Genomic DNA, 126,928 nt, shown 5'->3' on the forward strand with positions numbered 1-126,928 from the left:
CTCATGCACTAGGGACAGGTTCTTCCCACTGCCTGGAGTCCCCCTAAACAGTTCAAGCTAAACAACTGTCTCGCTTATCCAGAGGGTCTAGTCCAGTACCATGGGGGCTCCTCAGCTATTGTTCCACAGTTCATGTGTTTTTCCACTAGTTTAGCTAGTTGTCTCTGTACTTTTTCTAATCATGGTCTATTGAGAAAAGTACAGTTGTCTCTGTACTTTTTCCAATCGTGGTCTCTTGCTCATAGAATCCCTCCTCTCTCTCATGGATTGGACTCCTGGCTTTTTGGAGCCTAGTGCCTATGGTGAGACACTTTTTGCAGCCGTGTTGCAGGAGGAGGGACTTGAACATGCCTCAACTGAATGTACCAGGCTCTGCTGACTTTTCATGGGAGACCTTGCCTTGGAGGAGGTGTAAATGAGGGGTGAGTTGGGAGTGAAGGCTGGGGGTTGGGAGCAGGGAGGATAAGGGAATCTGTGGTTGGTATGTAAAATGAATAGAAAATCTCTTAATAAAAAATATGCTTTGTTTCTCTTTTCAAGAGAAATAGTAAAATAAGTAAATTCACAAAATTTTGCAGTTAGATCTTACTCCCATCAAAACAAGGAAAAACACAAGTGTGGAGAGCATCTATATTTATATCTACAACAGAAATATCCAGTACAACCACCAAAAAAAAAAAAAAAAGAATTTATGCTGGGCGGTGGTGGCGCACGCCTTTAATCCCAGCACTTGGGAGGCAGAGCCAGGCGGATCTATGTGAGTTTGAGGCCAGCCTGGGCTGCCAAGTGAGTTCCAGGTAAGGCGCAAAGCTACACAGAGAAACCCTGTCTCGAAAAACCAAAAAAAAAAAAAAAAAAAAAAAGAAAGAAATATCCAGTACAAGTGATTTATTTTTATACAAAAACCACTTCCCAATCTCAGTTCATAATTTCCTTCATTTATTTGTTCCTTCCTTTCACACTGATTTAAAACTCGATTCCTAAGCATTTGTGGAGTTAAATACATTTCAGTACTTCATAAGATTACTGGAGATCTCTTGCAACTAAAATTCAAGATTTTTCAAACATTTTAATTTGTATCTTTTAAAATATATTTAATTAAAACACAATTATATCACTTCTCCCCCTCCCTTTTCTCCCTTCAACCTCTTCCATGTCACTTCCCTCCAACCCCTCTTGTGTCCTCCCTCCCTCTAAAACTGACGGACTCATTTTCTTTTATTATTGAGATAGATAGATAGATAGATAGATAGATAGATAGATAGATAGATAGATGCACAAATACATGAATACAACTTGCAAAGCCCATTTTTGCTGCTTAAGAGTATATGATTTCAGGGCTGACCACTATACATTGGCTAACCAATCAGAAGTCTCATCGCTGGGAAGTAAGTTCTCTTGGCAGTCATCAGTTGCCTGTAGTTCTTTGTCTAAAGTTGGTTTGCATCTTATTAAGATCCATAATATCGGACTCCTTACAAACTCATTCTGCTCTCTGAGAGTTCTCAATTTCCTCCAACAAGATGGTTAAGCAAAATTCATAATCTCCATGATTTTGTCATCATCAAAACGAAATAAGCATCTGTGTCGATAGAAGCACTAACACCTGCATAGTAGTTCAGGAAGTCTTCTTTTGAAACCTGAGGAAGGAAAAAGGTGAGGGGGAGAAAGAGTGTCAAAATATGTGAGCCACAGAACACTTCATTTTTCCTGAGATGCTCACTATAGGTGGGATTTGCAACTGGTAATAATGCAGCATTGCCTAAGTCAAGAAGAACTTTCCCTTCTGAAAATGGTTATGAAATGGGATATTTACAATGGGCGGCCAAAGACTCACCTTCATCTCAGTCATCTAAACCTCCTTCCCCAAGCCATCACTATTTATAGTAAAATAAGATCTAGGGATTTCTACCATGCTACCCAATAAGGTAGCCATTGGCCACAATGTTTAAGTTCATACTAATTAAAATGAGGTCTAATTTAATGAAAAAAATCCCATTCCTTGGGGACACTAACCATACTCCCTGCTCACCAACTCCATGTGGCCAGCAACTGGAACACTGGAAAATGCTGATGCAGAATAGCTCTGTCACTATAGCCAGTCCTACGGGACAATCCTGTTCTGGACTATATACTACATACTCATAATCATTATTAATACAGTCAATCCTCTGTGTTAATATGTTTTCTATCTATTGATTTACTCAGGTTTTATTGGAAGAATTCAGAGTAAACTGAATTATGTCTATACTGTACATGTACAAGATGCATGTAGTTTATGAGCAAAATTGGTGTTTCATATAAAGGACCTCAGCATTTAAGACTTTTATTATCTGTGGTTAGTCCTGGAATAAAAACTCTATGGATAAAAAAGAGAGGATTATACCTTAAGATGAAGATTTTATAACATAAATGAGTAGATAATAATTGCTTTGGAGAAAGAGAGTCTAGGCCACACACATGTAGAGATAGACCTAGAGGAAGGAGCACCTTACAGGATCCTTGAGGGAGCACTCTGGAAAAGAGGATGCATATTACCCAATGAGCAATAGCCAGGTATGAGACAATTGCCATATAGAAGGTACTGGAACTAGCTCATCAGGCTTGCCAATAAGTGTATTTTTCATAATTACATCAACATGGGCTTTCTATGCTGGGCAATGACACTGAGAACAAAGAAAAGGAATCAGATCCTGGCTTCTCTCCCTCCCTCCTTCCCTCCATCCCTCCCTCCCCCTCCCTCCTTCCCTCCTCCCCTCCTTCCCTCCCTTCCTTCCTACTGGCCACCCTCACTCCTTGTACTAGTAATAGAGTTATTCTATCCCTCTTGGTCCTAGACGCACAACTCAAGGCTGAAAATGCTGAGAAGTTGGTGAGCCTGCTGAGTGGGCATAGTCTGACCCTGTGGGAAGAGTAGAAAAGAATAGTAATAGTAAATGGTAAATCACATCTCAATATCTCATTCTTGGCTATCAAAATAGTAATTTGATGAGTAATTACATGATGCATCTTAAAAAGACTCATTACTTTCAAAATAAAATGCTGTCACCTGGAACAGAAACATCATACCAACAATGTTTGTAAATGATTTATAAACCAATAATATTTATAAATATTATAAATAATATAAAAGCACACTCACTTTACTGTAATGAGCACATCAATAAAAGCCTCACACAGAGCTAGAGAACAAAGTTGCCACAAAATTAAACACTTGCCCTATCCCAAACTCTATACATTTCAGTTAACTTCTGCATAGTTCATTACAACAAAATGTTACATTTTTATCAAAAAACAAAAGCACAGCCCAGGAGCCTGGATAAGCAACATGCTAGCCAATGGGAGAAAACATACTTTGAAAATAGTTTGAAACTTTACTGAAACAGTTAGACTTCTCTTTTACTGAAACAGTTGCTGTTTCCAATGTTTAATTTAAAAAAAAAAATTAAATCAGAACTTGTTAAAGGCAAATCACTGAGAATGTGCCCAAATGATAAGATTTGTTTGTTTGTTTTTTATAAATTAAGTTATGTCTAAACTGGTAGCTCACAGAAATCTCAATTTCTGGTTACGACAGATGATTTCCTAGTTGTTTCTATTGTGACAAGTTGATATCCTCATATGCATGGAGCTTACCCCTAAAAGCACACACTATTTTAAATAAAATATTTAGCATTTGCAGTATAAATAGCATCAAAATTCTTATTTACCAAGCATAATGCTGTTTTGAAACCCATGTTTATTCCATTTTTACTTAAATGCTGTCAAGATAAGGTTTACATATAGGAACATCTCCCTGTATAGAAAATAACTTGAGTTACAGTCTTATGATAAAATAACAACTTATTAATGGCCTCGGACAGCTTTAAAAGCTATGTGGGACCTTTCCAAGATTAATATACTGATTATAATTATACGCAAATAAACATATGGATATAGTTAGACACAGTCCTTGTAAGCATTGTTACATTACTAATGTTTACATAGCTTTGTTTTTGTTTTAAGTTTAGATGAAATGAAAGTAAATTTCTACTCAAACACTTTCTAAATGACTTCAATTAGTAGAGCTGAAATTCTCAGTGATTTACCACATGCACTTTGCAGCTGCAATGATGATCTTAAGTAAATGGATTTTGAATGATATTGCTAAATGACATTTGAGACATGAATAAGTATGAAACTTGTGGAATGGTACTTTATTTCTCTGTTCCCTTGGAAACGAAGGGAATGTCCTGCCACTGGATAATACTCCACATTTCTGAAGTACTTTATCCCATCAGTTAAGAAGCATTAAGATTTAAGGGAGCCCTGGCAGGAGCAAGCAACTCTGCCATCCATCATTTTCTCTCATTGTCAGTCCCCATTCTGTTCTGAGTCTCTCTCAGACTGCTGATTGTCATGAGTTCTGCACACAGCCTGAGCGGTTCCAAGATACCAGCCCCTGAAACCTTCTAAGCTCTAGGGTAAGATGCTCCCAGATCAATACTAGTGTCTGAATGCTAAGTTATAAGGTCAGTGAATTCTATTATGAAGAATTAGAAGAAGAATTCAACACGCAGGGCAAAAAAAAAATATATATATCAGGACAATTTGAGGGGGTCTTCCTGTGGCACACTTTACATACTGCTAGATGTGAAATCCATATCAGAAATTCAGCTACTGTTGGCTGGCTTATATTCTCAGTGTGTTTTGCTTCCACTAAATTTTTTTTTTTGAGGGGAAGGAAAAACTGGCTTTGGCAAAGCAGGTGTGAGAATTAAACAAGAAGGCTGTGCTATTCTCAGAGAGGAAGGACTGTTTTACCACAGTCTCTCACCGCATCAACCCAGACTGTCAGAAAGAATTCTTCTCACAACCACGTTCTCAGAAGCCCTGTCAATCATTTGCTTATATATCTTTCAACAGATTCCACCCGTCATCTATTTTAGAAGAAGCCATTTGAAGCCTTAACTTGGTGAGGTATTCTGTTAGAACCAAAGAACTTAGCCAGCTCTAACCTGAGTACACAGCTTTCATAGATGTAACTTGGAAGAGTCAAACCAATGCCAAGAAAATTGTCTGTCAAACAGATCAATTATATGTCAGAACCTTAGAGTATTTGTTTTTACTTTGAGTCACAGCATTTCTAAGATTTAAAACCTTGTTGCTGTATTCAGGAAGTCTTCATTTAAAAGCCCCTCAACATCTTGATTTTTCCCTTTGAGTCATGAGCATTTCTATGACTGAACTTTTCTCTGCTTCATCCAATAGATTTTTTAAATTAAAATAATAATAATAATAATAATAATAATTTCCAGGAAAGCAAGCTTGTTGGCCAACTTGGAAAGTTGGAAGTTGTGTATTTTGTATTCTGTACTCAAAAGAGATTTGCATAAATCTAGAGCTTATATGAGTCACAAGATGTTAATACAGTTTTATTATTAGTTATTATAAATAAATAATAATATTTATTATGATTATTTTATTCAAACAGAAGTAGAAGAGTACCCATATACGAGCTAATAATATATTGGACAATTTAATCTCTTTCCTTGATTAACTATCAGCATAACAGATTAACTGTAGGTAGAATCATGATGGTGGGGTCACTTCCTGCTTGTACTCTCATGGTCCAATGAGGCAATCTATATCGGCCAAGACAACTGAAGGGATAGGCTTACTATCTGCCTCCAAGAATAGGAGGGAATTATGCTTGCATTGTCTTGATAGACTTTCAGGATTTATAATTCCTTTACACAGTGCCATATGATAGGTTCCTGCTGTCTAGCTTGCAAGGCTGGATGAGGGATGGAGAGGGGAATTTCAGTGCTGGGGTTTGTATTATTCTCTTTCTACCTCCTCTAATCTATTAACAACTATTGGGTGTTAGTTTTGTTTAAAAGCCACTGGTTGCACCTAATTCACTGCTCCATCCACACTCCATGGAAGAGCATGGAACTCAATAAATAATTATCAATAAGATATTTTTACCTGCAAGTCACTTTACATGCTGAGTCAGTTGGCAGGCTCTGTGGAGGGCACCCACTCCTGACTTCAATGCTGATGTTAGAGTTTGAAATATAACTGTGTTCATGCATATAAATAACACAGAGCAAATAAACTGCTATCCAGGGGTTGGAAGATCCTGCCAAGGGCAAGACAGTAGTGAAAAACTTGTCCTTCAGACTGACAGGAATTCTACTCCAGTCTGTACATAACTCAGCACATCTTGTTTCTCATTTGCACTGAGAATGGAATCCAAGTACATGGTAGCTAAGTCTCTTCCTGCTCTTACCAGGGTTATGTCATGAAAGAGACAGTGCAAATTCAGTATCAGTAAGGTTGGCTTGGTCTGAAGATTCTAATTTGGAAATGCTTACATGCATTAGTTTTATTTCATAAAAATATGCTAATTCTACCCTTTCTTCTTTCCTGAATGGGGTCCAAGTCCAGTAGGAAAGTGCTTCCTAGAAATGCTTTGAGGGGTTTTCTTGTGTCTTGCATTCAGAACCAAGTGGTTACTTTTCATATTGCAAATGGAACTGTGCTTAAAATCTAGAAGTTAAATAAATTGGAAAAGTGTTCAGTAAGTTGTTAGAAAATATTTTAAAATGGTTCTTCTCTCTTCCTTCCATAACTACTAGATAGGGTAAATTAATAAGTTATCTTTGACTGTAGTGTAAGAAATCATAGATGAGATCAGAAATACGAGTATAGTGTTCCTTAAAAATTAGACTCTGAAGTCATAAATTAGATATAAAAAAATAAGAGTACAGTGTTCCTTAGACATTAGGTTCTTAAGAGGTCTTGTTTCTCTAAGGTGAGAAGACTTTGATGGAATCTTGCTCCTGAATCCAGCACCTAAAGCTCTGAAAGTGAAGCAACTGAATTTGCACTGTGAGACAAGGGTTATCTGTAATGAGTATTTATCTGTCTTGCCAGCCAGCTCCCAAATTATGACTTGGAAACTTATTCATTATGAAAGCTCAGCCTACAGTTTAGGCTTGTTCCTAACTAGCTCTTAATAAACTTAAATTAACCCATTTATATTAATATACATTCTGTCACGTGGTATTACCTCTCTTCCATCTTGTACCTCCTGTTTCCTCTCCAGGTCCAGGTCTCCTGGCATCTCCTGTGCACCTAGATTCCTCCTCTTCTTCCTTTCTCTCCCTGGAAACCTGCATACTCCTCTTGCCTAGCTATTAACCTTTCAGCTTTTTATTACACCAACCACTGCAATACACCTTCACATAGTGTACACATATCTCACAACTGTTATCTGAAATCAGATCATTGTACCCTGTACCCTCATTAGACAGGAAGCAAAATATCACTGGAAGAGACAGAGCTGATAGCTGCAACCCAGGCTCTACTCAGAATCACATGCTCATTCTGTAGCCTGCGTTAAGCAAGACGTGAGTCATACCCAGAATCAATGACACAAATCTATCTAGAGCAGTAAGCTTGAAACCCACCATGCTTAGGAAATAGCAGACTTCTCCTTAGCTACACTTTGAGGGCACAGGCTTAAAAATGATATTCTACATATTTGTGCTTTCTATGTGGTTTCTAAATATTTTCTCATTACATTTGGTATTGGTTGCCCTGCCATCCTCTACGGAAGACTAGTTAGTAAATCCATGGAAAGCATGGCTTGTATAATTAATGGGGAGAAAGCTGGCTTTCTATGATATGAAGACATGCCCAATCTCAAGATAAAAGGCCTCTTCTCCAGTTAGCCATTAAGATAAAGAAGTTGAGCTTCCCCAATAAGAAACAAAGCAAGATACATCAATAAAGAACTGATATAATTCTCATCCTGTAATACCTATTTTAACAGGTCTTAAATTAATATCTATTCTGATCTCAACTTAAAGGAGTGTGGAAGATAAAAGGTAAATAATGGGAGTAAAAGTTAAAATTACAAAGTATCTTCAGACTCTCTTTATTGAACCACCTAAATCCAGAAGATCCTGAAGACACCATCAAATAAATTCATGTCCCTAAACCAATGCACAGAGACAGCCAGAGATGGGGTTTGTAGAAAAGACTTCTAAGCAACAAAAGCTGCTAGGAATTCATCTCAGCACTGCAACCAGAATCTACTCACTATGTTTTCTGTGGCCCCCAAGCACAGATCATGAAGAATAGAAGCTGCAGCTTCGGGCTCCATTTCTCTCATTTCTGAGACTTCCTTTATATCTATTAGTCCCTCATGGGTTGATTCTCTCATGTCAATAATATACAAGCAGAGATGAGTGCTAGAGGAGGATTTGAATCATAAAGCATCAAGTATCATGAAGAATCTGTTTTGGAATGTTCTATGAATTTAGTCTGGGCCATGCCCATCCTCTTTGGGTAAACAGAATTGTCTTCATGGTTGGCTGACAACAGGGAAGAGTTAGATAAACATTGTACCAAAAGAAACTTTGCTAGTTACCACAGTGAAGCTGCTCCACATAAAATAGTAGGGTCCAGCACAAGCTCACAAGTCCAGCCACAGGGAGGTGTTGAAGAGCCATAGGTCTACCATTCAACAAAATGGCCTCCACTCTTACATCAGTATTTTTAAAACCAATAGAAAGCAACAAACCAATCTTCATGTTCACTCTATTTGCCAAAAGGAGGCTTCCATAGATCTGAGGAGTGAAACTCCAAATTCACTTGCAGAAATTATGAATCTAGTATAATCTTTCTGGTCCCAAAATCTAGACTAAACCCCCTAAGATTTTATCACTATACAAATAGAGGCATTCTCACATCTAGCTTAAAGGTGAAAATATATTGGCTTTCTGAACAAATGAGGTCATAGTTACAATATTCAAAATTTCACTGATGACCAAGAGAGACATTCCAAGTTGATTGAATACCTGCATGACACAGCCATGGTGTTAGAAAATTTAGAGTTGTAACTTCAATAGTTCTTATTTTAGAAATAAGGAAACAGTTTCAGAGGAGTCAAGTCCACAGTTAATTACTTAGTGACTTTATTTCTGCTCTTATGTCAGCCCTAGAAAATATAGTGTATTGGTAAAGAAGAAGCTGTGCAATGAACATGAAATAAAATATCATTCTGAGTTTTGGGGTTGAGGTTTGATCATTTGGAGTTACGTGGCTGTCTCCATGGGTCAGGCATTTAGAGCTTCCAGGCAGTTGTCATCATGATGATGAAGTACACATCAGTGTCAATGGACGCACTCACACCTGCATAGTAGTTCATGAACTCCTCAGGGGTCACCTGTAGTGGAGAAGTTAGAAAGAGAAAGGACACTTTGCTTCTCTTATTAATGGAGACCTCTCTTCCTTTCCTGTAAAGAGAAGGGGCATTACCACCAAGGATTTCTGTGTCTGATTACAGCGGAGGAACAGACCTAAAACAAAAGTAAAGACCAAACTGAGTTAAGGACAGCGGTGAAAGGGGCTCAGGGCAGAAGTAAGCCTTAATAACATCCAAGCCACCCTAAGTGGAGAGTGAGGCGTGGGTTGTCGTCTTTCCTAAGAGCTGGTATCTGTTGGTTCAGACACAGAGACCAACCCAAAATAAGAAGTAGGTGTTCGTTAGCTGCCTAATACTGTCCTTCTGGCACACGTCAGAAGCAAGCCATGTCCAATGTCAGGATAAACAGCGTCTCACTTTTCAAGGAATGCTTTTTCCTATGGATAAAGGAAGCAATTTCTAGTAAAATGTGTCATGTGATTTGCATGCATTTTAGAGGTATGAATTGCTCATTCAAGGCTGAGAGTAAGCAAAAACATTACCAGCTGCTCCTCTCTTCCCACCCCCATCCCCAGGCTCTCCACTCTGTGCGTATGACTGTCTTTGGAATATCAGCAGAGGTGTCTCTCCATCCCATGGTTGAGATGACTCTCTTTTCAGGAAAAAGGAAGGAAGTCTTATGAGTTAATAGGAGTTGGCCAACCTCTAAGTCAAAAGACTAAAAGCATCACAAAAAAGGAAACTCATAAATAACTGAAGAATTGTTTCTAGTCTGTCACAGCTTAATATGTCTCATCAGTCTTTGGGACCATTAATATCTCTTTCATTTACTACAGGGGCTCCTTGAACAAAATTAAAAACAAGAACAAAAAAAAACCAAAAATATTCATGTGACTTACAAAATGTCTCCCTACACTGATTCCCAAACCTCCTCCCTCTAAACCAGTAAAAGATATCAGGAAAAAAATGACACTAAACTCAGTGAATAGTAGATCTGTGGTCACCCATCTGTAAACACAAATAAATAGCATACACATAGGAACTATTGTCTTTATGAAAGAGTTTGCCATAGATTTGCTTGTATCTACAATTCCTTATGTTTTTAAGATGTTATTAACATGGGGAGATGCCTCAGCATTATGACCACTGGCTATTCTTTAAGAGCACCTGGATTTAATTCCCAGAACCCAGAAAAGGTTGCGCCACTTTTATGAAGATATTTATTATGTCTATTAAATAAGATATCTGTAAAGCCCTTAACACAATAGCCAGTTGATAAATGTTCAATAAACACTGTTTGTACTCATTGTCATACTAAATAAGGGTGCATATATATTATGTTTAGTAATAAAAATAAGGCTTTTAAATATCCTAGATCTAAGTATCTCAAATATGGATTGTGCAAGCACCAATAGATTATACATTAAATATACAAAGACTTGGGGTTACATCTCCCCAAATGTCAAACTTCGTGGTTCTTCAGTATAGCCAGTAATCTGAGTTTTCAAGACACACACCCAATGATAATGAACAGCTAATATTCAACATTATTACAAGATCTATGGTATTCAAGCAACATCAAACACTGTAACTACCAAAAAGAAAAAACCCTCAATAACCTTTTGAGAATCTGAGAGATCAACGTGGCTGATAGAGATAAATGTCAGAAGGAGCTGACATGGGGACGTTAAATCAGTTGATTCACAAATGGTTACTTGGACTTGTTAGAGTCAAAGGCAGCTGACATTTCCCTGGTGACAAGGAGGAACCACCTGCAGACAGAGCCAGAAACAACAGGGACTCATGTAGGTTGAGCTATTAGGGGAAATGGCAGTTGGCTATTTTTCTCTGACATCTTGGTAGATCAAAGGCAGCAGGACTAGAGGAAACATGCCGTTCTGTTATTTCTGACCTAGACATTTGACTGCCCAACAGAAGCTGGGACTCTTTTGTATCTGTTGTCACAATTCCTCAGCCTACAAGACACTACTTCAACTACTTCTCCATCTTTGACTGTGAAATGTCAGCAGGAAAGAAACTTCCCCTTCCTACCTCTTGCCCCTTGATAATAAGACAAGCCACCAGGTTTTATGGGAAAGGGAGGGGAAATTCCCTTTAGAGGGAGGAGGTGTGATTCTTCTTCCCATAAGCACCGCCCCTTCCTAGTCACTGCCCCACTTATCTTTTCCGGTATGACCCAAAGGTTAAGAGGTGCTGCTGCTACTGAGGCTGAGGGACTCCCCTCCCCCATCACAATAACTCTCAGGTCCTCTAAGACAAAAACTGCCTCATAGTGTTTAAACAGGTAGCATAGGGCTCTTAGCCCATCTCTTCCAATATACAACATTTTGTATAGTTGGAGGCAACGAAAATGAAAATGAGTGGTTGCTTTTGCCTTGAAGTTCACTGTAATTTAAATGTGCTAGATAATCTCAAATTTTACTAAAGCATGAGTCAGGCTAAATTCTGCTCTCTGGGATTCCCTTTACCAACAGCTGCTTTTTCACACAGCAGAATATGATGGCAAATGACATTCCTAAGGACAAGGGTGAAAGGAACCAAACGTCCTGAAAAGCCTTGCGTATCTGTTCCAAAGCATCTTGGTCCTATTTAAAATGAAGCACACTTTTCTTGCAATCTAATTCATTTGAATACAGCTAGCTGTACATGGGGAGTCTAGGAACGATGAGATGGGCTGATGTTCAAAACAACACATTTTCCATGATGAGCAATTAGCAGCTCGTGGATCCCCTACCAATAAAGATATGTCTGTCTCAGTACATGTTTGAAACGTACATTTTTTCACTTTTAATTTTTAACAGTTCAGATGGCCCCAAAGGAATGTTTCCTTCTATTTGTAATAGTTATGGTGTCAACATTTGAGGTTTTTTTTTTTTAAGGCTTTGAACCTATTCCTCCTTTACAATTTCAATGGGGGTAGATAAATTCCATCTGGATTCATCTTCTTCACTTACCAGCCCATCTTTGTCATACGGTGAATCAAAGTTGTCCAGGAATTTCCGGAAGACTTGCTCCTCTGTCCATTCCCCATTTTGGTACTTCGGATGGTGTTTAGCGTTATAAACTTCGCGAAGGTCTTCAATGGTTATAACGCCATCTCCAGTTTTGTCTAACTTCCTAAAAGCTTTCATAATTACCTCTTTTCTGGCTCTGGACATTGGGGGCTAGATAAATTAAAAAATAAAAATAAACACACACACGGATGAATACACACGCAAACGAGCCTCTTTTATAGCAGATGTGATTCAATATTCCCATCAGTGATGTGAAATTGCTTATGTGCCACTAAATAAGATACTCCAGAAAGTCCCTCAGCTGGTTCAACCTTCTGCCCACACCCTTCTGAAATATACTAGCAACTTCTGAAAACAAAACCTTGAAGTAGCCAACCCAAACCATGTGAAAGTCAAACTCCTCCACAGAAAACACTGATTCATGGGGCAAGGGTTGGGAAGCATACTTACTCTTTAAAAAAAAAAATAACTTCTTTATAGACTCTTTGGAAGTTTCACATCATGCACCCCAAATTCTGTTCACCTTCTGGTCTCCCCAGATCCTCCCCTCATCCCTGCAACACCTCCCCCATGTAAAGAAACAAATCAAAATAAGCAAGCAGAGGCAGGGGGGTCTCTGTGAGTTCGAGGCCAGCTTGGTCTACATAAAGAACATTCTTACTCTTAATGTGAGAAGGAACTCATTGAAGTCTATCGTCCCATTTCCATCTCTATCAAATCTCCGGAAAAGTTCTTCTGCCTCTTCTTTCTCCATGACCACGGCATAATCATTTAACCCTTTCAAAAACTCTTTGAAATCAAGGGTTCGGTTGTTGTTGTCATCCATAATCCGAAACACTCTGAAGACAACAACACGAAAAGAGAAAAAAAAAAACCCACAAAGAACAACGTGTAAGTGTGAAGATGCAAAAAGTGAGCCGCTCCCATTTGCTTTCAAATAAAATACAGAAGTTTGAGATTTTTCTCTGCAGACTCACTATTGAGCTCAGAGGTTCTCAAGCAAACCTTTGGACACATGTTGTGCATGGACACACATACACACGGAGAAGGTGACAATTGCACTGTTTGACTCTAATTACATGACATGAACATTAGTTATCTTTTCTGTCTCCTGAACATCTGGGTGTGAAGGCTTGGCTGTCAGGTACACTGGTGCTGACGGAGGTTGGTAGTGCCTGCTGAGGGTGGTGTCTACTGGAAGAAGGAAGTCAGGTAATTGGAGTCATGCCCTGGCAAGGGGTACTGCCTGGACCCTGCCTGCTTGCTTCTTTTTTTGCCTCCCAGCCACCAAGAACAGGCAGCTTTATCCCTACTGCATGCACCCTGTGCTGAGGCCCTGCCCTGCCACAGGCCCAAAGCAATGAAGTTCATTGATCATAGACTGAAGCTTCTGAGACTGTGAGCCAAATGGACTTTTTCTCCTCATAAGTTCATTATCCCTAATATCTTGTTATAATAATGAAGAGCTACTAATATAGGTCACCCTTTCTGGAATACATGTTTGCTAATAAATCTGTAGTTTCCTCATCTTTCACTTAAACAAATGCCAAAAAAAAAATATAGACAAGCAATTGAAGCATAGGTTTTTTTTATTAATCATATGAACCTTGGTAAAAATCTCTAGAAACTAATATCAAGCATAAATAAAGCTTCTAGTTCTCCACCATATGCACACTGACCACATAAACTATATAGATGCTGCTTTGTCTACAGGAAACCTTTGCTTAGAAACACGTCTGTTATAGCCAAGGAATGTAATCATTCCAAATACACAGTATCTACAACTTTTATAAAAGAAATGGTATGTCTTCTCATTGATTTTGTGATGTTTAAGGTCTTTCTGTAAATATCATACCATGCTGTTATGATCTTACTTTTTTCTACTTTTTCCCTTCTACAGCATACACCACTTTCCATACTAAAGCCCTAAGAATTATATTTTTGCTAGAATCCTAACAGACAGAATTATCATTTAGGATTTCAAAAAGATGAGCTTGACTTCTAGTTCTGCAGCAACAACAGCTACGGAAACTTGAGTATAACTGGGCCTCATTTTTCCATAAAAGTCTACACTGTTGACCCTTCATTTCTAACTAATGCTAAAATAATGTGCAATTTCTAAGTTGTGACCTACAATTTTCTTATTGCCAGTTCTGTGTAACTATGAGAGATTCAGATGCAAATGACATAAAAGCAGATGCTGGACTATAGGGAGGAAGTGGACCAACAAGAAGGAGTAAAGAAACACAAGAGGACAGTAGGGAGAGAATGAATAAGAATGGAGATACAGACATGTAAAATAACATAATGAAACCTTTTACACTGAATGGCAATGAAAAACAGAAAAGTAAATAAAATGCCAGACACTTGTTCTTTTATAACTCAAATTTTATTTGAAAAACTAGAAAGAGCATTTTGGACATTGCATAAGTAAATAAGTACATCACGCAGACTTGAATATGGGCTATATGGTGGTAGAGTCCATCTCTTTGTTTTTTTATTTTTATAAATTTACTGTGTAGGAAACAATCTATTAATATTCATCAGCTAGATGAGTTAGTAAATAAACTTTCCTGCTACAACAAATAGGCTGATAATTTTTTTTTAGAGATAAATTTGAAATAAATAATGTATTGCTGACACATCTTGGATTGTTCAACAAAGTTCAACATCAGCTGGGCATTTTATAAACTGCCAAACATTGGATTAAACACTGTAATATGAAATACATAGGTGAATGAGACAGTGACTCTACCCTTTAGGAATTTATTCAGCGATGGCAAGATAGGAAGAGGGGGGACAATCCTCTATTCTGAGTTCTGGCAAGGAGAAGCATTTCAGATCAACAGTAGTTTGTAAAACACCCCTTGTCCATCTGTGGAAGCAAGAAGAGAGCTACCAAAGGTAAAAAGAGATAAAATAAATATGGACAAGTGGGTCCATGGAAGAATATGAAGAATTTTAATCTCCTTAAGTTCTAAAGGGCTTAAACCTTGTTATATGTTTAAAAAGCAACTGCATAGCTTTCATGAGCAGAATATCAACAAGATAAAATTTTAGAGACCCTTAGAAAGAGCTGGTTGAAAGAATTAAAATACAGAAACTTGGCAGTGAATGAAGCAGTGATAATGTTGGGGGGAAAGTCCAGGAGGAAGAGGTTGAGAGTCTACACATAAGCATCGGAAATATCAATGAGAGGAGACCTCAAAATGCTGTAGAAATCAAATCATCAGTGTGGTGGACTGATGAAGATCATTCTCAATTTTCCAACTCAAGAAATGATGAGTGTTTAGAGCTCCATTTACAGAAAGGACTGACTCATCTTGCCTTTGGGTAGTAAAGCAACTACCCGAGATTTTCACTAGTTGCTAATTAGTTATAAACTTAGAGTGTCTTTTCTGATACAAGATATAAATCAGAGCTCAAGAAAGGATTTTTTTTTTTGCCCAGTGTGTACAAGGGGACAGAGTAAAGATGAGCTCTCTCAGCTGTGCATAAGACAAATGGTGAATTCAGGATATCAGCCATGGAAATAGGAGCTATCTATATTTCTTGGCTAGTAGGAAGTGTTTAAGGAAGAATATATACTATTGAAATTCTCCAGACTTCAGTGTCAAACAGTAAAGGTGTCAAAATGATAAAAGAATCATCTTGATGTAGAACTTCCAAATAAATACTTAAGACGGGATGGAAAGATGGTTCCATAAGCATTATGTTTCACAGAATGAGTGCTCTGCAGCTTGGTAGATGGCAGATGCTAATTAAAGAGTGGTTTTTCAGAGGCAAGATTGGTGAGAATGTTTGTGTTTGTGGGGGTATATTTACTGGGGTCTGGACTTAGAAGAAAGTGAAGTGCCTGCCTTTCAATAGATCCTAAGGCAGGGGTAGAGAGGGCTTCCCTCTACATCAACTAAGAATAGACTAAGGAAGACAAAGGCCAACAATAAGGGAGACAGAAAGCAGTTAAACAGGAAGCCCAGGGTGAGATGATAGCAGCTCACAGTGGAAGGGCTAGTTTAGATGGAGGTGGAGTGGTAACAAAAGGTGGGAATGGCATGGGTAGCAGGAAGCATCCAATTGCATGATCATTAGCAGAACACACTTCAGGGCTCCTCAGAGGTCTGCACTGAAGACAAGGAAGTGAACCCAAGATGGAGGACTTAGAGGTTCGAACCACACAATACTGAAAGGAAGTGGCTTGTGAGAGCATGAATAGCAAGGTCCATATATCTTCATCTGAACCTGTAACAGAGCCAAGCTTAGTTTAAGAAGGCATGGAAATGCCTTGTGTATTTGTTTCTTGGGAGTTCTTTGAGGAGCTTCCCTAGGTGCCCAGTACCTGGCTGAGAGTTTGTGAAGCCTCTGGGTGTGAGGTCGCATTCTCCTTACACAGACATCCTGTACTTCTTTATCAAACATCTTCTCATGCCACTGAAAGGCACATTTACAAGACATTTACTCTCTTAGCCTCAGTCCTCCATGAGACCTGCAGAAGCTTGTCCACACATGAGACCACCCAAATATGTACAAGGCCAGGCTTACTTTAGACATTCATTATAATTTGTGAAAATACACAAGATCAGTTCTTAGGAGGCTCACAGTCTCCTTGGGATTTTCAGTACTCAAGTCTACTTGCACTATCAAATATCAGGGAATACAAGAAGAATCACCTGAACCATATAATACTACTGGGGATGAACACTGAGTTATCACATGGGCAGTTAGAGTGGCAAGTGAGACATGATAGCTTGGCTGGGAGCAAAATCTAAATTCTCTTTTAGACAAGATCTCATGTAGCCAAGGCTGCTAGCCTCAACTCATTATGTAGCCAGAAATGATTTTGAACTGCTGATCCTCTTGCCTCCATCTCCCAAGTGCTGGGATAATAGGCATATGTCACCATGCCTATTTTTCCAATTTTTTTTAATCATTGCTCCATTTCCTTCTTCTACCCAACTTTTGGGGAAGGCCTCTCTCCTTGTCCTTCCAAGTGTCTGTACTCCTTCCTAGGCATGTTTTCCTTTACCTCAATTGCCCCAGGAGCTCCCTTTTCTTGGAACAGACACATGCTTTGTTGAATTTGGGGCTAAGAACCAAATATTGTCATGAGGACTCAGAGATCAGCTCTCCCAAACAATGAATTTCATAGATAAGAAACTGAGGCCTTGAGAGAAAGTGATTTGCCCAATATCATAAAGTCAGTGTAATGCTCTCCTACACAATTCTGATCTTTCTACTTCCTTTCACTGTATCCCCAACTGTGGTAGTTTGAAGAAGAATGACTCCTATAGGCTCCTATGCCTGAATTTTGAGTTCCCAGTTGGTGGAACTGGGAAAGATTAAGAGGTGTGGCCTTATTGGAGAAGACGTGTGTCTCTGGGCTTTGAGGTTTCAGAAGCTCACACCATTCCCAGTTATATCTCCCTGCTTCCTGTTTGTGGATCAGGATGTAAGCTCTTAGCTACTACTCTAATGCCATGTCTGTTTGCCTGCTGCCGTGATGGTCATGGACTCTGTCTGGAACCATAAGCCCCAAATTAAATGTTTTCTTTTATGAGTTGCCTTAGTCATAGTGTTTTGTCACTGCAATAGAAAAGTAACTAAGACACCATCCTACCTGCCAAGTCCTTTGATGCCTGCGGAGCCCCTGGCCAGGCATTGTAATCTCAGTCTTTCAATAGGATCAGTAGCTGTGGAGAGCTTTTTCTTGGATTGGATTGCCATCTCACGGTCATGGCGTGCTGTCCCTGCCATCTGAAAGGAGAATCCATAGCACATTAATGGAATTCAGACCCCACTGCACAGCTCTGGCTGGGCAGTCAACAGAAGGAAACTTACATCTCTCTTTCATCCAGCCTCCAGGAAATATTCTCAAGATTCCTAGAATTTACAATTTTTAACTGTGCAAATTTTGTGCCTGGCATGTTTAAAATTTACTTTTCTAGTTTCAAAAACACATGCTGTCTTCACTCTGGACAATAAGTAAGTACAGTCATTTCCCAACAAGCTTTGATATTTCTAAAGCCCTTCTCCCTCCATTCAAACAAGTCCTTAATAGTGAAAGGAAAGGGGCCAGGAAAAGGTACAAAAGAAAGCTGCTAAGGATGCTAAATTTGAACAAATCAGAATGTATGTATATATGGAAGTGAGAGAAGCCATGTGGCATGGACCATTAGTAGGAGTTAATAGTGTATTTCTCAGTACTCATTGTTTGAACCAATTGTGTGATATATATTTGAACATTCCTTTACACTGTGTGAATGTATGTTGCTGTGATTGGTTTAATAAGGAAGCTGACTGGCCAATAGCTGGACAGGATAAGTTTAGGTGGGAGAACCAGACTAAAGACACTGGGAAGAAGGGCAGAGTCAGAGGAGTTGCCAGACAGACAGAGAGAGGAAACAGGAGATGCAAGATGAAGAAGTAATGCCATGTGGCAGAATGTAGATTAAGATAAATGGGTTAATTTAAGTTGTAAAAGTTAGCTAGTAATAAGCCTGAGCTATTGGCTTAGTATTTATACTTAATATTAAGTCTCTGTGCGTTTATTTTGGAGACTGCAGTCCTGACAAAAACTCCTCTTACACACACACACACACACACACACACACACACACACACACACATATATATGCTACTCTGACTCTGACTCTGCCTTTCTTCCCAGTGTCCTTAGTCTGGTTCTCCCACCTAAACATATGCTGTCTAGCTATTGGCCAGTCAGCTTCCATATGTGTGTGTGTGTGTGTGTGTGTGTGTGTGTGTGTGTGTAATATTTATAATGCCCTATATCCCTTTGATCCTACATTTAATGTTCTACTCTTGAGTTTAAATGCTGAGTTCTGTTATTTTTGTCTTCACTGTGATTCTCAATATGAGTGTTAGTAATGCTTACCAGTAACTCATACACTCTCTTTAATAGGTTAATGCCCCTCAATACTGAACAATGTTTATAGGAAAGAAAAAAAAACAGTTCTCTCTCTCTCTCTCTCTCTCTCTCTCTCTCTCTCTCTCTCTCTCACACACACACACACACACACACACACACACACACACACACCTATATTGCTCCCCCAGATCTTCTTTTCTGTAAGAAATATTCAGGTATAAGAGAAGGTGACCTGAGTAGTCGAGACCTGGGTTCTCAGATCTCTTATTTCAGTGGGAAGAGCCCAAGACCAAAAGCCTACAAATCTGGGCTTTGGTTTTTCCTCTCCAAACCCATCCCTGGTGAATATGAGTTCCAAAGCCTCCATTATCTACTGCCTGGGACAATAGAGATGTAGAGGAGACAGTAGACAGGAGAGACGAGAACACATGGCATGGGGATCTGCTCAGCATCTGTCGAGGGGCTTCATACTGTGTCACACATCACATGCCATAGCAGAACAAGCACATCAGCCCCAAGCCCCGTTCTCTTTTGGTAAAACTGTACTGTCACCATCAGGGAGGGCATTACATGCCATAGTAGAATAAGCATGTCAGCCCCAGGCCCCCTTCTCTTTTTGTGAAGCCACGCTGTAGCCGTCCTGGAGGCCCCACCCTGTGGACTTCTTTTAACTTTGATTATATCACAAACCTCTCACTGGAAAGTGTCCTTGACATATAAACTTTGGAATTAAGTTTCTAACACATGAATTCGGGAGCATACATTAAAACCACAGCAGGAAACTAAGAATGGACTTGTAAAATGACTTTCCCGTAAGTTCTGACAAACAACAGACACTGGGCACTTGAGTCCGAGCAGATTCTTTCTCCTCTACCATGTGTAACAATATATAAGGAAGTCAAAGTGTAACTTGCTGGCACTTCCTTATGCAAAATCAAAACAGACTTTGGGAAGACCAGACACTGGGAATCTAGACTGCAACCACTTCCGCCTTCTGAAGCCGATTCTACTAGGGGTGATGTAGGCTGATATTTCTGGATATTGTAGGGTGAAAGGACCGGACAAAGAAACCCACTCTGGCCCTGAAACCCAAGCCAGTGAAAGAAACACTTTAGCCCTGAAACCAGAGCCAAAGAAATACACTTTGGCCCTGGAACCAGATCCGGTGAAAGAAATATGCCTTGGCCCTAAAAGTAGAGCCCAAAGCTAAAAAGGGCCAGTGAAAGAAACACACTTTAGCCCTGAAATCAGAACCAGCTCTGCCCCTGACCTACTAAACCAACCAATCCCTGATCATGAAAACCAACCAATCCCTGTGCAGAAAATCTTCTCCCTGGAAAAAAAGCTCCACCCCTCAGAAGCCCTATATAAGCCCCTCTGCCTGGCCAGTTGTCAACTGTCATTTTCTACCCCCACAGAGGCAGCCACTGTCCTGGATTCCTCCTTCCCTAATAAGTCTCTTTCTTAAAAGAAAGATATTGGGTGAAGATCTTTCCTCAGTGAGGAGCAGAGTCTCTGCTGGGAATCTCCCTTGGGAGCAGAGAAGAGCAGAAGAAGAAATGGATACCTCTGCTGGGAAGCTCCCTTAAGGGAGAGGGAGCCAGAGCAGAAGTAACAACTTTTCCCAGGAGCTGACCAGCAGGTTGTTATACTTCTGCAGAGGTTTCCCCTTTAGCTGAGTGAAGCAGAAGAAGTAACACCTTGGGCCAGAGCTGAGAAGAAAGGAACGCCTCTGCTGGGAAATTCCTTTAGGGGAGCAGAGCAGAAGAAAGATATCTGTCTCTACTGGGAAGCTACCTTGGAGGGCAAGGCAGAGCAGAGCTCAGCTGTAAGGTGCTCTGTCAGAGAGAAGCAGGATTGCTACATGCTGCAGGGAGACCACCTCCACCACACCCCAGTTTCAGGTATAGCCTGACTTCCCAACAAGTCAGGATACCTTTCTCCTCACAGCTGTAGATATCCAGGATACCTCCCTTCACAGCTGTAGGTATAGCCTGACTTCCCAACAAGTCAGGATACCTTTCTCCTTACAGCTGTAGATATCCAGGATACCTCCCTTCACAGCTGTAGGTATAGCCTGAGTTCCCAAAAAGTCAGGATACCTTTTTCCTCACAGCTGCAGGTATCCAGGATACCTCCCTTCACAGCTATAGGGATAGCCTGAGTTCTCAACAAGTCAGGATATCTTTCTCTCCAGAGCTGTAACACTTGCAGATATGACTTGATAAATTCAGGGGGGGAAAATTACAGCCAAGCGTGATACAGGAAATGCTCACGCTAACCATCATTTTTCATCATTTAGTCACTTGATCCATCAACAAACAGCCAATATTAACCATGACCTCTTCAAAGCTAGGAGTGGGAGGGGTAACTTGGAGAATCAAGCTCTTGAATGGCATAGAATCTTAAACTGAATTCTGAAGCCTCATATTAAAGCAGAACAGGAAAAATAAAGTTTGAAAGATGTGGGGTTTGAGAGGAAGGTAGGAGAGAGTCGTATTTCCAAAAAAGAAGGGTGAGACATACTCAGAGCTCTGAGGTTTGAATAACACATCCCGCTGCAGACTCCAAACACGATGTCATGATTTCACTGACATCACAACCCCGGTTAAAGTGTGTCTGACTCTTTGGTCACAACAGTATCAACTGTCAGGTTTAACTCAGTTTAGAAGGCACTCCTTCCCAATGCATGTGACCACAGCACCACCAGGTGTTGGCTCATCATATGTACAATTCCCTTTCAGAGGCACAGTTCAGTCCATTCATTCAACAAACCTCTGCCCAGTTTGCTAGGTTTGGGGGAAGAGGGGGCCCACAGACAGCCTTCAAAGCCTGGAATCTCCCTCTAGTCCTGCTACTGAGCTACAGTTCATCCCAACAGGAAGAGCACAGGTATCACAGCTTCGACATGTGGGACTTTCTGAGACACCAGAGAGGAAATGATACCTACATTTTACTAGTAATAGAAGACAAATATATGTATGTATGTATGTATGTATGTATGTATGTATATATATATATGTATATAAGCTAGGACTGTGAATGTGAAACAAGTAAGGACACTATATATTTTAGATGGCTGATATACCACATGCTTTGTCCAAAGCAAAACAGTAAATAGCCGAAGTAGAAAAACACACCATTTTTATGTTTATGTTTTTTATTTTTATTACATTTGCATGAGTGTTTCTGTGTACATGTATGTCACATATGTGAGGGTACACAAGGATGACAGAAGAGAGAGATGGATACCCTGAAGCTGGTTACAGGCATGTGTGAGCTGCCTGACGTGATGTTCAGATTTGAACTTGAGTCTTCTGGAAGTGCTGCATGAAGCCTTAACTCCTGAACCATGGAAGACTGGTGGAGATTGGAAGGGAATATTAGAAGGGGAAATATGAAGAAGAATAAAACCAGACAGGTAAGTGACATCACATAGTGAGGGATGAAGGCAGAGGATGGTGGCTATAAAAAGGAAGGAAAAGTGATGTAAGAGAACACTGAGGGTACAGTGTGGAGAAGTCACAGAAGACGGGACACACAGCCAGGATGAGCCTGTTGTGTCCAATGTGATGCCTGGACCCTGTGGACAATGACAGATCCATCTAAAATGCTAAGTGACTGAGCTTCAGGTTTGAGGGGAAAGGAGGACCAGGGCTATATCCAGAGCTCTTGGTTGCCTTTGCCTTTCTTCACCCTCACCCACCCACACCCACAATGGCAGGCGAAGGGACATTCACAGAGCAGCAAAAGGTGGGGACTTGGAGATCTTGGGCAGAGGATGAGTGGAGCAGCCCCCTCTCAAAGGAGACTCAATGCACTGGTCCTGTGCAGGCTGTCTCATTCCACTGCTCTCTTGTACAGCTGACTGCCACTGTCAGAGTTCTCAGCCCGGATTTCCAACATTTGTGTCAGATGGGATGTGGAAATGCACAGAGATCTGCTTCTGAGAGCATTTTTTAGAGATTCTGTTTAGGCTGGCCCTTAGGAAAAGTGATTCACTCAGGCCTCGACCTACACTTCTGCTTCTGCACTTCATTGGTTGTGTTTGGTGCTACCTTGTGGCAGAAAATTGAATTACTCTTCCCTCCTTCCTTCCTTCCCTCCCTCCCTTGGACCCTTCCTCCCTCTCTCTATTCCTCTCTTCCTCTCTCCCTCCCTCTTTCCCCCACTACATAGTCAGCCTGTAAAGACAAAAGTAGTCCCAATCACCAGAGATCTCTAGTATATTGACCCACACATCCTAAAACACCATTTTTTTCCGCATCCAGGTTATTATTATTTTTTTCTTTTTTGGTTTTTTGAGACAGAGTTTCTCTGTGTAGCTTTGGAGCCTGTCCTGGAATTCACTGTCTAGCCCAGGCTAGATCACAGAGATCTGCTTTCCTATGCCTCCCAAGGGCTGAGATTAAAGGCATGTGCCACCACTTCCTAGCTCCAGGTTATTATTAAGTCCAAAGAAATGTCTTACTGCGTCCTCAAAAATGAACCCCTGCCCTTGGTTTCCCTGATAAATAGTCAAGGGAACTGGAGTAGCTTTGGCCTGCTCAAATAAAACCACAAGAAAGGAGTCAGTCTGGGAAGACGCAGAGGGGAGAGGACAGAATTATACAATGGAAGGCAGAGCAAAGGACGTGCAGGGAATATGTGCCAAGGTAGGAGATGCCTCCTTTCCTGGCTGGCAGGGATGTGCACCACAGTGACTGATTAGGTCTCATTTGGTTTCTGCCAGTCTTCCTTTACCCCCTAGGGCTTGTTATGCTGAGTCACAGGGAAAACTGTACTGCAAGAAAACCATCCTACTGGGTGGCAGTCATGTGAGCCCAGCCCCTAAGAACAGCAAGTGCTAGCAAAGCTGTACTGATTTTCCCAAAGGTTGTTCCGTCCTTTTAATGTTGTCAAGCCTATTTCCCCCACTGCTATACCGAGCAATAGTTTCGTTTTTTTGTTTTGTTTTGTTTTTTACCTTAAGTGCCAATTTAGACATTTCTGTAATTGTTAAGTGTCCACACCATCGAATTAAACTTTAAAAAAAAAAAAAAGACATAATGTTGCTGTAATAGTTCCTGTAGTTTTAAAACATTGTTCAGTATGGAAAGAACAGAGTAGAAAAGCAATCCACAGAGCATGGGGCTGCCGGTTAAACTGGGAGAGCTTGAAGCGATTTTGAGGAGGAAAGCATGCTTGCCTTCCCTCCAGTGCTCCTCCTGCCTCTGTTACCTCAGACTTCATCCGGAGGAGCGTGGCCGTACCTATGTTGCCCTCACAACCATTGTCAGTAAAAATTTGTTGAGCTTTCTGGTTCCAGAAGCGGAGTTCAGTCACTCTGATGGGGTCTTAGTTTAGCATTGCACCCAAATAGCTCAAGCTGACATCAGAGACAAGAGCTAAGAGGCGTCTCTTATGGCTGACTAGGCTCAATGCTTGATCTAAATCCTATTCTATAGAGTGCGCTATATGCTACTGGTCTCTCTCCCCCATTTCCTTACCCCTCTTCCTCTCTTTAACAAAAATAATTTAAAAGGAAAGAAATCTATTCCCTAGAGTTGTAGGGGATAAAGTCCACCACCAAGACACTGCAGTTTAGTGACTGGTAAGAACATCTCTTTCCTATCAATGTGGTGCTATGATCTCTATGTTCTTCAGAAGTCTGTTCTTTATTTTTTCTATTAATGCTACAATGAAATTAAGTACTGATCCCCATGTTTGTGATGGGACATATTTCCTAAGTATCATTGTTTTAGTTAGGGATTGTACTGCTGTGAGAAAATACCATGGTCAATGCAATAGGAAGAAAGGATTTTTTTTCATCTTACAGTCCATCACTGAGAGAAGTCAGGGCAAGAACTCACAAAAGGCAGGAACCTGGAGGCAGGTGCTGATACAGAGGCCAAGGATGTGTGCTATTTACATGGCTTGCTCAACCTACTTCATTATAGCACCTAGGAACACCAGCCCAAGGTACCACCCACAGTAATCTGGTCCCTTCTACATCAACTATCAATCAAGAAAGTGCACCAAAGGCTTTCTCACAGGCCAATCAAGTGAGTGCATTTTCTCAACTGAAGTTTCTTGTCTAAAAGGACTCTAACTTGTGTTAGCTTGACACAAAATTAGTCGGCGCAATCATCATTATAAAATACTTACTTTATAACTTCATTTTCTTGATTTTTTTTATTCATTCAACTAGTCTTAGGACTCCTAATTCAAGGACAGGGAACAGTGTTTAAGGAGCCCATAGAGCCTGGAGGACAAAGTGTAAAACATTCAATTTCAAGATCACAGAATGTTGATCCTACATTTATTTGTTCAACTCTGATAATAAATATCTCCTTAAATGTTGTGTCATGGCACCTAATTTGTCTCTTGCTGGTCTTCATCATGCATTCAATATGCTTATTAAATATCTATTCTGTGCTACACAGTAGCAGTGCATGAAGAAGTGCCCAATATTTGACCTTTACATTCTCAGGGAAGGTTTTAACTCTTCAGTTTGAACTACAGTTGATTTTGGAGAAACTGGGAACTGATTAAAAGTCATGCCAATCCTTTTCTCTCATATATTGTACTTCCAATTGGTGGCCTTCGGAACAAGTTCTAGCCATTGAGACCCAAATAAGAATGTGGAAGACTCTGGAATATATCTTCTATCTGTTTTGCTTTACCTCTGTCTTGAGTTAGAAAATGATGTCTGACTATGGCAGCCTTTACATATTCCTGAGGGAAAGGACAAGGGACTTATAGCTATAAAGCTCAAACATCTTAGAACACTAACATAATAGAGCTTCTAACTGAAGTCAACAACTGCCTGACTCAACAAAACTGCCATGTGATTTGTATTGTTTGTTTATCCCATTGATGGTCAGATCTTCCGATATTTGCACCTAAAGGATTCTTCTTTGTCAAAACTGGCAAATATTTATTCCTGCAGTAACCTTATTTGAATTGATTCTAGATATTGACCTTGATCTGAGTGAAGCAACTATACAGACTATGAAGATAAACTTCTATCTGTAAGAATTAGGTGGCAGTGGATGATGGAGAGGGTTCATTTATAAACTTCTCTCAATAAATTTACTTGTTAGATATCAGCCTCTTTGGGACTTCTGACTTGAAAGAAAGAGAGAAATCTGCTCAGTGTGCCACTCAAGGGCTCCTGTGACTTACACATGCAGTGAAAATCCAGACTTAGTCAAACACAGAGGTGACATTGAGATCTTGTCACACTGAGCTCCTTAGGGACTGCCAGGCGATGTTCAGGAGGTATGAGAGGAGCACTCTCATTGCTGTACCTCCTCCATCAGACTCTCCTCCTGGACTGGACTGTGTCTCTGGTGTTTTGATCAGAACATAACTTGCAGTCTATTCTGAATCTAATCAGCCTGCCAGATGAAAACTCTTAAAGAAACAAAGCAAGAAGATATGGAACTGCTACCCAAGGTGAGCATAGACAGAGAACTTTATACACAAGACAGTAAATAGATTAACAAAGCCCAGAAGAAAAAAATAAAATATATGTTTCCAAACTCCCTGGTTTCAATACTAGGCTAATGTGAACAAGGGAGTAACATTTTCCCAGAGCCAAGAAGACTTGGTCTCGGGCAGTGGTTTTGATTCCACTTCAAGGACATAGCTAGTCCTCACCTCGTTCAGATGCAGAAGTGACGCAAGCCCTATTGGCATTTGTGTCTTTGTAACCATTAATCACCTAAATCATTAAGTCACTTGTGTAATTATTTAGGGTGTTGCTCTGGGAATCATTTGTCTATATAAGATTTATTATATGGAGGATCATACATCCAATAAGTTTTTTGTATCCTTAATTGACAGAAAACAGAGATGGATTAGTAGATAGAAATCTAATGTCATAGTGCAACATGGATGGAGGCTGGCGTATCTGGTATGGATTGTTGGCAGAACCATTACTCATAGCAGAGAATAAGACTTTGATCTCCTTCAAGGTTTAAAAGTCTGGAGGCAGTCCAAACAGTCACCTTAGTCCCAAGACGCCAGTGTCTATCCACCCTCCAAGACTAACTTTTAATATTCAAAGTTTTCCAAAAGTCCATAATAACGAAAGCAACACCAGCCAATACATCAACACTTCAAGCAGCAGAAAAGGTCAAGAGACACTGGCCATGTAAGCCAACCCCCTTGTAAATGCTTTCCTAAAAGTTCACTCAGTGTCCACTATAGGAATCTTATGATCACTCCTGCAAAAGAGACTGGAGATCCTGATTTTTGGCTGAGTATTTTGTCCCCACCCCAAGGTTCTGTTCATAAAAAGGAGCCGTGATACGGAACGGGCAAGCTAAGTTTCTGTCACAGTAGGCAGAAGAAACAGTGATTTCAGAAAGCTAGAATGTGGTGCTCTAGAGCAGCTCATCCCTCAACACTATCTACAGCAGTGGTTCTCAGCATGTGGGACACACCCCCACAGGCCTTGCAGATTAGATATTCACATACAGTTCATAACAGTAGCAAAATTACAGTTATGAAGTAGCAAGGAAATAATTTTATGGTTGGGGGTCACCGCAACATGAGGAACTGTTGTGTTAAAGGGTCTCGCAAGTAGGACGGTCAAGATTCACTGTTCTACAATCTAAGGTTTCTACTGGCACATCGAGCACCCACATCATCCACCTTTAGAAGACTTAATTCAGAATTTAGCAATGACTTTACACTTTCTAACCACTATTTCTTCAAACCATATACTGTTCCACGTCCCAGTGTTGAGCTTGTGAGAATGAATAACATGTGCAAAATTTGAACACTATTGTACTTAAAGAATCCATAAGAAAATTGCTTTAGCTTCTCAGCTGCTAGCTTGTGAAATGTACTCTGTCAGAGAACTTACTAATTGAGATGACTTGCCCGGAATAGCCGAGCCAATAATCTTAAGAAACTGCTGATTGTTATAAATTTTACTGCCTCTTCTGTTCTTGTAGGACAATAGGGTCCTAGGAAATAACCACTGCTTTTGCTTTGGTAAAAACTGCTTGCTTGCTGGAGATAACCGGAGCATCTGCAGGAAGTTTGTTATAAAAATTAGGCACCACAGGATGTGAGCTAATTTGACCGGAAAATGCTCTAACTTTGTAACTTTGTGTTTCTTTCCTTTATAAACCCTGTACTCACAATATATAAGAGCCATACTCTGAGTGTCTTGAGTCTCAGGGTATGGTCCTGGCCAATATCCATAGTCCTGGCCAGTATTTGATAAAACCTCGTATTTGTTAAATTTATTCATGGTCATGGTGAATCTCTGAGCTACCTCAGATACCCTGTGTTCACAAAAACCTAACCAAAAATGTTATTCACCCAAGGACATCAAAACATAGCCCATACACCAAATCTGGCCCTCTACCTTCTCCCCTAAATAAAGACTTATTTAAAAGCAGTGCACACATGTGTTTATAAAAGGCCTGTGTCTATCGTCATGCTGCAACCGCAAAGATGAAGAGTTGCAGCAAAGAATTTACAGCGCAAAGACTAGAATGTTTATTGCTGGCTTTATGGGGAAAGATTGCAAAAGATAAAAATAAGAGCAATAGGAGATAATATTTAGTACATACACTATGTCAAGGTCACATGCTGTAGAGTGAACTACGTTTAGAAATAATTCACAAAGAGTTGTTCTTTTGGTCTGTTTGTTTTGTTTTTATGTGAGATCAGTTAGGTGGCTTCCCAGGTAAAGATGCTCATCCCCAAGTCTGGCAACCTGAGTTTAATCTGGAAGTCACATATTGGAAGGAAAAAAACAATTCTAGCAACTGTCCCTCTGTCTTCCACAAGCATGCCATGACACTTGACATGTCCCCTGAATGAAATAAACTAATGTAAGAAGAAGAAAAGATTTCTCTGTTGTAAGATTTTTGTTTGTGTTCTGAAAAATAAAGCTTGCCTAGAGATCAGAAGGCAGAGCTGGCCACTTATTAACCATAGAGGCCAGGCAGTGGTGGCACACATTTTTAATCCCAGCACTTGGGAGTAGGAAGCAGGAAGATCAGAAGTTCAAGGGCACCCTGGGCTATACGAGATTGAAACAGTCTAAGACAGAAACAGAGCCAGACAGTGGTGGATCACACCTTTGATCTCAGTACTTAGGATCTCATACCTTTGATCCCAGCACATAGGAGGCTCACACCTTTAATCCCAGCACTAGGGAGGTGGAGACAAGAATATAAAGTGGGTGGAGACAGGATCTCGGAGTCCATTCAGTCTGAGCATTTTTAGAGACAGGCTCTCCTCCCATTCAGCATGAGATTTCACAGAGGTAAGAACTCTCTAGTGACTGCTCCTTTGCTTTTCTGATCTTTCGGCTTACATACTAACTAATATCTGAATCCAGGGTTTTTGTCGTTGTTGTTATTGTTGTTGTTGTTAAGACTAATTAAGATTGTGCTTCCTCTCTCTCTCTCTCTCTCTCTCTCTCTCTCTCTCTCTCTCTCTCTCTCTCCCTCTCTCTTTCTCTTTTTAACTTGGTATAAAGTAGATCCTGATAATAACTCTTAGAGTTTTCAATTTACATTTACATTAGAGGAAACTCATTTTTAATCCCATGGTTTATCCTTGTTTTACAAAATAAGAAAATAAATGTACAAGGGTTTAAGAGGAGATCAAGATTTTAACTACAGTCATGTATAAATTAGTCACATTTTAGAAAATATTCTTTTGTCAACAAAAAGCCTTTGTAGTCACCACAGAACAAAATCTAGGACAAAAAAATTGAACAAAGCACACCTAGCAAATCAGGTAACACTATAGCCTCCTGCTGGGGCATGGCCTCCCTCCTGACAGCTCAAGTTGTTGCTGCAGAGGAGATATTTCCCAAGGTAGTGGGACATTGTCATCTCCTCCCCAACAGAAAACCTTCATGCTCTCAGAACACACCTTCTAAATTGCAATACTTAGAAAAGTTTTGTTCCATTTGCCTTTAGATTGTGCAAAATAGAAAAGATGAGGAACAACTATTCTCACTCATACTAGAGGAAAAACAAGATGTTGGGTGCCTGAGACACATGGGAGAATCTGTTCCCAAGGCTATCAGGAATAGAGTAAATTTCATGGGAGGACCAGGAGAGCACAGCCTGTGGACTTTCCCACAGTCAGCAAGCATCCCGTAGTGCTCCCTTCTGTCAAGTACCAGCTTGTCTCTACAACACAGAAAACTGCCTCTCTGAATTCTCTAATTTGTATGTAGACACATGGGCACAAACGTTTGTCAGATCAGAATCAAGAACAAACTTTTATAAGAAAATTAAATATGGAGAGGCTTTATTTTAAAAAAAAACAGATTACAGGGATGAAAGAAATGATCAAACTTTCATCAATACCCCTACTCCTTTCAAACACCTTGCCATCAGCCCAGAGTCTCTGGGAGAGGCCAGTCCTGCACATCCTGTGTAGACACGGGCCAGCTTTGCAGATCCTCCTCTCAGAGCAAAACTCTATGCACAGAGCAGCCTCTCAATAACTATTCATCTTCATCTGTGACAAAACACAGACCAAGGGCTGCTGAGGAAAGGAAAAGACTTGTTGCAGCTTACAGACTGCAGGCCACCATTGATGGAAGCCAGGGTCAGGTATCAAACAGGAACTCAAAGGCCTGTCTCCTTGGTATTCCACATAGCTCTAACCAGGGACCTCATTCACAAGGAAGAACAACAACCTTGGTATCAGATGCTGCTTGCTGGGTGAGTCACTCAGGTATATGCTTAGCTAGCTTTTTTTTTTATTCAGCCCATGACCACCTGCCCAAGAAATCATATCACCTACAAAGGTCTTTACATGAGCCCCTGCATCCAGGTCCCTGCCCTTGTTGAGTTCCTGTCCAGACTATGATGTGGAAGTGCAAGCCAAAGAAACCCTCTTCTCCCCAACTTGCTTTTGGGTGTGGTGTTTCATCACAATAGAAATGTTAACTAAGACATAGACCAACTGGACAAAAGCAAATAACCAAACCAAACACAAGTACATGTAACTACAGTCATTTAATATTTGACAAAGATACTAAAAACTTAATTTGGGAGGGAAGGGTGTATCTTCAACAAATGGTGCTGGGAAAATTGAATGTCCACATGCAGAAGAATGAAGTTAGAGCCATACCTATCATCTAGCACAAAAACTCTCCAAAAGGATCAAAGACCTAAGCATGAAACCTGAAATACTGAAAGTGCTAGAAAAAAACATGGCAGTACCCTACAGGATATAGACGTAGGAAAGGACTTCCTGAATAGGATTCCATTTGATCAAAAATAAGTCCAACAACTGATAAGTGGGACTTCATAAAACTAAAAATCGTCTACATAGCTAAAGAAACAACCAGGTAAATAGGAAGACTACAAAATGGGAAAGAATATTTTCTGGCTATTCATCTGACAATTGATTAATGTGAAGAATATATATTTAAAAAATAACTTAAAAACAAAACCAAAGAGCCAAATAAAACAAAAAACATGACCCATTCAAAAACTAGGCCTGGCAGGGAGATCGGGATCTGTCTCTGGTCTATGGGTAGGCTTCTGGAACCCAGTGCCTGTGGTGTGACACCTTGCACAGCCTTGGTGCAGTGGGAAGGGGCTCGGACCTGCCTAGGCTCAGTGTGCTGGGCTCTGCTGACTCCCCATGGGAGACCTTGATTTGGGGGATGTGGGGATGTGATGTGGTTTGGGAAAGAGGGCTGGGGGGTGGGAGAAGGGAGGAAGGGGGAATCTGTGGATAGTATGTGGAGTGAATAGAAAATTTCTTAATAAAGAAAATGAAAGAAAAAAAAAACTAGACCTGGGATCTGAACAGCAAGATCTCCAAAGAATAAAAAAAGTATGGCTAGAAAATACCTTAAAAACGTTCATCATCTCTAGCAACTAGGGAAATACAAATCAAAATAACTTCGAAATTTCATCTTACCCCAGTCAGAATGACGAAGCTCAACAAAATAATCAACTTTCTCTTCATCATTGACTTCATGTGTCTTTGACATTTGCTCACAGCATAAATAGTAGTGCCAGAAGGTGTCAATTGCTTCATCCCCATAGAGATCACACTAATCCCTTTAATTTTCAGCTGAAGGTAAGCACCTATGCCTTCCTATCACAAATGTGCCCACTGCCTTGTCCACTGATACCACAGAAACCATTACCCAACTGGCTCTGCCTTACTAGAACTTAAGGAGAAAGATATCTCAGTTGCAGGTCTAGATCAGAGTCATAAAGTGTACCTCTACTTTTAATCCCTTCAAAGCTTCATTAAATGCTTAAAATTCTGTTATACATTCAAAGTATTGCAATCATGCAGTCTCTTCTGTATAATACTGCACATAAGATAGTATACTCAGAGCCACCAAAATATTGCTAGTGTTCATATACGAAACAGGCGTCTGTTGTTGCATTAAAAACACATCACCAATTCTAAAGAGAGCAAAGGGGTGCTTGGGAGCAGGGGTTGGAGGAGTGAAAGGAAAATGGGAATGATACAATCCCGCTATAATCTTCAAAATATATTTAAATAAAAAAATCATAAGAAAAGCAGCTACAGTCCATCAACAGCTGATGAAAACGGGAAATCCTTTTTTTTTTTTTTTTTCCCAGAGAAAAGTCTCCTGGTAGGGGTTATCCATTCAAACTGGTCAACCCTAAACACAAGTACTCACTGGCATCACTTAGTGGATTTATTTAGTGAGTGAGTGAGTGTGTGTGTGTGTGTGTGTGTGTGTGTGTGTGTGTGTGAGAGAGAGAGAGAGAGAGAGAGAGAGAGAGAGAGAGAGAGAGAGAGAGAGAGAGATGTTTACATGCAACAATGATATTAAAGAGGTCATGAATTTGAGAAGGAGTGAGCAGAGCAAAGAAGGAGGGGTGAGAAGAGAGGGAGGGAGGGATGTTTGTTAACATAGTACTCCGTGTATAAAATTCTCCAACAAAAAAATTAAATTAAAAACCCTAATTTTAATTCTGAATCAGTCATCAGTCCACAGGGTATGGCATAATCCGTACAAACTTACCTCACAAAAGAAATAGGAATGAATTGTATCTATTGATTGCTTTGTGACCAGGAAACAGAATTCTCCGAGGCTCAATTTTATCAGGGGCCATCAGGATAGTTACAGCAAATCATCAAAACACTTCCCATCCAAGAACCCAGCACACAGACGCCACTCAGAAAGGGTTAGCTCCTTCCCCTTTGCTTAACGAAATTGATTTTTGTCTAAACATCTCTCCCAAGAGACCACCCCTGGAGCTCTGTGCTCTGACAGCCCAGGGATGGCTTCTTCAGGACATGATTTCTCATCAAGGTTTAACTTTTCTTTTTAGATAATAGATCCTCATAGTTAAAAATGAAGCAGAAGTGACGGAGTTAATAGAATAAATAAGAACATTAAGTTACCTGGAATCTAATCTGTAGCCACAGGTTGCTTCAAGCTGAAACTATGGACACAGACTTCTGCACCTGGGAACTCTAGTATCCTCCTACGGCCCTGTGTCTCCTCCCTCTTACCTGTCTTCCTAAGGTGTCCCTGCCCTTCAAAGCTTTCAGTGCTAATTGGATGGCCTGGAAATGCTGCAGCAGACTCATGGTCTGATTGGCTGAGCTCGCTGTCACTCTTATGCAGGTCCTGCCTTTTCTCAAGTTTACACTCCTGTTACCTAGGAAATCCCAGTGACTTTGAAAGCCCAAGCTGTTTGTTCTGGAGGAAATGACAGGCGGAAGTTCCGCTGGCAACTGTTCAGTTTCTAACACAGCATCAAAACTGATCTCCCACGTTTAAAAAGGAAATGTTTGGTAAATTGTCTGACTTGTTTCAGGCGGCTCCCTTCTGACTCTACAAGGCAGACGCCCTGAACATGAAGCACAACCTTTAGGAGCTAGCAGAGGTAATTATAGTGAATGCCCTCTTTTTTTTTTTTTTTTTTTTTTTTTACTTTCACATACTGAGAAGATACCTTTCCACGGTTTTGTTTTGCTTCGTTTTGTTGGCTTCTTTATTTTAATTCTTTCTTCTGCATGCACTCCGCACTTGTTCTTAGCAATACCTTTGCCAGTTGTTTGCTGTGGATGCATATCTCTAAGCCACATTCCTTGCACTGAATATCTATGACATCCGGTCTCCCTCCATATTCCCACCCGCAGGCTCCCTCCATCCTGGAATCAAACAAAGAACTAGGACTAGAACTTCCTAAAAAGACCTCCATTCCACTTTCTGTTACGTATTTTACCTGTGCGTTTGCAGCACAGGATGGTCTTGATTTTTAAGATCATTAAAATAAACAGTATGATTCTAAGATGTGGCATAGACATCAAATGAGAAGACTTATCTTAAATAAATCATCATTGGTTGAGGTGATTTCTGACGGAATGATATGAGGGGCAAGTAAATAGCCATCTGCTTAAAAACTGCATTCTTTATCTTTTTCTGGGTCAGACACTGTTTCAGGAGGTCCTTCCAGTAGAACATGGTATTTAACAAGTTAAGAGAAAGCGTAGACACTGCAGGGATTCAGGAAGTTCCCCACTTCTACCCCAGGGTAGTCTGAGCATCCTCACACAAAGAGTAAATTACAAGGACATTTGCAATTATATTTGTCTTTAATGTGAGAACCTACCGACCAAATAAAACTTTTTCAACTGTTGTTGTATTAGTTTTCTTTCCATGTTTTTCATAGTTATAAAAATGCTGGTGAGAAGAAGTGCACTTATTTCTGTATAGACTTTATTTTAAAGGAGCAACTATTTTTTCATTTTTAATATGTTTTGTAAATAAAACACTAGCACACCTGCAAATCCTGTGGCTGTGTGTAATGTGAGTTGTGATATGTAATCCTCATCCACACACTGCAGATGATCCCTCACAGTATTTTCCCATGTATACTTGGTTTCAAGAATAAATAATATTTTAGGAAGAATGGCCAAACATGGTTTGCTGACACTCTTGTCCTGCAATCTTGAAAAATAGGACATCCTACATCTATGACTTCTCTTTGTATCTTCTTAATGAACAGCATTGGAGTTCATTCTGTATCAAGTTATAAATCCTTGGTTTATTCTATTTTACATATAACTGTTACTCCAATAAGTAGATAGAGTGCAGTTCCTTTTCTTTACTTATCATAATTTCTCAGACATAATAAATCTATCATATGAATCATATCTAAAATGATTGCCCCAACCCTTCAATGGCATATGAACTTGAATTTTGTTGTCTACCAAGAAAAATAAGTTTGCTTCATATGCTGTCACTGTCAGACAAATTGGTTCATATTACACTGTAGGAGTGGCTGTTCCTGCCTGACAGGAAGAGTAAAATGGAGCAGGACAGGCATCCTGAACTCTAAAGAGAGAATAAAGATAAGAAAAATAGAGGAGTAAGTAGAATTTGTCAACTAATTGGGGTTTTTAACTCAAATGATATGAGAAATTAGAGTCAGAGAATGGAAGTCACAGAGAGAATGAAACTGTTGTAACACTGTCAAAGGCAGAAAAGAGTGAAGAGAAGAAATGGCTGGGAAAGGAAGGATTGTACAGGAGCAAGGGGATCCAGGTAGTGCAGTCACCAGTCAGTCAATGTACTGTATGAGTGTTAGGAAAGAGGCAGGAAACAGTGAGGACAACTGGAGGTTCCCCAGCAGGAAGAGGGAAAGAGGAGAACCCTGGGAGTTCCTTGTGTTAGGGAAGGAGGAGGCCTGTAAAATGCCAGAGTTCCGGGCAGGCCTCTAAACAGCCAGATTTCCAACACCCTCCCCCAGGTAAACCTAAACATTATGACTTCTTTTCCTTCCTGGCCACACCCAGGGACCTGAGCAACAAGCCCAGCATTTTCTTCAACAGCCACCAGGTGCCCAGAGTGAGCCCCAACAGGAACAATAGGACATCCAGCAGGTTCTGCACATGCCATGGCTGTTGAAAGCCATGGGGCTTGAGATGTGCTCCTCCCCCTGTTTGTAGGATGTGGTCAATCCAGCCCACCAGACGCTGGGAAGGTGTCAGGGGGTGGGAGCGCCTGATGGCCCTGGCGGCCATTGCTGCAGACTTGTACCTATGGGCAGACACAGAGAGAGTGTGTTACTAGTGTGCTGTGCCAGTACATGGGACTTTATAACATACACACACACACACACACACACACACACACACACACACACACACATCTTTTTCTTTTTTTTTTTTAGATAGAGTTTTTCTATTTACTTTACATATCAACCACAGTTTCCCTGTCCTCCCTCCTTCCACCCCCTAATGTCCCCCCCCCCCCCCCAAACACAATCCATTCCCAACTTCTCCAAGGCAAGGTCTCTCCTGGGGAGTCAGCAGAGCCTGGTACATTCAGTTGAGGCAGGTCCAAGCCCCTCCTTCCTGCACAAAGTCTGAGCAAAGTTTCTCAGCATAGGCACTAGGTTACAAAAAACCGGCTCATGCACTAAGGACACATCCCGGTCTCAATGACTGGGGGCCCACTAAACAGTTCAAGCTAAACAATTGTCTCACTTATCCAGAGGACCTAGTCCAGTACTATGGGGCCTCCTCAGCTATTGGTTCACAGTCCATGTGTTTCCACTAGTTTGGCTAGTTGTCTCTGTACTTTTTCCAATCATGGTATAGATATCTCTTGCTCATATAATCCCTCCTCTCTCTCCTCGATTGGACTCCTGGAGCTCTGCCTGGGACTTGGCCATGGATCTCTGCATCTGCTTCCATCACTCACTGGATGAGGGTTCTATCATGACAGTTAGGATGTTTGGCCATCTGATTACCAGAGTAGGTCAGCTCAGGCACCCTCTCGACCATTGCCAGTAGTCTATAGTGGAGTCATCTTGTGGATTCCTGGGGACCTCTCTAGCACTCTGCTTTGTAATAGCCACATCTTTTTCTAATATAGACCCATAGATCAGCTTCAAACAAAATTGCTGGCACATACTTGACAACTAAAAGTTCAATAAAAAGATAAAAAGGAAAACCTTATACAGAAGGATCAAAATTAACCCTGGAAGGGAAATTTTTAAAAATGTCTATGTCTGTAAGGATTGCACCTATGGTACTAAAGGTGTGCTCACATTAAGTATATTCCAACACAGGTGACAGGATGTCTGTCTGATTAAGTGATTAGGACATTGAAACCTAAGTATTTAGTCCTGTTTGGCTGTGAAATCATTGTGCTAGATGGGCTAGGGAAATGTGGATCACCTGTTTTTGTATTTGTGAAAACTTCCTTTATATCAGGCCTGTCCTGGGCCCTAGGAACATAGTGGAAAATGATACCCACTGATCCTCATGGTGCATGCTTTCTATGTGCTAGTGTGCAATAGGCACAAATTGCCGAGGGCTGTGGGTGTATATAGCAGGTGACAACTAGTGTTTGTGGTGATATTTTATTTGTGCTGAAATGTGGTGATATTTTATGTGTGCTTCAGTAAATAAAGCTTGCCTGGAGATCAGAGGAAAAAGTCAGCCACTACAAGTAAACAAAGAAATCAGGCAATGATAGCATTTGCCCTTAATCCTATCATTTGGCAGGCAGGATCTCTGTGTGTTCAAGGCCACACTGGAAACAGGGCCAGGTGTGGTGGCACACACCTTAAATTCCAAAACTAATTACCATGGAGGTCTGGAGGTCTGTACAGACAGACAGGAAGTGACAGAGCTGTGTAGGCAGAGGAAGTGGTGTAGCTGAACAGAGAGAGCACATTAGATGGCAGAACAGCAAGGCATACAAATGTGGGTAGACAGGAAGCAACTTGCATTTGGAAGCTGCAGAGTTGGTGAGGTAAGGTTTGCTGCGGCTTTCCTTATTTCCCTGATCTCTCTAAGGCTTTCATGCCTGTATTTGGCTCTGAGTGTTTTATTTGATAAGACCATTTAGAAATTTGTCTGCAAAGTTTGACAAGTTTGACAAGCCGACCCAAAAGACACATAACTCCCTAGTAGGAAGCCTCCCTTGACAAAGCCCTGGAGTTACTATTATTGACCGGTTGCTCCTGTCTGTAATTTTTCTCATGTGCTACTGTATTTCTGTCCTAAAAACAGCCATGGGTGTTTTCCCACTGCTTGTGTGTTTATCTCGAGAATATATTCCATCTATGGGCACACATATAGTTGTGGATGGTCAGGAAGTTGATTTCTACTTAAGCTGTATAATTTTGATATATAGAAACTATACTAGGATATTTTACATTACTCAGACTGACACAGGATTCTCAGTCACAAAGATAGCCTTTTACACAGACAGCTAACTTTAGACTTCAGAACAGATTCAAAGCTGGCTGCTTGCCCCTAGAGACAAGTACATGAAGCCATTTTTCCAGGTGTTGTTTTGCTTATTCAAGGTCAGAGACTGAGCAACTTTACACATAAATTTCTCAGTTACTGGCCCTTTGCACACAGTCCCAGCCTCAGCAGATATACAGGCTCAAGGTTCAGCCAAGTGTTTACTTATTGTCTGGGATAACTCACCAACTTAGAGCTACCTGCACCAATCAATGTGACATTACTAGCCTAAGAGAAACCATGTGACTTACCTCGTGTTGTGAGAACAGATAGGGCCGTGAAAATGTAACTTATAAGAGTTTGGCTGGCTGTAAGAAAGCAGCGGCAGTATGGAGAGAGACAGCTGTGTAGATTTATGTGAGAACTGATGCAGAATGTGAGTGAGGTGTGTGTGTGTGTGTGTGTGTGTGTGTGTGTGTGTGTGTGTGTGCGCTGAATGAGAGATGAAGACAGTGGCAAGGTAGAGGAGGAAGTTGTGCAGAATGTGAGTGAAGTGTGTGTGTACTGGATGAGAGATGAGGAAGAAGAAGCATTAGGTAATGTAAGAGAATGAATGAGGGCAAATGATATGAATGAACAGTGTAAGAGCTGGGCAGAGGGTAAGAGTGAGTGTGTGAGTGTCTGTAGGTGCATGTGCTAACTGAGGAATGTAGCTGAATGGGCAGAGAGAAAAATGTAACATATAATTGTCTAAAGTTGGGCAGAGAAGAAGAAGTAGTGTGAGACTAAGATGAGAGAATGAATGAATGAATGAAAGAATGAGTGACTAAAGAGTTAATAAACGATGTAATAATGTGTGAAAGAATGTAACAGAGTAGAGAGAATAAATGTGTAGATATAACTGTGCCAAAGACATTTATAGCTGTGTGGAGACTAGGAAAATGAAACTGTATTGAAAAGAGATATAGAAGAGAAATGTTTGTAAAAGAATGATATGTACATATGTGAAAACAGATATAACAGTGTATAGAGATGTATGGCTATATGCATGTAAAAATAGACATGTAGCTGTCCATACAGAAGGTAGCAGTGTAGAGATATGTAGCAATGCAGAGACAGAAGAGTCAGAGGTCATTTTAAAGATGAAGTAAAAGAGAAAGTTAACATCAGAAAGTATGTATGTTTTCTTATTTTACCAGAGAGATAAGAACTGATTTCTAAATACCCTCAGATAGAAAAAGCCTAGTCCTTGCTGCCTTTGTGTAGTTTCTTGATTACCATGGAGGTGGTCTTGGACCAGGTTCTCCATAGGCCATTGATAAATAATGACACACATGGTGGAGACATTGCAAATATTTCAAGTGTTAAAGAAAGTAGTGTATGATGAGTGAGCTCAAGCACAGAAAAAACAATAGCTAAAAACATATTCTCCTAAGAGGATAACGTTGGAGAGATGGTTCTGTGAGTTCAGCACAAAGACCCTGAAGAGGGAAGGTCAGCCCATTAAGGACATGCAATTGTCCTTGTTGTAGTTTGAGTGAGAACGGCTCCCATAGTCATATATATTTGAATGTTTGTTTCTCAGTTGGTGGACTGTTAAGGAAGAATTAAGAACTGTGACTTTATTGGAGGAGGTTTGTCACTGGGTTGTTTCAAAAAGCCTACACCAGGCCTAGTCTTGATCTTTCTGCCTCCTGCCTGCAGATCAAGATGTAAGCTCTCACCTATTGCTCCAGTGACATGCCTGTGGCCACAGTCACATCCATGATGATCATGGACTAACCCTCTGAAACTGTAAGCAAGACCCAAATAAATGCTTTATCTTACATGTAGCCTTGGTCATGGTACCTTTTCACAGCAATACAATAGTTACTAAGACCATCAACTTCTGATACAATTGGAATTCTATAGGTATATGATGAATCAGGGAGATTAGCCACCTAAAGAACATGAAAATGATCTCTCCTACTTCAATTGTAGTTCTATTATAGGTACCCAAAATATAAGAGAGTATAAAGATAATATATGTATAAGAAATCATCGCACCATATCAGGTAGAGGCATAATCTCAGCACCTCACCTAAAATTAGTATTAATAACAAAGGAAAATCAGGACTTTCAAATATCACACATGTATTATAGCACATCCCACAAAATTCTGTTTCATTGATAAACAGACTATACAGAACATGTGTTCAGGCTAAGGTACCCCAACCCCAGAGAGCTGCATACCTCTTGTCTTGTATGATTTCTTTCAGTGTAAGTGCAAATGTCTCTGCCTTGAGTGTCTCTAGCTGAACAGAAATACCAATTTTCTTTGCTTCTACTAGGATCATGTTTTCAGGTTGGTCTCCAAAAAAGGGAATCCCCACCATGGGTACTCCATGCTGGATGGCCTCTGTTATGCTATTCATTCCCCCATGAGTAACAAAAAGACGAATACTAGGATGAGCTGTTGCAAAAGAGAAACATGGTCCAATATTTCACTATGCAAGTTTCAGATACCAGGTAAAGCAGCAGAGCCAAGAAATACCACTGTGCTGGGGAGAATGGATTTACTGGTGTTGCTTTAGAGATTTGCAATGTTCCAGGATGTGATACCCAGCCTTCTCTCTGCAGAGAGATGCCTTACTTCAGTCAAACTCTATCTAGGAACTAGAACCCAGGGACAGCTACAAGGACAGTGACAAGCGAGGCAAGTTTCCTTGTCCTTCTACTCATCCTCATCTTCTCCACTGATGCTTTCTTCTTCACTTGTCTAACCTTGGCTTTCTCTTGCTTTTCACATCTGATCTCACATAAGTCTATATTCTCTGTGTTATCTGCTCTATTTTGAGAAGCTTACAGAAGGGGATGGTAGACCAGAAACTTCTGTATTTACAGGTCATGTCTGTTGCTCCATATTGAAAGCTACCAAACATTTCTTATGATCATAAAGAAATCATCCCAAACTATACCTCACTCAAAATCTACCCATTTTCCCTGGAAAGCAGGTCTTTTTCCTATTGTGTAGCCTGTGATTTTCCTGAACAGAGATCTATGTGAAAAATTTCCCAGCTTCTTTTGAGTCACAGTCTTAAGTACAAATCAGATTCAGCCACTGAGTGTAGAAAAGTGTATCCATAAAGTCACACAGAAACAAATAATTTGAGGGGAGGTGGCTTTAGGGAATACTCCATTGCTCAAGAAATCTGTGTCTCCATATTGTATTGTGAGCTTACGTGTTGTGGTACTCAAATATCTCCTTATGTCCTAAACCACACAACATCCATGTTGTAAGTGTCTGAGTTTTCAGCTCTGCTGACAACCAACATGTGTCTGCATGCTTACATTCATATGTGTGTGTGTTTAAAAATACCAAGGATTTCTCACATCACTGTGAGAATAGCGGCAACAAATGGTGGCAACTGCCCAAAGAATAGTTATAGATCACATGTTGGTCAAGATTGTGTTGGAGTGATCAATGGTAAATACTCTTAAGTTCAGTAGCCAGGCAGGAAGTATAGTATAGGCGGGATAAGGAGGGAGGAGAATACTGGGAAGTAGAAGGCTGAGTCAGGAGACACTGCCAGCTGCCGTGCCATGAGAAGTAAAATGTAAAGTACCAGTAAGCCACAAGCCACGTAGCAACTTATAGATTAATAGAAATGAGTTAATTTAAGATATAAGAACTAGATAGCAAGAAGTCTGCCACAGCCGTACACTTTATAAGTTAAAAAAAAAAAAAAACTCTTAAGTCAAGGCGACATATCTATTTAGGGAACTAAGATCTGTATGAGATGAAAAGGATGAGGAAGTTGTTGCTATGGCCAGTCTAGAGCACAGACTGATTCTCCCAAGAACCTTAGCTGCTTCCACCTGCCTGCTGGACATATATCTTCACCTATCAGCAGCCTTTTCTTCTGCAAGTCTAAGCACACAGACATCAGTTATCTATTAAGTCCCAAAGCAAATTGAAAGAAATAAAGTAACAGGTCTAGGAGGTGCTTACCCAGAAGGTCAGTCTGGGGAAGCCAATCCATGATTTTGACATTTGGAGCCATACTGACATCTTTGGGCCAATGAGCATCCTTACATGTCCACAGCACCCCTTGAGGGAGGTGAGCAAAGGCACTGTTCATCTCCTTAATAAGTTCTTTGGTCTGATGCAGGGTTGCTATGGAGCCCAGTGCCACAAGGACAAAACCTGAGTCTCCAAACTTAATGATAAAATCTTCCAAGTCCTAGAAGAAAAATAAAGAAGTTTGAAAAAAGTGGTTTGTTAAAGCAGGTATGAAATGAAACAAGACCAGTTGTTAAATAAACCCATGCCTTGGTTGCTTGTATTCGATATGATAACACTCCTTTCATAGTCCCTGTATAGCTGTCTCTGGAGTAGTTACTGCATTGAATAGCAGCCATCTCTTCAACTTTGTGTGGATGATATATTGTGTACTCCAATAAACTTATCTGGAGGTCAGAGAACAGACCTAAACCTATATTAAATATAGGTTTAGGCAGTGGTAACACACACATTTAATCCTAGCATTCCAGAGGCAGAAATATGTCTGTATCTGTGTGAGTTCAAAGCCAAACTGGAAACAGCCAGGCATGGTGACACATGTCATTAATCCCAGGAAGTGATGGCAGGAAGCAGAAAGGTATATAAGGCATGAGGACCAGGAACTAGAGCCTTTTTAAGCTTTTAGCTTTTAGCAGCAGTTCAGCTGAGATCCATTCGGATGAGGACTCAGAGGCTTTCAGTCTGAGGAAACAAGGTGAGCTAAGGAACTGGCAAGGTGAGGTTGGATGATTTGTTCTGTTTCTCTGATCATTCGGTGCTCACCTCAATACCTGGCTAGAGGTTTGTCTTTATCAATAAGACCTTTTAAGATTCATGCTACACCTTCGGGCTCATGGATTGCTCTTCCAAGCAAATACATACACCAGATTTTATTTGAATAACTGATTTGTACTGCTTAAAATGTAAGCTCCAGAGTAATCTAATTGCTAAGGGCATTCTTTTTGTTTAATAACTTGAGGCCCTTCCTAACTATTTTTGACATCATTTGTATTATTTTATATTCATGCTAGAAATTCAGTATACAAAGTTTCTTCACGTGCTGTGTGGCATAATGTCCTCTCCTCTGGTGTTGTTTTCTAGCTTTGCTTACATAGTAATGACAGATTTAAAGAAAGGATTGAGAAGTATTCCTTCCTGTGGAGGTGGCACAAATAATCATACAGGAACTGGCATTCATTCTTAAGTGTTTCATTTAATTCACCAGTTAATCCATGTTATATCAGACTTCCTTAATGAAAGACTTTGTTATTGATCAGTCTAATTTAACCCCATAACTTTAAGATTTTCTATTTTTCTCTTGAGTCAGTTATGTTAACAAACATGCATAGGAATATGTCCACTCATGTAGATCACCTAATTTGATGATATATCATGTTTGTATAATTCTCCTATGTTTGATAAACACAAACATTTAATATATAGACATTATAGACCCATTCAAAAAGGATATCCCTCTTAGTCATCCTCTACTCCTTTCCTAGGGTTGGGAGGGTGGCAGCCCTAGGAACTGCTGTGGTTTTTTCAACTATTTACAAGCTCTTAGTAGGACCTGATTCAGAGCTGAGTTAAGCTCTGTACTTCCCCCTGCCAGAGGCTAGTAGTCATGGATGGGTAACATTCTTCTTGCTAGCTTCCAATCTAAGACAGTTTGCTTGATGGAAAGTGTATCTCAAGGAAGGATAAGGCTGACTAGGGAAGAAAAATGACCTAAGGCAGGTCTATCTAAGGAGTCTGAGGGACCCTTTAAAATATTAGCCATTATGTTGCCATTATCATGATGCTTTCAATCAACCTGAGTGATGTTGACACCAGGAGCTTGAACTTCTACAACTGTAAACTAAATAAGCTTCTTTTTATTATAAACTCACCTAAATTGAGTTACTCTCTTATAACAATGGAATGTAGATCCATACATGGCATAATTCATGTTTATCACCTAAATTTTATTTTTTACATATTTTATATAATAATTGCTAAATACCTCTAGTAGAATGTTAATCCCTTTAAAGTAAATCAAGTATAAAAATTCTCAAGAACTTTCTATTCTCATCAATTTGACTGTATTTTACTTATAATTTGAACCACACCTCAAGTGTTCAAGCTTGAAAAGAAAATACAATATATATGTCAAAAATGTAAATATATAACAACCATGTTAGAATAAGGTACAATTTGACTTCTTTCAAATATATAACAAAAGATATGTGATCTTTCAGTTTGTGAGTGAGAAATATCTCCAAAAAGAATCATGTTGCTGTGAGTACCATCTGGAATATTAAGTAGAATTTTCGAGGACAGAGATGAGTGAGACCAATGAAGTTAACCAGGAAACAAATCTGTACATGTCATCCATGTGGAACACAAAGGAGGTTCTGTAATCAAAGACTAAAAGCCTCAGGCTCATCTGTATTACCTAGCCATGAAAAATTTTAAATTAACCTCTGGCCGTTAGCTGTTAAGTCAATGATAACCAAGCTACAACTCATAGACCCACAGAGGTTAGGTGTAGAGTAAGGGACCATTGAGAATGAGAAGATCTCATTAAGAAAGGAAAGTAGACTAGAGAGTTATTAGTGGAAGTGTGGGTCTGGGATGCGGGTATCAAGTGGGGTGGGAGGAGATTGATGAGGGAGGGAATACAGCGAGACACAGATAAAATAATTGGACATTTTAGGGGTAGAATGGAAACCCATCATAATAGACACTTGCTAAAATGTATACATATATGAAGGTGATCTCAGTAAAATTGCCAAATGATGTGGGAGACAGAGTCCCAACTCGCCATCTCTTGCCACCAAATGAACTTGCAGTACCATAACTGAGTCAATCTAATTGAGATGTTGGACAAAGGGGTCCCACAGGAATTCCCCAAATAACCAATGCAGTTGCCAAAACTATAGGTTGCTGTCCACAAACTGACAGCAAGGCTCTATTGCTGAAGACAACACGTACACAGACCATTGAACATGGAAAAAATGAACTGTTGCCTATATAGAGCTGAGGCTCTAGCAACTTTGGTACAGAAACATACTCTGCACACACACACACACACACACACACACACACACACATGCGCGCGCGCATCCATTCTTGTGATTTTATGGGATTTATGATTATGTACAAGAGCAGGTCTCTGATTCTTGTGCCTTCTCTTGCACTCTTTTCCTTTCCTTTGTTTTTCTTGTGCAACTCTGATGTGATATTTTTGCTTTTATGTTATTATATTTTATTATCTTTTAGAAGACTATTTGGCTTCTAATAGTGACAGAGTGACAGAAATAGAGTGGATCTGGGTGGGAGCACAGGTGGGGAGCTACTGGGAGGATAGAAGGAGGGGAAACTGCAATCAGGATATATCATATGAGAAAAATTGTTTGGAATAAAAAGGGAAAAGAAAAGCTTTTAAATGAGTTTAACAGAAAAGGAACTAGGTATGGCACAGCCTTGTATAAGTGACTTGCTCCATTAAGGAACTTGTGTAAGAAGGTGACAAGGTACATGGAAGAAGGTGGCTCCTCTTTCCCTGAATAGAGAAGTTGAAGTGACTGCACTGGCTTCATTGAGACAACATGCACAGAGACAAGTAAAAACAAGGCCTAGAAGGCACATCTTCCACTTTCTAGGGAATATCCTGTAGATGTAACCAATCATCTTATTAAATAAGAAACACAGAGCCGATTCAGAGAAGAAAGCAAAGAGGTCAGAGCTAAGATCCTCACCCTTCCTGCTTCAGCGATCCTCTTCAGCCAAGAGAGCTCTCCGAAAAGGGCCTACTTCCTGTGTGTATGTCTTTATATAGTCTAGCTGTTCTGCCTTCTCATTGGTTGTAAACCCAAACACATGACTGCCTCTGTAGAGACTTCCAGGTCTTCTATGGTTGGTATTGAGATTAAAGGCGTGTGCCTCCAATGCTGGCTGTATCCTTGAACACACAGAGATCTACCCAGCTCTGTCTACCAAGTGCTGGGATTAAAGGCGTGCACCACCACCACCACGCTCTTGCTATGGCTCTAATAGCTCTGACCCCCGGGCAACTTTATTTATTAACATACAATTAAAATCACATTTCAGTACAAGTAAAATACTACCATAATATCCCATCATTTATGGAGCTGTCAGTCATCCACCATGCACCTTCAAACACAATCCATCCCCACATCCATGAATCCTCCCAGTCATCATTTCTCTTAAATTCACTCAAAGCATCATGTGACCATCATCTCCTCATTTGTAAGACTTGATTAGCAATAAGCTGGTTCCAAAAATTGAAACAAATTACCTGCAATGAACTAATTCCTCTGCAAGGAGTTGTCTTCTATTATCAATTTCCTTTTGCTTATCTTCAGATAGATGCCAGTGTATAACCTGATGTGATATTTTATCCTCTTTAAAACCTAAGAAAATATCAATTGAGTAAAATATAAATTTATCATACTATACCACACATTATTATGGGGATAAAAATAATTTTATTTTATTTCTTTGCAAAAATTTGATTTTTCTTCTTCAGTGGTTTCATTCTTTTGATCCATTCAATTCTGTAATATGGTAATATTTATTTGTAGTATAAATCCCAATTGATCATAAAAAAAACCTGGTGCCAGATACTAGGGTAAATGCTAAAAGATCAGAAAGACAAAGGAGGAAGCCACAGCCACCTCTTACCTTGCCAACTCCTCAGCCTGAAAGGGCCAAGCTCCTGTCTTTTCCTCCTTTATATTCCTCTCTCCAACCAGCCATATCACTTCCTGTCTCCACCTCACTAGCACTGTGATTTAAGGTATGTGCCTCCTAATTACTAGGATCAAAGACATGAGATGCCAAGGGCTACAATTAAAAGTGTGTGCCACCCCTATGGTTAACTAGTGGCTAGCCCAACACTCTGATCTCCAGGCAAGCTTTATTTGTTAGAGCACAAAAAAAATCACCACATTTATTGAGACTTTACAATAATACAAGAACATTTATACAGTCTACAGTAATGTAAAATTCTATCAACAGCTTTCATTTAAAGACACAACTATTATTTTTCACTTTACATGTGAAAAAGTATAAAGGAAAACAGTCTAAAATTATTCATTAACTTTGTCACTATAGTGAGTTAGAGTTTATAGTTAACTACAAGTCAGTTTAACTGCAGAGTCCCTGCATTTCATAGGAAAATTAAAATGAACTATGCCAAGTGTTGATATGCTTGTTTGCCTTTTTGTTGCTGTCCATTTCACGTTTGGAGTTTGTTTGGTTGGTTGTTCGTTTCTTTGATTTGTAGCAGGGTTATGTTTAGTAGCCCACATTGGCTTTCAACTCACAAACCTGTTTCTTGAGGCAGCCAAGCACTTGGAGTATAAATAGGTGCCAGAACAAAGTGGTGTTTCCATGTTTGTTTGTGGATTATTTGATCAAATTCAAGGGTTCTAACTTTAGTTTAAATGCTTATTCAAAAAAAAAAAAAAAAGAAAAGAAAGGAAGGAAGGAAGGAAGAAAGAATAAAGAAAAAAAGAAAGAAAGAAAGAGAGGAAGGAAGAAAGAAAGACAGAAAGAAAGAAAGAAAGAAAGAAAGAAAGAAAGAAAGAAAGAAAGAAAGAAAGAAAGAAGCAAAGAGAAAAAAGGAACGAGAAAAAGGCTGCCATGTCTTCACTGGCCTCTCTGGCACTTCTTATTACTCGTGTATTGTTTAACAGTCTGATTGCAATTTTGAAGTTTAACTCCTGACATTTTCAACCTATATCTGTCATTTACAGAAAAAAAAACTCAATCCATCTTTTCTTGCTATTTATGAGAATTTTAAATCAAGACAATTAGGTCAAAAACAGAATCCTCACATGAGACTCCCTGGAGAGTTTCAATTAGTATTCGAAGACAGACTATAAGATTGAGACTTCCTTTTCATTATTCCTGCATCATGTGTCTCAGCCCAAACTTATTTTAGAATCTGAGACTCAGTCATGATTATAGATTGCAGCACATACTATGAATGTGTCTCCTCAGTGGAAGGACTCTCACCTTTGTGTCTGCAAGGCAGTAGTGCTCATAGTAAATAGTTAAGATGGCTACCCTGTAAGACATAATATCCAGCTATATAGATCCAACTGAATGTTTATGCCCACACAACACAGATAACAATGACACAGGATCCTGGAAAATGCCCTTTATATCCCTACTGATTCCATATCTATAGCTAAAAAATGCTATTAATGATGTTGCATGGAAAAGCACCCACAGAATCTTTACAACACAATCAAGGGTTCACTTCAAACTTGATTTTAGTCTTAGACCTCTCAAAATTGTCATTCTCTTTGACAATTCTGGTTAGGTCTCTCTGGAGGAAGTTGCAAATATGAGAAGCTCAGAAAGACACCCATCATCACTGAGGGAAGCCAAGGAACAATCAAAAGAAGGAATTGGGTGTGAGTCAAGGGTTATAAAAGAACATATATAATAATTTTAGAAAAAATTACAAGGGACTTTCTTTACATTTTGTATCTCTAAATTAGTAATAATATCAGAGGAACTGCACCAGTAAGAAACATTATTAATGGCATTAAGGCATATCAAAACAAAGGTTACAAAGACCCTTGGATACTTTCCTCAGGTGACTCTTCTTAACCCCCAGAGTATAAATTGCCTGATGCTCTGATGCTCTGAATAAAACTAGCTATTGCATGAGACTAGTCTACCTAATTTATTGACTTCATTGTATCAGGCCCTACTGCCTCTAGAGTGGTGAACAAACCAGCAGTGAGTATGTATTGACATGCTTCTGCAAAGTGCATGCATATTTATTCCACCCCCCCCCAAAAAAACCCCACAAATGTGTTCTTATGAAATGGACTATGCTGTGCCTTTATATTATGATGCCAGCATTTGTAGTAATATTCTTTCAGGCATCTTTTCTTTATAGATCAAAAAACACTGCAAACTTCATTTTTAAATGGAGATAGGGTGTGATTATATTTTACTTCTATGATAATAAAATTTGTTTGGAGCTCAGAGGTCATAGCAGGCATAAACAGAAGTCAGGTGGTGGTAGCATATGCCCTTAATCTGAACACACAGAGACTCTGCCTGCCATCCTGTGGGCTTCAGCTTCTCTATGACAGGTTCATGGCATGCGGGCTTGATCTGCTGCATGGCTGTGGATTCCTGCCATAGTACACAGAGGTGTCTCCAAGCCACACAATGTGCTGTGTGGTGGATTTAGCCTTTGCTAGTTCAGACCAAAAAAATAAAATAAAAGGTTTCTGGGCTACACACTGCTTTAATGGAGGCATAGACCCACTGCTTCTGATAGTTGGTGGTACACATGGCCTCCAGACCCAGAGCTGGTGGTAAATGTACCACCATACCACCACCATGTTGGAAAACTGAGGTGGGCGGAGCCAGCAGCCAAAGCTGCCATTTCAGTCCCAGTAATGCTGCAGTTTAAAGCAATAGATTTACAATAATTCAGATCTAACGTAATTTTAAATGGTTTATGGTGTATATAAAAATGTACATGTAGGCTTGGAAGAAGGAAGAATATGAATATAGACAGTTATATAACAAAATAATTTTAAAAAATAAATTCTTTAAAGAGACAGTAATGATCGTATAAAAGTAAGCCATGTAAAGATGGATATTACACAAAGAATCTGGGTTATTTTGTCTTTGATATTTTTAACTGCAGAAAGACATTTGATTGTAAAGGTTGCTAAATTAAGCTTGAAAAATAAAGGTATCTTGACTTCAAAATTTGGATCTAAGTATATGTTGCTTTGGAAAGGAGGGTCTGCTTTTGTTTCCATGGGAAGCAAGAGGCTATGGATTTGTTCCACATTAAGATACATCAGGTTTGACCAGCCAAGACCCCCTGAAAGGTCTCCAATGACACCATGGCCCAGATGATCCAACATCCAGGCAACTAGTTCAGAGAATACAGCGTCACAGACTACTCCAGTCAGGACTTGACCATAATTCTTAATTTTCTCAGGATCCCCATAAGAATACAGATTATTAGTTACAAATTGTTATTGGTCATAGTCAATATCTTTCTAAGGTAAAAAGGGGGATATGATATAGACATGATATGATGAAAGGACAGATTATTGAATCTACTTTTAAAGAGCAACTTGTTTAAAAATGTTTTACATTGCTATGGATTTTAGTTTATTGATACAAATTTAAAGTTAATTTTGTTATACTTATGTGTATTTCTACTCTCATTTAAGGTATTATGTTTACATAACTCATTTAAATTGTAATGGATAATTAAGAAATACAGATTAATAATTAGTCTTCTATGATAGTCAAATTTATAGTCATGTTAAGTTTTCTAGGTATATATAGATATAATTCAGTTAGGTAGGTAATCTTCAAACACTTCCAAGACCTACAGAATGTGGCATTTAAAATGTTTAAAAAACTTAGAATTTCTGGACAATGAGACATGTCTGCTCCTGGCAGCATCAATTTACTTCAAAGAGAATGATGGGCATTGAAGACACTCTATATGGAGTTTATCTTCTTCTTGGCAAAAAATAGCCATTTGGGAAAGAAACTGTTCTTGCCTGGACTGCTTGACAAAATGCTGTATCAACTGGACATGCAGGACTCATAGAAAGGTGACCACTGAACTTTGCAAGGCAAGCTGGTACTTCAGGTTCCTGCTTCACAGAAGAAACTGCTAGACATTCTACAAGACTCATGAAAAAGTGACTGAGAGACTAAGCCTATAGGCTCAAGATGAATGCCCAACATTACAGAGGAATTTTGGATGACTCTCCAGGCAGCCATCTGTCTCTGTCATTCTAGATTTTTGGAAGGTGCTTACAATGCTCTTCCTGTTTACTTAGGTAATATTATATCCTTCTGAGGTCATTGATGTAGTTGAAAAGTAGATAGTTACAGTTATGGTTTTCCTTGGTTATGATAAAAGATAAATTAGATATGATATTTTAGACTCACAAATATAGGATAGATAAAATATTTTCTTTAATTTTACAAAATACAAATAGACTAGATAGTGTCTTATATAATATTAGAGGAACCAGCCTCAATATTATACATCCCAGGGGCTCAGGAGAGAGAACTACTAACGGCGAGGACTATTTTCTGTAAAAATGAATCTCAGCACACCGAGCTCTTAGTCCATTCACTTTTATTCTTCTGCCCATTGTCTCTTGCTTCACAGTTATATATCCCAAAAAAAATCACAATCCTCCCCCTCCACCCAGGACACCCAGCTTGAATTTCCTCAGGCAGTGATTTTCCACTATCAGGATCAAATGGAGGGGTAATAAGAATCACAAAGAGGGGCAATAGTTGTTAATTACCATTTGCAACCCAAAGGGGAAGTGACTAATGAATTAACTAAAGGTTAAATTCAGGTAATATCTAAGAAGAGGGATCTTATGTGCACAACTATAATCTTAAATGTGTTTGGTAAAAGATGTTAAAAATCTGTAAGTTGCTAGGTCAATGGGAGAAAATAAAACTGTCTTCTTTTATCCTGTGGTTCCTATCTGTCCAAGCTATCTGCCGATTTTCTGCAAGGTGGGGGAAAGTGTGCTCAGCCTCTAGGCAATCTGTGTACAGGTAGATGCCTCTGGTGATAGTTAAAGGGAGATCCGGAACTGGAGGTAAGATTTGGGAAAGGAGAAAGTTAAGCTTAATTGGCACATCCGCCAGACCTTCTCAAACAGGTAGCCTGGATTAAGTCTGTTCTTAGAGGGTACAGAGGTATCTCTGATAAGGTACTTTCCTCCGTCCGGTGATGGACCTGGCCGGATGTTGCCAATAATGATAATTACAGGGAGGCTTGAACTGGGAGTTCTGGCTGAGCATAGCTGTTAGCTCAGAAGGTTATCTAAATATTCCTAGAAGTGGTTAGGTAAGGAGTTAAAGGTCTATAAAGTGGTGTAAGGCTGTAAGAAAGGAGGGGTCTGAGCTAAATTGTATAAAGCTATTACTTAATGTCTACCTGACCTAGGCAGTGTCCCCTTGTGGAATTTACCTTAAGTCAGGAGACTTGTATGTGGGCTGTTATCACTGTAAGTCCTCGGAAATTGGGCGACCACCTGGGTGGTGTCTCCTTTAGTCTTGAAAGTGGCTGGGGGAGATATCTGATTCCAGAGAAAGCCTTTCCTGAGGCTGTTCTCCAAATGCCTGGAATGTGTATGTCCAGAGAGTGATCAGTCCACATTGTTAGCCCTTCTTAGGGAAAAATCAACTGGGAAAACTATGAAGGCACACATGATTTTTATAACAGAATACAGCTGATATATAACAAGCCAAGTAACACCAAAAACCCCTTGGGATTTGGCTTCCTCTGGAGGAATTCCCTGATCCCTCCAGGTAGTGACTTTGCCATAACCAGCTGAGTTCTTATGATATATTCCTGTGGCCCATAGCAATATTGTAACTGTAATTTTTGCTTGACATATGTAATTATACTAGGTTAAAGTTAAAACCTTCCTTTTGTTTAGAAAGAAAAGGGGAAGTGATGGGGGACTGTCTTTTTGTATGCTGTGAAAACATGTTACACTTATTGGTTGATAAATAAAACTATTTGGCCCATGTTGAGGCAGAATTGGGTTAGGCAGGACATTCTAACTAGAGAGGAGGAAGGAGAAAGGCAGGACAGAGGAGACGCTGCCAGTCCCCAATATGAGAAACAAGATGTAAAGATACCAGTAAGCCATGAGCCATGTGGCAAATATAGATTTATAGAAATGAGTTAATTTAAGATGTAAGATCTAGCTAGTGAGAAGCCTGAGCCATGACCATGCAGTTATAAATTATATTAAGCCTCTGTGTGTTCATTTGGGTCTGAGGAGCTACAGGACTGCGAGGACTTGGAAGACAGGTGGGCATGAGAGAACAAAGTGCTATGTGAGAGGGAGAAAGTCTTTCATTGGAGATTTCCTAGAAACCACCATGGGTATATGAATATGTTCCATGAAAGCCTGGGCCTATCTCAGAAAAACTAAGAAAAAAGAAAAGGAAGAAGAGAACACAGGAGAGAAAAGTAGCAGGGCATGGTGGCAGGGAAAGAAGAGAAAGAAAATAAAAGACAAAAGAAAATTTAGGTCAACAACACATGCATCTAAGCATTAAAGACAATTGGTCCACAGACATGGAGGATTTCTTTGCAGACCTTTAGTGCACAACTTATTAAAAGATCAAAGAGTCTATAGCCTTGAGCAATGTGTCAAAGGTTATGAGACTAGGCAAAACAAGATGAGCATGAATTGCAGTTATGAAACCAGAATATTAAGGCAAATTAACAATAGATCCAACAAACAAAAAATTGAAGTTTTCTGGACTTTTGTGCCTGAATCTATCAGCAGAGACTGGTGGGTTTTGATTTACTTAATATTCTCTGTACTCACTAAGTTAAATAAGAACTTCTGATATCATTCTCCAAAGCTTTATGAGAGCCAGTTATTCTTCAAGAAATGGGGGTTTTCTCAATCACACATCCTAAACTCTGAGCATAAATATAAAGATTATTAGAAAATATTTCTTAAATTGTAAGTCTTTTAAAAATAGAAACTGATTTATGTGGCTCAGTGTAGTTATCCTTAGATAATTAAAGTCCTAAATATGGCAGAATGTATCTGTTCAACACTACATTTAGACATACATGACATAAAATTTCTCAAAATGATCAATAATGATGTGTAGTGTTGACTGTGAGTGACATCCAAGTAATGGGATATTTAATCTGTTCTAGTGCCATAACAAAGTATCCGATGTTACTTAATTTATAGTGTTAATATTTTACTGAGCTGACTCAGCAGTTTAAAGTGTATACTACTGTTGCAGAGGACCCATGTTCAGTTCCCAAAATCCACATCAAGCAACTCCCAACTGCTGACTAACTCCAGGTGATTCAACCACTTGTGTTGGCCTCGTTGGGCACTTGTACTCATATGCAGAAATACACACCATAACATGTAAATATACACAATGAAAATAAATATAAACATAAAAATTTATTTATCTCATAGTTTTAAATATTGACAATCCCAGATTGTGTGGAGCCTTTGGTGGATGCCTTTTCACTGCATCATAAAACAGAAGGTGATGTGTTTAATATATGGTGAGCACTTGAGCCACACGACAAAAGAGAAGAAAAAGGCCAGAGAAGGGAAGTCTCATTCTTTTATAAACACCTACCCAACTGAGTAAAAATATCTACCCATGGATGAACAATGTAATTCCTTTCCGAGTGTATACCTTCATAAGCCAATAAGCTTTTACTAGGCCTAATACTTAAGGATCAATAATGTTCAATATCATTGGTTCTGGTAATCACAGTCTACTTATACCACAAAGTAAAATGCAGTAGTTTATCATATGAAGCCAAGACCACAAAGTCTAATGAGATCTAGAAAACATATATACACACACATACACACATTCACACATTCACACACACAAAAACACACATGCACACACACAAACACACATACCATGATTTATATCTAAATAAGATCAAATACAGAACTTATATCAAGCAGTTCTATAGAAAAGCCATTATTTTTTATTCAAATTGACTTAATGTGATAATTTTTTTAAGTACCTGGATTGAGAAGCTTTTCATTAAGCAGATTGGTCACATTATGACCATGTTCTTGAAGAATTTGTGACACATGGCTCATCACCATATAGTGGCTTCCACCTAGAAATAAAACATAAGTTCATTTTTGTGAAGACTAATGAAAAGATTTCTGGTTACCATAAATAGCTTACATGAAGAAATCCAAAACTAAGTGTAAAGACATAGATAGCCTCATAATGCATAAACAGAAACAAGCTCTTCCATGCCCTCAATTACATGTTAGGTAATATCGAGGACATGAACCAGAGCTCTGACCCATAGCAATCCTCAACCAAAGATAGGAGGAAGGTCATGCCTGAAAAGATGGCTTGGCAGTTAAAAGCAGTTGTTGCTCTCAAAGAGGACTTGGGTACAATTCCCAGCACTCACATGATGCCTCACAACCACCTGAAACTCTAGTTCCAGAAGATCTAACACCCTCTTCTGGCCTCTATGAGCATTTCATGCACATGCTACACTTATATACTACATGTGCAGGCAAAGTACTCATAAACACAAACATAACAATAAATCTTTTTTTAAAAAATCTAAAGGTTCTCACTCTGTAGATCAGGTTGGCCTCGAACTCACAAAGATCTGCCTAGCTCTGCCTCCTGAGTGCTGTGATTAAATGCATCAGGAAAGGCACAAAGCTACACAGAAAAACCCTGTCTTGGAAAAAAAAATCTAAAGGTTCCCATCTTGACTAATGAGCTACTCTGCTTGGACATTAGACATTCTTTTTTTTGTTTTGTTTTGTTTTGTTTTTCGAGACAGGGTTTCTCTGTGTAGCTTTGTGCCTCTCCTAGAACTCACTTGGTAGCCCAGGCTGGCCTCGAACTCACAGAGATCCACCTGGCTCTGCCTCCCGAGTGCTGGGATTAAAGGCGTGCGCCACCACCGCCCGGCTAGACATTCTTTATCCTGTGGTTCATGGATATTTCCCACTGTGTCTTCCCATAACTACATTAATCATTCTGGCTCCTCTTCTGAAATGATCCCTGAGCCGCAGGTGCAGAAATTGCTTCATCCAGTCATTTGCTTCAATAAATTACCACAGTGACAGAAAATATATCAAATTAAGATGACTGATATTTTTTCAGTGAAAGAAATTTCATGGGGACAGATGGCTATTGAGCCCTTAAGAAATTTCTCTTCTTAGACCTGAGTTTCTACCATTTTGAATAACCATTAAGGGTCATCATGAGGTCTCAACAACTCTGGGTGCTCATGAAGAATGTCAGATACATGAAGAACTGGGGAAACAAAATTCTTCAACAATCCTGGGATCTTCAGGAAAGGTACAAGTATCCATAGAAGGATTTTTATTTGAACCACTAGCTCACAAATAATGACCCAGAAACTTATTATTAATTATTAAAAGTAGTTCCTAGCTTATGCGTGTCCCACTAGCTCTTATAAGTTAAATTAGCCCATTTATGTTAATCTACATTGTATCTTGTGGCTTTTTATCTTTTTTCCATTCTGTATGTATGATTTCCCCCATCTCTTTGCTATCTCCTCTGTGCCTTGATTATATCCTCCACTTCCTCTCTCTCTGTCTGGAAGTCCTGCCTAGCTATTGACCATTCAGTTCTTTATAAATCCTATCACAGCAATATATCTTCACACAGTGTATAAATATCCCACAAGTATCATCAAACAATAGATTCTCTGTGGCCACAATTTCTTTAGAACACTAATTTGAGTCCAGAGCTGAAGCAGAGAAAGATAAATTTAGAAAAGAAGTGGAATTTGTACAACAAAAGCTGGGAGGTCAAAGTGATTAGGAGATCTCAAAGCACCATGATTGGGGCAGAGCTGGAAAAGTCAGGGAAGTTAAAACTATATGTTGTGTGAACCACTCTTTTCACTTACATTTGTGTTGTCTGAAATAACACAAGACGAATGAAAGCCCACCACCCCTCGAGTGTCCTGCTCTAGTTCTCGTTAGACTGAGAACGGCTGTCCAGGGAAACAGCCATTCTAATGAGTGCTCATGAAAGAGAGTTCATCTTGCAGCAAAACTGAGAATTTCAAACAGCACAAACTGAACCAGTGAGGCCAGAAAAAAGTGAAGTTTCAAGAGTTGGGTCTTTACCTTCATTACTTTTAAAATACCAGTGTAGCATGAGTCTTAAAAGTTCTTATTAATAAAATCAAACCTGAGGCCAGTTATTGGCGTCAATGCTGGTAGATCAGAGAGACAGAACAAGCCACAGCTATCTCACCTTGACAATTCCTCAGCTGGTCCTGTTTCCTCAGACTGGAAGCTTCTGTGTCTTCATGCCAATGGCTCTCAGCTGAACTGCTGCTAAAAGCCTGAATGCTTAACCAGCCAAAATGCTTAACCAGGCCAAATGCTTAACCAGCCAAATGCTTCTAGTTTCTGGTCCTCACACCTTATATATCTTTCTGTCTTCTACCACCACTCCCTGGGATAAAAGGCTCACTTTCTGGGATTAAAGGTGTGATGAGTCACCATGCCTGGCTGTATCCTTGAACACACGGATTTCTGCCTCTGGAATGCTAGGATTAAAGGTGTGTGCTACCACTGCCTATCCTCATGTTTAATATTGTGGCTGCTCTGTCTCTGACCCCAGATAAGTTTATTAGCATGCACAATATTTGGGGGAATACAATACCACATACCAGCACAAAAGCAGATGGATGAAACAACTTCTGCACCTGAGGCTCAGGGATCATTTCAGAAGAGGGGACAGAATGATTAAGAGTCAGAAGAACATGGAGTTTGCTGCGAGATTGTGTCTCCTAGGAATATCAGAAAATAAACTCATAAAGTCTCACCATCAAGACATGAACCAAATAAGAACAACATAAAAATGTTAAAGTTGATGTAAGAAAGCACCTGAGCCTTCAACCCCTCACACATACACACACAGCAAAAAACAAACAACAAAAATACAGACACAAGTAAGAAAGGCTGAAAATGGCTGAATCAGTCTTACCTAGTGAAGAGCACAGTAATTGCTTATCCAATACAAAATGGACATGGTTTTGATATATTAGATCAAACTGTGACCCTCCAAGACTGTTAACAAAGTTAACCTTGAATCAGGGGGCAATGTCTATGACTATATGGCCAGAATTAGCCATGGGGAATTTTTAGGACCCAAGATATGATAGAGAACATGGGAAGAAATAGAGAGCATAGAAAGATATGTAGGCCCTTTCAATCTGGGAAACACGGATGGAGAGGGTCAGCTGGTTATTCCATTGCAGCTTTCTTGAATTATCAGGTTTTTGCCCCAATATCTGACTCCAGAGTTGTTATTGATAATAGAACAATTCAGATAAATGCTTCCTGTCCTCCCTAAAAACATACATACTAGTGTAGTGGGTAGCTAGCTGTACCAGCTTTGACTGAAAAGTAGTACCCCCAAGGCCGGGCGGTGGTGGCGCACGCCTTTAATCCCAGCACTCGGGAGGCAGAGCCAGGCGGATTTCTGTGAGTTCGAGGCCAGCCTGGGCTACCAAGTGAGTTCCATGAAAGGCGCAAAGCTACACAGAGAAACCCTGTCTCGAAAAACCAAAAAAAAAAAAAAAAAGTAGTACCCCCAATGAGTCTTCTGGTAACTGTCACACCTACCTATGACCTTACCCTGAGGTGGGTCCAAGACAGGATCCCTTAAGACCCATGATCTGAATGTGTCTGCTCTCTTGGTTCCTGGTGATTCTGGATGCTGGATGGGAAACCAATCAGAGGTCTCCAGAGAATACCACTGGACTGCACTTCACCTCTCCCAGATACTATAACCAATCTCTTTACTTGCTGTACATTACCCCAAAATAAACCTCCCTTTTAACTACATGGAGTTGCCTTAATATATCTCCCCCAATATTCTAGTAACACTATACAAACTGAGCAGGTTATACTTAGTAGCATGTGTGTATATATGCATGAATGTATGCGTGTGACAAGAAATGATGAATGAGGGCATGAATTTGAAAGAGAACATGGAGATTTTTGGGGAGGGTTTGGAGGGAGGAAAGAGAAAAAGAAATGATATTATAATTTCAAAAAGTAAAATAAATAATTTTAAAAGCAGGTGAAAAATGGAGTCACAATTTTTAACAAGAATATGCAAGTCCCCACTGTAACGATACTCATTAGAAAATGTAAAGGAATTCATTTTGAGACATAATGTGAGTTTTAGTCCTACAAGAGGCAACCCAATCCCTTCACCCTTCTTTTCCTCTAGGAAGAACAGAGCAGAAGGTTCAAACCCATGTCTATAATCTGTGTTTCATTCCAGCACTGAGGTACTCAGGACCCATCTCTAAAAGTGATCTAAGGGGAGCCCACTGTCCTTTGTGAAATGTTGAATACCATCATCCCTTTATACTGGCACACCTCCAAACTTTTTCATTCTATTATCCTAGACAAACAAAAAATAAATACCATTTGAGCCATAGAATACAGAATTTTAAGACCCATCTATTTTCAAAAATGTTGAGAAGGTAGATGAAACACAGCAGGGCAAACAGAGTCCTCCTTGGGTTTCAAAGTCATCTCAGTTTTACCTTGGAAGAAAATATTCCTAATATTCACACCTTAGAAATTTAGGGCAAGTCTCTGAATATTCTGCCTCTGCCAGTGAGGACATTGTGGAATTCTAGGGCTTAGGAGTACATCTAAATTTTTGTGCCCAGATCTGTGTAATGATTACTTCTACAGCAGCTGAAAGAAAACTTCTGCTTTACATAATTATCATCTGCCAGGCGAAGGTGGCTCACACCTTTAATCCCAGCACTCAGGAAGAAGAAGCAGGTGGATCTCTATGAGTTAGGGGCCAGCCTGGTCTACAGAGCAAGTTACCAGACAGCTAGGAAACATAGAGAAGATCTCTATCAAAAGAAAAGAAAAAGAAAAGAAGCACAAAACAAAAAGACCACAAAGGGGGAGGGTTGGAGAGTGTGCTCTGTGTTTAAAGTACTGGATTTTCTTGCAGAGGACCCAGGTTCAATTCCAGGCACCCTCATAGAGGCTCATAGGCACATGTAACTCCAGTTCCAGAAAATCTGATGCCTTCTTAGAACCCCCACACTGCCTGGGCACATAAGTAGCAAACAGACAGACATGCAGGTAAAATATTCATACAATAAGCATAAATAAGAATATATATTTTTATCATCATCTTGCTGAGATAGGAATAATCAAGAGGACCAGATATAGCTAACTTACTCTTTGTTGCTCAAATTCTAAAGATCATTAAAAAAAAAAAGAACCAGGGCCAGATATTGGGGTAAATGCTGAGAGATCAAAGAGACAAAGGAACAAGCCACAATTCACCTCACCAACTCCATGAATCCTCTGACTGAATGAATGTCTGAGTCCTCAGGCGAAAGGTCTCCACCTGAAAATGGCTTAGTTCCTGTGTCCTCATGCCTTATATACCTTTCTCCTCCAGTCGTATTACTTCTTTCCTAGTGCTGGGAATAAAGGCATGTGATGCCCAAGTACTGGGATTAAAGGTGTGTGCCATGACTTACTGGCTCTGTTTCTCTCCTAGACTGAATCAATCTCATATAATCCAGGTGGCTTTGCACTCACAGAGATCCAGCTAGAGCTCTGCCTCCTGAGTGCTAGGTGTGTGCCACCACTGCTAGGCATCTATGTTTAATCTAATGGTTTATTCTATTCTCTGATCTTCAGGAAAATTTTATTAGGGTACACAATATATCACTACAACTATTCATTGTTAAATCCATAATGTCAATAGCTTTGCTATAAAGCAGCATTAGGCACCAACAATGAAATGCTTATAGATGAGCATTCCCTTATGACTACGACAGCTAAAGGAGGTAGAGTTTCAGAGAGATACACAAATTGTAGGCACAAAAGGGTTAGTGACAAAAATATCTTAATTTGCAAAATCTCCTTAGTAATGTTCCAGAGTAAGCTCACATATCAGAAGTCAGTAAAAGCAGAATCATAGTCCCTTTAGAATGAATTCTAAGTAAGCCACCCAGCTTCATTTGATTTGTTGAAATTTTAAAAATGTTTAATTTTCAGTCTCCTGGAACCCCCCCCCAACTCTGCCTCAGTTGCCAAGAAAAATTCCTGTGGGAAGCCCCACCACCACCAAAATCCCCCATCAGGCCCTGCAATCTACAAGTTCCATGCCTTGCCCCAATATCCATCCACCTGTGACCCCAGTAACTTCCTGAGACATGGAAACCAAACTGCCAGCTCTCATTGGACCAAGAGTAACCTCATAAGACAGGGAACCTGCCATCCCTCACTGAACCAAGGGTGGCTTTCTGAAACACAGAATCTGCCAGCTCTCATTAGACCAAGAAAGGCTTCCTGAGACACAGAATCTGTCTGCTCTGACAGGACCAAGAGCCCTGATCAGACCAAGAGCAGCCCCATGAGTCACAGAATCAGCTAGCTTGGATTGGACCAAGAGCAGCTCCCTGAGACACAGAATCTGCCAGCTACAATTAGACCAAGAGCTAGGGTTGGACCTAGAGGGGCCCCATGAGACACAGACACAATAAGCACAGAGTGGACCAATACCAACTCGCTGAGACACAGGCAGCTCTTGCACCTATTAGCGGAGGAAATAGACAGACGTCAATGCAAAAATACATACAACAACATAAAGAGCAATATGACATCACCAGAACCTAGCCCTCCTCCAACAGCAAGACCTGAAATCACAATGTAAAAGAAGCAGAAGAAAGTGACCTTAAAAATAGCTTCATGAAGATGCTAGAGGCCTACCAAGAAAAAAATGAAAAATTCCCTTGAAGAAATTGAGGAAAAGACAAACAAAAGATTGAAAGAAATCAATAAAGAAATTGAAGAAAAGACAAACAAAAATGGAAGAAATCAATAAAGAAATTGAGGAAGAGATAAACAAAAAATTGGAAGAAATCAATAAATCCCTTAAGAAAGTCAAGAAAACCATGTGAAAGTAATTAAACATGTGAGGGAAAAAGCTCAAGACCTGAAAAGTGAAATAGAAACAATGAAGAAGACCCAAATAGAGGGAATGCTGGAAATAGAACATCTGAGTAAATGAGGAGGAGACACAGATGCAAGAATAACCAACAGAATACAAGAGAGGGAAGAGAGAATCTCTGGTGTAAAGGATACAATAGAGGAAATAGATTCATCAGTCTAAGAAAACACCAAAGCCAAAAAGTCATAACACAAAATGTCCAGAAAATCTGGGACACCATGAAAAGGCCAAACCTAAGAATAGTAGGGATATAAGAAGGAGAAGAATGCCAACACAAAGGCACAAAAAATATATTCAACAAGATCATAGAAGAAAACTTTCCCAACTTAAAGAAGGAAATACCTATGAAGCTACAAGAAGCCTATAGAAACAGACTAGACCCCCAAAAAATGTCCCCTCGCCACATAATAATTAAACCACTAAACACACAGAATAAAGAAAGAATATTAAGAGCAGCAAAGGAAAAAGGCCAAGTGACTTATAAAGGCAAACTCATCAGAATAACACCTGACTTCTTAATGGAGACTTTGAAAGCCAGAAGGAACTGGACAGATGTCATGCAGTCACTAAGAGACCATGGATGCCAGGCTAGACTAATGTACCCAGCAAAACTCTCAATCACAATAGATGGAATGAACAAGACATTCCAAGACAAAATCAGATTAAAATAATACCTATCCACATAACTAGCCCTACAGAAAGCACTAGAAGGAAAATTCTAATGTAAGGAATTTAGATACACCCATGAAAACACAGGCAATAGATAACCTCACAGCAGTAAATCCCAAAGAAGGGAAATACACACACACTACCATCAAAGGAATTAACAATCACTGGTCATTAATGTCCTTTAATATCAATGGACTTAATTCACCTACAAAAAGACACAGGCTAACAGAATGGATACAAAAGCAGGACCTATCTTTCTGCTGCATACAAGAAACACATTTCAAATTCAAAGGTAGACACTACCTCAGAGTTAAAGGCTGGGAAAAGTCTTTCCAATCAAATGGTCTTAAGAAACAAGCTGATGTAGCTATCCTACTATCCAACAAAATAGACCTCAAATTAAAATCAATCAAAAGAGATCAAGAAGGATATTACATACTCATCACAGGAAAGATACACCAAGATGAAGTTTCAATTATGAACATTTATGCCCTAGATACAAAGGCACCCACATGTGTAAAAGAAACATTACTAATGCTTAAATCACACATCAAACCCAACACATTAATAATGGAAGACTTCAACACCCCACTCTCACCACTGGAAAGATCTGCCAGATTGAAACTTAACAGAGAAAAAAGGGACTTATCTGATGCTATGACTCAAATGGACTTAATTGTTATGTATAAAACATTGCATCCTAACAAAAAAGAATACACCTTCTTCTCAGCACCCCATGGAGCCTTCTCTAAAATCAACCACATATTCAGTCACAAAGCAAATCTCAACAGATTAAAAAAAAAGTGAAATAACCTCCTGTATTCTATCAGACCACCATAGCATATGGTCAGATTTCAACAACAACAAAAATTACAGAAAGCCTAAAATCTCATGGAAACTGAAAGATGCTCAACTGAATCACCAATGGGTCAAGGAAGAAATAAAGAAGAAATTAAAGACTTCCTAGAGTTCAATGAAAATGAATGTATTACATACCCAAACTTTTGGGACACCATGAAAGCAGAGCTAAGAGGAAAATTTATAACACTAAATGCCCACATAAAGAAGTTGGAGAAATCTCACACTAGTGACTAAACAGCACACATGAAAGCTCTAGAACAAGAAGCAAAGTCACCCAGGAGGAATAGATGCCAGGAAATAATCAAATTGAGAACTGAAATCAATAAAATAGAAACAAAGAGAACAATACAAAGAATCAATGAAACAAAGAACTGGTTCTTTGAGAAAATCAACAAGATAGACAAGTCCTTATACAGACTAACCAAAAGGCAGAGAGAGAGCATCCAAATTAGCAAAATCAGAAATGAAAAGGGAGGCATAACAATTGACACTGAGGAAATCCAGAGAATCATCAGGTCATACTTCAAAACCTCTACTCCACAAAATTGAAAAATCTAAAAGAAATGGACAATTTTCTGGTTATGTATCACATACCGAAGTTAAATCAAGGCCAGATAAACTATTTAAATAAATCAATAACCCTTAAGGAAATAGAAACAGACATTAAAAGTCTCCCAACCAAAAAAAGCCCAGGACCAGGTGGTTTCAATGCAGAGTTCTACCAGATTTTCAAAGAAGAGATAATACCAGTATTCTTCAAATTGTTCCACACAATAGAAACAAAAGGAACATTACCAAACTCCTTTTATGAGGCTACAGTTACTCTGATTCCCAAACCACGCAAAGATGCAACAAAGAAAGAGAATTACAGACCAATCTCCCTCATGAACATTGATGCAAAAATACTCAATAAAATATTGACAAACAGACTCCAAGCACACATCAAAAAATTTATCCACCATGATCAAGTAGGCTTCATCCCAGAGACGCAAGGTTGGTTCAACATATGAAAGTCTGTCAATGTAATACGCCATGTAAACAACTCAAAGAAAAAAACATATGATCATTTCATTAGATGCTGAAAAAGCCTTTGATAAAATCCAACACCCCTTTCATGATAAAGGTCTTGGAGAGATTAGGAATACAGGAAACATACCTAAACATAATAAAGGCAATTTACAGCAAGCCAACAGCCAACATCAAATTAAATGGAGAGGAACTCAAAGCAATTCTTTTAAAATCAGGAACAAGACAAGGCTGTCCACTCTCCCCATATTTATGCAATATAGTACTTGAAGTTCTAGCTAGAGCAATAAGACAACAAAAGGAGATCAAGGGGATACAAATTGGAAAGGAAGAAGGCAAACTTTCACTCTTTGCAGATGATATAAGAGCATACATAAGTGACCCCAAAGATTCGATCAAGGAAATCCTACAGCTGAAAAACAGCTTCAGTAATGCAGCAGGATACAAGATTAACCCAAAAAATCAGCATCCCTCATATACACAAATGATAAATGGGATGAGAAAGAAATCAGAGAAACACCACCCTTTACAATAGCCACAAGTAATATAACATACCTTGGGGTAACTCTAACTAAGCAAGTAAAGGACCTGTATGACAAGAACTTTAAGTCTCTGAAGAAAGAATTTGAAGAAGATATCAGAAAATGGAAAGATCTCCCATGCTCATGGATAGGTAGGTTTAACATAGTAAAAATGGTAATCTTACCAAAAGCAATCTACAGCTTCAATGCAATCCCCATCAAAATCCCCACGCAGTTCTTCACAGACCTGAAAAGAACAATACCCAACTATATATGGAAAAACAAAAAACTCAGGATAGCTAAAAGAATCCTGTACAATAAAGCAACCTCTGGAGGCATCATGATCCCCGACCTCAAGCTCTACTATAGAGCTAATAAAACAGCTTGGTACTAACATAAAAACTGACATGTGGGCCAATGGAATCGAAATGAGGACATTAATCCACACACACATGAACATCTAATTTTTGACAAAGAAGCCAAAACTGTACAATGGAAAAAAGAAAGCATCTTCAACAAATGGTGCTGGTGTAAATGGATGTCAACATGTAGAAGATTGCAAATAGATCCATATCTGTCACCATGCACAAACTTAAGTCCAAGTGGATCAAAGATATCAACATAAATCCAGTTACTCAAAACCTGACAGAAGAGAAAGTAGGAAGTAGTCTTGAATGCATTGGCACTGGAGATCACTTCCTAAATATAACAACAGTAGCACAGACACTGAGAACAACAATTAATAAATGGGACCTCTTGAAACTGAGAAGCTTTTGTAGGGCAAAGCACATGGTCAATAAGACAAAACGACAGTCTACAGAATGGGAAAAGATCATCACCATCTCCCCATCTGACAGAGGGCTGATCTTCAGAATGTATAAAGAACTCAAGAAACTAGACATCAGAATACCTAACAGTCCAATTAAAAAAATGGGCTACAGAGCTAAACAGAGAATTCTAAACAGAAGAATCTCAAATGGCCAAAGACATTTAAGGAATTCCTCAACATCCTTAGTCTTCAGAGAAATGCAAATCAAAACAACTCTGAGATACCATCTTACACCTGTCAGAATGGCTAAGATCAAAAACACTGAAGACAACTTATGTTGGAGAGGACGTGGAGCAAGGGGAACACTCCTCCACTGTTGGTGGGAATGCAAACTTGTACAGCCACTTTGGAAATCAGTATGGCAGTTTCTCAGAAAACTGGGAACCAATCTTCTTCAAGACCCACCTACACCACTCTTGGGCATATACCCAAGAATGCTCAATCATACCACAAGTACACATGCTCTACTACGTTCATAGTAGAATTATTTATAATAACCAGAAACTGGAAACAACCTAGATGCCCCTCAATGTTAGAATGGATAAAGAAAATGTGGTACATATACACAAAGGTGTACTACTCAGCAGAGAAAAATGACATCATGAGGTTTGCAGGCAAATGGATGGAACTAGAAAATATCATCCTGAGTGAGGTAACCCAGACACAGAAGGACAAATATAGTATATACTCACTCATAAGTGGATACTAGAAGTAAAGCAAAGGATAACCAGTCTGCAACCCACAATTCCAGGGAGGCTAGCTAGTAAGGAGGACCCTAGGAAGGATGCATGGATTGCCCAGCAGTAGAGAAATGGTTGAGATCTACACAAGCAAACTGAGGGTAGGGAGATAATGGAGGGCAAGGGATGGGGAAATGAGAGCCTAGGGGAGAGGAAAGTTTGATCTGGAACTGGAACAGAGTGGGAGAACAAGGAAAGAGATATCATGATAAATGAAGGCACCATGGGAATAGGGAGAAGCAGAGTGCTAGGTAGGTTCCCAGGAATCCACAAAGATGACTCCAACATAGACTACAGGCAATAGTTGAGATGGTGCCTGAGCTGAACTACTCTGGTGATCAGATGGCTGAATACCCTGTCATCATAGAATCCTCAACTAGTGCCTGATGGAAGCAGATCCAGACATCCAAGGCCAGGTCCTAGGTGGAGCACCAGGAGTCCAATCAACAAGAGTGAGGAGGGATTCTATGAGCATGAGATATCAACACTGTGATTGGAAAAAAAAAAAGTACAGAGACAACTAGCAAAACTAGTGGAAACACATGAACTGTGGACCAATAGCTGAGGAGCCCCCATTGTTCTGAACTAGGCCCTCTGGATGAGTGAGATAGTTGTTTAGCTTGAACTGTTTAGGGGGCCTTCAGGCAGTGGGAATAGGACCCATCCCTAGTACATGAGACTGCTTTTTGGAGCCTAGTGCCTATGGTGAGACACTTTGCTCAGCCTTGGTGCAGGGAGGAAGGGCTTGGACCTGTCTCAACTGAATGTACCAGGCTCTGCTGACTCCTCGTGGGAGATCTTGCCTTGGAGGAGGTGGGAATGGGGGATGGATGGGGGAGAGACTGGGTGTGGGAAGAGGGAGGACAGGGGAATCTGTGGTTGATATGTAAACTGAATAGAAAATCTCTTAATAAAAAAAGGGGAAAAAAACTCCTATAAGGAAAAAAAAACATTAATTTTAGAGGTCATGGAGCACAACATGTTAGTTATTTGCTGACAGCTTTGCTTTGTATAATATCTATTATGAGTGTATTGTGACCACATATTACAAATTAAGTATCTATGTTCTTTTCACAGATGCTTGAAGGTTACTTTTGTTAAAATCTTGACTCTTTGCCAGCAACAATAGGTATCTAATTTAGGATTAAAATAACACATTCATCAAATCTGCATTCCTATTATATTTGTGTTTTTTCCTGACTTAATCTTTGGGTCACAACATATTCAACTATAAATGAAAACACATTAACAATTTGAAAAAAATGTTTTCACAAAGCCTATATATGGGTTTAATGTGGTCTGTTTGGTTTCGTACTAATATGAATTTCCCACCCAAACCCTGACTTTTATCACCGATTCATGTATATGACGCCCTAACCAATTATCATGAGCTGCAGAACAAACAACGGAGCAGGGACATTTGTGGTGTTCAGAGTCACACAAAAGTACCTATAATGAGATGATACTGTGATGACATGCAAAATTCAGTGACTGGGTGCTTATGCAGAAGAAAAACATATTTGGAAACAAAAAATACTTATGGATGTTAGCCAAACCACTGAAAAATCATGAAATGCTCATTGCTCCCTTTTTTGAAGGAATAGACTGATCACTTTGACTAATATGCCTCCCATCTACTCATAATCTAAAGTCCCAGTAGAGAAGTCTTCCTCGTCATCCTTACAATATACCGCTCAGTCTTCTGCAGCTGTTTCCACATCAGATGCTATTTCCACCTACTGTTTGCCCCCACTCTTCGGTAGAATCCCTTCTGAGCACTATATTTCACAATGCATCCTTTCTCCCCCAGGTCTGATCTAAGCATAGCTAGAAAATCTCCTGTATGATCAGTCCACTGCATACTGTTTGTACGAGACATGATAACCCAAGTATACTCTTCTCACAAGACTCTATATTCCCAGCAAGCACTCACCAGCTGTAGATATAGTCAGGATTTTTGCAGCATCCAAAAGAAGAACCTCAAGGAGAAATAAGCTCACTAGAATCCCAATTCTATGCTCAGCCATCTGTAAAAACAAGTGGAGCACAGGCACAGGATGCACAGCTTGAGAACTGTGTGTCACTAAGGGACCCCGTGAGCCTCTGTCACAAAGCACTGGCTATGGCCTTGAAACGAGGTGAAATGAGATCTTATTCTGGTCTTCCAAATGCCCTCTTGCTCTTTGCCTTGTCTCTGCTGGTCTCTTTCCATTGGACATTCTGTTTCACCATCCATAGCCAGAGTCCATAGAGGAACAGGGGCTGAGTTAATATTTAACTTGTCCTTTAGCCACAATATCCTCTTTACTGTCCCTAAATAACTCTCTAAATTGTGAATCAAGGAACCCTGAGGAATCCTGTCAATGCCAGCATCTTGAAGTGACATGTACCATGAACATGTTACAGGCCTGTTCCCTAACATACAAAACTCTGCCTCCTCTGTCATTTCTCTATTTGTGTCCTATTGCCATAGCTGTAACCCATTATGCCAGGTGCCAGTCTTAAAATCTTCAACACTGTCAATTGTAAGCTAATGATCCAGGAAAACACCTAAGATTATTGCCCAAGGCCTCTCCCTAGTCACAAATTCATGAAAATGTGCTAGTGGCCTAAGTGTAAGACTTTACTCCCCAAATAAAATATGTATATTTCTTTACTTCTTACTCCATGGCTTGCTATTTAGCTGGGAGGCTGGACCCTGGTGTCATTCTCCCCTTCTCCTATTGTTCCCCATCTTTCTTCCCTGATTTCTCCTCTTATGTCATCTCTTCCTGCCAGCCCTGCCTATTCTTTCTCCTGCCTAGCTACTGGCTGTTCAGCTCTTTATTAGACCAATCCGGTGTTTAGACAGGAAAAGTACACAGCTTCACAGAGTTAAACAAATGCAACATAAAAGAATGCAGCATATCTTGGCATCATTAAACAAATGATTCACTGCAAAAATAATGTAACACATCTTCAACTAATATTCTACATTTCCCTCTTTTTGTCTAAACAAAAATGAAAGGCTTTAACTTTAATGTACTAAAACTATATACAAAAAAACATTTGAAGTAAAAATTATATTTACACTATTCAGTTCATTTGTATTTAGCAATTTAGAGAAAATATTCTATTGTCTATCTTATGTTAGTGATTCTAAAGTTTTGTACCAAATTTACTTTTTATCATAACTAAGGAAAACTATAACTTTAACTATTTAGTCAAAACAATTAAAATTGAACCTGCAGTTCTGGGTGAACATCATAAAACCGAATGGAAGTATTACACCATCTTCCCCAGGGCAAGCTCCGGACTGCTTCCAATTCTGCCACTGGTCAATCAACCCAAGAGGAAGGAGCACACTGCCTATGCAGTCATCCTCACATTCTATTCGAACACTAAACAGCTTAGTATAGCCTCAAAGCAGGAAGAGAATCTGCTTCATTACATTCAAAGCATGTAGGAGAACACAGCTTTGAATTCTGCTTTGCAAAATGGTGTCTTGTGTCTACCAGCCTTTACCTGTGTCTGAGTTTAAGCATTGCATTCATATATAATCATACTCCTTTCACAGTCTTACAACTGAAGAGACAAAAAAGGAGGAGTAATGTGAGAAAAGGGACTGCACTGTTCTTCACAACAAATCACCAGCCAATCTATTGCTCTCATACTTCTCAAATGTATTAATGTGATGGTTAATTTCATTGTTAATATCATTAAATTAAAGGATACTCAGATAGCTGGGAAAGATTTATTTCTGGCCATGTGTGAGATTGCTTCCAGATGGCAGTAGCTTTTGAATCAGGGAAAAGAGTAAGGAAATTTCATTTTAATCCATTGTGTCTGAGCTTTGCTGCTCTGCTGAGGCCTAGAAGTAAAAAAATTAAAACATGGCCAGGCAGTGGTGGCACATGCCTTTAATCCCAGCACTCGGGAGGCAGAGGCAGGCGGATCTCTGTGCGTTCGAGGCCAGCCTGGGCTACCAAGTGAGTCCCAGGAAAGGCGCAAAGCTACACAGAGAAACCCTGCCTCGAAAAACCAAAAAAAAAAAAAAAATTAAAACTTAAATGTAGATTCTCTCTTCCCCCCTCCTTGGAGCTAAGACACCCACCTTCATCAGACCTCAGGACTGGGGAATTGGTTAGCTAAGTGAAGCACCTGTGGAACTGAGTACAGATACCCCATACTCATATAAAGAGATAGGCAACTATCATCCCAGATCCAGGAAGGTAAAGATTGGTACATCCTGGGCTTGCTGGCCTGACAGTCTAGATTAATTGGCAAGCTCCAGGTCCAGTAAAAGACCCTGTCTCAAAAGAAGAATGAGCAGTATAAAGGAAGACAACTAACGACACCTCCTGTCAATCTCTGGCTTCCACATACATGTTCACATATGTATATATGAAGTGTCACACTCATATCTATACACAAACACACATTTCACACATATAGACCTCTCCTCTCAATCTCTCTCTCTCTCTCTCTCTCTCTCTCTCTCTCTCTCTCTCTCTCTCTCTCTCTCTCTCTCATACACACACACACACACACACACACACACACACACACACAAACATGTACACACCTATCCTCCACTAGTTGATCCTTTCTGTAAGAAATATTCAGAAATGGGAGAAGGTAACCTGGGCAGTCCAGACTTGGGTTCTCAGATCTCTTATTTCAGTGAGAAGACCACAAGACAAAAAGCCTACAAACCTGGGTCTTGGTCTTACCTCTCCCAACCCATCCCTGGTGAATATGAGTTTGAGCTCAAAGGCTCCATTATCTACTACCTATGATAATAGAGATGTAGACTAGACGGTAGACAGGAGAGAAGAGAACACATGGCATGAGGACCTGCTCAGCACCTGTCAAGGGGCTTCATACTGCATCATGAGAGCATCACATGCCATAGCAGAACAAGCACATCAGCCCCAAGCCCTCTTCTCTTTTGGTAAAACTGTACTGTAACCATCAGGGAGGGCATCCCATGCCAAGCAGAACAAGCATGTCAGCCCCAGGCCCCCTTCTCTTTTGGTAAAGCCACACTGTAGCCAATCTGGAGGCCCCACCCTGTGGACTTCTTTTAACTTTAATTATATCACAAACCTCCTGCTGGAAAGTTCCCTTGACATATAAATTTTGGAACTGAGTTTCTAACACATGAATTTGGGAGGACATGCTAAAACCACAGCAGGAAAGTAAGTATGGACTGGTAAAAATGACTTTCCTATAAGTCTTGACAAACAACAGACATTGGATATTTGAGTCCCAGCAGGATTCTTTCTCCCCTACCATATGTAACAATAGGTAAGAAATTCAAAGTGTAGTTTTCTGCCACTTCCTCATGCAAAATCATAGTAGACTTTGGGAAGACCAGACACTGGAATCCAGACTTCAGTCACTTTTCCCTCTGACACCAATGCTACCAGAGCTGATGTAGGCAGATACTTCTGGATATGACTTGATAAAGTCAGGGGGGCGATTACAGTCAAGCACGAGACTTGAGATGCTCACATTAACCATTATTCAGTCAATTAATTTGTCAACGAGCAGCCAACATTAACTGTGTCTTCTTTTCAATGTACCATGTTAGGACAGAAGCTAGGAGTAGAGGGGTAACTCAGAGAATCAAGCTCTAGGATGGCATACAATCTTAATTTGAACTCTGAAGACTCACATTAAATCATAAGAGGAAAAATAAATTTTGTAAGACTTTGGAGTTTGAGAGGAAGGTGGGAGAGAGTCGTATTTCCAATAAAGAAGGGCAAGACATACTCAGAGCTCTGAGGATTGAATAACACATCCCGCTGCAGACTCCAAATACGATGTCATGATTTCACTGACATCACAACTCTTGTGAAAGTGAGTCTGACTCTTTGGTCACAACATTATAAAGTGTCAGGTTTAACTCTGTTTAGAATGCACTCCTTCCCCATGCATGTGACCACAGCACCAACATGTGTTGGCTTATCATATGAACAATTCCCTTTCAGAGGCACAGGTCAGTCCATTCTGTCAACAAACCTCTGTCCAGTTTGCTAGTTTGGGGGAAGAGGGAGCCCACAGACAGCCTTCAAAGCCTAGAATCTCCCTCTAGTCACGCTACTGAGCTACAGTTCATCCCAACAAGAATGCTATGTATATCGCTTCTCTTTGTATCTTCTTACTTAACAGCATTGAAGTTCATTCTGTATCAATTTATACATTTCTGGCTTATCCAATTTTACACATATCTGTTACTTCAATAAGTGGATAGACTGTAGTTTCTTTTCTTTACTTACTTAATTTTTTTACACATAAGGAAATAAACCTATCATATAAGTCATATCAAAAATGATTTCTCCAGCCGGGCGGTGGTGGTGCATGCCTTTAATCCCAGCACTTAGGAGGCAGAGCCAGGTGGATCTCTGTGAGTTCGAGGCCAGCCTGGGCTACCAAGTGAGTTCCAGGACAGGCACAAAGCTATGTGGAGAAACCCTGCCTCGGAAAAAAAAAAAAAAAAAGATGACTACGTCCATAAGGATTGTGCCTATGGTGCTGAAGGTGCGCTCATATTAGTTATATTTGAACATGTGTGACATAATATATATCTGATAAAATGAAGAGGACATTGAAACCTGAGTATTTAGTACTGTTTGGTTGTGAAATCTTTGTGCTGGTTGGGCAAGGGATATGTGGGTCACCTGTTTCTGTCTCTGTTACAATCTCCTTTGTGCTAGATTTGTGAAAAGTTCCTTTACGACAGGCCTGTCCTAAGCCCTAGGAACAGAGTGGAAACAGATACCCACTGATTCCTCTTGGTGTGTGCTCATGTGGGACAGACAAAAATGACACACATGATGGAGATATTGCAAATATTTCAGTGTCAAAGAGAAAGTAGTGTATGATGAGTGAGCTCAAGCACAGAAAAAAAATAGTGAAGTACATGTTCTCCTAAGAGGATAACATTGGAGAGATGTGAAATCAACACAAAGACACTAACGAGGCGGGGTCAGCCACATGACGGACATGCAGAGGTCTTTGTCCAGCTTTTAGTGACAATGGCTCTCATAGTCACATATATTTGGTAGTTTGTTTCTCATTCAGTGAACTGTTTAGGAAGGATTCATAACTGTGACTTTATTGGAGGATGTTTCTCACTGAGGGGTTTCAAAAAAGCCCACACCAGGGCCAGTCTTGAACTTTCTGCCTCCTGCCTGCATATCAAGATGTAAGCTCTCTTCTATTGCTCCAGTTCCATGCTGCAGACACAGTCACCACCATGATGATCATGGACTAACCCTCTGAAACTGTAAGCAAGGCCCAATTAAATGTTTTATCTTACTTGTAGCCTTGGTCATGGTACCTTTTCACAGCAATACAATAGTAACTAAGACAGTCCTCTTCTGATTCATTTGGAATTCTATAGGTATATGATGAGGCAGGGAGATTAGCGACCTTAAGAACATGCCAATGATCTCTCCTGCTTCAACTGAAATTCTATTATAGGTACCCAAAATATAAGAGATCATAAAGATAATGTGTGTATAAGGAATCATCACACCAAATCAGGTAGAAACATATTCTCAGCATCTCACTTAAAATTAGGATTAATAGCAAAGGAAAATCAGGACTTTCAAGTATCACACATGTATTATGACACATCCCACAAAATTCTGTTTCACTGATAAGCAGACTATACAGCACATGTATTTAGGCTAAGGTACCCCAACCCCAGAGAGCTGCATACCTCTTGACTTCTATGACTTTTTTCAGTGTAAGTGGAAATGTCTCTGCCTTGAGTGTCTCTAGCTGAACAGAAACACCAATTTTCTTTGCTTCTACCAGGACCATGTTTTGAGGTTGGTCTAAAAAGAAGGGAATCCCCACCATGGGTACTCCATGCTGGATGGCCTCCATTATGCTATTCATTCCCCCATGAGTAACAAAAAGATGAATTCTAGGATTAGTTGTTGCAAAAGAGAAAGATCATCCAATATTTCACTATCCAATTTTCAGATACTGATAAAGCAGCAGAGCCAAAAATACCAATGTGCTGGGGAGAATAGATTTCTGGTGTTGCTTTAGAGATTTGCAATGTTCTAGGATGTGATATCTAGTCTTTTGTTTGCAGAGAGATGCCTTACTTTATTCAAACAACATAGGACCTAGAGCCTAGGGACACTACAAGGAGAGTGACAAGCCAGGAAAGGTTCCAGTTCTTCTACTCATCTTCATCTTCTCCACTGATGCTTCCTTCTTCACTTATCTCACCTCTGCCTTCTCTTTTTTTTCTCATGTCTGAACTCTCATAAATCTTATTTCTGTGTGTTATCTGCTCTGTTTTAAGAGAAGCTTACAGAAGGGTGGTAGACCAGGAACTTCTGTATTTACAGATCTTGACTGTTGGTCCATATTGAAAGCTACCAAAAAAATTCTTATGATTATTAAGAAATCATTCAAAACTATACCTCACTTAAAATCTACCCATATTTCCTGGAAATCAAGTCTTTTTCCTATTTTGTAACCTGTGATTTTACTGAACAGAGATCTATGTGAAAATTTTCCCAGTTTCTTCTGAGTCACAGTCTTAGGTACATAATTCAGATTCAGCCATTGAGTGTAGAAATGATGCGTCTCCAAAAAGTCACACAGAAACAAGTAATTTGAGAGGATATGGCTTTAGGGAATTCTCTGTTGCTCAAGAAATCAGTGTCTCCATATCGTACTGTGAGCTTACTTGAGTTGGCACTCAAATACCTCCCTACGACAACCCTCCAATATTCATGTTGGAAATAACTGAGTTTTCAGTACTTTTCTGACAACCAAGATGTGTCTGCATGCTTACATTCATATGTGTGTGTGTTTAAAAATACCAAGGATTTCTCACCTCACTGTGAGAATAGCAGCAACAAATGGTAGCAACTGCCCAAGGAGTAGTTATAGCTCACGTATTGGTCAAGATTGTGTTGGAGTGATCAGTGTTAAAAACTGTTGAGTCAAGGCTACATATCTATTTTGGATGTTGAGATCAGTTTGAGTTGAAATGGACAAGGAAGTTGCTACTATGGTCGTCTAGTGTACAACCTGATTCCTCCAGCAACTCTAGCTTCTTTTGCCTGCCTGTTGGAGTTATATCTTTACCTATCAGCAGCCTTTTCTTCTGCAAGTCCAAGCACTCAGACATCAGTTATCTATTAAGTCCCAAAGCACATTAACAGAAATAAAGTAACATGTCTAGGAGGTGCTTACCCAGAAGGTCAGTCTGGGGAAGCCAATCCATGAGTTTGACATTTAGAGCCATTCTGACATCTTTGGGCCAATGAGCATCCTTACATGACCACACCACCCCTTGCAGGAGGCAAGCAAAGGCACTGTTCATCTCCTTAATAAGTTCCTTGGTCTGATGCTGGGTTGCTAAGGAGCCCAGTGCCACAAGGACAAAACGTGAGTCTCCAAACTTAATGATAAAATCCTCCAGTCCTAGAAGAAACACAAAGGAAAGAAGGCAAAAAAAGTAGTTTGTAAAAGCCAAGGCAACTATGATATGAAACAAGACCAGGTATTGAATAAACTCAGGCTTTGGTTGCTTGTGGCTCTACATGATAAATCTCCTTTCATAGCCCTTGTACAGCCAAATCTGTGGTAGTTACTGCATTGTTAGCAGCCAACTCTTCACCATTGGGCTCTTATGCATTGCTCTTCCAAGCAAATACATATACAAGATTTTATTGGAATAACTGATTTCTATTGTTTAAAATATAAGCTCTGGAGTAAACTAGTCGCTAAGGATAATTTTTGGTTTAGTAACTTGAGGTACATCCTAACTATTTTTGGCATCATTTGTATTATTTTATATTCATGCTACAAATATTGTAAGTATACAATATTTCTTCACTTGCTGTGTTATAGAATGTCTTCTCTCTGGTGGTGACTTCTAGCTTTGGTTACAGAGTAATGATATATTCACAGAATGAGTTGAGAACTCTCTTTTCCTGTGGAACCACCACAAATATTTATAAAGGAACTGGCATTAATTCTTAAGTGTTTCACTTTATTCAATTAATCTATGATATATCAAACTTCCTTAATGGAAGACTTTATTATTGTTCAGTCTAATTTAATTTCATTAGTTTAAGATTTTTCTATTTTTCTTGGGTCAGTTATGTTAATAGACATGCATAGAAATATGTTCAATCATATAGATCACCTAATTTAATGATACATCATTTTTGCATAACTCCCTTATAATCTTTATTGTTTTAAGTAATAGTAGGTAATTTTTCACTTTAGGACTTAATTATTTTATTGTTCTTTCTTATTTATTTTCTCAGTGAGTCTAATGGTTTTCAGCATATTGCTCTTTTGATTTTATTGATTCTAAGTTTTTTTGTTCATTGTTTCAATCATCTATACTCCAATTCTTTTAAGCCCCTTTTTCTCTAGTAGCAGCCTCATTAAGTACTCTCTTCGTTATCTGTGCCTTATATTGAAAGGTTAAGTTATTGATTTCAAATACCTTGTCTATACTAATGGAATAACAGCTACAAATTATATCCTGTTTCTTGTTTTTATCACACTCCATTATTCCATTGTGTTTTGTCTCCTTTTCCTCGATATATAATATTTTTATATGGTCCTCTTGATTTTTCACTTTTACTTACACATTATTGATTTCTATCTTACCCTACTGTGATAAGAGATATTTACATTAATCCAAAATTTTGAAAGTTACTTGGTTGTTTTGTGTGTGTGTATTGGGAAAGGGGGAGCTAATGCATAAAGATAGGAATTTGTTTTGTGTATTAGAGAAGAATTTGTACTCTGCTCTTGTTGGAAAGAAAACTCAGAACTGGAGAGTTGGTTCAGCAGCTAAGAAAACTGGCTGTTCTCCAGAGGACCACAGTTCAGTTCGCACATACCAATCACAACTCTCTGTAACTCTAGCTCCTGTGGATCCAGTGTCCTCTTCTGGCCTCTTCTGGGCACTGGCACAAACGTGATGCACAGACATACATGCAGGGCAAATACTCGGGCACATAAAAATCACTTAGCCAGTTGGATCTCTGGAAGTTCGAGGTCAGCCTGGTCTACAGAGCGAGATCCAGGAGAGGCACTAAAACTACATGGAGGCATCCTGTCTCGAAAAACAAAAAAAGAGAAAAAAAGATACATTTTAAGCATGCTCTAACATATTTCTAATAATTTAATTTAGCCTTTGGTATTATTCAAGGTGATAATAGATAGTCTTGGATAGTTTTTTGTGTGGATAGTCTTCTCATTATAAAACTGTAGAACTGAAGTCTTAAATTATTATGCATTTCTTCTTTAAATTCCTTACATTTTTTCTTCATATTTTTTATTTCATATTTTGTGCATAGATGACGTATTTATGTGTGAGTTAACTATTTCACATATTTTAAGTAATATTTTTATAATTTTAAAGTTTGATAAACACAAAATTGCATTGTTATATACAGCCTTTAACCTTTTTTGAAAGTTTTGATATAAACACTGATTTTCCTTATATGGACAATCACCATAGTCTATTTGCTTCTCTCATGATTCTTTAGGGAACATATATTCAAACACCCCACGAATTTGATTCCAGACTATTTTGTCATGTATTACTTCAGAACAATTCCTGTTAGTCTTTCATAATCCCTTCATCTCTCTGTGTGCTAACATATGACCCATCTGTCCAGAAGGTGAGGTCTCTGGCAATCACATCTAGATTTATTCATGTAAAAATATCTTCTACCACTTAATGATTCAGTCAGAGAACCCCAAACCTGTATACTGTAGCCCTATTCCACCAATTTGGGTATTCAGGAGACTCTATCTAAAGCCCATATCTGAAACCTCCTTCAAGCAATTTTATGTGTGTGTGTGTGTGTGTGTGTGTGTGTGTGTGTGTGTGTGTATGTATGTATAACAGTCTTCCAAATAGTATGAAACAGCTCCTCAAAATATTTGTTGTTACTTTTTTTTTTACAGGTCCGACCATCACACCAATATAAAGATCTTTGTAAAGATCAATGTAAAGCAGTGATATATATAACTGATCACTCCCCAAACTCTTCTTTGCACCAACTGTAAGGAAGGATAGGCACGGTGGTACCCAACAGAGCCAGAACAAACCTATACCCTTTCTGCTTTGAACTGAACACAGAAGAAACATCATCTTCATCATTTCAGCATCTTGTCCACCATGTATTAAACCAAAGGTTTATACTCCCATCATGGGTGAGGGAACACCACAGTGACAGGGAACAAACAATCTAATATCCTTAGCTCTCTGCACTTATAAATTTTCAGGGATAGTGATTCTGAGCCTGCATAGAAATGTGAACTACATGGTAACATTGATGGTTTACAGTAGCTGGATGGAGTATCAATGGCTCAACAGGCTGTGGACACAGAATAACAGAAGCCGTTCTTCTTCTCACTAGTGCTAAGTTCTGTCTAGGAACATGCCTTCTGAAAGTATTATCTGTTTCATTATGAAGAACTGGCCTCCTTAACACATACTAAGTGTTTTAACATTCACTGTATTATATATATATATATATATATATATATATATATATGTGTGTATATATATATATATACATATATATATATTTCAAAATTCAATTACAAATATCAATACTAACTAAAGGAGTTATTTCACCACAGCCAGGAATAGAGAGACAAAACAAACTCACATTTTGTAATATCTAACCAGGTCTTCAAACTTAGCATGGGGTACGCTAACACTATACTTTCAAAACCCAAAATATGGAGGCTCAGAGTTCTCTTGTTGTCTGAGTACTTCTTTTTGGGACATCTTTACCAAGTGACAGTTTCCTCCTGTGATGGCTTGAAATAAAAGAACACCAAAAGGGAGTGGCACCATTAGGAGGTATGGCCTTGTAGTAGTGAGTGTGGACTTGTTGAAGGAACTGTGTCACTGTAGGGGTGGGCTTTGAGGTCTCCTATGCTCAGCTATGCCTGATGTCACATGTGACTTCCTGTTGCCTGTGGATCAAGACGTAGAACTCTGAGCTCCTTCTTCAGCATCATATCTTCCTATATGGCACCATGTTTCCCACCATGATAATAATGGACTAAGCTTCTGAACCTGGAAGCCACCCAAATTAAATGTTTTCTTTTATCAGTGTTTCTGTGGTCATAGCATCTCTTTATAGCAATAGAAACCCTAACTAAGACACCATCTAAGCAACGCAGACCTCTGTATGAAAGATAACCTGAGGGCTAAGGTTTCACTCACTTGAGGTATTGGTCTAACAGGTTTGTCCATTAAGCCTCCCACATAGATGATGTTGGGAAGCACAGGATGAACAAAATCAAAGTCTTCAACTTAGACATTCTACTGATGACTCTTGCCTACAGCATTTTGCAGGGACTCTTTCACATCAGTGCTTAGCAGATAAGCAACCTGGTAAGATGCACAAGTGCACCATGTCATCCAACATCAAAAGATACACAAGATGAGAGCACAAAGGCTCGCTTAATCTTTGCTCACTTTTTTTTTTTTGCTCACTTTTAAAATCAACTTTAAGTCACTAGAGCTGTAGTTTTTCTGTTGTAGGAATTCGCACTGCTAATGACCTTGGGATATCTGGCCCAATAGAGTTATCAATTTTCTGGGTATGTGACTGTTTAAAACTGAGGAGGGGTGTGTACTTTCTCTCCCTTGGTGTGACCAGAGACTAGAGGGATGGTTCAATTCACCCATGGGCAAAACAGAAGGATTCTGCAAATGGACCTACATTACCCTGCATATCCCTTAGCACTCATGAATAAATTGACATATATACACTCTTTTGGCTCTCTGATCATCTGTCTTCAGGGATCATCTGTCAGAGGGTTGGTGCGCAATATGGTTATGTAGAAGTAGTGGGATCTTTAGGAGGATATCTTTGTAGGAGGTTATTAAAAACCCTTACCCTATAGATAGTTAAAATGGTCTTCATTATACTTTGAGTTAACTTCTGTGGGAGACATAAACCTGTTTTTTCTCTTCTCTTGACTTTTCAAGTCACACATTCTTTAGCCATTATGTTGCCATTGTCATGATGCTTTCAATCAACTTGACTGATGTTGACACCATGAGCTTGAACTTCTACAACTGTAACCTGAGTAAGTTTCTTTTCATTATAAACTCACCCAAATTGAGTTGTCCTGTTATAACAGTGGAATGTAGATCAGTACATGGCATAATTAATATTTATCGCCTAAATTCTACTTTTTACGTATTTTATATAATAATCACTAAATACCACTAGTAGAATGGTAATCCCTTTAAAGTAAATCAATTATAAATTTTCTCAAGAAGTTTCTATTCTCATCAACTTGACTGTATTTTACTTGTAATTTGAACCACACCTCAAGAGTTCAAGCTTGAAAAGAAATACAATATATATGTCAAAAATGTAAATAAAAACAACTATGATAGACTAAGGTACAATTTGACTTCTTTCAAATATATGACAAAAGATATGTGATCTTTAAGTCTTGAGTGAGAAATATTTCCAAAAAGAATCATGGTGCTGTGATATCATCTTGAGTATTAAGTGGAATTTTCCAGGACAGAGATGAGTGAGACCAATGAAATTAACTAAGAAACAAATCTGTACATGTCATCCATGTGGAACACAAAGGAGGTTCTGTAGTCAAAGACTAAAAGCCTCAGGCTCATCTCTATTACCTAGCCATTGAAAAATTTTAAACAAACCTCTGGCCATTAGCTGTTAAGTCAATAATAACCAAGCTACAATTCATAGAACCACAGGGGCTAGATGTAGCATAAGGGACCAGTAAGAATGGGGAGAGCTCATTAAGAAAGGAAAATAGACTAGATAGTGATTGGTGGAAGAGGGGGTCTGGCATGGGGGTATCTAGTGGGGTAGGAGGAGATTGATGAGAGAGAGAATACAGCGAGACACAGATAAAATAAACGGACATTTTAGGGGTAGAATGGAAACCCATCATAATAGACACTTGCTAAAATGTATACATGTATGAAGGTGATCTCAGTAAAATTGCCAAACGATGTGGGAGACAGAGTCCCAACTGGCCATCTCTCACCACCAAATGATCTTGCAGAATCATAATTGAGTCAATCTAATTGAGATGTTGGACAGAGAGGTCCCACAGAAATTCCCCAGACAACTCATGCAGTCACCAAAAGTATAGGTTGCTGTCCATAAACTGACAGCAAGGCTCTATTGCTGAAGACAACACTACACAGACCATTGAACATGGAAAAAATGAGCTGTTGCCTATATAAAGTGAGGTTCTAGCATCTTTGGTACAGAAACATACTCTGCATGCTACCAAAATAGAAACATAAACACCAAGCCAGTCACAAAACCAGTGATCTACAATGTTGTCCTGCCTGCTGTGGGATGTTCTGTATAGCAAATGTGTTGCTCTGATTGGTCAATAAATAAAACACTGATTGGCCAGTGGCTAGGCAGGAAGTATAGGCGGGACTAACAGAGAGGAGAAAAGAAAGAACAGGAAGGCAGAAAGAGACACTGCCAGCTGCCATGATGACAAACAGCATGTGAAGACTCCCGGAAGCCACGAGCCACCTGGCAGGGTATAGATTTGTGGAAATAGATTAATTTAAGCTATAAGTACAGTTAGCAAGAAGCCTGCCACGGCCATACAGTTTGTAAGCAATATAAGTCTCTGTGTTTACTTGGTTGGTTCTGACGGCTGTGGGACTGGCGGGTGACAAAGATTTGTCCTTACTGTGGGCAAGGCAGAAAAACTCTAGCTACACCTGCCTGAAAGATATGCTAGGCCAATGGAGGCTCAAAGATTGTAGGAGTAACCGACCACTAACTGATTTGACTTTAAGCCCACTCCATGAGATGAAACATACCAAACACTGCATGGGTAAGCAAGAATCTGAGACTAACTAGCCCAGGGACCTAGAGTAAAACCAAATAATATCAGTCTAAAAAAAACCAAAAAATGTAACAATGAAATGACTTCTAAAGGCATTTTGCAATATTCCTAGATAAGGGCCTTGTTCAGTCATAATGAGAGAAGCTTCAACCTGTAGCAGATGGGAACAAATATAGAGATCCATAGCCAAATATTATGCAGAGTGTGAGAGTTTTGGAACACTAAATCCTACCTGAGATGTCTCCATCAACTCTCTCCCTTTAGTGGTTAGGGATCCCAGAGAAATAGCAGGCAGTGTAGGAGCCAGAGGGTTTGGGCCACATCAAGAAAACAATGACCTCTAAATCAACGTAAAGAAAGCACATATGAACTCAGAGAGACTGAGGCAGCTCACACACATATGCATACATACATACATACACACACACACACACACACACACACACATGCATCCAGTTTAGTGATTTTCTGGAATTTTTAAGTATGTACAAGAGTGGGTCTCTGATTCTTGTGCCTTCTCATACACTCTTTTCCTCTTCTTTGTTTTTCTTGCCAAACTCTGATGTGATATTTTTAGTTTTATTGTTATTATATTTCATTATTACACCTTAGAAGATTGTTTGGCTTCTAATAGTGACAGAAATAGAGTGGATCTGGATGGGAGCACAGGTGGGGAGCTACTGGGAGGATAGAAGGAGGGAAAACTGTGTAGTGGGTAGCCATTCCAGCTTTGACCTGGAAGTACCACCCCCATTGAGGCTTTGGTAACTGTCCTGCCTACAAGGCGTGGTGAGAGAGGACCCCGGAAGACCCGAGAGCCAGATGGGCCGGCTCTTTTGGTTCGTGAACCCTGGACACTGGAGGTAGACCGAGCAGAGTTCTCCAAAGAACACTGCTGGATTGCGCTTCACCTTTCCCAGACCCTGAAAACTATCCATTTACTTGTAAGTTACCCTACAAAATAAACCTCCCTTTTAACTACGTGGAGTGGCATTCATATTTAAACCAATAAAACTACAATCAGGATATATCATGTGAGAAAAATTGTTTGGAATAAAAAGGGGAAAAGGAAAGATTTTAAATGAGTTTAACAGGAAAGGACCAAAGCATGGCACAGCCATCTGCAAGTGACTTGCTCCATTAACAAACTTGTGTAAGAAGGTGACAAGGTACATGGAAGAAGGTGGCTCCTCTTTCCCCAAATAGAGAAGTTGAAATAATTGCACTGGCTTCATTGAGACTACATGCACAGATGGCAAGTAAAAACAAGGCCTAGAAGGCACATCTTCCACTTTCTAGAGAATATCCCATGATTTATTGAGCTGTCAGTCATCTACCATGCACCACTCTTATACAATCCATCCCCACATCCACCAGTTCTCCCAGGCATCATTTCTCTTAAACTCACTCAAAGCATCATGTGACCATCATCTCCCAATTTGTAAGACTTGATTAGCAATACTTTGGTTCCTAGAATTGAAACAAATTACCTGTGAACTATATTTTCTCAAAGGAGTTGTCTTCTATTATCAGTTTCCTTTAGCTGATCTTCAGAATGATGCCAGTTTATAACCTCGTATGATGTTTTCTCTTTAAAATCTAAGAAAACATCAATTGAGTGAAATTTAGATTTATCATAATATACCACACATTAGCAGGGGGATAAAAATAACTAATTAATTTTATATCTTTGCAGAAATTTGATTTTTCTTCTCCACTGATTTTGTTCTTTTGATCCATTCAATTCTGTAATCTGGTAATATTTATTTGTAGTGCAAATTCTAATTGGTTATAATAAAAACCTGGAGCCAGATATTGCTGTAAATGCTAAAAGAAGAGAGAGACAACTCCTTGCCTGAATGGGCCAAGCTCCTGTCTCCCCCCCCCCTTATATTCCTTTTTCCACCCAGCCACATCACTTCCTGTGGTGATATTGTGTTCCCCAATATATCGTGCACCCTAATAAATTTATCTGGGGTCAGAGAACAGAACAGCCACCAGACAGACATAAAGGCCAGAAAATGGTGGCACTCACAACTTTTATCCTAGCCTTCTGGAAGCAGAGATCCATCAGGATCTCTGTGAGTTCAAAGCCACACTGGAAATAGCCAGGCATAGGGACTCAGGCCTTTAATCCCAGGAATTGTGGCAGAAAGGTATATAAGGCGTGAGGACCAGGAACCTAGAGCTGGTTAAGCTTTCAGGTTTTCAAGAAGCCATTCAGCTGAGATCCATTTGGACAAGGACACAGAGGCTTCCAGTCTGAGGAAACAGGATCAGCTGAGGAATGGCGAGGTGAGGAATCCGTGCCTTGTTCTGCTTCTCTGATCTTCCAGCATTGACCCCAGTACCTGGCTCCAGGTTTGTTTATATTAATAAGACCTTTTAAGATTCATGCTACAACTTCCTGTCTCCACACCCCTAGCACTGGGATTAAAGGCATGTGCCTCCCAAGTACTAGGATCAAAGGCATGAGAACCCAAGTGCGGGGATTAAAGATATATGCCACCACTGGCTGGCTTCCTAACTAGTGGCTAGTTCCACATTCTGATCTCCAGGCAAGCATTATTTGTTAGAGCACAAAAAAAAAAATCACCGTATTTTTTGAGACTTTACATTCTACAAGAACTTTTATACAGTCTACAGTAATGTAAAATTCTAGCAACAGCTTTCATTTAAAGACACAGCTATTATTTTTCACTTTACATGTGAGAAAGTATAAAGGAAAACAATCTAAAATTATTCATTAACTTTGTCACCATAGTGAGTTAGAGTTTATAGTGAACTACAAGTCAGTTTGACTGCAGAGTCCCTGCATTTCATAGAAAAATTAAAATGAAATATGCCAAGTGTTGATTTGCTTGTTTGCCTTTTTGTTGCTGTCCATTTCACGTTTGGAGTTTGTTTGTTTGGTTGTTCGTTTCTTTGATTTGTAGCAGGGTCATGTTTAGTAGCCCCCATTGGCTTTCAACTCACAAACCTGTTCCTTGAGGCAGCCAAGCACTTGGAGTATAAACAGTTGCCAGAACAAAGTGGTGTTTCCATGTTTGTTTGTGGTTTGTTTGATCAAATTCAAGAGTTCTACCTTTAGTCAAAATGCTTATTTAAAAAAAAAAAAGAAAGGAAGAAATGAAGGAAGGAAAATGAAAGAAAGAGAAAGAGAAAGAAAAAAGAAAGAAAGGAAGGAAAGAAAGAAAGGAAGGAAGGAAGAAAAAAGAAAGGAAGCAGGAAAGAGAAAAAGGCTGCCATGCCTTAACTGGCTACTCTGGCACGTCTCCTTATTACTCATATGTTAATTAACAGTCTGATTCCACTTTTGAAGTTTAACTCCTGACAATTTCAACCTATATCTCTCATTTTACAAAAAAAAAAATCTCAACCCATCCTTTTTTGATATTGATGAGAATTTCAAATCAAGACAAGCAGGCCAAAAACAGAATCCTCACATGAGACTCCCTGGATAGTTTCTACTATTATTTGTAGACAGACTATAGGATTGGGACTTCCTTTTTATTGTTTTGGATCATATGTCTCAAACCAATCTTATATTAGAATCTCAGACTCAGTCATGATTGTAGATTGCAGCACACACTATGAATGTGTCTCCTAAGAGGAAAGACTCTCACCTTTGTGTCTGCAAGGCAGTAGTGCTCATAATAAATAGTTAAGATGACTACCCTGTATGACATAATATCCAGCTATATAGGCCCAACTGAATGTTTATGCCTACACAACACAGATAACAATGACACAGGATCTTAGAAAATGCCTTTTATATTCCTACTGATTCCATGTCTACAGATAAAAATGCTATTAATGATGTTGCATGGAAAAAACCCATAGAATCATTACAACACAATGATGGGTTCACTTCAAACTTGATTTTAGTCTTAGACCTCTCAAAATTGTCATTCTCTTTGACAATTCTGGTTAGGTCTCTCTGGAAGAAGTTGTAAATATGAGAAGCTTAGAAAGACACCCATCATCACTGAGGGAAGTCAAGGAACAATCAAAAGAAGGAATTGGGTGTGCATCAAGTGTTATAAAAGAACATACATAATAATTTTAGAGAAAATTACAAAGGAATTTCCTTACAATTTGTATCTCTAAATTAGCAATAATATCAGAGGAATTGCACCAGTTGAAACATTATTAATGGCATTAATGAATATCAGAACAGAGTTTACAAAGACCCTTGGACACTTTGTTCGGGTGACTCTTCTTAACCCCCAGAGTATCAATTGCCTCATGCTCTGAATAAAGCTGGCTATTTCGTGAGACTAATCTACCTAATTTATTGACTTCATTATACCAGGCCCTACTACCTCTACAGTGGTAACCACATCAGCGGTGAGTATGCATTGACATGCTTCTGCAAAGTGCATGCATATTTATTCCACAAAAAAACCCACAAATGTGTTCTTATGACATGGACTATGGCGAGCCTTTATTATTATGATGCCAGCATTTGCAATAATATTCTTTCAGGCATCTTTTCTTTATAGATCTAAAAATGTTGCAAACTGTATTTTTAAATGGAGATAGGGTGGACAAACCATCTCTGGTTTGAAAAGATATTTTCTAATACATTCTAGTCATTGAAGGCTCAGGTTCACTCCATTTTGGGTAGCATTGTTAAATATTCTATGTTAGAGAAGATTTATAGCACTACTTTTTTGTCAGACTGACTAGCTAAGTGCTAAGAACTTTAAGTACTCATTAGATTCACAACCAAGCCCATCATGGGATGTTTCAGGAAATTACTTTATACTTAAGACTGTGCATACTTAGTCTCACTGAGGAGGGATCATTCTTGTTTTTTTCTCTAGCTTTACGTTTGGTGACTTTGTAAAAGCATAGGAGGTACTTATTTGTAGTGAAATCTTCTTTGTGTTAATGCACTCTCTTTCCATGCTTGCCCCCATCTTGAAGAAACTTATTCAACATAATCATAGATGGCTGTTGAACACATGTGTAAAGATTCAGAAAGGTAGAAGTGGATTGATAGTCTAGGACAATGTACTTCATGTTACTATATATTTATTCTTAACTATATCTGTAGATGGTAATGTTTCCCAAATAGTCAGGATTCAAATATCTATGAATAAATGACTAGAAATGGGAGAGAAAAATTTACTGGCTATTTGAGGGATATGCCAGCAATGTGTCTATTCCTAATCTTCAAAAGTTTGTAGAGACTATAAAGGTGCAATGGCTGGGGAGGGGAATCCTGAAGAATAGCACTGAGATAGGACGCATGAAAAATGAAAGTAGAGAAAATAGTGAGACTAGCAAGATTTAAGTGGTAAAGCAGACAGAAGTTTAGAGGAAAGGTGGAGAAGGGACTACCAAAACTAAAGATAATACAGAAACCATATGGAAATCTACTAGTCCAAAAGCTAATTTTGAAAGAAGAAAATACAACCTAAAAGGACCAGGAGATAGTTCAGCAGGTTAAGGTACTCACTTCCAAGCCTGATGGGCTGAGTTTGATTCCTAGGACTCAGACAATGGAAAGACAGATTCAACTCCCGCAGGTTTTCCCGTGATCTCCACACATGAGCATGCACACACATAATAAATATGCAAAGTTAATGTCAAGAACACTTGTAAAACAACTTTTTACTTATTTCAATAGAGATGTTATGCTTATTTAGATAATGGTGATCCCAGAAGCCACGGTGATCAAACAAAAATTACAGTGACGGGTATGGAATAGGTTCCTATGACTTGTTGGTCAGGTAGCCCAGAAGCCCTCAAGATAGCATATGCAATTACAATTGATCTTGATGGCCCAACTAGATCACAAGGCGGTATTGCTAGAGTCACCACAGAGTGTGGTTGTCAGTCAGAGGAAAATCAAGCTGGAATTGAACTGGAATCTCCCCCACCCCTTTCTGGCTAGCTTTCATATTGACACACAGTGCTGCACTGGCCTCAGTGGAAAAAAGCCATCAGGGCTTTTATTTAATGACGGACCTTCCATGTTACACACCCATGTATTATAAGTGTTGTTTCCATCCTTCATTAAAGAGCTTCTTTTTACAGCAAGCTGCAGTAAATGCAAAGACTCATGTCTGTTTGATGTACTGAGAGTAAGTGACTGTTGAGTACTTGGTCCTCAAAAGGGCATCTATATCCCTCCCTCTGGGACTCAAGGAACACAGCAGAAGAGGAGATGAAAAGAAAATAAGAGCTGGATGGTGGGGAGAAGGGTCATAAAACACTATCTTCTGAACATGCCATGGCTATGGCAATCATGATCTCACAGGAGCATGGGCTGTCTACACTGGATCTTACTTTCAATCAGGATGAGAAATGACCCATGCAACTCTGCCCTTCATGGGGAAAAACTGCTGACTGTCCATGGATGCTGGGAGAGGGAAGGACATTGCCATCAGTGGTTTGGCCATGAGTGAGCCACCCAACTCCAGAAGATAGCTCCACACCCAGGCTCACTCAATGATTGCCCTGGTTAAATACAATGGTTCTGGATAATATTAAATTCAGTGGTTCTGATTAAATATTAAATTCAGTGGTTCTGATTAAATATTAAATTCAGTGGTTCTGGTTAAATATTGAATTCAGTGGTTCTGGTTAAATATTAAATACAGTGGTTTTTCTCTCTCTTTCTCTCTCTCTCTGTCTTGTCTCTCTGTCTTATTATCTCTCTGTAATTATCATGAGTTTGTCAATAGTAACCCAATGAAATACTTTACAAAAAGAAATGTGACCAAAAGGAAATAATAGACAGATTTTCTTTGTGTTTTAAATGATTAAAAACTAAACTAGAAACATTGTCTGGGGAAAATGTTATTCACATGTTGTTCATTAAAAAGTATAGGACACTCAGTACTAACTGGACTTAGTTTTCAGAATTCAGGTAATGGAGGAATATTCTAATCTGGTCAGACCTTCTCCCTGAGTGAGAGGACTGGATTCAGATTTTAGGAAGGACCCAAAATCTGGCTGGAATTTACAGAACAGAACAGCAAATACAGATTGATGCATGAGAGAACAGAGTGCTATGTGAGAGGGACAAAGTCCTTCACTGGAGATTTTCCAAAAACAGGTCAGTCCTAACATTCCAATCCCTCCTCAGTTCAGCAATGATTAAGAAATAGTCAAGTGGAATGATATACAAAGTGCACACATGGTCCCTCTCTATGCGATTGTCCTTGATTAAACTGTTGATTTATAGAAGAGTTTCAGTTGGCTTGAAACAATTAACAGTATGATTCCGACTTGTGTGAGAATCCTCTCTCTCTGTCTCTGTCTCTCTCTGTCTATCTCTGTCTGTCTGTCTGTCTCTCTCTCTCTGCCTGTGCATATGAGAGAGAGACTCTGTGTGTGTGTCTGTCTGTCTGTCTGTCTGTTGGTCAGTCAGTTTGAGAATTCTGATATTTAAGGATAAATGTGTGTTTTAAGATGTAGAACCAACAGTATGAATCAACTTCACCTTACATAGCGAATGAAAGTTTCATACATTTCATTCCTATGGACTAAATCAATAAGCTGATAGATAAAGAAAGGCCTGTGTTTTAATTAGAAACTAAATTCCAAGTTAGGAATATCATCATATCTGCTCTATCTGCTTTTTTAACTAACTACCATGACAAAGAAGAACCAGCCTACTAGAAGAGATGAAGGTTGGCTGGTCAGGCAGAACATGTAAACAAACAAGTCCTGGCATGAATATTTGTAGCAAATCACTGAGGATCTCTGCTGTTATTGGACTGGTCCCCTCAAAACAAAAACAACATTTAGCTTGAGATATATACCTTGTGAAAAGTGGGGTAGACAGGTATTTATATGTGGCTCAATTGTTACATTGCCTGCCTAGTATACACGAAGTCCTGTATTTGTTCCTAAGATCCATACAAAAATTTATGGCAGACATTTTTTATCCCATAACTCGGAAAGTAGAGGAAGTTTGACCAGAAAATCAAGGTTATCATTTAATACAAAGTAATATTGAAGCCAGCCTGGTATTCATGAACATCTAGAGAACCTTTCACCTTCCCCAGGCCCTATTACCTATCCCTTCACTTGTAAGTTACCCCACAAAATAAACCTCCCTTTTAACTACATCAAGTGGCCTTCATAATTTCACCAATATCTGGCAAAATTGTAGTACCTTTAACTAATGAGGAAATTTCATCACTATGGAAAAATAATGAATACTGGCAGAGAGCCTGAAGTAACTTTTTGGGAGAGATTAACAACCATTATCCCAAAAGCAAGAGAACAGAATTCATAAAGAATACTGAATGGGTCCTTCCTCACGTTGTATGACAACAGTCAATTTCTGGAGTCCTCACATTCTATACTGACGCAAATAAATCAGAGAAAGCAGGATATAAATCAAGAAACTTAAGTAAAGTGGTTCAAAGTCCATACAGCTCTGTACAAAAGGCAGAACTGTATGCCATTCTTATGGTACTGATGGACTTCACAGAATCCCTCAATATAGTCACTGACTCTCAATATGCAGTTGTTTTACATATTGAAACTGCTGAATTTATTCCTGATAATGCAAAATTAACTTCATTATTCATACAATTGCAAGAAATCATCAGAAAAAAGGAACATCATATATATATATATATATATATATATATATATATATATATATATATATATATATATATCACATATCAGATCCCATACAGGTCTGCCAGGACCTCTAGTACAAGGTAATGATGAGATTGATCAGTTACTAATGGGTAATGTGCTAAAAGTCTCACAGAATTTCATAAGAAACACCATGTAAATAATAAAGGTTTAAAGAAGGATTTCTCCATCACTTGGCAACAAGCTAAGGATATTGTGAAAAAAAAAAATCCTACTTGTTCCTTCTATAACCAAACTCCATTACCTGCAGGGAGCAATCCAAAAGGTATACAAAGAAATGAAATTTGGCAGATGGATGTGTTTCATTTTGCAGAATTTGGAAGATTAAAGTATGTACACCATACCATTGACACCTATTCAGGATTTCAATGGGCAACTCCGATGAGTTCTGAATAGGCTGATTCTGTGATTACACACCTATTAGAAGTTATGGCCATCATGGGAATACCTGTACAAATTAAGACAGACAATGCCCCAGCATATGTCTCCAATAAAATGAAACAGTTCTTTGCTTATTACAAGCATGTTACAGGTATACCACACAATCCCACAGGCCAAGCAGTCATAGAAAGATCCAATCAAACTTTAAAGGATATGCTAAATAAACAACAACAGGTAACAATGACTCCTAGAAATAGATAGCATAGTGTTTTATTAACCTTGAATTTTCTCAATGCTATTGAGAAAGGAACAACAGCTGCGGAGAGACATTGGACAACAGACAAAACTCCTGAGCTAAACCAACAGGTTTATTTCAAAGATGTGTTGACCTCAGAATGGAAACCTGGATATGTCCTATGTTGGGGAAGGGGTTTTGCTTTTGTTTCTGCAGGAGACCAACAAAATTAATAAAAATTCGATTCAAACAGGAGAATCCCCTTGATGAGGAGAAGTAAAAGCTCATTCACCAATGTGACATCTCTACAAGTTGTAAGAAAAATTTAGCAATCAAAGATTGGGGTAGGGTTCTGTTTTTGTCTTTCCAGGATAATGGAAATACCCATCTTCCAGAAATCATAAGGCCTTGGATATCGGATGTTTACAGCAAAAGAAAGAATCTATTGGTACCAATCTACACAGGGTAAAATCTCACTGTCTAACATCTATATCTCTATCAATCTAAAAAATTGTGGTTCCAATTCAATTATAAACCAAGCTGGCTTTGGAGATGGAATTGGCTCACTCCTTCTCTAAATCCAAGCATATTGCTAAAAGAAAAGGTTGAGAGACTCTTCAGTCCGATATCAGAAGAGCCCTCTGCTGTGGGACAGAAGGAAACCAATAAAAAGGGACCATTGTCTTCAAGATACCAATTCTCTCCATGCTTACTCTTGATTTCTAGGAATCCTTTCTTACATGTCATGCCATCTTTAAATCCAAACTTTCCATTTTGATAAAAAATAAGTTTTTCCAATAGCAATCTCTGAGGTCTCCAGAAGGAAGATGGGGCCCCAACAACAACAACACTACCCAATCCAGAATGATGCCATGGTAATCATCATCATACTACACTTCTTGCCAGAATTCCAGACAATCTTACCCATTACTCTGAAACTTGCTGCAGAATCTACAGTTAGTCTAACTGAGATTTAACTATCTGAGCTTTCTCACAGTACCCAACAGAGATACCATCACCCCCTACACAGCAGGAAGCAATTCTAATAAAATGACGCCCCTTCTCCCTAAGGTTTCATATTTCTCAGGGTTATGGATGATGGTTATAGGGTTGGGTGTGGGTGGAAGAAAATATTAAATTCAGTATTCTCCTTAAGAGAAGAAAAATTGTTTCAAAAAAGGGGGAAAAGAAGAAATGGAATGGATAGGTATAAGATATCATGGTAGATTATTGTATATACTAGTAAACAAATTTAGTAAAATAGCAGCCTTAGATAATTTGCACTGTAATTTGCACTGTTATGGATTCTTATATGTTGATACAAATGTAAACTATTTTTATATTCCTGTTTAAGGTAATTTGTATATTGATACAGAACTGTATTTGTTATAATGTACATATATTTCTACTCTTATTTGAAATATTTGTATATTGATACAAATGTAAATTTATATCTGTCATACTGTATGTATGTTCTACTTCTGTTTAGGATATTCTGTTTATTGATATATATTTAAGATTATTGTCATATTGCCATATTGCACCATACATTCCTACCTCTGTTATAAATATCTTGTGTATTGTCACAATTTTGAAGTCATCGTCCTTTACTGTACATTAGTTTATAGACTATTTACCTGGTTTATATGAAGCCTTAGTCCTTAGGTTATTTAGGTAGATAAGACTTACAGATTTATAGTCACCTATGCTTGTCATCTCTACAGTTATGTTAGTTAGGTTATCCAGATTTACAGATACATAGGTCAGATGGACAGGTAATCTTCAAACACTTCATAGACCTAGAGAATATGGCATTTAAATAACTTAGAATTCTGTTGATGTGAGACAAAATTGCTCCTGGCAGGACCAATTTGTTTTCAAGAGAACTTTGGGATTCTAAGACATTTCTGTTTGAAAGTTTGTCTTCTTGGCACAAAATGGCCTATTGGGCAAAGAACTGCCCTTGCCTCAACTGCTAACAATAAGAGTGCTGTCCTTCTGGACAGGTGGGACACAAGGAAAAGTGACTACTGAACTCTGCCAAGACAGGGTAAGATGGTCTTTCAGAATTCCTGCTTCTGAAAATAGTCTGTCAGATACTCTAGGCCTGTAGCCAATTTGAATGCACCAACAATGCTGAGAAACATTAGGTTACTGTCCAGGCTGCCAGCTGTCTCTGTCTACTCTTGCAAGATTCCCAAAAGTTGCTTGCATTCATCTTCCATTTCTCAGGTACCTTTATCTTCCTTCTCAGGTCTTTGATGGGATTGAAGACTAGCAGTTATAGTTACAACTTAGTATATACATAATATCTTAGATACAACATATTAAGTACCAGATTCAGGTTCTTTAGAATAGGACACCTTTTGGAATGATCTTTGTAACATGCCATTTACCCATGCTCTAGACTTCTCTGGACTTTAGTATATGTTTCTTGCTTGATTTTTGTTCACATTGGTTGTAGTTCCATCTTATCTAGGTCATTATCCCTTATTACTCCTAGATAATATTTGATAACCATTCCTTTGTATATAATCTTGTATTAGGTTAGAACCTTCTTATTTAAACAAAAGGGGAAGATGTAGTGAGTAGCCATTCCAGCTTTGATCTGGAAGTTCCAACCCCCATTGAGGCTTCAGTAATTATCACGCCTACAAGGTGGGGCCGAGAGAGGGCCCTGAAGACCCGAGATCCAGATGCGCTGGCTCTCTTGGTTCCTGGACCCTGGATGCTAGAGGTAGACTGAGCAGAGTTCTCCAGAAAACACCGCCGGACTGCGCTACACCTTTCCCAGACCCTGTTACATATCCCTTCACTTGTAAGTTACCCCACAAAATGAACCTCCCTTTTAACTACATTGAATGGCCTTAATAATTTCACCAATAACAAACACTTAATTTCAATTTATAAAACGTTATTTTCATTGCATGTCAGAACAAAGCTATAGAACCCAATCTGGTAAAAGGATATTCCTAGGGTTCTCCTCAGGGTATCCTGAATCTGGATATGGCCTTCTGGTGTGCTTTTGTGCTTTCCCTGATAAAATCTATAGTACATGTTAAAATTGACCTGTCCTGAGAAAGTTCTGTGAAATGGTTGCTCTGTTAATATTTAATATGTGATTACTGGTGTTTATTTACTTGTTTTTCCTGATCATGTATTTCTGAACTCAAACAACCTTCCTTGGATCATTGTATTGATTGTTACAGTTGTGTATAAAGTACGTTGAAACTGAAGTAATATTTTCTGTAACATTATAGACGGTAGTCTGACTGATCCCTTAAGTTCTTCAAATCCCAAGTCTTAAAGACAGATCTGTATAGGCCAATGAAGGTTGACAGTAAGTGTAAGGAAGCTTGTTATAGAAAGGAAAGAACTATAAGGTCAAACCATTAAACCCTCCTTCCTGGCACTATCAAATACTTGCAAATTATGTGAACCATAGATACTTTTATTTCTTCAAGTTGTCTGTCATACAGTTTTTTCAGGTTGAATAACCACAGAATAAAGTGATCCAGGCAAATAATCAATGTTCACATGTTTCAATACAGAGTTTCAGTTGAAGGTTGGATAAAAATGTTCTAGTAATGTTGTTTCTATATTCACAAATCCACTTAAATTCTACTGGGAAATAAAAGGAAAGTCTAACCCATTATCACATCTGAAATGTCCAATGTCTATGGAAGTAGAATGGACCTCTGAGTTGGGAGTGGTGACTCATACCTATAAACCCAGAAGTTGAGAAGCTAGGCTAGGAGAATTCCCCTGAGTTTGAGAAAAACCACCACTACATGAGTGAGTTCCATGAAAGCCTGAGCCTGTCTCAGAAAAACTAAGTAAAAGAAAAGGAAAGAAGAAAACACAGAAGGGGAGCAAATAGCAGGGCAGAGAAAGAAAATAAAAGGCAAAAGAAAATTTAGGTCAACAACACATGCATCTAAGAAGTAAAGACAATAGGCCCACAGACATGGAGGATTTCTTTGCAGACCTTTTGTGCACAGCTTGTTAAAAGATCAGAGAGTCTACAGCTTTGAGCAATATGTCAAAGGTTATGAGACTAGGCAAAACAGGATAAGCATGAATTGCAGTTATGAAACCAGAATATTAAGTCAAATTAAATGTATAAAAATACATCCAATAGCCAGGGTGGTGGTACATGCCTTTAATCCTAGTACTCAGGAGGCAGAGCCAGGAGGATCTCTGTGAGTTCAAGGCCAACCTGGTCTAGAGAGCAAGATCCAGGACAGGCACCAAAACTACACAGAGAAACCCTGTCTTGAAAAAAAAATACATCCAATAAACAAAGAATTATAGATTTCTGGGCTTCTGTGTATCAGCAGAGACTGGTGTTTTTTGGTTTACCTATGATTCTCTGTACTCACTAAGCTAAATAAGAACCTCTAATATCATTCTGCAGAGTTTTGGAGGAGCCAGTTATCCTTCAAGAATCTGGGATATTCTCAATCACACATCCTAAACTTTGAGCATAAATAAAAAGATTACTACAAAATATATCTTAAATTGTAGGTCTTTTAAAAATAGAATGTGATTTATGTGGCACTGAGTATAGCTATCCTTAGATAATTAAAATCCTAAATATGGCAGAATATGTCTATTCAACACTACTTTTAGACATACATGACATAAAATTTCTCAAAATGATCAATAACTATGTGTAGTGTTGACTGTGAGTGACATTCAAGTAATAGGATATCTAATCTGTTTTTAGTGCTGTAACAAAATATCTGATGTCAGTTAATTTATAGTGTTAATATATTATGAGATGGCTCAGCAGTTTAAAGTGTATACTACTCTTGCAGAGGACTCATGTTCAGTTCTCAAAATCCCCATCAGACAGCTCCCAACTGCCTGCTAACTCCAGGTCCCGATGATTCAACCCCTTGTGTTGGCCTCGTTGGGCACTTGTACTCATATGCAGAAATACACACCATAACACATAAATATAGACAATGAAAATAAATATAAACATAAAAAATTATTTATTTCATAGTTTTAGAGATTGACAATCCTGGATTGTGTGGAGATATTGTGTGGAGCTTTTGGTGGATGCCTTTTCACTGTAGCATAACACAGAAGGTGATGTGTTTAATACATAGTGAGCATTTGAGCCACATGACAAAAGAGAAGAAAAAGGCCAGAGAAGGGAAGGTTCATTCTTTTATAAACACCTACCCCACTGAGTAAAAAAATCTACCCATAGATGGACAATGTAATTCCTTTCCAAGTGTATACCTTCATAAGCCAATCAGCTTTTACTAGGCCTAATACTTAAGGATCAATAATGTTCAATATCATTGGTCCTGTACATCACATTCAACCTACACCATGAAGTAAAATGCAGAAGTATATCATATCAGGCCAAAACCACAAAGTCTAATGAGAGCTACAAAACTTACATACACACACATACACACATTCACACACACACACAAACACACATACCACGATTTATTTCTCAATAAGATCAAATAGAGAACTTATATCAAGAAGTTCAATACACAAGCTATTATTTTTTATTTAAAGTGACTTAAAGTAATAATTGATTTTAAAAGTACCTAGGATGATAAGGTTTTCATTAAGCAGATTGGTCACATTATGGCCATGGTCTTGAAGAATTTGTGACACACGGTTCATCAATATATAGTGGCTTCCACCTAGAAATAAAATATAAGTTCATTTTTTGGAGACTAATGAAAAGATTTCTGGTTACCATAAATAGCTGACATAAAGAAATCTAAAAGTAAGTGTAAAGACATAGATAACCTCATAATGCATAAGTAGAAACCAGCTCTTCAATGTCCTTAATTACATTTTAGGTAATATCCAGGACATGAACCCAGAGCTCTGACCAATAGCAATCTTCCACCAAAGATATGAAGGTCATGCCTGAAAAGATGGCTCAGCAGTTAAAAGCAGTTGCTGCTCTCATCAATTCCTAGCACTCACATGATACCTCACAACCACCTGAAACTCTAGTTCCATGAGATCTAACACCCTCTTCTGGCCTCCATGGGCATTTCATGCATATAATACACTTACATATTATATTTGCAGGTAAAGCACTCATAAACACAAACATAAAAATAAATCTTTTTTAAATATCTGAAGGTTGATTAATGAGTGACTCTACTTGGACATTAGACACTTTTCATCCTGTGATTCATGTATATTTGCCACTGTGGCTTCCCATAACTACATTAATCAGTCTGGCTCCTCTTCTGAAATGATCCCTGAGGCTCAGGTCAGGAAGTTGCTTCATCCAGTCATTTGGTTCAATTACCAGTGATGGAAAATACATTACCATAAGATGGCTACATTTTTTAAGTGAAAGATATTTCACGGAGACATATGGCTATGGAGTCCTTAAGAAATTTATCTTCTTGGACCTGAGTTTCTACCATTTTGAATAACCATTAAGGGTCATCATGAGGTCTCAACAACTCTGGGTGCTTATGAAGAATGTCAGATACATGAAGAACTGGGGAAACAAAATTCTTCAACAATCCTGGGATCTTCAGGAAAGGTACAAGTATCTATAGAAGGATTTTTATTTGAACCACTAGCTCACAAATAATGACCCAGAAACTTATTATTAATTATTAAAAGTAGTTCCTAGCTTATGCTTGTCCCACTAGCTCTTATAAGTTAAATTAGCCCATTTATGTTAATCTACATTGTATCTTGTGGCTTTTTATCTTTTTTCCATTCTGTATGTATGATTTCCCCCATCTCTTTGCCATCTCCTCTGTGCCTTGATTATATCCTCCACTTCCTCTCTCTCTGTCTGGAAGTCCTGCCTAGCTATTGACCATTCAGTTCTTTATAAATCCTATCACAGCAATATATCTTCACACAGTGTATAAATATCCCACAAGTATCATCAAACGATAGATTCTCTATGGCTACAATTTCTTTAGAACATTAGTTTGAGTCCAGAGCTGAAGCAGAGAAAGATAAATTAAGAAAAGAAATGGAATTTGTACAACAAAAGCTGGGAGGTCAAAGTGATTGGGAGATCTCAAAGCACCATGATTGGGGGCAGAGTTGGAAAAGTAAGGGAAGTTAAAACTATATGTTGTGTGAACCACTCTTTTCACTTACATTTGTGTTGTCTGAAATAACACAAGACGGATGAAAGCCCATCACACCTCGAGTTTCCTGCTCTAGTTCTCGTTAGACTGAGAAGGGGTGCCCAGGGAAACAGCCATTCTAAGTGCTCATGAAAAAGAGTTCATCCTGCACAAAAACTGAGAATTTCAAACTGCACAAACTGAGCCAGTGAGGCCAGAAAAAAAAGTGAAGTTTCAAGAGTTGGGTCTTTACCTTCATTACATTTAAAATAGCAGCACGAAAGCAGATGGTTGAAGCAACTTCTGCACCTGAGGCTCAGAGATCATTTCAGAAGAGGGGAGAGAATGGTTAAAAGCCAGAAAACATGGAGTTTGCTGTGAGATTGTGTCTCCTAGGAATATCAGAATATAAACTCATAAAGTCTCACCAGCAAGACATGAACCAAATAAGAACAACATAAAAATGTTAAAGTTGATGTAAGAAAGCACCTGAGCCTTCAAACCCCTCACACACACAGCAAAAACAAACAAACACAAATAGAGACCCAACCAAGAAATGCTGAAAATAGGAGAACCAGTCTTAACTAGTGAAGACCACAATAATTGCTTATTCAATACAAAAATGGTCATTGTGTTGATATATTAGATCAAACTGTGACCCTCCAAGACTGTTAACAAAGTTAACCTTGAATCAGGGAGCAATGACTATGACTATATGGAGAATTAGCTATGGATAATTTTTAGGACCCAGTATATGATAGAGAACACAGGAAAGAATAGAGGGGATAGAAAGATTTGCAGAGACTTTCAATCTGGGAAACATGGACAGAGAAGGTCAGCTGGTCATTCCTTTGCTGCTTTCTTGATCTCTTAATCTCTCAATCTCTCTCTCAATCTGACTCCAGAGTTGTTATTGATAATAGGACAATTTAGATAAATGCGTCTTATCATCCCTAAAAACATACATACAGGTAACACTATATAGACTGAGCAGATTATACTTATCAGTACATGTGTATATACACATGAATGTGTGCATGTGACAACAAATGATGAAGAATGAGGGCATGAATTGGAAAGAGAACATGGAGATATTTTGGGGCAGGGCTTGGAGGGAGGAAAGAGGAAGGGAAATTATATCATTATAATCTCAAAAAATAAAATAAATAATTTTAAACCAGGTGGAAAAAGGAGTAAGGATTTTTAGCAAGAGTGTGCAAGTCCCCACTATAAAGATTCTCATTAGAAAATGTATATGTATTCATTATGAGACACTATAAATGTGAGTTGTAGTCCTACAAGAGGCTGCCCAATCCCTTCACCCTTCTCTTCCTCTAGGAAGAACAGAGCAGAAGGTTCAAGCCCATGTCTATAATCCGTGTTTCACTCCAGCACTGAGGTACTCTGGCTTCATCTCTGAAAGTATTCTAAGGGGGACACGCTGCCCTTTGTAAAAGATTGAATACAATAATCCCTTTTATATTGGCAAACTTCCAAATGTTTGCATTCTATTATCCTCGACAAACAAGAAGTAGATACCATTTCAGCCATACAATACAGAATTATAAGACCCATTCATCTTCAAAAATATTGAGAAGGTAGATGAAACACAGCAGCGCACAACAGAATCCTCCTCGGGATACCAAGTCATCTTTTCAGTTTTACCTGGAAGGAAATATTCCTAATATTCACACCTTAAAAAAATCTAGGGAAAGTCTCTGAATGTTCAGTCCCTGGCACTGAGGAGATTGTGGGATTCTAGAGCTTAGGAGTACATCTAAATTTTTGTGCCCAGTTCTGTGTAATGATTACTTCTACAGCAACTGAAAGAAAACTTCTACTTTACGTAATTATCATCTGCCATGCGGAGGTGGCTCACACTCAGGAGGCAGAGGCAGGTGGATCTCTATGAGTTTGAGGCCAGCCTGGTCTACAGAGCAAGTTACAGGACAGGCAGGGCAACAGAGAAGCTCTTTCTCAAAAAAAAAAAAAAAAAGAAAAGAAAAAGAAAATGGAAATGAAAAAGACAAGAAAAGCACAAAACAAAAAAATCACAAAGCAGTGAGGGCTGGAGTGTTTGTTCTGTGTTTAAAGTACTGGATCATCTTCCAGAGGACCTAGGTTCAATTCCAGACACCTTCATAGAGGCTCATAGTCACATGTAACTCCAGTTCCAAAAGACCTGATGCCTTCTTAGAACCCCCAACGTGCCTGGGCACATAAGTAGCAAACAGACAGACGTGCAGGTAAAATATTTCTACAATAAGCACAAATAAGAATATATTTTTATCATCATCTTGCTGAGATAGTTAGGAGTAGTGAAGAGGATCAGATAGCACTAACTTAATATTCATTGTTAAATCCATAATGCCAATGGCTTTGCTCTAAAGTAGCATTAGAAGCCAATGATGAAATGCTTATAGACCAGCATTCCCTTATGACTATGACAGCTAAAGGAGGTAGAGTTTCAGATAGATTACGAATTGTAGGCACAAGAGGGTTAGTGACAAGATATCTTAATTTGCAAAAGCTCCTTAGTAATGCTACAGAGTAAGCTCAAATGTCAGAAGTCAGTAAGAGCAGAATCATAGTCCCTTCAGAATGCTCTTCCTTATAATAAACAAACAAAAAAATCTAACTAAGCCATCCAGCTTCATTTGCTTTTGATTAACTTTTAAAATCATTAATTTTAGAGGTCATGGAGCACAACATGTGAGTTACTTGCTGACAACTTGCCTTTGGGTAATACCTGTTATGAGTGTATTGTGATCACACATTACAAATTAAGTTTCTAAGTTTTTTTTTTGCAGAAGCTGGATGGTTACCTATGTTAAAATCTTGACTCTTTGCCAGAAACACTAGGTATCCAATTTAGGATTAAAATAAGATAATGCATTCATCAATTCTGCCTTCCTATTATATTTGTGTCCTTTCCTGCCTTAATCTTTGGGTCACATCCTATTTAACTATGAATTCGATCATGTTAACAATTGAAAAAAAAGTGTTTTTACAAACTCTATATATGAGTTTGATGTGATCTCTTGCCTTTTGATATTAATATGTATTACCCCTACCAAACTCTGACTTTCATCACTGATTCATGTATATAAAGCCCTACCCAATTATTGTGAGCCTCAGACCAACAATGGAGCCAGGACATTTGTGGTGTATAGAGTAACACAAAAGTACCTGCAATGAGATGATGCCCTGGTGGCATGCAAACTTCAGTGACTACGTGCTTATACAGAAGAACAGGAACTATTTTTGAAACCAAAAATGTTTATGGATGTAGCCAAACTCCTGAAAAAATCAATAAATTCTCATTGCTCCCTTTTTTGGAGGAATAGACTGATCACTTTGACTAATATGCCTCCAATCTACTCAAAATCTAAAGTCCCAGTAGAGAAGCTTTTCTCACCTTCCTTACAATATACCACTCAGTCTGCTGCTGCTGTTTCTACAATAGATGCTATTTTAATCTACTATTTGTCCCTACTCTTTGGTAGAATCTCTTCTTGAGCACCACATTGCACACTGCACCCTTCCTTCCCTAGGTTTGATCTAAGCCTAGCTAGAAAATTTCCTGCATGGTCGGTCCACTGCATGCTATTTGCATGAGACATGTTAACCTAGGTAGCCGGGTCTCACAAGACTTCTATATTCCCAGCAAGGACTGACCAGCTGTAGATAAAAATCAGGATTTTTGCAGCATCCAAGAGAAGAATCTCAAGGCGAAATAAGCTCAATAGAATCCCAATCTGATGCTCAGCCATCTCTATAACAAGTGGAGCACAGGCATAGGATGCACAGCTTGAGAACTGTGTGTCACTAAGGGACCCTGTGAGCCTGTGTCACAAAGCACTGGCTGTGGCCTTGAAATGAGGTAAAATCAGGAACTCTTATTCTGGTCTTCCAAATGTCCTCTTGTTCTTTGCCTTGTCTCTGCTGGTCTCTTTCCATTGGACATTCTGTTTTACCCTCCTTCACTGGAGTCGATAGAGTAACAGGGGCTGAGTTAATATTTACCTTTCCTCTAGCCAAAATATCCTCTTTACTGCCCCTAAATAACTCTCTAAATTGTGAATGAAGGGACCCTGAAAAATCCTGTCAATGCCAGTATCTTGAAGTGACATGTACCATGAACATGTTACAGGCCCATTCCCTAACATACAAGACTCTGCCTCCTCTGTCATTTCTCTATTTATATCCTATTGCCATATCTGTAACCCATTATGCCAGGTGCCAGTCTCAAAATCTCCAACAGTGTCGATGTAAGCTAATGATTCAGGAAAACACCTAAGATTATTGCCCAACGCCTCTCACTAGTCACAAATTCATTAAATATGTTAGTGGCTTAAGTGCAGGACTTTACCCCCAAAATAAAATATGTACCTTTCTTTACCTCTTACTCTGTGGCTTGTTGTGTAGCTAGAGGGCTGGACCATGGAGTCCTCCACTCCTCCTCCTTTCACTTCCTGTTCTTTCTTCGCTGATTTCTCCTCCTATTTAATCTCTCTGCCTGCCAGTCCTGTCTATACTTTCTCTTGCCTGGCTATTGATCATTCAGCTCTATATTGGACCAGTCAGGTGTTTTAGACAGGCACAGTAACACAGCTTCACAGAGTTAAACAAATGCAACATATCCTTGCGTCATTAAACAAATGTTCCACAGCATAAACAAATGTAGCACATTTTCAACTAGTATTCCATAACATTTTCTCCATTTGGCCTAAATAAAAATGAAAAGTTTTAACTTAACATAGTAAAATTATATACAACAAAAACAGCTATCAAGTAAGAATTACATTTACAATATTCAGTCCATTAGTATTTGGCAACTTAAAGAAAATATTCCATTGTCCATCATATCTTAGTGATTCTAAAGTTTTATACCTAGTTTACTTTTTAACATAACTGAAGAAAAACTATAACTATTTAGTCTTTAACACCAAAGACTCCAGGATGAAGGATGACCTAACAGCAGAGACATCTGGCTTTCTGGACAGTCACCTAAAGTTCTTCTATACCATTGAGGCATGCACCTTCAACCTATAGGCCTACAATATCTGGCAGACTTTTCAGTGAAGCAGGAAATTTGAAGGACTCTTCTGCCTTGTATTGGCAAAGTTTATCAGTCACTTTCCTCTGAATCCTGCAGAATAGCTGACAGACTCCTCTGGGAAGCAAGAATTTTGAAAGACTGTCCTGCCTTGATTTGACAAAGTTTAGCAGTGACTTTCCTGTGAGAGTTGCATGTGCAGTCTACACAGCACATGGTTAATAATCAAGGCAAAAGCAGTTTCTTGCCCAAATGGCTAGCCTTGCCACATTGAAAATAAACTCCACCTGGAGTTTCTCTGATGCCTATCATCCCTTTATGAAGTAAATTAGTGCTGCCAGGATCAGATATGTCTTATTGTCATGAAAATCTTAGGTTATTAAACTTCTTAAATGCTATATTCTGTAGGTTTTTGAAGTATTTGAAAATCATCTATCTGTCTAAAATATACCTGTCTAATCATGAAAACATACCAGATATGACTATGAGTTTGATTATTATAGACTAACTACTAAACTCATCTCTTAATTATACATTGCATTTTTAAATGAGCTGCATAAGCACTGTACCCCAAACAAGAGTAGAAGCATATACACAATGTAACAAACATAATTGTAAATTTGTATTAATTTGTCAAAATCCATTCCAATGCATAATATATGAGATTGATAGTTGTTTTTTTATCCTATATTTCTATATTCCCATAAATGATAGAAAACAGACATAACTCACCAAATAACAAAAGACCACCTACCCCATCTTTTGGGAATGTGGGCATCATGTACTCCAGACTGTTTCCTGTTGTCTCTGGGTAAAGGCATCTTTAGGGGTCCCTGAGAAAATGTGAGGTAACAGCCAAGTCATGGGAAGACCAGCTATTTCCTTTATTGATATATATCACCTGTCAAGATTCAGGAGGTCTTCCCCAAATAATCATGACCCATATCAACCCAGAATGAATCTACAGACTCTCATTTCCTATGGAAACAAAAGCAAAACCTCTTCTCCAATGTAACATATTTTTTGACATTATTTTAAAGTTAAGATAGCCCTAAGTATTTAGGTGGGCTCAAGTTAGCAGTCTAGTTCACAAGTTCATGTCTGTCAGCAGCTGTCATTTGCTCCTCAGCATTCAAAATATTCAAAATCAGAACAATACTATACAGGATCCAGATTCCCTGTGTATTTTGCATCATTATGTGGCTTTTTCTTTTATATCACTTATACTCTCTCTTTAAACAATTTATTTCTTTCTATGACTGTTAATAGCCTTTTTCTTTTTTCTTAAATCTTCACACATTGTAAAACACAGTGGAATCTATTTAGAGATTTTTTTTTTCCGCTTGAATCTGCTTTACTGCATATCTCTAGGGTTTTTTTTGTTTTTTTTTTTTTTTTTACATGTGAACAAACTTTAAACTGCTAAGAGGAAGGACCTCTGCTGAAGCTTTGGGGACTCGCTTTACCCCACTTCTTGGGTCATGACCCAGTCAGACTGCCCAGTCAGAGCTACCAGAAGTACCTTTATCAAGGAACTGCCTTCAACCCCTAAACTATGGAATGTTGGTGCCCTGCACTTTGGCAGGCATTTTTTACTCAGCTTTTGGTTTCTATTTAGTGAGAAAAGCCTGTTTCAGTGCTGTGCTATAAGGCAGAGTTTCTTAAAGGAGTAGTTTATTTTGATTTTGTGGGGTTTTTTTTCCAGATTTCTCAGGCTATAGGAATATTTAAGACCCACAAATGAATGCCAAAATATACTTGGTTGTTTTTACACTTTTTACTCTTTGCTCTTTGGGGACTGGAGCCTACCATCCAGCTCCCAAAGAATTACACAGCATCTTATTCTTACTTATAAATACCTGGCTCTAGCTTGGTGTGCTTCTAGACAGATTTTCTTAACTGAAATTATCCAGTCTATCTTTTGTTTCCAGGCTTTCAACTTTCTATATACCTTCCTTTACTTCTTACTCTGTGGCTTGCTGTTTAGCTGGGTGACTGGACCCTGGAGTCCTCTTCTCCTTCTCCATTTGCACTCCAATCTCTCTTCCCAGATTTCTCCTCTTATTTATTCTATCTGCAAGCCCTACCTATCCTTTCTCCTGCCTAGCTATTGATCATTCAGATCTTTTTCAGACAAACCAGGTGTTTTAGACAGGTAAATTAACACAGCTTTACAGAGTTAAACAAATGCAACATAATAGAATGCAACAGATACTTGCATGATTAAACAAATGTTGCACAGCATAAACAAATGTAACACATCTACAATTAATATTCCAGAACAACAAAATAATTAAGATTGAAGCCTACAGTTCTGAATAAACACCATAAAACAGAATGGAAGTATTGCACAATCCTCCCAAGAGCAAGTTTGAGGTGCCATCAAATTCTGCCCACTTGTAAATCAACCCAAGAAGAGGACATACAGCCCTGTACTGTCATCTTCACATTCTAGTCTAAAATTAAACAGTTTTAGTGAAGTTCCCCAGTGTAGCCTCAAAGCAGGGGATGCTGTGGAATAATCCTTTTGTATACTGTAAAGATGTATCTTTGCCAAGGCACCTCTTGATTGGTTCATCTAAAAGAGCTGACTGGCCAATAGCTGTGCACAAAGAGTTTGAGTAGGGGAACAAGACTTGGAGGATTCTGGGAAGAAGAAGGTTGTAGTCTCAGGGTCGCCAGCCAGACACAGGAGAAGCAAGAGATAAACAGGCCATCTTGAAAAAAGATACCACCATGTAGCAGAGAGTAATTAGATAAGAAATATGGATTAAGTTGTATGAGCTAGTTAGTAACAAGCTTAACCTATTGCCTGAGCACTTATAATTAATAAGTCTCTGTGCAGTTATTTGGGAAATGGTTGGGAGGACAGTAAAGCCCATCTACAAAGAAGAGAATCTGCTTCAGCACTTTCAAAGCATGTAGAAGAATATAGCCCTGAATTCTGCTGTGTAGTATTGTGTTTTGTGTCTACAAGTCTTTATCTATGTCCAAATATACACATTACATTTGTATATAATCATGCTTATTTCACAGTCATGCAACTAAAGATACAAAAAAGGAGGAATAATGTGAGAAAGGAGACTGCATTGTTCTTCACAACAAGTCACCAGTCAATCTGTTGTTCTCACACTTCTCAAATGTATTAATATGATAGTGAATTTCATTGTTAATTTCATTAGATTGAAGCATACTCAGATAGTTGGAAAGTTTTTATTTCTGGTCATGTATGAGATTGCTTCCAGATGGGAGTAGCTTTTGAATTAGTGAAAAGCATAAAGAAATTCTACTTTCACCCAAAATGTCTAGGCACTGTCACATCTGCTGAGGCCTAGAAGTAAAAAAAAAAATTACAATGGAAAGGTAGATTCTCTTCCTCCCTCTTCTGGAGCTGAGACACCCATCTTTGCCTCACCTCCAACATCAGACCTCAGGGACTGAGGAATTGGTTAGGTATATGAAGCACCTGTGGAACTGAGTACAGATTCCCAGTACTCATATAAAGAGATAGGGAACTATAATCCTAGATCCAGGAAGGTAGAGATAGGTACATCCTGGGCTTGCTGACCTAACAGTCTAGATTAATTGGCAAGCTCCTGGTCCAGTAAAATACCCTGTCTCAAAAGTAGGGTGAGCAGTATAAAGGAAGACAACTAATGACACCTAGTGTCAACCTCTGGCTTCCACATACATGTTCACATATGTATATATGAAGTGTCACACTCATATATGCACACAAACACATATATATCACACACAGATACCTCTCCTTCTCTCTTTCTCTGTCACACACACAAACACACACACTCACACTAACACATACATACACATACACAAAATACACACACAAGCACAAAGATATGAATGGGGCGAGACTTCAAGAGGAAAGAAAGTAGATGAGATAGAGAGAATGGAGGAGAAATTATGACCAGAATGCATTACACAGGTGTATGAAATTCCACATGAAAACGTTCAGGTACTGCATTTCCACCCATCAAGGTAGAGAAAATAGTTTTTATACAGAAATGTGTGTGTGCATAAGAGTGTGTATGTATGTGTGTGTACAAAACATTTACAACAGGTTATTTTTTTCACCCAATAAAACTATAAATAGCCTAGATTCTATCAATAAAAACAAAATGTATTAACTGTGACAATGCACATAATAGACTACGACTAAGAAACACAATGAATTACTCACAAATATCATGAATGAATCTTTATGTAATAATTTACATTTAAAACAATACAATAAAAGGAAATCTAATTTAGGATCCCATTTATATAAGGTCCAGAAGATAAAAACGAACATAGTAAAGATATTTATTGACCACCAATGGCTATTGAAAAATAAGAGGGGCAACAGCAAAAATTATGAAGTGCTATATAGGAGAAATCTTCTGTGATGTTAAATCTTCATTGTGATTAAAGATATAAATATAGACAAATATAGACATGCATATATGTATAATTATTTATTTTAATTGTGATGAGTTTGTAACCCAATAAAATACTTTCCAAAAAGAAATTTGACCAAAAGGAAGCAATAGATAGATATGCTTTCTATATTAAATGATTAAAGACTAAACTAGAAACACTATCTGGATGAAAATGTTATTAACATTTTGTTCATTAGGAAGTACAAAACACTCAGTACTAATTGGACTCAGTTTTCAGAATTCAGATCATAGAGAAATATTCAAGTCCTGTCAGGCCTTCTCCCTGAGTGAGAGGACTGGATTCAGATTTTAGGAAGGACCTGACATCTGGCTGGAATTTACAGAACAAAACACCAAGGATAGACTGATGCATCAGAGAACAGAGTGCTATGTGAGAGGGACAAAGTCCTTCATTAGAGATGAAACAGGTCAGTCCTAACATTCCAATCCTCCTCAGTTCGGCCGTGATTAAGAAATAGTCAAGTGGAATGCTATACAGCAGGCACACATGGTCCCTCTCTATGCGATTGTCCTCAACTGTTGATTTACAGAAGAGTTTCAGTAATTCTGACTCCTGTGATTCTGACTCTTGTGATCCTCTCTCTCTCTCTCTCTCTCTCTCTCTCTCTCTCTCTCTCTCTCACACACACACACACACACACACACACACACACACATACACACTTTGACTAACATTCATGGTGCTTGAAAGTACATTCAGCATTACCAAAGGAGAAAGGAATTCATCAATATCACCCAGTCACAAAACCTGGGACCTGCAACATCAGGCTGCCTACAAGTAATACTTCTGTAACAGTGGTACAAATGTTAAGAGAGTAACCAACTATGATTTAATTTGGGTTTAAGTACCACACCATGAGATAGAACACATATCTGACATTGCTAAAGTGCCCAAGAACCTGAGACTAGGTTGGCCATGGGTCTAGGAGAAAGCTTAATACTATTATTCTGTTAAAACAACATGAATAAAATTGCTGCTCATAATGTATACTATACTCATAGGTCAGTGACTTGCCCAACCCTCCTCAGCAAAGTTTCTTGTAGTAGATTGGGATATGGACAAAAGAAAGCATTCAGAAGTTGCTAAGAGGGCTAAATTTGAACAAATGAGAATGTGTGTGTATATAGAAGTGATAAAACCAATTTGGCCCATACCATTAGTACAGTAAAAGTTAATAGTGAATTTCTCAGTACTCACTTGTCTGAACTAATTATGATATATATATATGTATATATGTATATATATGTATATATATAGTTATAGTTATAATTTATTTATAATGACCTATATCCCCTTGATCCTACATTTAGTGGTTTAAATCCTGGTTCTGTTACTTCTGTCTTCACTAAGGTTCTCAATATGAGTGTTAGAGATGCTTACCAGTAACTCATATACTCTCTTTAGTAGGTTAATGCCCCTAAATACTGAATAAGGTTTATTGAAAAGCCAATTCTTCTCTCTCTTTCTCTCTCTCTCTCTCTTACACACACACACACACACACACACACACACACACACACACACACACACACTACATTTCTCCCTTAGTTGATCTTTTCAGTAAGAAAATATTCAGAAATAGGAGAAGGTTACCTCGATAGTCCAGACTTGGGTTCTCAGATTTCTTACTTCAGTGGGAAGAACCCAAGGCCAAAAGCCTAGAAACTTAGTATTTGGTCTTACCTCTCCAAACCCATCCATGGTGAATTTGACTTTGACCCAATGCCTCCATTATCTACTACCTGTGACAGTAGAGATATAGAAAAAACAGTAGATAGGAGAGACCAGAGAACACACAGCATGAGGATTCACTCAGCATTCAGTGAAGGGTGTCATACTACACCATGAAGGGTATTACATTATTACTGTAACAAATGAGGCAATTCCATGTAATTTATCTGGTAATCAAAAGAGGTTTATTTCTGAAATAGCTTACAGCCAATAGGGGTTGGTTATAGGATCTGGGAGAAATGAGGTACTATCCAGCAGAGAACTCTGGCTTGGTTTTCCATCCAGCTTCCAGGACTATAAGGTATCCAGAAGAGGCCAAACACATATGCACCTCCAGTCTTAAGGGGTTTCCTCTCAGCCATGCCCCAGGGGCAGGTCAGCCCTAGGGCCAGGTCACAGGCAGGTGTTGCAGTTACCAGCTGTCACTCTAGGTGCAGTGTTTCAATGTCAAAGCTGTAAAAACTACCCACTACGTCTCCCCATTTTTGTCTAAATAAGAAAATTCTAACCTAATACAAAGCTATTTACAATAGGGATGATTACCAAATATTGTCCTGGAGGAATAAGGGATAATGACCTATACAAGATAAAGCTATACCAACAAGAACAACACCAAACAAGAAACACATACTAAAATCCAGAGGATATTACTGTAATTAATGAGGCAATTCCACATAATTTATCTGATAATCAAGAGAGGTTTACTTCTGGGATAACTTACAGCCAATAGGGGTTGGTTACAGGATCCGGGAGAGATGAGGTACCATCCAACAGAGAACTCTGGTTTGGTGTCCCATCCAGCTTCCAGTACCATAAGGTATCCAGAAGGGGCCAAACACATATGCACTTTGAGTCTTAATGGGCTCCCTCTCAGCCATGCCCCAGGGGCAGGTCATAGGCAGGTGTGGAAGTTACCTGCTGTCACTCTAGTGTTTCAAGGTCGAAGCAGGAACAGCTACCCACTACATCACATGCCATAGCAGAAAAAACAAGTCAGCCCCAGACCCCTTCTCTTTCAATAAATTCATAATATAGCCTTCATGGAAGCCCCATGTGGACTTCTTTTAACTTTAATTATATCACAAAGGTCTCACTTGAAAATGTCATTAACATATAAACTATGAAATTAAATTCCTAACATATGAATTTGGTAGGACACATTATAACCACAGCAGGAAACTAAGTATGAACTGGTAAAAAGACTTTCCCATAAGTCATGAAAAACAACATGTAGTTGGTCACTTTTTTAGTCATTGACTCTTTGGCTCTTTTGAGTGCCCACTACTGAGCTCCCAAATAAAAATATGGAAACTTATTCTTTCTTAGGAATACCCTGCCTTAGTTTGGCTCTTTTCTAGCCAGCTTTTCTTATCTTAAATTATCCCATGTACCTTTTGCCTCTGAGCTTTTATATTTCCCTATGCTATGTACCTTTCTCTTACTCCGTGGCTTGCTGTTTAGCTGGAGGCTGGACCCTGGAGTCCTCCTCTCCTCCTAGCACTCCCCAAACTTTCTTCCCAGATTTCTCCTCCTATTTAATCTCTCTGCCTGCCAGCCCTGCCTATCCTTTCTCCTGCCTAGCTATTGGCTCTTCAGCTCTTTATTAGACCAACCAGGTGTTTTAAACAGGCAAAGCAACATAGCTGCACAGAGTTAAACAAATGCAACATAAAAGAATGCAACACATCTTTGCATCATTAAACAAATATTCCACAGCATCAACAAATGTAACACATCTTTAACTAATATTTTTTATCAACAACAGACATTGGACAGCAGGATTCTTTTTCCTCTACCATATGTACCAAAATACAAGAACTTCAAAGTATAATTTGCTGGCAAATCCTTATGCAAGATCAAAATAGACATTAGGAAGACCAGACACAGGGTCTAGACAACAGCCACTTTTCCTTCTGACACCTTTGACGAAGGGTAATGATGGAACTTGATTCTTCTGGATATGACTTGATAAATTCGGGGAAAAATTACAGCCACACATGGTACTTGAAGTGCCCATATTAACTATTGTTTTTCGTCATTTAGTCACTTAATTCATCAACAAACAGCCAGTATTAACTATGTCCTCTTTTCAAAGTACTATGTGCTGTGGGATGGTCTGTATGTCAAGTGTGTTGCTGATTGGTCAGTAAATAAATCACTGATTGGCCATTGGCTAGGCAGGAAGTATAGGCAGGACAAGGAGAAGAATTCTGGGAAGTGGAAGGCTGAGGGAGAAACACTGCCAGCCACCACCATGACAAGCCGCATGTGAAGATGCCAGTAAGCCACGAGCCATGTGGCAAGGTGTAGATTTATAGAAATGGATTAATTTAAGCTGTAAGAACAGTTAGCAAGAAGCCTGCCATGGCCATACAGTTTGTAACCAATATAAGTCCCTGTGTTTACTTGGTTGGGTCTGAGTGGCTGTGGGACTGGCAGGTGAGAGAGATTTGTCCTGACTGTGGGCCAGGCAGGAAAACTCAAGCTACATATGGCGCCCAACGTGTTGGCAAGAGTTTCCACCTAAAACCTGAGTAAAAAGATTCTAAAATGGAGCTAAAAACAGGTCCTAGTTGTCTCTTTTAAGCTAGCGGCAGCCTGCATGTTTGAGCTATGGTGGGTTCCTAGAGTGTGCGCTCGACCTGCAGTTTGGCGGGAATGAGGCCTCTGCAAGTGGCACATTAAGCTGTGTGGTGGATTTAGCCTTTGCTGGTACAAAACAAAACAAAACAAAAAAAAAGGTTTCTGAGCTACACACTACTTTGATAGAAGCATAGACCCACTATTTCTGAGAGTTGATGGCTCCCAGAGCTGGCGGAAAACGTACCACCGCCATGTTGGGAAGCTAAAGTGGGCGGAGCCAGCAGCCACAGGGCCAGCGCCTTTTCAGGCTTAGAAGGCTGCAGTTTAAAGCAATAGGCTCAAGCTAATATAAAAAAATAAGCCACGTAAAGATGGCTACCACACAGAGAATCTGGATTATGTTCTCTTTGATATTCGTAATTGAAGAAAAACATTTGATTACAAAAGCTGTTGAGTTATGCCAAAATGTATATTTTAAAGGTACCTTGACTTCAAAATTTGGATGTAAGGATATGTTGCTTTGGAAAGGAGGCTCTGCTTTTGTTTTCACAGAAAGCCAGAGGCTATGGATTTGTTCCAGATTAAGATACATCAGGTTTGACCAGCCAAGACCACCTGAAAGGTCTCCGATGACACCATGGCCCAGATGATCCAACATCCAGAACCGTTTCAAGGCAACTGGCTCAGACGATACACCCTCATGGACTACTCCGTAATCCTAAAATATTCTTTGTGTCCCCATAAGATACAGCGCCCCCCTCCAGCAGGAAGTAGTAAGAGAAGCTACGCCCAAATTCCCAAATATACCAAGCTGACTTTGGATATGTGTAAAGGTTAAAACCTTCCTTTTTAAGAAAAGAAAAGGGGAAGTGCTGTGGGATGGTCTGTATGTCAAGTGTGTTGCTGATTGGTCAGTAAATAAATCACTGATTGGCCATTGGCTAGGCAGGAAGTATAGGCGGGACAAGGAGAAGAATTCTGGGAAGTGGAAGGCTGAGGGAGAGACACTGCCAGCCGCCACCATGGCAAGCCGCATGTGAAGATGCCGGTAAGCCATGAGCCACGTGGCAAGGTATAGATTTATAGAAATGGATTAATTTAAGCTGTAAGAACAGTTAGCAAGAAGCCTGCCGTGGCCATACAGTTTGTAACCAATATAAGTCCCTGTGTTTACTTGGTTGGGTCTGAGTGGCTGTGGGACTGGCAAGTGAGAGAGATTTGTCCTGACTGTGGGCCAGGCAGAAAAACTCAAGCTACAACTATGTTAGGATATAAACTAGAAGTCTGAGGGGTGACTGAGACAATCAAGCTCTTGAATGGCATAGAATCTTGAACTGAATGCTCGAGCCTCTTATTAAAGCAGAACAGGAAAATAAAGTTATGAAAGACCTGGGGTTTGGTCGGGTCCCATGTAGGTTCCACAGCTGTCAGCCTAAAGTCTGTAATTTCTCTGAGCTTGGTTCAGTTGTCTCTGCAGATTTCCCCTCATGATCTTGACCCCTGTAGCTCATATAATCCCTCTTCCATTTCTTTAACTGGACTCCTGGAGCTCAGCCTGGTGGTTGGCTATGAATCTCTGCATCTGCTTCCATCACTTACTGGATGAAGACTCTATGATGACAGTTAGGGTAGTCACCAATCTGATTACCAGGGTAGGCCAGTTCAGGAACACTCACCACTATTACTAGTACTCTGAGTGGGACCAGACTAGACCCTCTGCACATAGGAGACAGCTGTGTAGCTGGGTCTATTTGAGGGACCCCTGGCAGTGTGATCAGGATCTATCTCTGGTGCATGAGCTGGCTTTCTGGAACCCATTACCTGTGGTCAGACACCTTGATCTCCCTTGATGCAGTGGGGAGGGGCTTGGTCCTGCCTCAACTAAATGTACCAGGCTTAGCTGTCCCCCATGGGAGAACTTACCTTGTTGAAGCAAGGGATAAGAGGTAAGTCGGGGAGTGGGAAGGTGGGGGGAAGAGTGAGAGGAAAGATGAGAGGGGGATTTATGGTTGTATGCAAAATGAATAAAAAATTTAAAAAAGAATGTTAAAGATCATTGAAATTGTATGAATTTTATTAATAATTATAAAATAAAATATATTTACATCTAAAAAAAGAGAAAAAGACTTGGGATTTGAGAGGAAGGCAAGAGAGTTGAATTTCCAATAAAGAAGAGCAAGACGATCTTGGAGCTCTGAGATGTGACTAACACATCTGACTACAGTCTCTAAATAAGATGTCATGATTTCACTGGTATCACAGTCCAAATTAATGTGTGTCTGACTCTTAAGGCCCTTTCTGATTCTTAAGCCATAGCAGTATAATATGTCAAGTGGAACTAGGCTTAGGAGGAACTCCCCAATGCATGTGACCACAGCGCCACCATGTGTTGGCTCATCATATGTACAGTTCCCTTGTCAGAGGCACAATTTAGTCCATTCCTTCAACAAACCTCTGCCCAGTTTGCTAGTGTGGGGCAAAAGGGGCACAGACAGCCTTCAAAGCCCAGAATCTCCCTCTAGTCCTGCTGCTGAGCTATAGTTCATCCCAACAGGAAGAGCACAGGTGTCACAGCTTTGGCATGGGGACTTTCTGAGATACCAGAGACGAAATGATGCCTACATTTTACTCATAACAGAAGACAAAAAAAATCTAGGTTAAGGCTGTGAGTGTACCACAAGGAAAGACACTAGATATTTTATTTTATATAATTTCATTTTTTTCTTTTTTATTATTAAGAAGTTTTCTATTAATTTTACATACTAACCACAGATACCCCTCTCCTCCCCCCTCAGCCTTCCCCCTAATACAGCCCCCATTTCCACCTCCTCCAAGCCAAGACCTCTCATGGGGAGTCAGCAGAGCCTGGTATCTTCAGTTGAGGCAAGTGCAAGTCTCTTCCCCTGCACCAAGACTGTGTTCCATCATAGGTACTGAGCTCCAAAAAGCCCACACATGTACCAGGGACAGATCCTGATCTCACTGTCAGGGGGCCCTTTAAGCAGGTCAAGCTACACAACTGTCTCTCCTGTGCAGAGAACATAGTCCAGTCATATGGAGGCTCAGCAGCTATTGGTCCACAGTTCATGAGTTCCTTAGTCTGGTTTGGTTGTCTCTGTAGGTTTCCCCATCATGATCTTGATGCCCCTGGTTCATAGAATCTCTCTTCTCTCTCTTTGACTGGGCTCCTGGAGCCCAACTTGGTGCTTGGCTGTGGATCTATGCATCTGCTTCCATCAGTTACTGGATGAAGGCTCTATGATGACAGTTATGGTATTGGCAAATCTGATTAACAGGGTAAGCCAGCTCAGGCACCCTCTCCACTATTGCTCGTAGCCTAAGGTGTGGTCATCCTTGTGGATTCCTGGGAACTTCCCTAGCACCCTGTTTCTCTCTATTCTCATGATGTCTTCCTCTATCATGGTATCTCTTTATTTGTTCGCCAACTCTGTCTCTGTTCCAAGTCAACCATTACATTCCCTTATGTTCTCATCACCCATCCCCTACCATTCATTGCCCTCCCAGCCACAGTTTACTCATGGAGATCTCATCTATTTCCCCTTGCCAGGGTAATCCATGTGTCTCTCTTAGGGTTCTCCTTTTTAGCTAGCTTTTCTGGAGCTGTGAATTTTAGTCTAGCTACCCTTTGCTTTACTTCTAGTATCCATTTATGAGTGAGTACATACCATGTTTGTCCTTCTGGGTACCTCACTCAGGATGATATTTTCTAGTTCCATCATTTGCCTGCAAATTTCATGTTGTCATTGTTTTTTTTTTTTACAGCTGAGTAGTACTCCATTGTGTATATGTACCACATTTTCTTTATCCATTCTTCAGTTGAGGGGCATCTAAGTTGTTTCCAGGTTCTGGCTATTATGAGTAATGTTTTTATGAACAAAGTTGAGCACCTCTCCTTGTGGTATTTTTGAGCATTTCTCAGGTATATGCCCAAGAGTAGTATAGCTGGGTCTTGAAGTAGATTGATTCCCAATTTCCTGAGAAATCACCATACTGATTTTCATAGTGGCTGTCCAAGTTTGCACTCCCACCAATAGTGGAGGAGTGTTCCCCTTGCTCTGCATCCTCTCCAACATAAGCTGTTATCAGTGTTTTTAATCATAGCTGTTCTTAGAGGTGTATGATGGTATCTCAGAGTCATTTTGACTTGCATTTCCCTCATGACTAAGGATGTTGAGCAAATTCTTAAATGTCTTTTGGCCATTTGAGATTCTTCTGTCAAGAATTCTCTGTTTGGCAATGTAGCCCATTTTTTAATTGGATTGTTTGGTATTTTGATGTCTAGGTTCTTGAATTCTTTATATATTTTGGAGATCAGATATCTGTCAGATGTGGGCTTGGTAAAGATCTTTCCCATTCTGTAGGCTGTCATTTTCTCTTATTGACCATATCCTTTGACTTAAAAAAGCTTCAGTTTCAGGAGGTCCCATTTATTAATTGTTGCTTTCAGTGTCTGTGCTACTGCTATTGTATTTAGGAAGTGGTCTCCTGTGCCAATGCATTCAAGACTACTTCCTATTTTCTTTTCAATCAAGTTCAGTGTAACTGGATTTATGTTGAGGTCTTTGATCCACTTGGATTTGTGTTTTGTGCATGGTAATAGATATGGATCTATTTGCAATCTTCTACATGTTGACAACCAGTTATGCCAGCACCATTTGTTGAAGATGCTTTCTTTTTTCCATTGTACAGTTTTGGCTTCTTTGTCAAAAATCAGGTGTTCATAGGTGTGTGGATTAACGTAAGGGTCTTCAGTTTGATGCCATTGGTCCACATGTCGATTTGTATGCCAATACCAAGCTGTTTTTATTACTATAGCTCCATAGTGGAGCTTGAGGTCAGGGATGGTGATGCCTCCAGATGTTGCTTTATTTTATAGGATTGTTTTAGCTATCCTGTTTTTTTTTTTTGTTTTGTTTTGTTTTGTTTTTCCATATGAAGGTGAGCATTGTTCTTTTTAAGTCTGTGAAGAATTGTGTTAGGATTTTGATGGGGATTGCTGTGAATCTGTACATTGCTTTTGGTAAGATTGCCATTTTTACTATGTTTATCCTACCTATCCATGAGCATGGGAGATCTTTCAATTTTCTGAAATCTTCCTTGGTTTCTTTCTTCAGAGGCTTAAAGTTCTTATAATACAGGTTTTCCATTGGTTAGTTAGAGTTACCCCCAAGGTATTTTATATCATTTGTGAGCTATTGAGAAGGGTGAGGTTCCTCTGATTTCTTCTTCAGACCATTTATCATTTGTATATAGGAAGGCTACTGACTTTTTTTTTTTAGTTAATCTTGTACCGTGCTGTGGGAGTTCTCTGGTAGAATTTATAGTGTCACTTATGTATACTATCATATCATCTGCAAATAGTGAAAATTTGATTTCTTCCTTTTCAATTTGTATCCCCTTGATCTCCATTGGTTGTCTCATTGCTCTAGCTAGAACTTCAAGTACTATATTGCATAAATATGGGGAGAATGTCTTGTTCTTCATTTTAGTGGAATCACTTTGAGTTTCTCTATACTTAATTTGTTGTTGGCGGTTGGCTTGCTTTAAATTGCCTTTATAATGTTTAGGTATGTTCCTTGTATTCCTGATATCTCCAATATCTTTATCATGAAGGAATGTTAGATTTTGTCAAAGACTTTTTTGGCATCTAATGAGATGATCATGTTTTTTTTTTTCCTTTCAGTTTGTTTATATGGTATATTCCATTGACAGATTTTCGTATGTCCAACCATCCTTGCATCTCTGGAATGAAGCCTGCTTGGTCATGGTGGATAACTTTTTTGATGTATTCTTGGGTTTGGTTTGACAGTATTTTATTCAGTATTTCTGCATCAATGTTCATGAAGGAGATGGGTCTGTAATTCTCTTTCTTGTTGCAACTTTGTATGATTTGAGTACCAGGGTAACTGTAGCATTATAAAAAGAGTTTGATAATGATGTTCCTTCTGTTTGTATTGTGTCGAAAAATTTGAAGAGTATTGACATTAGTTCTTTGAAATTATGGTAGAATTCTGTGCTGAAACTATCTGGTCCTGAGCTTTCTTTGGTTGGGAGATTTTTAATGACTGTTTCTATTTCCTTAGGGGTTATTGGTCTATTTAAATTGTTTATCTGGTCTTGATTTAAATTTAGTATGAGGTATAATCCAGAAAATTTTCTGTTTCTTTCAGATTTTTCCAGTTTTGTGCAGTATCGGTTTTGAAGTATGACATGATGATTCTCTGGATTTCCTCATTGTCTGTTGTTATGTCTCCCTTTTCATTTCTGATTCCGTTAATTTGGATGTTCTCTCTCTCTCTACCTTTTGGTTAGTCTGGACAAGGGCTTATCTATCTTACTGATTTTCTCAAAGAACCAACACTTTGTTTCATTGTTTCTTTGTATTGTTCTCTTTGTTTCTATTTTATTGATTTTAATCCACATTTTGATTAATTCCTGGCATTTATTCCTCCTGTGTAAGTTTGCTATTTTTGTTCTAGAGCTTTCAGGTGTGCTGTTAAGTCACTAGTGTGAGAATTTCTCCATCTTCTTTATGTGGGCATTTCATGCTAAGAATTTTCCTCTTAGCACTGCTTTCATAGTGTCCCATATGTTTGAGTATGTTGTACATTCATTTTCACTGAATTCTAGAAAATCTTTAATTTATTAATTAATGTATCTTTAATTTCTTTCTTTGATCCATTCTTCCTTGATCCATTGGTGATTCAGTTGAGCATTGTTCAGTTTCCATGAGATTGTAGGCTTTCTGTAATTTTTGTTGTTGAAATTTAACTTTAAACCATAGTGGTCTGATAGAATACAGGAGGTTATTCCAATTTTTTGCATCTGTTGAGATTTGCTTGTGACAGAGTATGTGGTTGATTTTAGAGAAGGTTTCATGGAGTGCTGAAAAGATGGTATATTGATTTTTCTTTTAGGGTAGAATGTTCTGTAGATATCTATTAAGTCCACTTGAGTCATAATATCTGTTAGTTCCCTTAATTCACTGCTAAGTTTCTGTCTGGAAGACCTGTCCATTGGTGAGTGTGTGGTGTTGAAATCTCCCACTACTAGTGTTTGTGGTTTGATGTGCAATTTAAGCTTTAGTAATGACTCTTTTACAAATTTGGGTGCCCTTGTATTGGGGACATACCTGTTCAGAATTGAGACTTAACTTAGTGGATTTTTTCTGTGATGAATATATAATATCCTTCTTGATCTCTTTTGATTGATTTTAGTTTGAAGTCTCTTTTCTTAGATACTATGATAACTACACCACCTTGTTTCTTGGGTCTATTTAATTGGAAAGTCTTTTCCCAGACTGTCTGTCTTTGAAGATGATGTGTGTTTCTTGAATGAAGCTGAAAGATAGATCCTGTTTTCGTATCCATTCTGTTAGCCTGTGTCTTTTTATAGGCAAATTGAGTCCATTGACTTTAAGGGATATTAATAACCAGTGATTTTAATTCCTGTTATTTTTCAGTTGTAGTGTTGTGTGTTTCCCTTCTTTGGTATTTGTGTGGGATTATCTATTGCCTGTGTTTTAATGGATGTATCTAACTTCCTTAGGTTGGATTTTTCCTCCTACTGCTTTCTGTAGGGCTGAATTTGTAGATAGATATTGTTGAAATCGGCTTTTATCATGGAATATTTTGTTTGCTTAGTCTATAGCAATTGACAGTTTTTTGGGGTATAATAGTCGGTTGGCATCCATGGTCTCTTAGTGTCTGTATAATGTCTGTCAAGAACCTTCTGGCTTTCAGAGTCTCCATTGAGAATCTGAGAATCAGGTGTTATTTTGATGAGTCAGCCTTTATATGTTACTTGGCCTTTTTCCTTTGCAGTTCTTAATTTTTTTCTTTATTCTGTATGTTTATTGGCTTGATTATAATGTGGTGAGGGGACTGTTTGGGGGGTCCCATCTAGTTGGTGGTCTGCAAGCTTCTTGTATTTTCAAAGGCTTTCTTTCATTATGTTGGGAAAGTTTTCTTCTATGAGTTTGTTGAGTATATTCTCTGTGTCTTTGAGCTGGTATTCTTCTCCTTCTTCTTTCCCTATTATTCTTAGGTTTGGTCTTTTCATGGTGTCCTAGTTTTCCTGGATGTTTTGTGGTATGACTTTGTTGGCTTTAATGTTTTCTTTGACTGATGAATCTATTTCCTCTATCATATCTTCAATGCCATCTCTTGCATTCTGTTTGTTATGCTTGCTTCTGTAGTTCCTGTTCATTTACTCCGATTTTCCATTTCCAGCATTCCCTCAATTTGTGTCCTCTTTATTGCCTCTATTTCAGTTTTCAAGTCTTAAACTGTTTCCTTCACTAGTTTGATTGCTTTTTCTCGGTTTTCTTGGCTTTCTTTAAAGGACTTATTGATTTCTTCCAATTTTTTTTGTTTGTCTTTTCTTCGATTACTTTAAGGGAATTTTTCATCTCTATTTTAAAGACCTCTATCATCTTCTTAAAGTCATTTTTGAGGTCGATTTCTTCAGTTTCTTCTGTATTGCGATGTTCAGGTCTTGCTGATGTAGAACCAGTAGGTTCTGGTTTTGCCATATTGCTATTTATGTTGTTGAATGTATTTTTGCACTGGAGTCTACCCATCTCTTCCTCCAATTGGTATAAATGGTGTCTGTGTCTGAGGGAGCCTCTTTTGGTGTAATTGGCACTCTTGGTCCAATGAGAGCTCTTATTCCAATGGGAGCTCTTGGTCCAATCAGAACTCTTGGTCCACTTGCAGCTGGGTTACTATGTGTCTCTGGGGACAGCTGTGATCTCAGAGAATGGGTGGGTTTGGGGGCGGGGTGGGGCTTGTAGGTTAAGGGTCTGGTGGGGGATAATGGTACTCCAGCCTGCCTGCAGGAGTCTTGCCTGCTGGCTTGCAAGTGGGGCTGCAATGTATAGGGGTATTGGGGCATGTGTTGAGCCCCTGGGCCTAAAGCCTATAGGCTGGAGTGATAAGCTAGAAGAACAAAGACCTGCTTGTTGAACCAATTGGAGCAGATGGAGTCTGTGTCTCCCACTATATATTTTAGATGGCTGGCATACCATATGTTTTGGCCAAAGGGAAAAAAAAAGTAAATAACCAAAGTAGAGAAATACACCTTTTTTTTTTTCATTTGCACTTGTGTATCTACATACATGTATGTCACAACTGTGAGAAGTCACAGAAAATGGGAGACACAGCTAGGCCAAGCCTGTTTTGTCCAATAGGCTGCCTGGACCCTGTGGACAGTGATGGATCCATTTAAAAATCCAAGTGACTGAACTTGAGGTTTGAGGGGAAAGGAGGACTAGGGCTATGTCTGTAGTGTTGGTCGCCTCTGCCTCCCCCCACATTTACCAACCCACACCCACAATGGCAGGTGAATGGACATTCACAGAGCAGCAAAAGACAGGGACTTGGAGATCTGGGGCAGAGGATGAGTGGAGCAACCCTCCCCTCCCACCTCCCCTCCCTGCAAAGGAGATTCATGGCACTGGTCCTGTACAGGTTGTCTGATTCCACTGCTCTTTTGTACAGCTGACTGCCACTGTCAGAGTTCTCAGTCTGGATTACCAACATTCTTGCCAGATGTAACATGGAAACACACAGAGATCTGCTTCTGAGAACATTTCTTAAGGTTCTGTTTAGGCTGGCCCTTAGGAAAAGAGAGATTCACTCAGGCCCTGACCTACACTTCTGCTTCAGCATTTCATTGAGTTATGTTTAGTGCTATCTGGTTGCAGAAAATTGAATTACCTCTCCCTCCCTCCCTCCCTCCCTCCCTCCTTCCTTCCCTTCCACACTCCTTCTCTCCCTCCCTTCCTGTCCCACTTCATAGACAACAACCTGTAAACACAAGAGTAGACACATTCATCAAAGTGCTCTTTAGCATATTAACCCACACATCCTAAAACACCAAATTCTTCAACAACCAGGTTATTATTTAGCCCAAAGAAATGTCTTACCACATCCTCAAAAATGAAATCCTGCCCTTGGTTTCCCGGACAAATAGTCAAGGGAACTGGAGCAGCTTTGGCCTGCTCAAATAAAACTATAAGAAAGGAGTCAGTCTGGGAAGATGCAGAGAGGAGAGGACCAAAATACATAATGAAAGGCAGAGCAAAGGATGTGCAGGGAATATGTGCCAAGGTGGAGATGCCTTCTCTGCTGGCTGGCAGGGATGTGCACCACAGTGACTGGCTAGCTCTCCTTTTGTTTCTGCCAGTCTTCCTTTGCCTCCTGGTGCTTGGTGTACTGAGTCACAGAGAACGTATACTGCAAGAAAACTATCCTAATGGGTGGCAGTCACATGAGCCCAGCCAATTGCTAAGAACAGCAAGTGCCCAAAGAGCTGTACTGATTTTGCCAAGTGCGTTCCCTCCTTTTAATGTTGTCAAGCCTATTTCCCCCTCTGCTATACTGAGCAATATTTTTTAAGTGGCATTTAAGGCATTTCTGTAATTGTTAAGTGTCCATGTCATTACATTCAACCTTCTGATGTAGTGTTCCTGTAATGATTCCTGTAGTTTTAAAACCTTGTTCTGTATAAAAAGAACAGAGTAGAAAAGCAATCTACAGAGCATGGGGCTGCCGATTAAAGTGGGAGAGCTTGAAGCAATTTTGAGGAGGAAAGCATGCTTGCCTTCCCTCCAGTGCCCCTCCTGCCTCTGTTACCTCAGACTTCATCCTGAGGAGCAGGGCCGTACCTATGTTGCCTCCACAACCATTGTCAGTAAAAACATGTTTGTTGAGCTTTCTGGTTCCAGAAGCAGAGTTCAGTCACTCTGATGGGGTCTTAGTTTAGCATTGCACCCAAATAGCTCAAGCTAACATCAGAGACAAGAGCTAAGAGGCGTCTCTTCTTATGGCTGACTTGGCTCAGGGCTTGATCTAAATTCTAATCTATAGGGTCCCGTATATGCTACTGGTCTCTCTCCCCCATTTCCTTACCCCTTCTCCTCCCTTTAACAAAATAAAATTTATAAAAAAAAAGATATTTTTCCCTAGAGTTCTAGGGGATGAAGTCTACCACCAAGCACTGCAGTTAGTGACTGGTGAGAACTTCTTTTCCCTTTCAATGTGGTGCTATGAGCTCTGTGTTCTTCAGAAGTCTGTTCTTTATTATTTCTATTTATACTACAATGAAATTAAGTACTGATCCCCACGTTTGCAATTGGACATATTTCCTAATTATCATTAGACAGAGTTTGTATTGCTCTGAGAAAATGCCATGGAGGAAAGGGTTTTTTCATCTTACTGTCCACAGCACAGTCCATCACTAAGGGAAGTCGGGGTCAGAACTCACACAGTGCAGGAACATGGAGGCAGGAGCTGATACAGAAGCCATGGAGGAATGCTGTTTACTGACTTACTCCTCATTGCTAGCTCAACCTACTTTGTTATAGCACCTATGACCACCAGCCCAAGTGACCACCCACAGTAATCTAGTTCCACCTATAGCAATCATCAATCAAGAAAGTGCACCAAAGGCTTGCTCACAAGCCAAGCAACATCTTAGAAGACTAACATAATAGAGCTTCTAACAGATGTCAACAACTGCCTGACTCAACACAACTGCCATGTGATTCGTATTGTTTATTTATCCCATTGATGGTCAGATCTTCTGATATTTGCACCTAAAGGATTCTTCTTTGACATAACTGGCAAATACTTATTCCTGCAATGACCTTATTTTAATTGATTCTAGATGATGAACTTGATCCGAGTGAAGCAACTATACAGGCTATGAGGATAACCTTCTACCTGTAATAGTTAGGTGGCAGTGGAGGATGGGGGGGGTCTGTTATAAACTTCTCTCAATAGAATTTACTTGTTAGATAGCAGCCTCTTTGGAATTTCTGACTTAAGAGAGAGAGAGAGAAAGAGAGAGAAATCTTCTCAGTGTGCCACTCAAGGGCTCCTGTGACTTACACATGCAGTGAAAATCCAGACTTAGTCAAACACAGAGGTTACCTTGAGATCTTATCACACTGAGCTCCTTAGGGACTGCCAGGCAGTGTTTAGCAGGTATGAGGGGAGCACTCTCATTGCTGTACCTCCTCCAACTGACTCTCCTCCTGGACTGGATTGAGTCTCTGGTGTTTTGTTCAGAACATAACTTACATTACAGCCACTTTGGAAATCAGTGTGGGGGTTTCTTAGAAAACAATCTACCTTGGAAAGCAATCTACCTTGAGACACAGCATTACCACTCTTGGGCATATACCCAAAGGAAGATCAATTATACCACAAGGACACTTGGACAACTGTGTTCATAGCAGCATTTTTTCATAATAGCCAGAACCTAGAAACAACCTAGATGCCCCTCAAAAAGAATGGATAAAGGAAATATGGTACATTTACATAATGGAGTATTACTCATCTGTAAAAACAATGACTTCATGAAATTTGCAGGCAAATGGATGGAACTAGGAAAAATTATCCTGAGCAAGGTAACCCAGATCCAGAAAGACAAACATGGTATGTATTCACTCAGAAGTGAATACTAGATGTAAAGTAAAAGATAACCAGACCACAATACATAGCTCCAGAGAAACTACATAACTTAGGAGGACCCTAAGAAGGATGCATGGATTGCCTTGGGAAGGGGAAATAGATGAGTCCGTCTGGGTAAACTGGGAGTTGGGTGTGGTAAAGGGGAGGGCATGGGGGATGAGAACATGGGGGAATGTGATGGTCATGTTGGAGGAGGGGAGAGCAATGAAAAAGATATCTCAATAGAGGGTGCCATTACAAGACTAGGGAGAAACATGATGCTAGGGAAATTCCTAGAAATCCACAAGGATGACCCAAGCTAAGACCCCTAGCAATAGGGGAGACAATGCCTGAACTGTTCTTCTCCTGTAATCAGGTAGGTTACTACCTTAACTGTCACAATAAAACCTTCACCCAGTAACTGATGGAAGCAGATGCAGAGACCCACATCCAAGTACCAGGCCAAACTCTAAGAGTCCAGTAAAAGTGAGAAAGAGGAATTATAGGAGCAATGGGTGGGGTTCAAGATAATAACAGGGAAACCCACAGAGTCGGTTGACCTGAACTTGTGGGAGCTCAGGGACTATAGCTGGGGAGACTGCATGGGACTAAACTATGACATCTGCAAGTGGGTGACAGTTTTGTAGCCTGGTCTGTTTGTAGGACCCCTGGCAGTGGGACTAGAATCTATCCCTGGTGCATGAGCTGGCTTTTTGACATCCATTCCATATGGTGGGATGTCTTGCTCAGGCTTGATGTGGGGAGAGAGGCTTCTCTTCTCTCAACCAAATGTTATAGGCCTTGTTGACTCCACATGGGAGGCCTTACCCTTTCTGAGGAGCCCATGAGGGTGAGTTGGGAGGGGTGAGAGGTAGCAGGAGCAGGTGAGGGAGGGGGAGCTGTGGTTGGTATGTAAAATGAATAAAAAATATTAATTAATTAAAAAAATCACTGATGGAGTACCAGTGGATTCATGACTAAAGACAATCACTTCCATCTCCCAAGATGTATCATCAGAAAACAGTTCACCATTGAGGAGTAGGGCCCCTTTAGTCCCTCCTCCAACCATGCGAGGCTGTTAATGGACATCACTCAGGTGTTTATTCTCCTTAAGTTCTTCTTTGTTAATTTTGTTGTATTTGTTTCTTTGTGTTTTCTTTAAGCTCCTTGAATTTTGATGAAGTTTATAATTTTCTTTTAAATTATGCATCTTAGGATTCACACAGGGAATTCTCGTCAGCAAACGTTTCTATAGGCCTGATAGGTTTAGGGGTAAGATGCTGCCTTGATCTTTTATATCCTGGGAATATGTCACGAGATGCCAGCATGGGGACTTCTTTTGTCAATTCAGTGTTAAATGTGAGCAGAGCAGATTGGGCAAGGGAAAGGTGGGGTCTGGAAGTCGGGTGTGGCTTACGTGGAATGACATCGGGCAAACACAGGGAGCACGGCTGGTGTGCAGGAAATGCGTTCTTCAAACCACACATTTTTAAGGAATCTGGATTCCTTTTCATGGGAAATGGTATTTAGAGACTAGAATATATTACCGAGGTCCACTCCTTGCTAGTGAAAGACTGCTGCTTTTCTTTCTTATCTTTTTATTGGTCAGATTTAGGGAATAACAGGTTGATTAAGATTATAAAAGTCTCATATCTGTACCTCTGTGTTGAGCTCCTCCTATCTTTAGCAGATAAAATGATGAATTTTGGGTCAGCTCTTAAGCTGAAATATAAGCCCATATGGTAATGTTACTACTCTTTCCAAATCCCCATTTCAAATTCTCCTTTT

General features: G+C 39.3%; 2 protein-coding genes across 2 annotated transcripts; both read right to left on the bottom strand.

Annotated features, from left to right (window-relative positions):
* Positions 1-8,947: 8,947 nt before the first annotated feature.
* Capsl (calcyphosine like) lies at positions 8,948-33,844 on the bottom strand. The gene is made up of 5 exons (XM_059276343.1): positions 33,506-33,844; positions 17,852-17,988; positions 12,896-13,073; positions 12,175-12,384; positions 8,948-9,220 (listed from the first exon to the last, which is right to left on the bottom strand). Exons 2-5 carry the CDS (start codon positions 17,986-17,988, stop codon positions 9,119-9,121), a joined length of 627 nt encoding a protein of 208 aa, XP_059132326.1. The 5' UTR covers positions 33,506-33,844; the 3' UTR covers positions 8,948-9,118.
* A 1,981-nt stretch (positions 33,845-35,825) lies between these two features.
* Positions 35,826-79,911, bottom strand: LOC131921652 (UDP-glucuronosyltransferase 3A1-like). The gene is made up of 4 exons (XM_059276381.1): positions 79,836-79,911; positions 42,309-42,540; positions 40,550-40,769; positions 35,826-36,152 (listed from the first exon to the last, which is right to left on the bottom strand). Exons 1-4 carry the CDS (start codon positions 79,863-79,865, stop codon positions 35,876-35,878), a joined length of 759 nt encoding a protein of 252 aa, XP_059132364.1. The 5' UTR covers positions 79,866-79,911; the 3' UTR covers positions 35,826-35,875.
* Between the last annotated feature and the right edge of the window lie 47,017 nt (positions 79,912-126,928).

Source organism: Peromyscus eremicus, chromosome 11, assembly GCF_949786415.1.
Source record: "Peromyscus eremicus chromosome 11, PerEre_H2_v1, whole genome shotgun sequence".
In the NCBI taxonomy this organism is placed as follows: domain Eukaryota; kingdom Metazoa; phylum Chordata; class Mammalia; order Rodentia; family Cricetidae; genus Peromyscus; species Peromyscus eremicus.

What these genes read in the sequence shown, in the direction of transcription:
- Capsl (XM_059276343.1), bottom strand. Translation starts at nt 17,988, where the DNA reads ATGGCAGGGACAGCACGCCATGACCGTGAGATGGCAATCCAATCCAAG. An exon ending in AGTTCCTTCTCACATTAAGA is followed by an intron (nt 12,385 to 12,895) that starts GTAAGAATGTTC and finishes TAATTTATCTAG; the next exon opens with CCCCCAATGTCCAGAGCCAG. An exon ending in CGTATGACAAAGATGGGCTG is followed by an intron (nt 9,221 to 12,174) that starts GTAAGTGAAGAA and finishes TCTCCACTACAG; the next exon opens with GTGACCCCTGAGGAGTTCAT.
- LOC131921652 (XM_059276381.1), bottom strand. Translation starts at nt 79,865, where the DNA reads ATGGACAAACCTGTTAGACCAATACCTCAA. An exon ending in CTGTTAGACCAATACCTCAA is followed by an intron (nt 42,541 to 79,835) that starts GTGAGTGAAACC and finishes TTTTTCTTCTAG; the next exon opens with GACTTGGAAGATTTTATCAT. An exon ending in TCCCCAGACTGACCTTCTGG is followed by an intron (nt 40,770 to 42,308) that starts GTAAGCACCTCC and finishes CTTTTGCAACAG; the next exon opens with CTCATCCTAGTATTCGTCTT.